The sequence below is a fragment of the Neopsephotus bourkii genome, unplaced genomic scaffold (genome assembly GCF_033783945.1).
Source record: "Neopsephotus bourkii isolate Nb327-2 ecotype Australia unplaced genomic scaffold, CSIRO-AGI_Nbou_v1 NB_741, whole genome shotgun sequence".
Taxonomy (NCBI): Eukaryota; Metazoa; Chordata; class Aves; order Psittaciformes; family Psittacidae; genus Neopsephotus; species Neopsephotus bourkii.
In genome coordinates this window covers 2939254-3083432 of record NW_026901239.1, presented here as the reverse complement: position 1 = coordinate 3083432, position 144179 = coordinate 2939254, and the positions used below count along the sequence as shown (strand labels likewise).

The window sequence follows — 144179 nt, the reverse complement described above, 5'->3', positions numbered from 1 at the left end:
GTAGAAGTTATAAAAATTTAAAATTTAATAATTCTGTGTCCAAAATCCCCTTTTTCTATGATTCTGTGTACTGTTGCAAGCTCCACTGGAAATTGTAGTTCTAGTATGACCTAAGACATCTTCTGGGATTAGTCTACAGTATGTAAGCATTAAAGTATATTATTAGGATAATTCCTATTCAGCCCTGTTTTAGGTAATGTCATAATATTTTTTTTCTTCACCATTCTTAATGTTCTTAATACTTACATTAAATGCTTTTTATGCCTGAAGCTATGTATAGATGTATAGGCATGAAGCTATTCATTATGTTTCATTTGCTTAAAGCATTTAAATTAATAACAAAGATAAGTATCATGCTTTTCTGAAAGAGGCTAAAATTGTGTATGCCTCATGCATTATCAGACTGAATGTGTATGAAATGCTTAACTTGGGAGTAACAGTCAGTAAGGAATAACAGAGACAATAATACATTCAAGATGATAGGCTCATAATTAGAATGGAAGATTTTTATTACATATTTATTACTTCATATTGTAAAATGTGAGGGAAAACCCCTTAAAAACCATATTTGTTTCTAGCTAAATGAAGAAGATGAAATAGGACATTAGAAAACGCAACTTCTTCCATGTTCTGTAAAGATTTTTCTTTCTAATGTTTATGCATGCTTAGGGGAAGTAGAAAAGATAAAAGAAAGAATTGAGACAACCTGTGGTGGAATAAAGTGGTGTAAAGCTGTGTAACTGATGTCATATCCATTCTTTATCTCCATATGCAGTAAAACCAATAGGCCAGGTCTTACTCCTTCCTACTTTGACAGATTACACGTAGTGTGCTTCAGCTGTAACCCAGAAGATGATGTGCTCTCTGGGTGCAGCAGGGTCACTAGTTGGTTTTGAGATACAGAAAAGTTAGCGTTCTTAACTGTGATTAAACCATATCTGTCTGTTGGACGCACCATTACACTAGGTTCCAAGTAGCCCTTTAATGAGGAAAAAGTAGCCTTCTTCCCTTGCAGGTTTCACATCTTTAAAGTCTGACTTCCCATGTTACTCCAGAGCAGAAGCAAATGTTGCTTTGTGAGTTTGTTTTGTTTTGAGCTGTTAGTAAAGTTGTTACATTTAAATTGCAACAGATATGTCTGATACTGTATCCTGACTATCTAAGCTTTTTAAGTCATGTGCATTAGGTTTCCTGCAGTAGTCCTTCTCCGGAAAAGGTGAAGAAAGGTGATTTTACCAAAGGTCACGCACCCATTTTTCTTTGAGATAAGACTTAGAGTTTTTCATATCCCTTAGTAACTAGTTTATACAAAGGAATAGACCTGAGTATCAACCAACTCCTACCTTTGTGCGCAAAGAAAGTATGATTAGAAAATATGGTGAAAATGACCATACAAATACAATCCATATAAAAAACTCTTAAACAGAATTCAGAGATTGTGCAAAGGCAGTTTTCCTAAATCATTGCAATGCAACATCTTATGGACAGTGTATTCTGCAAATCAGACTATCAAAGAAATAGCTGATATATACTGTTCTTTTGAAAAGCATCCTGAAAGAAAGGAGACAAGGTGTCAAAATTCATTAGAGTATATTGGAAACCAGAAACTGGAAAGAAAATACACTGAGTGTCAAGAAAATGTAATACTAGCAAGGTCTGTATGTAAACAAGATCATAGAATCATAGAATAGTTAGGGTTGGAAAGGACCTTAAGATCATTCAGTTCCAACCCCCCTGCCATGGGCAGGGACACCTCGCACTAAACCATATCACACAAGGCCTTGTCCAGCCTGGCCTTGAACACTGCCAGGGATGGAGCATTCACAGCCTCCCTGGGCAACCTATTCCAGTGCCTCACCACCCTAACAGGGAAGAATTTCCTCCTTATATCCAACCTAAACTTCCACTGTTTAAGTTTTAACCTATTACCCCTTGTCCTATCATTACAGCCCCTAATGAAGAGTCCCTCCCCAGCATCCCTTATAGGTCCCCTTCAGATACTGGAAGGCTGCTATGAGGTCTCCAGGCAGCCTTCTCTTCTCCAGGCTGACCAGCCCCAACTGTCTCAGCCTGTCTTCATATGGGAGGTGCTCCAGTCCCCTGATCATTTTCGTGGCCCTCCTCTGGACTTGTTCCAACAGTTCATGTCCTTTTTTATGTTGAGGACACCAGAACTGCACTCAATACTCCAAGTGAGGTCTCACGAGAGCAGAATAAAGGGGCAGGATCACCTCCTTCACCCTGTTGGTCACGCTCCTTTTGATGCAGCCCAGGATACGGTTGGCTTTCTGGGCTGCAAGTGCACACTGAAGCCGGCTCATGCTCATTTTCTCATCGACCAGCACCCCCAAGTCCTTCTCTGCAGGGCTGCTCTGAATCTCTTCTCTGCCCAACCTGTAGCTGTGCCTGGGATTGCTCCAACCCAGGTGTAGAACCTAGATGACTGCAGGAGTGTGAAAAATAGCGTACTACAAAAGGGGGTGCCTGCCTACAGCATCTGCCTGTTATCCTCAGAATTTTACAAGTGGTTATCTTTTCTCCTTTTTTAAAATGACATTAACATGGGTAGAGTGGTTTTGAATATAGTTTTATGTTTTGAGTGGACTGGAGAGGAAATGCAGTGACTTTCTATGAAATTAAGCTAACAATTCAAGTAACTGTGTAATGGAAATCACACTTTTGTAGGTGTAACTGCTGGATGCCACCTGTTGTGTTGAATATGTGCCAGTAATTTTCTCACTGAATTCTTTTTAGTTTGTGAGTAAATTCCTTGCAAGAACTTGAAGGAGTGCTGCTTTCTGTTTCATATAAATTGAGGAAATCAGCATAAACTACATCTGTATTATTTTTCCTTACATACTCAAAAATATTTGCTAAAAAGGCTTTTGTATTAAAATCCTGTGTTTCATCTTACCATGCTGCCTTCCATCTCCCTTACATATCAGCTTATTTTGATATCACCATTATTTGCATTTCAGACCTTGATCTCTCACAAACAAAGGATTCAAGAAATGCTATAACATGAAGTTTCTTACATTTTTTAAATCAGTGATTGCTCTGCTATGTTTTAGGAACATGGTATTCCAACTGATTTGGGCTATGCAGTGGCTCCACACCATTCTGGAGTCTACCCAGTACATGTTCAACTCTATGATGCCTGGAAAAAGGTCTGGAATATCAGAGTTACCAGCACAGAAGAATACCCACACCTGAAGCCTGCACGGTATAGGCGAGGCTTCATCCACAAAAATATCATGGTGAGTTGTATTTATGATGTTCATATTACCACCACTCTATCATTTTATGAAGAACTTGTTTCTAAGTGGACAAGCATGGTATCCTGAAAGTTCACGTCATGAGAAGCACATATTGCTATGCATAAGTGGCAAAGTATATTTCACAGTATCTTTTTGATTAAAATCAGTCTGTTGCTGATGATGTTACTACTGATGAAGTGGCCTCCAGGCATCCCGCTGTTAACAGTAAATAGGCTGCTAACTCTTCTGGTCTTACTGTTAATACATGTTCAGACATCTCGAAGAAATAGTCAACTTTCCATCTTTTAACAAAATACTATGGGTTGAATTTCTAGCAGGTTTTAAATTTGCATAGTACCATTAACTGCAGAAGAGTTTTGCAAGTTTGTGCCATCTGAGAACCTTGATTTTGGTGCAGAAATATTTTTTTCTTGCATTGAACATTCCACAGTTGTCCTTCTTTTGCTTCCTGCCATGCAGAAATACAAACTGTGCTTTGCAGTGTGGCTTAACCTCACAGCTATCCTTTGGGCCCAGGTGTTCAGTCTGGATGCGGGGCAAACACTGAGAAGGCTGAAGGAAAGCAGGCACACATGCACCACACCCCCCTCCAGGCTATGAAGCTGCCTTGCTGAGGTAGCCACAAGTCAAGTGAAACAATTCTTCTGTATTTGTACGGAGCGTTGTTCATTGACAGCAACATTTGCCAAAAGGGGTTGTGCACAACTGTGGAAGGTGTTATGCCAATGCCATCTGGTCACCGGGGCGTAGGCTATTTCTGATTCACATATTGTCATTCTTGTCTGAGAAAGTGTTTCAAAACAACTTTCCAAAATACTGGATGGTACGTTCTTGAGCGACTTTCTTTTGGAGTCTGAGGGGAGAGGGGTGAATGGGAAAGATCCTAGTGTGCGTACTGTGTTACACCTCTGCCTGCACCAAGCAGTTTTGGAGGGTCAAGTATCTTAGTGCAAGACTGCCACTTGGCTTATAATAGAATTGTGGTCTTGTCCTCAAGTTACCAGGGATACCTCTTTTCTAAGCAAAACAGTAATATTCAGTTTTTGGATGAAGCAAACTAACATGACCTCCAGACAGCCACAAAAAAAATTGACACATACAGATTTGAGCTACAGCAATAGCTGCATGTAAAACAGTGGGTTTGTGGATATGCTCAGAGTTGTAAAGCATTTGAAGACAACTGATGGACTCAGAATGCCCCAAAATACCTTTCATAAATTTTTGTAAAAACATGTAATTTGAAGACTCATAATGAGATTTAATACAAGGACACCAGGACAAAAAATCAATTTCTAAGCACAGCCATATAAAACCACCTGGTTTGGGAATCTGAAGCTTCCAGTTCTCCAGGGCAAATGCATTAATATTTTACATGTTCAGGCTTATAGTGATGAATATATTCAGTATAAATTCAGTAAAATTGTTGTGTAAGATTTCCCAGAGCATTTCACATTCAGTACAGCTTCATACTCTGTCTCTGTGAAGAATTGTTCTCATGCTTCATCAGTGAAATCCAAGGGTTTTAAAGTATTTGCAAGTTGTACAAAGTATTTGCAAATGTACAAATTCCATCCATTTTGTAACAGTGCAGAATTCATGATCTATGGTCACAGTATACTGTACATCACAAAAAAGACGTTGAGAAATTAAACTACAAGAAATAAAGAGCATCTACAAAACTACAGTCTATGTCAAGTAAAGGATTTTATACTTTAAAAAATTAAGCTATAATGTATTGAATGTCTTAAATTGGACTAGAATGTTTGAGACCAATCCCAGTTTGATAATTATACATGAACAGCAATACTTAGCTGTTGATTTTCTATGAAAAATAGACATAGTTGAAATAGTCTTCAGCAAATTATTTTCTGAAGTTGATAGAAAATATTTTTAAGTTCTGCTGGAAAACCTATCTGCATTTATCAGCTCTTCCTATTGAAAAGACTTGTTCTTTGCATACTTTAAAAAATATTTTAGTTTATGTTACTTTATATTGCAACTGGCCATACAAAACTTAGCACAGTTGAATAAGAAACACATTTATTATGTGAGAGTTATCCGCAAAATTCATCATGCATCACTGTAGAATTATTATTGGTGGTGATGCCAAAGCCAAAAAAAAAAAAACCAAAAAAAGACCGCCAAACTCCAACAACAAAACACCAATACAATATGGACTGATAGTAGTTCGGATTAAGTTTCAAATTATTTTAAGATTTTGGAAATCTTTGATGACCAGACTTCAAATACTTGGTTTTAGTATCAGGTGTTACAGACAAAATAGCTTTAGGAGGTTGCTGAATTGCAACTCACTAATTGATCTCCAGTTTCAAACAAAATGTGATGAAGTTTTGGATATTATGATTCCACTGATAATAAAAATGTTATTTCTTTCAGTAGGTGCTATTTATTGATCTGCCAGTGTATTCAACTAGATCATGATCAACTTCTGGCAAAGCTGTGATGACAAATCTACCCAACAGTTATCACGAACAATTTGTTATATCTTACTTACATGGCATTTATTATCTTATTAAAAGTATAAATGTTTTTGTTTTATGACTTCACCTTGACTCCCCACCCCTCCATCCTCACCCTCCCCCCCACCCCATAAATTCAGGTCCTTCCTAGGCAAACCTGTGGCTTATTCACCCACACAATTTTCTATAAAGAGTATCCTGGAGGCCCAAAGGAACTAGACAAAAGTATTCAAGGAGGAGAGTTGTTCTTCACAGTGGTTCTCAATCCAGTAAGTACAGTGTAATTTAAAATGTTTTTTTAATAATAATGAAAGGAGAAATTACTGAATGCTTCAAGGCTAATCTACTGGGTCCCCCAAATAGTGATGATTTGTTGCAGTGAGCTCTTCTGCTTTTTCAGTTAATTAACTCCAGGTCTAATTTTATATATATTCTGTCAGTTATACAAGGCTGATTTCTACTTTTTTTGACTTTTTTGTCAGTAATGCAGTAGTAGCAGCAGCCGTTCATGTTGCTCTCTACTTTTGAATAAAATAAGAACCCTGAGATAAGAATTCAGGTGTTAAGGACTGACATTACTATGAGATGAGCACCTCAGGTGAAGTTCGTTCTCCTTTTCTGCCAGGTTTATACTCAGAAATGTTGGGAACATTCATTTGAGAAAGTTGCAAGCAAGGAGTGATGTGGTTAATTGTTTTGAGAATTTCAAGGGCTGATTCAGAATAGTTTCAAAAAAAGGATGCAAATAAATGGACCACATGGTTAATATATCTAATTAACCTTTCATTTGTCTTTAATAGAAGAATAAACAACAAATGAGGATATGAAACTATAGAATTACTGATAGAAGAGAACTGTATAGTACTCCAAAATGGCACGGGATTAGGTCCATGGCATCAAAACTGTCTTTTACGACAGGCTTTTAGGGGATGTTTTCATCTGAAGTCCAAATGAAACATATAAATAAATTTACCCATTTTATACAAATGTAATCACTAGGATTCCAAATCACTAGGAATACCAAAGGCAACAAAAAATATTTCCACTGAAATCCTTTGGAATAATAGCTTAAATATTTTTGTGCCCTTTTTTAATCATTCATAATTTAATGGAAGTGCAAAGGAGAAAAAAATTTTGTCAACTACTTCAGCATTTTATGTGCAGGTCTGTTTTTCCAGCATTAGCTTCTTCAGACTATAGTTTTGGTTCTTTGAGAGCAGTTACTGTGTTTTTTTGCCTTTTTCGTGTTCACATAGCAAAATTAGGAAATAAAATTTCCTGCCTCAGCAAATATTGTCTGCCTTCTAGAGGATGTCAGTAGTCCCAGTCCGAACTTCAGTGCTAGATACCAATTCAGGCACAAAATGTTAACAGAGGGGAGACCTGGAAAATTCCTTGAATGGAGGGTATTGGTACCATAACAGTTTTGGCAATATATGGATTTTAACTAGCAGCTTAACTAATGAGACTTTAGAGGAAGACGCAGAGTAACATTTTGAGTCAATTCCAACTGTATTCCATATTGAGACACAGCCACAACTTAGCCAAAAAGTGTTTTACCATTTTACACAGTAGCGAGAAAGCAAAATTTAGTATGGTTGGTCAAGGCATAAACTTTCAAATTGAAAGAATTGGGTGGTGGAGGGAAAGACAAGATAAGCAGTGAAACAATCGTAGTTATTGGTTAATAAGTTTGATCATGCCTGCCTTACACTTCTGAATGTGAGTGCAGTAATGTATTTTTGTATATTACAATTAGTCTTTGATTTGTGCGTTTGCATTTGTGCGTATGATCACCTAATTCTGAGAACTGTGATATCCCCAAAACACTACCTAGGAATGATTACAATGTCAGCTAAGTAATATTCTCAACTATAACTTCATAGATATTTAGTTTCCCAAAATGGATAATACATAGGTATATCGATGTCCCTTATTCTTTAAGGCATTGACACACTGTGGAAGGAATAGAGTTGCAAATAATGCAGAGAGTTGTATAATAAAGTTGTGGAAATCCATGGTACAATTTCATCTAGAATGCTCCATAGACTCAATCTTACATGCAAAACTGAAAGCAGTTGACTGAACAGGACTACGAAGGACTTGGAAAGACTCCAATTTGAAGAGAAATCAATATGATCAAGATTGATTGTATTTGAAAAGAGATGAAAAATGGAAACAGCTTTGAAATTGCATGAAGAACCTAGACAGTAAATTTTGGTTAGGTGTCTCAAAACAGAAAACCAGAGGATAGACAGTTAAATGAGGATGAGCATTTTAATGAGAATTATGTCAAGATGTTGTTTCAAGGTAATGTTTTTGACACCAAGAACTTATGAAAATTTGAAATACAGAATTGAATTTGGTTGGATTTTCTAGCCTGTGGTAGTTGATAAGAGAGGGATTCCATCTAGGCTTATGCTTTATTTAACCCTTGAAAACAGGGAAGACTTTCAAAGGGCATTTTTTTACACCTCTCCCAGCAGTAGAGTATCCTGTACTATTTTCTTACATATCTCTGATGCCATCTGCTTCTGTATGCAGCATGCTGCACTAGATAAACAAGCTAAACACAGGATAGGTCTACTAGTTTTATTTTGTTTTACTGTGGAAAACTTGCTGTTTTTCTAAGTGTAAAGTTTCAATAATAGAATTAGTGAAGCAGATCAACAATATGAAATCTCATCTGCTTTCAACCAGTTTCTTAGATTTTATTCCTAAAGTTTATTACAATTTGTTAATCTGTGTGATTTAGTTTTTAAATTATGATATTGAAGGTATATTTTGATTCTAAAATCCAAATAATTTAGTATACCAAACTTTTCTTTATATAAGAATGTAATTTGAGAGATGTGGTCTAAAACAATGTTGCATGTTGCTTCTTTTCCAGTAGCACCAGTTAAGTTGTCTCAGTTTAACTCTGTAGAAAGCGCATATAGCCCAGTCCTAAAATATGCTTTGAACTACTGAAGATACAGATCAGGAGCTTTGCTATCTTACAAGGTCAATGTATAAAGGAAAGAAACAGTTCATGAAAACATTCTATACTTTTTCTGCCCCCAAGAAAAACAAACAGAACAGAATATAGTAATTGCAATTCACACACTTCTTTACAAATTACTACATGTCTACAAATCTAAAGAAAAGGGAAAATGCCCTGTGAAGAGAAGTTTGGTGAAAGCCTTCAAATGGTTGATAGCCCAACAATGAAACTAATGTGTAGCCAGCTGTGTGTTCTCCATATGATTACAGCAGTACTTATCAAGAGGGAAGACTGTTAATGTTTTAGGCCCTGCGTCTGATTGATCTTAAAATAATTGTAATCTTTGTATGCATTTAGTCCTAAGTAGTATTTTCCTCTAATTTTTACCTCTCCCAAGTTACAGTGAGTAGAGCTGCTATTAAGCTAATTGATTTGCAGCAAGGGGGGGCAATTATTTCCTTTAGCACTAAAAATTAGAGGATTTATGTGAGCATCAGCAGGACTTAACTGTATCTTTATGTGACCCTGAACAAGATGAATAGTCAGTGCTAGTTCAAATCAGCAGGCTTGGTCCACCTCATGGGTGGCTGAGTGAGAAAGGCGACAGTTGCATAGAATCATAGAATGGTGAGGGTTGGAAAGGATTCCAAGATCATCAAGTTCCACCCTCCCTGCCATGGGCAGGGGCACCTTTCAGTAGACCATGCTGCCCAAGGCTCTGCCCAGCCTGGCCTTTCACACTGCCAGGGATGGAGCAACCTGCTTCAGTACCTTACCACCCTCACAGTAAAGATCTTCTTCCATATATCTAACCTGAACTTCCCCTGTTTAAGTTTAAACCCATTACCCCTTGTCCTATTGCTACAGTCCCTGATGAAGAGTCCCTCTCTGGCATCCTTGTAGGCCCTCTTCAGATACTGGAAGGCTGCTATGAAGTCTCCATGCAGCTTCTCTTCTCCAGGCTGAACAGCCCCAACTTTCTCAGCTTGTCTTCATATGGGAGGTGCTCCAACCCCCTGTCATCTCATCCTTGTCCACTTGTGCCCATTTTGGGAACTCTTGAGAATTCCAGCAATAGTTTCGGGAGTTGCTGTGTATTGGGGCAGGGGAGGAATTCTGTTTTGCCTAGCATTTTTGTTGACTGCAAAATACAAGTATTCCTTGCCTTCCTAGCTGTTCTACAAAAATCACTCAGAGTCTGCTATTTTGTGGGTGGAATTGACAAAATACAAAAAAAAAAAATCCTAAATAAGCAGGCAGCAGGGAAAGGCTGTGGAACAGCCAGGATTACCCGTCTCATTAGATGCGATTCTTTGTAACAGTGTACAATAAATGCATTGGAACTCTGGGCAGTAAGAAAACTTTACCTTTCTAAGATACCATGATTATTCTTCTCCCCTGGAAAGTCTTGTACAAGTGATTTACAGCTGTTAGTGAAGCAAGTCTCTTGGACAGTACTGCCAAAACGGGTAATGCATAATTTACAGAGAAAGGCAAAAAAGTTTTTGCAACAGCTACAAATAAACTCGGGTTTCCTGTCAGATTAATAATTCAGAACTGCACTGAATAGGCAATTTTGTTTCTTATTCTATATCTTCCCTGGCTATATATATAGTGAAATTATATTTATAGTGGAAACACTGCTATGTAAATCAACTTCATCTAGTTGGCTTGTTGTTTTGCAAGTGGGCAGATCCATGTCAGCTGTGAGGCCAGCAGGACAGCCTGGCAAGTTGCAAGCTGGGATTGCAAGCTGGAATCACACTGGTGGAATTGAACACAGCTTTTCTGGAAACATAAAGGTCTAAAAGGAATATCTTTCAACTATAGATAGACTTCCAACTGTAGATAGAGCATAGACTGCAATCTGATTCATTATTCTATCACTTTGTTAGTGTAATGGAGCAAAACCAGCTGTTACCGAGTCTCTATACCTGAAACAAAACTGTTCAGAGTAACACGAAGACAGTATCAGAACTGCAGAGTGTACACAATGCCAAATAAACTGGAATATAGGCATTCTGAGAGTTAGATGTGCTCTTGTGGCCTGTAAACATTTGTTCAGTAGCTGAAATATCAGCAATATACTAAATTAATAATGCATCTGGTTCTAGTGCCTAGATCATCCTAATTATTTGTCAGTCATAATTTAACTTCATTTTAAAGTGTTGTGCTTAACTTCGTTGAGTTGGGAGGCCTCAATATTGCTTTTTTAATGTTGTTGCACAGATTGAAGGGTGACACAGTGCTCATGACAAAAGTACCTTGATGACTGGTTTAATAACATAAATTTATTTGATTTAAATTGCCTTCAACAGATTCATATGTAGTTAAAAACAGAAAGATGTGCCCAGTACACAAGAAGTGTTTATTACCATTTTTTTCTTATACCAACTTTTCTAGTTCCAGATTTAAAATGCCAAAATAATACTAAATCTGTTTAACAGCATCAGTGTTATTTCAAGTCTCAGTCTTCCCTTGCCTTTCCTGATGCCTGCCAAAGAACGTAGAGCTGCCTTCTGAAAAGGGAGTCCTCTCTGCTCTCGGATCACAGTCCAAACCCAACAGCTTAATGCAGTGGTCTCCAAAGTGGGAGAATAATACATGTTGGAGCTTCAGTGTTAAACAAGTATATAGCTTATAGATAAATATACATACCTTGGGCATGCATGCTCAGATAATTTTTACAGATAAGTGTGTGCCCCTAAAAAAAGTTTGGAGACCAGTGGCTTAGTGGACTACTGTTCTATAGGCTTGTCACTGTTCTAGAGGTTTTTGTGCTTAATTTGTTTCACTCTTCCGTAGACATCACCACTTCTTTCCTGCATTATTACTGTAACTGAAACCAAATCAGAAAGTCCTCCTGATGCAGAATGCCATTCAAGAGGTATAAAGAGAAAAGGAATATGAAGAATAATAGTGGGGCATAAGTGCAATCTGTTCATCTGCAAAATGTTTGTGTAAAATGGAATTTAAATACAAAGCCAGGTACATTTTGCTTATCAGGACGTATGGAAGGGAGTGGGAATACTTGCAGGTTGCCCAGCACAAAGATACCCACTGTTATTTTCCATCAGAGCAGTTAGTCTAGCTTACCATAAATCACTCCTGTCCCAACACAGAGAAGCTTTATAATTTGACCTTCTAGACCATCACAGGGAACTTGGTAAGAAGAAGGGCGGGGAGGAGGGGAAAGTATTTACCACTATCCTTGAATGGTTTCTCTCATCCCTATCTTTCCAAAAAATAGAGACCACTTGACTTGAGGGGGAAGAAACCAGAAACGCAAACCTTGCACAAACCTGGTAAGAGGGGCTTCTCACACTTGGGAATTAAGGGTAATGTCGTTACTTTGGGAAGCAGGCTGTTTTTGTCAGGAAACCAACAAGAAGTTATCAAGACTGTAGATGCTTAGCAGCATCCTTACTGTGTAATTTTAATAGGTGCAGCATCATAGTAGTTTTGATTTTGTAGTGGTCAATATGTTTTAAGATATAGAGCCTGTAAAAATAACATCCCTCACTAGAAGCTGGGCAACTTGTTGCATTTTTTCTTTTTGTTTGTCAATCATCTATTGTTTTCTCTGTTCCTGATATGTAAGTTAGATCATGCTGGTTCATCTTTTCTTGATACACATGATTGAATAGCAGTGACTCAGTTTCAGTCTCAACTCTAATTTCTTGACCTAGAAGCTATTACCTCTAATTGAGAAAGGTTGTTGTAGTAAGGAGATACGCAGCATAGAATGAGCATTCAGAAAGGTAAAGGCTGTTTCTCCTGAGTGCTTGTACTCATTTCCCTACACCTCTGCAGTACTAGTCAGAATTGCAAAAAAAAAAAAAAAAAAAAAATCAGGGCTTGGGAAAGAGGGCAAACAGAAATAGCCTCTACCCTTTCATTCTGGGGAAGGAAATGCTGAGGGAAAGCTGAAAGGAGGAGGTCGTACAGCTGTCTGTAAAACTCCATGTGAAGGCAGAGTACAGGAAAGTGCTTTTACTCTTCTGATCTGAAAATGTGTGGGAGCAAGAAAGGAGCTGCTGCCCAGAGGCCAGACTTAGTCCCAAATCATCATTTTAAAAATTGCGTGCATTCTTTTCAGTCCCCTCATGAAAGATACTGAATCCTGTGGAAAATGTGCATTGAAGTGTAACCAAGATGATAGTTTGTTTATGAGGAACCACTAAAAAGGGTGATCCTTTTCTCACTGAGATAAAGAAAATGCTGAGATGCCCTGAAGGAAATTATTTTGGTAGAAGGATGGAAATAATGAAGTCAAATAAGCTCTTTTTAACTGAAAGGGAGGCTAAAATGCTTGTTAGAGTAAATATAAATCCATTCACAGCTGCTTCCCTTTTGAAGAAGGAATGAAGAAATATATGAAGCTCTATTTCTATTTTACAGCATTTCCCAGAGGTGCAAGATTATTGAACAAATAGTGTTATTTACTAGATCTGGTCTTCTGAGATGCCCACAGAGAATTATTTCTATATCTGTTCAAGAGTGGTTTTAAGAGAATATTTAATAGCAGAGTGTGCTGTTAGTTGACACAGAAAGAGTAATCATGTTCGTTAGTTAGAACTTGTTCGAAAGAAACAATGTGATATGATTGAGCAAAACGAAGTGTCATAACTCAGTACAGAAGACAAAAAGCGGTAATTATGTTTTGTGTTGATATAAAACTGCCCACCTGCAAATGGAGTGGTAATGATATGCATTTCCATCCTTCTGCAAGCTTGGTGGGAAAGCAGGGAAGTGGGTAGCAACACACCATCCCTTGCAGCTGGGCCAGCGCCAAGGTGAAGTCCCTCAAAATGGCACTTGGATATCATTTTCTCTTCGTAGCCAGGGAAACCAGAGGATCAGCTTGCACATCTCTCCCAGTGCCATGGCTGCATAGCTGTTGTTGACAAACTCGCAGGAATGCTCCTAGAGTATGAGAGAGTGCCTGGCAGGTTGGCCTCGTGTACTGTAAGCCACCTCTCACAGGGATCCCTGGTGTGCAGAGTGGTTCACGATCCTTCTCAGACTAATGGGAATGAGACCATTGCAGCATCAGGCTCCTGTTAGTTACACAGGCTGCTAGCTTAGCCTGTACAGACCTTTTGCAGCTGGAGGCAAAACTTAGTTCTTCTCAGGTAAGCTCAGGTGAATTGGGCCCTGGATCAGCAATATTTCATTGTTCTGTAAATCACAGGATTGTAGTTGACTAATTTTACACAGGTGCTGATAGTGATTTTACTAGGAATTTGTTTGTACAGTATCAACAGGGGAGGAAACCTTTTGTTCAGATTTTTCTGGAACATAGTTTCAGCTGATCTGTAATATTTTTGATGCCATATAGTTACACTAAGTATGGACTTCTTTACAAGATTTACCAGTATTTGGTAAATAATCAAGAATTTTACATTAAAAAACCAACCAAAGAAACCAACAGCTTTAAAATGGGAACTATGGTTTATGATATATTTCCCCCCTTCGTTGACACAGTTTCATATGCTGGAAATTATTCATGACACTATATCAAATCAATTTTTCAGTCTCCACTCTGACATTCTTAAAATTATGGTCATATTTTCCTCAGGGAAAAAAATACTGCTTATGTTCCCCGCACTAGAAATCTTTCCAAGTTCTTTTGCTTTTTCTCCCATGGCAGTGCTGTAAATGTTGGCAGGTAAGGAGTTGCCAAGATGTGAACTTAGATTATAAATGTAAGAGGTCAGCCCATGTGAAAGAAAGAAAGAGGCTGTCAAGAAAACAAGTTAACCTTTTTTTGTTGAAACCCTCTAATTGTATCTTTATTGAAAACAATGTAGATCTATAGCTGGTTTGTTACTGCTTTGAGAACTAAAATGACAAAGGAAACTTGAAATGGTTATATATATTTAGCAAAATGTTTATTACTGGTTACTTAACGAGGGGGGTTTGGGTTATTTTTAACTCAGTCTTATTTGAAAAGAACAATAGCATCCTAATAATTTAGCTGTGTGTATCTTCCAATTTTACTTGAGTCAGACAAACTGAGGCCCTCAGCTTACTTTATAAGCCAAGAGGAGTCACCAAATGACACTATTAATAAAACACATTTTCTGTGTCCTTTCACAGGCTGTGAATTCCCACTCAGTACTCTGTAGTGGTAGAGTTAGGTGTTCAAAAAATAAAAGTTTGGTAGTTTTGAACATTTAATATCAAAGGAAGCCAGTGTTTTAAATATTCTGAAACAAAATAATACAGCTACAGATTCAATGTTTTATTTTCTTTTTCCTTTTTGAAATTGAAGGCTGGAATTCCTTTACAAAAGATTAACTTCAGTTCTTGAACAAATTTCACAATTGTGGTCGTGATAAGCCTTTTTCTTTTTAAAGTGGCTTACATAAAGTTTTACTTTAAATAAAAATTGCCTATTCATGCCATTAGCAGATTTACTTATAAAAAGAGTCACATTTCTAATGTTTTAATGAAAATTAGTCTAAAAAAATTATCTTGGAGAGCTCTATTAAAAAAACAATCACTGTGGAAAGCTCTATTAAAAAAAAAAAATCACTGCTAAAGAAAAGCATTTGCAGATTTTAGTGTAAGAACAGACTTTCATCAGTGAGGTACTACGGTGAAAATCGATCACTTTGCAAAACAGATGTGTCAGTCTTCAGCCCAGCCCTTCCTCAGTCACTGAGGGACCATCCTTGCAGTCTATGGATTCCTGCTCCATTCACTGGCATGATTAGGTGTAGCCAAACATGCCCTTCCTGTGAGAAACCTTCACAGCAGGTATTGCTTTTGTTGGGAGCCTGAGAGTGCAGTTGGAGCAAAGGATGTAGTGGGGAGGATTTATCCAAGTAGCACTTTCACAGTAAGGTGTCAAAAGAGCAGATATATGTAGCCTTACAACTGATAATCCTGTATTTTATGCACTATTAATTGAAAGCACTCAGGTTTCAGATTTTATTTGTTTGTTTCTGCATATGATATATGACTGTATGCCCAGTGCTTGTAGAATAATTTTGTAGAAGAGATGTGCTACTTGTCCTGCAAAATTTTGGAGCTATGAGGTTTAAATCACAGCAATAGAGGTCAGCTGTCCTCTTGGTCTCTGACTCTTTACTCTTCCACAGAACCAAAATTCACATTTTTAATATCACATTTATATTCCACTTGAATTAATTCTGTGAGTATTGTTTTTGTTGTATTTTCCATTAAGTAAATTTACATAAACATTATTTACATGTTGTATAACCGCAGGGTAGGATTGTATATCCTAGTTCACACAGAGTTCATAGTACCTATCCCCCAGTTTTCTTCGTCGATTGCATGGACTTGAGAAAGAGGACGTAATTCAACAAAGAGCAAGGACAGCAAGATCTATGTGAATGTTATCAGTCTTGCAGCGCCAAGAACAAAAGGCAATTTAAATTGATGTTATCTGTGGTCACACTGCCATCTAGTGATACAAAGAATCATTGTCTGCTCTCTTTGTTTCTAAAGATCAGCATCTTCATGACACATTTGTCCAATTACGGAAACGACCGCCTGGGATTATACACCTTTGTGAACCTGGCCAATTTTGTTCATACCTGGACAAACCTGAAACTGCAAACTCTTCCTCCGGTTCAGCTGGCTCACAAGTATTTTGAACTATTCCCTGAGCAGAAGGACCCTCTCTGGCAGGTAGGCGGGTTTGATGATGAAGAGATTGGAAAAAAAGATCGTCTTGATGGTGGTTTTTGTGAAGTTCTTTGCTTCTGTTTCTTGTAAAGTAAAGTAGTAGTATTTAATAGATTTGCTAGTTGGTTCCATAAAGCACCTCGCTGATGTTTCAGTGTACTTGATTGTTTCCCATCATTTAAATCTCCATAAAAGGTTGTGAAATTAATATGTATTAAGCTGTGTAATTAAAACTATCTTTCTTTTTATTTGTTACTTTTAAAAATGCAGGAGGTGCAGGAAAGACATACTGTGTTATTTCTTTTCTCCTTTTGGAGCTTACAGGAGTGAAGCATTTGACAGAGAAATGTATATGCGTATTTTAGCAATTGGCCATTACAGAAATCAGCTTTTCTCAAAGGGTATGAGGAGAAGAGGGCATCCAAAAAGAGAGAAGGGCATTGAGACCGTGGCTACCTTAATGTTAAAACTGACTAGCCAAGTAAAAATGATTAGATAAATAGCAAAGTTATTCACAAAAGGCTGAGAACTGCCCAAACAGGTTTACCAGTACATCATACATTGATGTTATCAGCTCTGCTGCTTGATTATCCTGCACTCAGAAGTGAGTAAATTGAAAATATCAGGAATATGAAGACTCACTAAGGCTGAAGCCTGCACTGACCATGCAGTTGGTACATCTTCAGTCCCTCATCCAGCACTAAGAGCATAGGCCCTAACGGAAAACGACCGCAGCAAGTGGTGAACCCTGTTGTGTTCTTTTTTGCATATGCTCAGTGACGGTTCAACCAATTCAGTGAAACGTCCAAGTGCTGTAGGTACATGTGTCCTTACAGTGACAATATGTATGCCAAATACCACCCTGTTGAGGGTATTTGCTAGAAATATTCTAAGGAGCAAACTTTACTAAATCAAACATAAAAAATGTATTTAAGCTTGCTTACTCAAATGTCTTCTAGTGCTGCAGACTGAATTGCCAGCTTAGAATCTGAGTGTGAGACTGCAAATTTGAACTTACATATACATCTTGAAATTCATGCTGTTATTGAATAAAACATTGAATTAGGAGGAAAAAATTCAAGAATTTTGCATAATGTTGAGAGAATTAATTTTAAAAATGGAAATCAGGCTGTAGCCAAGTGACTTGAAAAATTAGTATTACTTAGAAAAGGCATTTTGTAAGTAACAGTGACTATTACATACTGAATGTGGTGGGGGTTGTCTATAATGCATGTGAATCTGAATGCAGTTACTTCTTTTTTTTAATTTCATTTTAGTGCAGTACTGCTAAACAACAGTATCAAAAACTGTTAGCAAGTAGCATTTCTAAAACAAGTTTAAAGTGCTTCAGTTGTAAAGCAGCAAATGAAAAAAAAACAAACCAAGATTCCGTTAAGTAAATTTACATAAACATTATGTAAATAATGTAAATTATGTAATGTTACATAACACCAAGTGTTACGTACTGATTTGAATTGGAGGATCAGAATATGTATTTGTGAATGGGAAGACAAATTATAATTCATTTATTCCTTCAGTTTAAAAACTACAGCATGGATAGGATGGTAGCTGTTACAGTAATGTAAAAGAAAACTTCAGTAACTAGATAACTGTTCAAGCCAATAACTAGATAACTATTTAATTCAATTACTACATAACTATTCAATCCAATTACTAGATAACTATTCAAGGCAATTTCAAGCCTTCCTATCTTGTATGTAATTGAACAATTGATTTTGAAATTATTCCCACAACTTAAGGTATGGGATCAGATTGTCTTCGTCACAATTCCACTGAACATGCTGACATTTCATAGGATAAATTATTTTGTCGCAGGGTCTATTGGATAGCCAGGACAACTATATACATGTAGAATGAAAACTACATTTCTTCAACTTACTTGTCTCATTAAAAAAACCCAACCAAACACTTAAGAGATACAGTTTCTGGCTCTGTTACACTGCAGATACATTTCTGAATCACTGAAATAATTTAATACATAGCGTGGGTTTCTGTCATAAGGGAAAATAATGTTTTCAGGTAAGAGTAATAGTACATTAGTAAAAAATCTGATTACCAATGAATTTCTTAGTTGTTGTTCTCTGTTTTAGAATCCCTGTGATGACAAACGGCACAAAGATATCTGGTCGAAAGAAAAAACCTGTGATCGATTACCAAAATTCTTGGTTGTAGGACCCCAGAAAACTGGTGAGATTTTATTGTATTTCAACAAGGTAGACTGTGTGTAAGTTCAAATAATTATACGAAGTAATTATTTTTTACTGAGACTACTGTGCAGAGATCTAGATCATCTAATAGCATAATTTACTTTTCAGATATCATTCAAATACAGCATAATAATGTAAATTACAATAACAGACATTACATATATTGAAAATGCAAGGTTCAGGTGTCATGTTTTTTTGGCTTTTTGTCAAAATGAGTAACACTGATAAAGATATCAACAAGATAGACAAGATCTTGTTGATGCGGAAGGACAAAAGGACAGCCATTTTTCAAACTGTAGATTCTTTACTGCAAGTTCCCATCTGTCCCGCAAGTGTCTTGTTTATAGAAACTTGTTATTTCATAGCATTTTTTCAAGTCAAGAAGTTCCCAAAGGGCAGTTTGATTTGCAATCCCCAGTAGCTACTGACTGCAAAATTTTTAAATTATTTTTGTGACAGTCTTATAAAAAATAATAATGTTTTTTAAAACACAGTTATTAAAAATGTGAAAAGCAGATTTCTGCATTGACACTCCTGTTTCTGTGTTAACTATCTGCAGTTCTTTATATGTCTTCAATTTAAAAGCACAGAAAGCACAGATTCTTAGGTGACATCGGTCAGCATCCTCTCACTGAAATGAAATAGAATAACACTGGTACTCCGTCTAGGAGTAAAACCTCTCCAAAAAAATGTATGTGTTAATTTATTTTTTCTTTAATCTTGGATTTGTATCCTGTTTGCAGGTACCACAGCCTTGTATTTGTTCCTGATCATGCATCCTTCCATCATTAGTAACTCCCCCAGCCCAAATACCTTTGAGGAGGTACAGTTCTTTAATAGAAATAACTACCACAGGGGGATTGATTGGTAAGATGGGTTATTAGTATAAAAGTTTATATATTGTGAAAAATACGGAAAAGATGTTAGCGTTAGTAATGGTTTACATAGAGAGTGAGATAAAAGACCATCAGTGTCCTTCTAAAATGATAAATGCAGCTAAATATCAATTTTATTACTGAGTATCATAAATGCAGTCATTTTGTCAGGCTTTTTTGTAAATATCCATTTATTAATATATGCAGAACAGTAACGTAATATATATTGCTCATTACATGTGCTGTTGAACTTGGGAAAGTAATGGTTGTTACTCGGATATATGTATGCAAAATTATGTTCCTGTTGGAAATCTTATTTCTTAAGATAATACCAGGAAGTGGATTTTTTTTTTTTTCCTCAAATCAGGCAAAAGCGGGACAGGGAAAGCCTTTCAAAATGTTTTTCAAGGATCAGGTAATAAGGAGAATGTTAGTGTCTCTGCAGGTTTAGTAAGTGGTACTAAAAAAGAATACGTATCACTCCTGCCATGTTCTATTACTACCAGGGTATCACCAGACATAGCTACACCCAAAAGGTCATTCTTGATTTCTCTTGCTTTCAGAAAGCGCTGCGGTCTAAAGCACTACAAGATGAAAAGCAGTAGCATGCTGTAACGGTTGGGGAGCACCAGTAAAAGATAACTGATGTTTTGTCTTCTTTCTCACCACCCCCCACCCCCCAGTTTAAGGGAAGATAGCCTTTGGCTTTGTATTCATGCATGAAATTAACAGGGTGAACACTGTTATATGGTCTTACTGTAGATACATCAGATCCAATTTGGTTTTAAGTCACTTAGTTTTTACAGTTACAATTGTTGCAGCAGATTCTTACTGCAAAGAGTGGTGAGTCAGCCAGTTACTATGAATAAAGAGATGCCATCTAAATGACTGGAAATTAGAAAGCTGACTTCCTCCTGTTGAAATTTTCAAGTCAGTGAAGATGACATGCAAGCAACGCGTAGCAGGTACACACTGAAGGAGACAGCCTAAGTACAGTGAGCCAATTCTTCCACAAAATGCATGTTTTCATGTTGCTAGAAGACCACTTTGCTGCTTCTCTCATTCCTCCTGCCATATTCACTTTCCTGACGAGTAGATACAATTTAGCTGCTAGACTTCTGCTAAATTACCTTAACCTTAACACAGCATTGGTGCATAAAGCTCCCAGTGGTCAACCTGTATGGTCCAGGTTCGCACTCTATAGCACCCATTTGGCTATCTGTACCTCTGGACTATGTGTCCCACTCACCTCTGCCAGCTTCTAACAGTTAAGTCTTGGATACTCAGAACTACCCATTGGTGCAGTTACTTAACGCTTAGATTTGTATTCTGGCTGCCAGGCAAATCTCTCAGACATTCAGTCTGATAGTATATTTTAATGCTGGCATGAAATGAGCTTACCAAATGATAATTAGATACAAGATCATAGAATCATAGATATCTCCTCATTAGTCCGTTAATTGCCTGGGACTTTTTCAAAGCAAGAGTATTCATAGGTAACAAATCTGGAGGAGGGCCACAAGGATAATCAGGGGCTGGAGCACCTCCCATACGAAGAAAGGCTGAGAAAGTTGGGGCTCTTCTGCCTGGAGAAGACAAGGCTGCGTGAAGACCTCATAGCAGCCTTCCAGTATCTGAAGGGGGCCTATAAGGAGGGAGTCTTCATCAGAGACTGTAGTGATAGAACAAGGGGTTTAAACTTTAACAGGGGAAGTTCAGGTAAGTTATAAGAAAGAAGTTCTTTACTGTGAGTTCTTTACTGGCACAGGCTGCCCAAAGAACTGGTAAGTGCTCCATCCCTGTCAGTGTTCAAGGACACGTTGGACAGAGCCTTGGGCAATATGATCAAGTGTGAATTGTCACTGCTCATGGCAGGGGGGTTGGAACTAGATGATCTCAAGGTCCTTTCCAACCCAGACCATTCTACGATTCTATAACAGTCAGCTCAATGTCTTCTATGGTTGTGGAGATACAGCTTTCTCCCAGAGCTGATGCTGACTTAGTCATTGTCCAAGCTTACATTTAGACCAAGGCTAACTACTGAAGCAGAAGACGGTTCTTTCAGACCTTGGCAAACTCAGTACTGCCATCTTGAAAGACGTATGGATGTACATTGTAGTCTCCCCATAGAGATGAGAGAAGAGTAAGATGAGAACTGATCTTTGTTCTTGAAGTGGAGAAGTCTAAATAGACCAGTCATGCATTTCATTACAAATTTCTTAGACAAGTTTCTCTAAAGCCTTCTCAGCTTTGCCTTTGTTGAGTTTAATAGTTGTCTCATGAATGAGATACTGAGCAAGAGTTCTGAAGTATGTGTTCAGCAGAAATGCTGAGCTTAAAGTTCATAACCTCTTGGTATCCCACTGGTCCAATCTCTTTACCATTTTTCAGTGACACCACGTGAATTTCTACTTTTTGTTTCCAAATTTGCTGTGATATCTAAAGAATCAATTCACTTTTTTCCCAAAATTTGCTGTAGTACCATATTTAATATGAAGTGTTTCCTTACAAGGTTGTAGTCCTCACTGCTTTGTACTTACTCATTCTACTACCAGGACTTCGGTACAACAGTGTAATGACAGCATACATGATCTAGAGCAGATTTGCCTGTAGTGCTTATTGCCTCTTTCAAAGCTATCTGCCTTCTTTGCTGTCAATTTCTGGTAAAACATTCTGAGGTCACAGGCTGAGTCATTAGTTTCTGATAATTTCATTTGTGAGCAGAAATTGGTATAGCTTCATCACTTCCATCAAATCAGCTGTAATATTTTTGGGAAATAGAGTCTGTTGTTTGTTCAGTGAAACAGTATCACATTCTGAAATATTTGCATTAGGCAGATATGAACACTTAATAAACTAACAGGGCAGCAGCATCCTTTCATTCTGTTTTCTTTGGTCATCCTCTAATTTCAGCTTTTTTACATACAGTCTGCATGTGAGATGCAATAGCTATGCAGCTTTGTAGCAGTTTTTGAATGCAACTTTGAGCATATTACTCAATTAACTGCAATGTTTATGTAATGAGAAGAAAGCAAGTACCAAATACAATATGATAAAAAATAAAATATAAGCTTCTGTTTGCTTTTATTTGGCAATGAGGCTTATTATTTTAATTGATTATTCTAGAATAAAATATATTTATATAAAATAACAGATTTTTCAACCTTTGTGTGACTTGAAAGTAATTCTGAGAATGATATTACTTTCCTAGGTACATGGATTTCTTCCCCACTCCTTCTAATGTCACCACTGACTTCCTCTTTGAAAAAAGTGCCAACTATTTCCATTCTGAGGAAGCTCCTAAACGAGCTGCTTCCCTGATCCCCAAGGCCAAGATCATCACCATCCTCATTGACCCATCCGATCGGGCATATTCCTGGTATCAGGTATGCATTTTGAAGTACACGGGCAGGTACAAATGAAGGTTTTCACCTTGACTCCTCCTTGTATATCCTTTCAGGATATATGTATATAAAGGGTTTGCGTAATACCAGCTTTTACTCATCAGTCAGTGTACCGCATATGATCACCCATGGGCTGAGGTATCTGTCAGGGTAAACCTGAAAATCTTTCAGGGGTTAAAATGCCAGAAGCCACCTTTTCAAAATGGTAATACAAGCATGCAAAAATGCTTATTTACTCAGTTAATTTATGTAATCAGCCTGTACAAATTTAGTTTATAGACACAGTTATCTAGTTCATGCTCAAAATACAAGATAGATTAAGCAGGTTTTTTCAGTAAGGCGATACCTACCAGTTTTGTCTTACTTGCCCAATTTTTGTGGTCTGTAAAGTTCCAGCAATGTAACTTCTTTTACAGCATCAGCGATCACATGAAGATCCTGCAGCTCTAAAATTCAGCTTCTATCAAGTGATCACAGCTGGACCTCGAGCACCATCTGAGCTTAAAGCTCTACAAAAGAGATGCCTATCACCAGGATTGTATGCTACACATATTGAAAGATGGCTAACTTACTTCCCACCTTATCAGGTGAATAAGACTGTAACTTGACATCCTAATCTCAAATATATACTATCATAAAATATTACCTTTGTAAAAGTCTTGCCTAGAGAATAGTGATCCACAGTGATATCCTAAATATACTAGAGCATTTTTTAAGACATCAGTTGTGATTCTTCGTAGCTATGTGTGAACTTTAACTTACAGCTGGCTTTCATTTGCTCATGCTTTTATCACTCTATGTCTGGCTCTTTCTCAGGAATATTGAGGAAAAGAGAACCATATATGCAGTGCTTTGTGGTCTTTTTAATATCAGATGTTCATCAGAGTTCCCAAAAGAAAAATTAAAGGGAAGCTACTCAGTTACATTTGTGTCTACTCTGAGTGGTAGCAGGTATGAGTGAGCATCAAGGGATGTCAGCTGGAACATTGCCCACCCTGTATGGGTTGAGAAGAGTTTTGATGTCTGAACACTTTGGGGTATAAAAAAATATCTTTTCCATCTGAAATGGGGATTGCCACATGGAAATGTATGTCATCTAGTGGGTTTGTACCACCATAATATTTCAGTGCAAAGTGTCTTCCCCCACTTCTTGGCCCTTTCGTGCAGAAATCTCCCTCAGGCTATGATTGTAAATAAACCTGTACCTGTGCAAGAGTTCACACACTGTCCCACTGCTGGCCATACTGCTTGAATTTTAACACACTTATGGCACGATTTGGACTCGTAGCAAAAAGCATATTGCCACGCAGTTTCAGAGCACAGTTAGAAGGGTAACAAGAACCATTACCGTTGGTGAGTGTGGACACAACCAATTTGGTTTTGCAGGCGAGATCAGGTCATGCTGTGCCATTTGACGTGAAGAACAGAAAGTTGTCTCCGATTTGTTTTTGTTAGCAATAGGGACAAAGCCTTGTTGCACATCAGTGCATTTGCCATCTCAGGCATCATCAGGTTTTTAGATGAGTTTATGTTCTACCTAACATAACTTTTTTGACTTTTTCATAACTTCTGTAGCTTAACCCCAGCTGGCAACTAAGCCACACACAACCCTTCGCTCAACTCCTGATAGAGTGGGAGAATTAGAAGAGTGAAAATGAGAAAACTCAGGGGTTGAGATAAAGATAGTTTAATAGGTAAAGCAAAAGCCATGCACACAAGCAAAGCAAAATATGGAATTAATTCACAACTTCCCACTGGCAGGCAGGTGTTCAGCCATCACCAGGAAGGCAGGGCTCCTTCATGTGTAACTGTTACTTGGCAAGGCAAAAGACCATAAATCCAAACATCCCCATCCTTCTTCCCCCTTTTTTTAGTTGCCAAGCATGATGCCATATGGTATGGAGTATCTTGTGACTCAGCTGGGGTCAGCTGTTCTGGCTATGTCCCCTCCCAGCCTCTTGTGCACTCCCAGCCTACTTGCTGGAAGTGTGAGGAGCAGAAATGGCCTTGACCCTGTAAGCACTCTTCAGCAGTAACAAAAACATCCCTGAACTATCAACACTGTTTCCAGCACAAATGCAAAAAATAGCCCCATGCCAGCAACTGTGAAGAAAATTTACTCCAGCCAGACCAGCACACTGTCAAAGTACTGGGTCTCTTTTGCACACTTTTTTTGGGGAAATTCTTACCCATTGCTGCCCATAACAGTGCATGCACATATCAGAGCCTTTGCTGGGACTTACTTATGCACTGAAACAATTTGGTATTCCTGATCATCTGCATTTGGTATCTTTCACTGATCCTTAATCCTCAGTGTATTCTTTGTGTTAAGACCAGTTTTTCTGTGTGTCTTTGAGCCTCAAAGTGTGTGTGTTTATGGACCTGTAGATTTCTGTATAGATAGCACATAAGCAACCTGGAAATTGGATCTCCCTATAAGCTTCTTTGGCCTATAACATACAAATCATTAGCTTCCTTCTGGTTCTGTGTAAGATCAAGCCTCAAAAGATGCACATCCTAAGCCCTGATCATGTGTGATACACAAGACCAGGCAGACAATATCATATGATCAGTATCTCCTCAGTAGATTTATTTCTGGAATGGATTTTTTTACATTAGCAGTGTTTCTGGCACTACTCCCCACCCAGCATTTAAAGATTACTTCAGTTGAGGGAGTTTGGCTGCAATCTGAACCTTCTGCTTATTCAGGACTTGCTTAGCTGAGACAAGTTGGCTGGAGTCTGCACCTTCTGTTTTCTTGTGTGCCAAGGAAGCTCTGGTGCATCTAGTTGGTGGTGTTCTCCACATACCCTCTTTTGGCCAGCCTTTGCAGTAATATCGTGATACTCATATGAAATTCTCTACATTATGTTTTCATTAGCTTTTCTTCAAAATTGAACAATGCATATTGTCATACAGATTTTTGCCAGATTCTACATCCCAGAATGATAACCCTAGTAGCATTATTTTTCCTCTGTAAAAGTACCAGGGATTAACTTGCATTGCAAAAGCAATGAAATACAGTAGGCCATATCCAAACTAATTATCAAGTTCAAAGAAGCATAAAGCAGTTACGGAAGCCAGACCTGAAATCAGCTCATCATAAAAGCCTTATCCAAAACTATGAGAGCCTTTCTTCAGCAAGAGAGCTCTCACCCAGACCATCTAAGACTGTCTATAATTTTTAATGCTGTATAAATCTGGGAAGTCTCTACACATGACTGAATTGAAGTCTTAACGTCCCTTGTGAAGTTGGTAGGTATGAAGTAAGTGTTCAAGTAGCAACGGAAATTGGTAAGGGTCCCCTTTGCATTAGAAAAGTGGTAATAGCACACTTGTCTTGCATGGTAAGAAACTGCAAATCTCAGAGGATTTTGCAAATTTCAGGTTCAGATGGTTAGAAGGCTGATTGACTTAATTTATTATCTTGTAATACAAAAATCCTCTTTTCTCTGGCCACCTAGCAGATCTCTAGAAGCTCAAGAAGCTAATGCCTCAAGTTCATTTCCCACCTGCAACTCATTGCTTCAATATGGTCATACAGAAGAAAAGAGGACCTGGTATGACTAACTCCCTCATGATCCAAAAGATTTGCTCATGTGCCAGCCTTACAGGAAACAAAGCTGATTTTTGCAACAGCCATCACATAATGGCCAGTCTAAAGCTGACAGATTTAGGCTGTGTCTGAGCTAGTCTATTCTCCAAAATGTCTCTCTTGCTCCTCTACCGCCATGGTGACTTTCAAACACCAGATAACTCATCTATAGTGGGAGAGCAGGGACTTAAACTATCTCTGTGGGGATGATGGTGCACTGGAACAGGTTGCCCAAAAAAGTGGTAAATGCTCCATCCCTGGCAGTGCTCAAGGCCAGGCTGGACAGAGTCTTGGGTGACATGGTCTAGAGTGTGGTGTCCCTGCTCGTGACAAGGGTGGTGGAACTGTATGATCTTAAGTTCCTTTCCAACCCGAACTATTCTGTGTCTATGATTCTTCAGCTGCCAGCAATTTTACAGTAAAATGATCAATATGATGTAAAGTGACTCAAAATACTTCGTCTGTAGTATTTTCATTATATATGAAGCTATCCACTTTGTCAGAACTACATTAAGTTTTCTACCTTTCTAATACATGAAATGCTTAGATTTTGAGGAATTTAATGAAGTTAACATCTTCCTGAGATCAGGATATGAACGAATCAGTACAAGTAATGAAAAATTTTGCTTCAGTTCCTTACAGCCTCTCTGGTGGTTGAGAGGGAGCATTTTTGTTACCTGCTTATTGGGAATGCCAGGAATTGGAATGAATTTCCATTGGTAAAACTTCTTCTTACATGTCTGTTTTAGGGCAGCAGAAGTACGAAGGGCCCAGATATTTACCTGTATGTGATTTTAAAGAGTGAAGAAAAAAACCCTCACTCCTTTTCTTTCAGATGGAAATATCACCCATTTGAGATGGTTTTTTGACCTCTGTTCTTTTGAAGCACTTAAAGCCTTGTTTTCAAAGCTTATGTCTCAGGAAAACAATGAGTTCTTTCATGCAACTGGCTGCAAAGACTTCTGGAATGGGCTACTGTTTTCTGAATAGCCTGACACTTCCACTAGACCACATCTATCTGGGTAATTCCGAAGACCAGTCTTCTAAAAGAAAAGATGTTTTTTCCCTTTTGATTATGCTCTGAAACCTCATAATCTAGCAAAGTTTAAGTTTCATTCAGTCATGGAAGAAATTTATATGATTTTAGCCTTTCTGCTTGCATGGAAATTTGAAAACAAGCTTCATATTGCTTGCAAAAGGGGAGTGTTGAACCCCCTTACGAACCTATTTCCCCTTTTGTTTTCATCATCGTAACAGAAAAAATAGAGGTGTTTCCATGACAGGAAATGAAGGCTTGACTAACCCATTTGGGACTTTGCTTGTCTTCCAAGAGTCACAGAGACCCAAACTTGCAGCACCATCAGTGTGGCATTTGCCCATGATGCCACACCTGAGAAAATTCTCAGGTAGTGACTGTTTCCCTGAAGATTCACTTTCAGGTAAAAGCATGTATGTGTCTGAAGTAGCCTTCTGTGAGGATATGTATGGTCAAGCACTTGAAGAGAAAAAAATGAGCTACCAGTACCTGCCTTTCTTAAGAGATGTGTTGCACATCTTCTATCTATCTACATCCCTGCCTTGAGGTCATCATAATACCTGCCTTTAATATTTTCGAAGGAGGGAGTTTTTTTCAACATGTTATGTTGAGTATATTCAACATATTTCAACAAATATGCATGGTTGTGTGGATTTCACCTAACATCATCCTACCTACTGTTTTCTGTTTTTCTGGTCATTTCCAGGGACAAGCTTTTCACCATTACTGTAATATACAGAATCATGGAATAGTTTGAATTGGAAGGAACCTTAGAGGTTATTTAGTCCAACTCCTCTGCAATGAGCAGGGACATCTTCAACTAGATCAGGTTGCCCAGAAACACATCCAGCTTGGCCTTCAGTGTCTCCAGGGATGGTGCATCCACCATCTCTCTGGATAACCTGGGCCAGTATTTTACCACCCTCAGTGGAAAGAATTCTTTTCCTCACATCCAGCCTGAATCCTCCCTTTTTTAGTTCAAAAAACCATCACCCCCTCGTCCTGTTGCAACAGCCCCTGATAAAAAATCTCTTGCCATCTTTCTTATGTACTAAAAGGTCCCAATAAGGTCTCCATGATTGTGTCTGTGAGAATTAGAGGTTAGATCTCTAAACATTACTTTTTTTTTCTTGTCTAGTCAACTCTCACTCAATTTGCTGCCAATATTTCTTATCTTTCTAGGTCCTTTACTGCTATTTCTCTGTTGTCACAACCACTTCTGTCCTGGGTTCAGCAGTAGCAGTCATTTTTCTCTTTCTTAGTAGCTGGTGCAGTGCTGTGTTTTTGACTTTCAGCCTGGGAACAGCGCTGATAACACCGATGTTTTTAGTTGTTGCTAAGTAATGTTTACTCTGACCAAGGACTTTCTCAGTCTCATGCTCTGCCAGGAAAGAGGGGAAGCCAGGAGGAAGCAGAGACAGGACACCTGACCCAAACCAGACAAAGGGATATTTCATACCACAGCACGTCATGCCCAGTATATAAACTGGGGGCAGTTACCCAAAAGGGCTAGATCACTTCTTGGGTCAGGCTGGGTATCAGTCGGTGGGTGCTGAGCAGTTGTATTCTCTTCCCTTGTTATTTCCCTTATCATTATTATTATTGGTGGTAGCAGCAGTGGTTTGTGTTATACCTTAGTTATTGGACTGTTCTTATCTCAACCCATGGGAGTTACATTCTTCCAATTCTCGTCCTCATCCCTCTGGGAGGAGAGGGGAGAAGAAGAGGGATGTGAGAAGAGGGCTGCATGGTCCTGAGTTACCAGCTGGGCTTAAATCATGACAGCTTCCAGTTTGATTTCAGATTTAATTAATGTGCCATTTACCCTGCTCCCAAGTCATTAATGATGGTGACAATTAAAACTGGACCAATTATCATTCTCTAGGGCAGTACTCTCCATAGAATGAATGAGTTGACAGAGGTTGATATTTCAGTTTAAATCTTGAAATAATGGCTTTTAAATGGACATATATTTTCTTTCTTGTAGTTGCTAATTATTGATGGACAGCAGCTGCGAACTGACCCATCTACTGTAATGGATGAAGTACAGAAGTTTCTGGGAGTCTCTCCTCATTATAATTACTCTGAAGCCCTAATGTGAGTTAATTTAATCATCATTTTCGCATATTTCAACAATCCTAAAATACCAGTTAGTAAGTTATAAGTAAGCTCACTGCAAAACAAAGGGTCTCATACTTCTCCTTTGAGCTGGCAGTAGGATTTATTCTTCAGCATCTGCAAAAAAACAGTTCAGGGTTAGATTTTCTGTGACTCATCTACTGAGCTGCTGTATATGGAACTTGACTGTTACAGAAGTAGACCTCTAACAAATGGACAAAGTACTGTTTTGAGGGAATTGCATATGAATTTTGGATGAATCAAAAGGAATTTTATTTCCAGAAGTGGAACATGGAAGGCTGACTTGCATAAATAGAAAAAATATGTTTATTTTTGACATTAGCTGCAAGACAGATTCAGCAGGATCAGTCAGAAATGTAACATCCACATCCTAAATACCCATCTTTTGGATGTGTAAATACACAAATCCTGGATTCTGACATTTATATTTGGTTGCCCTTAAAATAAAACTGATAACCTTAGGTTTACTCTTTTGATTCTTCAGTCTGAACTTGGGAGATGCATCCTCCTTGCAGTATCTCACAACCTTCACATGCTCCAAAATACTTGTTTCAGGTTCGATTCACATAAAGGTTTCTGGTGTCAGCTCCTGGAAGAAGGAAAAACAAAGTGTCTTGGAAAGAGCAAAGGTAGAAAATACCCTCCTATGGATTCTGAGGTAAACCATTATGCTCACTGGCATTATAAAGGGATTCAGTTGCCACATGTGGGACACCACACAGACAAAATCAACAGACAAAAGAAGGGAGAGAAGACAAAATTAAGTAGACATTATTTATTTGACTAGCTTAGTGGAGTGCATAGACTTTTTCAATTCTTGATTTTAAATGTGAAGAATATAAATAATTTATAAAAAAAAAAAACAACCCAGCTCTTAAAATTTGGTACCTCTTAGTAAAATAAACTTGAAACCCCTGAAATTCACTTGGAAACCTCTTGCTTTTACCTAAGTGACTTAAGTAGCAGAGACTCCACAATGCTTGGTTTTTTCTCAGTCATGATCAGATACATGTATTTCTGTCTGGTCCCTTGTCTTTGAGAGTAGTTAGACCACGACAAGTAACACAGACTCTCACATAATCCAGTTTCAAGATTGTTTCTGTTTACGAGTTTTATAAATGGCTCCCCCAGACAAATGCTCAAATGAAGACATTTCCATCAGATCAAACGCTACAGCCTTTACCCAAGGGCAGTTTAGTCTCCTATTCTAGCTGTATCTTTTATGTTTATTCTGTCCCGTATTCCCATTTCATTTAGCCTGACTAAAATGCATATATAAACTTACAGTTTGAACAGCAGTAAGTATTAATGCAGCAAGTAAGCCAGGACTTCTTTTTCATAGAACTTAAAAGTAACTTTACATCATTAGAATGATACTGATATGAAATCACTGGGTGAGATGAGACAAAACTATATTTGTTTATGGTTGTACTTTTCAACTCTAAATACTTCTGAACAATGGGTTATTAATTGATACATGCCTACATATGAAGCTTTGGTTTCAGTCATTACTTAAGTAAATTCAAAGTGACTGCATCAGAGTGTGAATCTTAATGTACATGACTGTCTGAGAGTAGAATCAGATCCTTTGCTTTGACTTCAGTGTTCATTTTTGACAACCTTTGTTTCTCTTGAAATTACCTTCTATAGTACAACTCCTAACTGAAAAGCTTAAACTTGCATGCAGTAGATAGCGTAAAGGAATATAAATTGCTTTAAAGAAAGTAAAGTTTTGACATGGGTAAAATAAACTTCTAGAATGAAACCTAGAATTAACAGTAACTGCAGTAGGCATTTTCTTAAATAAAAGTATTTATTTTTGTATCCCATCAGTGCAGGGCTTTTCTGTCAAGCTACTACAGAGATCACAATGTGGAACTGTCAAAACTCCTACACAAATTGGGACAACCCCTGCCATCATGGCTGAGACAGGAGCTACAGAAAGTAAGATAGCATTGAAACACAGCTTTTTGAAATCTTTCTTCCATACTTCAGTCATCGTATCTGAAGTCTCCAGGAGCTACTAGAAGGTCTTGTAAAATATACTTCTTCAAAAAAGAGTAAAAGATAGAAATTATTTCCATGTGCTGGCATGTGGATTGTGAAAATACATGTGTTTCTTTAGAGCTCCGGTGGGCCAGATCTTTCTCACAAACATTTCTGGGCCTGTGGACCTGTGGACCCCTGTGCACATATGTAGAAGTTATTTGCAACTGGTATAAGTTTGAGATACGTGACCTGTCCAATTTCATGGTAAATACATACATATACAGACACACATTTTATATATCAGTTTAAAAGTATTGTGTCTCGTGTAGGTTTTATAGCCCATTGTTAGACCACTGACAGTTTTTCTTACTATTTGATTCTTGTCTTGCACAAACTAAGAAAACTTAATGTAGCACAAAAAATGCCAAGTGTACTTCAGGGTTAGAAGTACAGTTATTATATGTGATTTAGCTGTGCACAGCAGCAAAATACACAGAGCAAAATATGGAAGCCACAGGCAAATGCAATGTAGAAACATCCCCCACTCCCACACCCCCAACCCCCAAGAAAACATTACCTATGATTATAGCCTGTAACAAACAACATACCCTTACAATATGGTAAGGGCCTTTGACCACAATTACTATGTATGATTTTGGACTGACTGAAATGGCAAAATACAGAATATTGTCATTATCTGAGCAGAAATTGAATTGGACATGTGAAGTACAAAAGCTGCAGTATAATTCTTATGAGCAGTATTATACTTACACAATTGTGAACGAAACTGAAGCAGTGCAATGAACAGGCTTTTACTCCTGGCTTCCACAACCAGCCAGACACTGCCCTCTGGGCTTACTTTGGTGTGAATCAGGAGCAACTCTGCTGAAATTAATGAAAAACTCATAAAAAGCAGAAACACATCCATACTTAGATTGTCTTAATTTGCACTGCTATTTTTTCCTTAATTTATTTGCCTTCAGTCTCTATGGTTTGTACATTCTAAGATCCCTCAACCTAATCAAAATCATAGCACCTTTCAGTAACCTTCAGTTTATGTCAGCTGCAAAAATCTGTCACATTTCCAGATGAAAATACTGGTTCCGGTTCCAGATGTTTTCAACATGTGTTGTATTAAACATTAGGAATAATCTGTAGGGGAAAAAAAACACAGTATGTAGTCATGGTAGAAAATTACACTGTAATCATGGGAGACACAAATATCCAGCCTTATGTTTATGTGATACATTTCAATGATACATCTCATAGTGTATCAGTTGAGATGTGAGATAAAGTCTAATTAATAGTAAGAAAAAATTGGGAAAGAGGATGAAAGAAAACTTCAGCTGAGGACAGCCTTGCTGCTTCTCCACTAAATTTTGACTCTGTTTCTTAGAGGCATGAAGAGGTAGTGAAAATGAAACAGAACTGCAGTACTAAATGCAATGCTTTTTACAGTAGCTCTATAACATTATGATTTGGTTTAGGGTGAATAGTTAAAAATACACATCAAATGATGGGAAAACTTCATGTGTCTCAGTGCTGCTTTCCAACATTTATGTAATCATATAATTTAACTTTCAAGGTAATAGAACGGAAACCAGTCTGTTATTCCCTAAACAGTAAAGAGATGTTGAGATCCTTACTGTACCTCTAACTGGTAATCTTTATTATTTATTGATTTTGTTTATGTAATATGTGGTTTTGATAGGTCAGTAAAGAAAAAAGTCTAGACAAATTTGTTGTATTTAACAATATTCTTTACACAACAAATTTTTGCTAAGGGAAAATGCATGAGTAATGATGAGGACCTTCTAGAGTAAACATTTTTAAGATTAACATATTTATTATTTATTAGGGTAAGAGCTTTTATTTCATTTTAAATAGTTACTGTCATATGGATTTGTCCCAGAGGCTGACTTGTTGTGAAGTACTTCTTATTTGATAAAAAAAACACTCTGGATTCTGAAGATCTGTAAAAGCAAGTACTCTGCCTGCTATGGACAGCTCATGCCTCCTGCAAGCTTCTATATGGATTTGCTACAATGAAATTGAATAACTGGAGAAAATACCTGGGGTTTTCATCCTGGTATGATTTGTTTTACCCTTAATATAACCTGATGTAACTTCACTCAAACATTTTTTGAAAAATCCACAGAAGGAAAGGGCTGCACATTGATAGTTCATTTTTTAAGAACTCCTTTCTGCCTTATTTCTCTGGGAAGCCAAGGCACCCACAAAATGAGAATGAGTAGGTAGTCAGGCACAGAGTTGTGATAGGGACATGCACATCAGTTGCATTCTCCCTCCAGAAATTTTACAACAGACACAGTGACATGTCTCAAATCTGTGAAATACTGTGTGAGTACTCACTGAGGTACAGCAAGGAGCCCACTGCAATCATAGAATCATAGAATAGTTAGGGTTGGAAAGGATCTTAAGATCATCAAGTTCCAACCCCCCTGCCGTGGGCAGGGACACCCCACTCTAAACCATATTACCCAAGGCCTCGTCCAACCTAGGCTTGAACACCGCCAGGGATGAAGCATTCACAACCTCCCTGGACAACCTATTCCAGTGCCTCACTACCCTAACAGGAAAGAATTTCCTCCTTATATCCAATCTAAACTTCCCCTGTTTAAGTTTTAACACATTACCCCTTGTCCTACCACTACAGTCCCTAATGAAGAGTCCATCCCCAGCATCCCTATATGCCCCCTAAAGATACTGGAAGGCTGCTACCTGCTAAAACAGCCCAACTGGAGTCACATGTAGCACTGCAGAGATAAGCCCCCAGATGCATGGCCTTGGCCTTGGCCTTGGCCTTGGCCTTGGGTGGATTGGGTTTGGTTTGGCAGCTAACCACAAAGCTCATTCTCCAGGAAGGAGTGACTCTCAAGTCCTGATGAGGAACAGCAGATTGGAGCTCTTGTATCATACCAGTGCCTGTCCTAAAGGAGGGAACTGGAAACAAAATGAATCAGTTCCTAGGGAAATCTTTGGCGGATTCCTGTGGTAACTTTACCTGACTGGATATTTTGAACAAAGTAGCTTGACCTCGAACTGCATCTGAAAGGGCATAATCTTTCTGTTGTGATGCACCTGTTAAGCACTAGCATCTTTAGAAAAGGTGCTGTGGGATTAGCTTCTTGTATGCTGGGAGGGCTAATCTCTGATACAAAAGCAATGGAGAAATAAAGGCAACTGCTGGTGCTTTTTACAGTTCCAAATTTCTGATGCTCGCTTATTACTTGTTAATAGAAAGATGGTATGAAGCAACTTTTTTTTTCTCAAGAACTATTCTATTTAAATATGTTCTTACATTTAACAGTAGACTTTAAAAAACACTACTTTTAATGTGCAGTCAACTTGGTGAAGAATGAAGAGTCTGAGGAAAGCATGCAGACAACAGCTACATGTGTTATTGCCCAAATCGTAGGATGCACATGAATACAGCTGAGTAAGCAAGTCATACAACATGAATTACCTGCCAAAGTATAACTAATTCTATTCACAGCTTACTTACAATAGGTGTTTGATTTCCAGAAATAGACTATCAATATTAACGCTCTTAAAAAAAAAAACTGATTCATTACAATGAATTAATATTTGCTAGTCAAAGTCAAATATGTTGTACTGTGTGGTTGATAAAACAGCCATGGTTTCTGCTGTCCTGGTAGATAACTGCACAATTGCTTGATTATGTGAGCTTCAGCTTCATTTTCATAAATATGATTCTGAAATTTGCTTTCTGCAGAATCTGTGCCATTAAAAGTTAATGTGTGACTATGAACAGAAAGTGACCATTACAGGAGGTGTAAAAGGGCCTGATATGAAATAACTGAATTATTTAAGCAAACATTGCTGAAAATGCTGTTGATATTTTCCCAGTTCTACTCCTGCAGATTTAGTCGCAATGTTTTGCAGACTTACTTGTACAGAATATCCTTTTTCATTGCTTAAAAATATGAAACTTCCTCAGGAAGAAATTAAGTAGGTATTTCAGTGTTATAGAGGTAATACTCTTGTCATTCACATTGAATGAAAATTGCTGGAAACATTTTTCTCAAAGTTTTTTTTTAATAAAAATAGCTATTATTCTGATAGTGGCATGGTATCTGAAGTGCGACAATAAACTCTGATAAGAAAATGTAGTGCTGTGTGGAAGTGATTTTTCCATTCATAAAAGCTGTCCTTTTCCAGGTTACTTAGCAGCTATTGCAGCTGGACACTGAGCTACAACAATCCAAGAGCATGGGAGCAGCATGAAATGTTTTCAGAAATCAAAAAAAGCACTTACTGTCTCTGTAAGTGAATGTTACTGCTTTATGCAGCTGCTTGTTTTACTGCTTGTTTTCCTGCTCACTTTTTTTCTTGTGCCAGAAGTTGCTAATGTGCTATAGAAACATTTCCAGAGCTTGCTGATTTTAATATAACAAGCAGACTTTATTCATATCATTTGCTGTGAGGATTCAGTAGTTGTGCCAATGATTAGCCTACACAGAAATGATAAAACCTTTCTTCAGAGAAACCTCTAAAATGGTATCAATGTGCAAAGGAAAATTCACTGTTATCAACAAATTTGGAACAGTACAGGAAACTGTATTACCTATCTGGGCAAAAGCTGCTTAGTATCTTCATCGAGGTACAAAAAGTAGGAAACCTATGTTAAGACAATAGTCCATCACAGAGAAGTAATGCAACCTGTAAATTAGAAGCTGCTTTTATAATACCCATTTCTGTAATCTCTAAGAATCACAAAACTGGAATGGCAAAGTCGTAACAGAAAAGCATTAAGCAAAGGGAAAAGATCTTTGCTACAAGTAACACCTGCCTGACCTCTGTCTCAAGTTTATCTGCTTTCATTTACTTTTTTTTTTTTTCAGTTCTTCCAATCCCAAAAGTCTTAGTGCTCAAAGGCAAAAGACATTTATTTTGCCTCTGTGGACCACAGATGGATGAAGAAAGCACAACTGTCAGCATCAAAGGATAAGTCACAGGAATGGGGAAGCAATTAACAGCTGAACCCAGAGTTAGGGAAGTCTGAGTAGAGGGGGAATTTAGACGCATCAAGGTGATAGATTTGAAAAGCATATAGTGACCGTGAGTCTTCATGACTCTGTTTTCTCTCAGGTTATTTCTTTCTTTTTTTTTTTTAACACAGTATTTTCATTCTTCACTTCCCTTTTTCTGTTCTGATCTTCTCTTGAGAAATTCAGATGGGAAGTAAGGCTTATGTACAAACACATAAAACCCAAACAAATATTAAAAAAACCAGAAAAATATCTTTTGCATAACTTTTATAATACACAGTATATGTGTTTTAGCTATAGAACTCTGTCTGGAAGGAAAACATTACGAGCTGAAGGCAGGAGCCAGCTCTTTTATGCCTGTGACAGTGGAAATAAAATTCCTGAACACAAATGGTGCAAGGTCAGAACAGCTGATGGCACAGGTAGGACTGTAGGGTGTGTTAGGGCTGTAATTTGTCTCCACTTTTGTACAATCCTAGCTGCAGTTTTATTATTCTGCAACACTGCTGAAAATCATGTATTTGAGGCAGCAGTATTACATCATCATCATCGCCTGAAAATGATTAAAAACCTTTAACATGACAGATAGGCCTTAAATAGTTTCCTGTCTTTCCCATGGGGATAAAAAGATAAGAAATGTGATACCAAAATATAAGCCCAAAGGCAGCTTCCAGGAGTACAGTAGTCCTCACTTCCAGCCTCTTCTTCAAAAACTTCCTAACTATTCAAGTAACAAGTCATCCTGCTGTAGCTGATTGAGCCAAATTTTCAGTCCCCTGGCTGGGTCAGTTCACTGGCACGTGGCCTGCAGAAGTCAAAATTGCCTGCCCATTCTTCCAGCATGCCCATGCATGGAATATGAACTCACCTTTGAGGCACTGGCTGTGCCAAAGAGCAGTTTTTGTGGCCTGTACCCAGCTTTAAAAACCATCCTTCCCTGCAGTGAGGGTTACTGTACCAATACTTGAGTTATGACACTGTGGTGTAATTAAGTATGGTAACTGGGGGAGGTTTAGGCTTGATGTGAGGAAGCATTTCTTTAGCGAGAGGGTGGTCAAACACTGGAATAGGTTTCCTAGAGAGGTGGTGGATACTCCAAGCCTGTCACTGCTTAAGAGGTGTTTGGGCAATGCCGATAACAACCTGCTTCACCTTTGGTCAGCCTTGAAATGGTCAGGCAGTTGGACCTACAATAGATCAGTGTAGGTCCCTTCCAACTGAAATAGTCTATTTATTTTTTACTCTATTTTTTCTATTTTGCTGTAATTAAAAATGTGGGTGTAGGAATTTGGCTGGCATTAACAAGATACACTTGCTTATATGGACTGGAAAATTACCTGTATTTACTAAAGGGATGGCTTCATTTTTCTAGCACATCTTTCATGACACCACCTCTTCTTCCTTCTTAGTCCACGGTTATTAAATAACAAATAGTAGTGTGTTAGCATTTAAGGCCCATCTTCCGACTTGACCAAGCATACATGTGCATATACATATAGCCAGGTTGGACAGGGCTTTGGAGCAACCTGGTCTAGTGGAAGGTGTCCCTGCCCATGGCAGGAGGCTGGAACTGGATGAGCTTCAAGGTCCCTTCCAACCCAAACCAGGCTGCGATTCTATGGAAAGCAGCATCAAGACCCACACCAGCCGAAGACAGCCACTTTGGTTCGGGGAGTAACGGCAGCCTGCTTTCAGTGAATCTTTCACTGCGCTTCCTCCTGTGGTTGTGATTTCGGCAACATCCGGAAGGGCCTGAATGCTATGCGCAAGGCTTTAACCCTTCTGACAACCGCCCCCGCCCATACCCCTCACCGCACCTCAGCCTATCACAGCGTTCAGCTTCCGCTTGGGCGGGGCCTACATTCCGGCCGCCGCACGGCGCCGAGCCGCGTTTTTCCCGTGGAAGGCGCTTGCGCACTGCTACGTCTCAGTTCCTGCGGTGCGCGTGGAGGCGGCTTTGCTGCGCGTGGCTTTTGAGCCGCTGGGTGAGGTCTTGGTGGGCGCGCGGGGCGACCGCCTGTGGGACGGGACGGGACGTGGCGTGGCGGCGAGGAGGGTGGGGGAGGCGTCGGAGCTCGGTGCCCAGGCAGTATCGCAGCCGCGGAGCGCTCCTTTCTGCCGGCGGGGTTAGGCCCGAACCGAGCTACCGCGGCAGAGGAGTGAGCAGCAGGTGGGCGCCGCGGCGAAGGCGCACGTTAACCGGCGGCGGGGGCGGGGGGAGGGCCGCGAGGAGAGAAGGGGAAATGGCGGCCGGCACGTGTCGGGGTGGGTAGGGGTGATCCATGACTCCATGGGGGCTGCCGCCCGTGGCTGTCTCCCTTCCTAGGCATGGAAGAGCAGTTCCTTACTAATTGGCAAAACTTCTACCCGCTTATGGGTTTTAGTCGTTGACTGTAGCAAGGGACAGCCCGAATCGGCCGATGTGTGTGGCGCCGTGGCATTGGCCCTGTAGTGTTTTGGAGCGGTTTTTTGTGGATTTGTTGATTTTTGGTGGAGTTTTGGGTTGGAGTGTTTTTGTGTGTTTGTTTCCCCCATCCCTCCCGCAATAAGTAGAGCACAGTTTTCAAACTTTTTTTTTTTCTTTTTTTTCCTCTTCCTTTCTCAGGGGGGCAGAAACTGAAGCATGGAGATGCATTTGTTGCCATTGAAGATCCTTCCTAAAAAAGCTGTGTGACTGGGTACGTGTTACATAATACGCTCTTAAAAGTGAGGTTTTGGGCAGGAATAATACTGATTTTATAGTTTACTTTAGGGACTGAACTGCTGAGATGTGCCTGTTGAAATCAGGATTTGGTGTTTTGTTGCTTCATTTGGTGTGTATATTTTATTGGCAGAAAAATTATAACCAAGTGTATATGGTAGTGTGACTAGGAAGGATTGGGCCGCAGTAGAGATGCATTAGATATGCTGGGAAGAGGGGTTTATGATAAAAAAGTATGGCATGTCGCTGTGCTCTTGCCTGCAAAACTAGACGTATTGGATTCCACAGATTTCTTGGGGAAGACTGTGCCAGGGAAGTGATATAAGAAAAGGCCAGCATCCAAGCAGCATGGGGTTAACTTAGATCCAAGATAGGGAACAGTGTGTTGCAAGATAATAGGAACAGCCAGTATGTGAAAACAGGAAATACATTGTCTGGAAGACCACTCAAGAAAGAACCGGTTCTTACTAGCCCTGTGGTGCAAGTTAAGAGAAGCAATCCCCCTTGCGCCCAGCGCCGTAATACACATTTTACAGCTCTCCTTGAGTTGTAGAGTCTGTTTCTGTGCATCAGAAGTGTCTTTCAATAAACACATTTCTGATTTAATGAAGTGAGTATGAATCTGCAGAGGCAGGAGCAGAGGGAGATGTCATGAAGATACTAAAAGTTTTGTTTCAGAGCAGTTTAGAACTCCTAGGAGCACATCATACGGTTCAGTGATGTTTGCTGTGTTGTATGTGTTTTCAGTAGGAAGATTAAACTGCTTCAAACTTGTTTTTACAGGGGAAGAACACTCTTGAGCTGTTGTGACAGAAGAAGATGGGGCTAAATTCCACACCTGAGTTATAAGAGTAACTGATTAGAACTTTCTAATTTTTACTTAGGGTGGGGTAGATCTGTCTGATACTCTGCATTTGATACCTTTCACGAGCAATAGTATTCCTGGTTATCAAGCAGAGACAGCAAATGCTAATTTTAGTCTAGATCTTAATCTCACTTTAGAATTAACAGAAATGAACTTTATTTTAAAAGTTAAATGAATTTTTAAAAAATTAAATGAGAGATTCTGCAGCCCGTCTGTCCTTATTACAAAGAAGTGCTGGAATGTAGGTTGCTGTGCCTAAGATTAGCCTTGATTGCTTCTGTACAAATGCAGCTAGGATGACTAGCTTTTTTTATGCTGCTTTTAGGGATCTTCCACTGCTCCTGTCTTTGGGCTTTTGCAAAGTCTGAAGCAATTCTAATAACGTTATTGATAGTTTCGTGGCTGTGCTGTGTTCTGTTATGTGGCTGATGTTGGCACAGTACTATTTGATCCGATCATGGGCGTATTTAGTGGTGGTGCTTCTGCTGTTCAGGTGTGTTAGAAAGGTGGCTGCAAGGAGTACACTGCATAAACTGAAGGTAAGTTTGTGAAGTCTAGAGAAAGAATGTGGTATCTACAGTCAATGTAAATCAGTCAAATGTATGAACAAGTTAATAAAGAGACATTGACTTTGACTGCGAGTGTTGTCTTTTCTTTGCAAGACTACTGATAACCAAGAGTAGACATGCATGTGTTCTTTGGAATTACTTCTGCAACTGTGGGGATACAGCTTTGGTAGCTGAGCCCGAAGTTTGTGACTCTGGTTTCAGGGCAAATGTTGCTGATGCGTTGTTGATCAAATTGTCTGGGAACCATTCCAGAAGTCACTTGATTTTAATTAGAGGTTACTGCTGCAGGTGAGAAACAGTGACTTTGCGTGTAGCTGCTTATTCAGTTCCAACTGGTCAGGGATATTCTGTTTAATCCATATTCAAGAAGAAGATACACGGAGTTCCACTGCAGACAGGACATGTTTTACTTGTAAGTAAACTTACTGTCTTGGCTAATAACAAGCCATACTGGCACAACCTCTTGAGGAGTATCTTCCAGTTAATAGGGACATAATTTGCAAATTGTTGCAAACTGGAAAGTTAGGGGGGAAGGGGAGCATTGAAAGAGCTGGGGAACAAAATCTGTGAAACTAGAGCTGGGATCAGTAGGCACTGAATTTACAGCTAAGTGCTTGGCAACTGGGGGATTCCTGCTTGAATGAGATGGAGTTGCGGACTTTAATTGCAACATGGATTAGGTCTGAGGAAATTACTTCTGATGATCTTGTTACTCAGTTTGGAATAATACAGTAGGGAGATCATGGAGTTGTTACAGGAAGCTTTTTTTCTTTTCCTGCCATTGTGACAGTGTAGCTGAACATATAGTCTCTGTGGAGCTATAAGAAGTACTACACCTGTATTCATTGGTGGTGTGGGATTATTCTTTCCTTTTAAATAGCTCTGCATGCAACACTCATATGACATTTTTATTGCTTGGGATTCCAAGTTTGAGGCTGCCAGCCTGGTAGTCAGGAGTGTGTACTGAATTTTTTCTCTTCCATGAAGATTGGACTTTGGTAGTAACCTTAGTGCTTTCAGGAAAATAACATCTATCTGTTCTACAAGGGCACTTTTGTGCTTATCTTACACAAGAAGAAGTGCTAGGCAGACAGTGGCAAGAGCAGTTCTGCTGTTATCCTGGGGTCTGCAAAGTGGCTTCCTCTTTCAGATAATTTTGGGGTTTTTTATGTCTGGCTTTGACCCTATGAAGAAAACTAGGTATAAACAAATGGACAGGAAGCAGCAGGAGAAAAGCTGGGGATCAGTTTCTTTGCGGATCTGGAATGCATTAAAACGATGCAGAATACAAAACTCAAGAGAATATGATGTGAAGGTGTAGAGAAAACAATTTTCTGTTGTCAGTGAAAAGTTCAGGCTTTCTGGTGTTGGGTTTTATATACTGTATGGCATCGCACTGATGTGGTCATCTGATGCCTTACCCAGTATCCTTGAATTTGATCTGACAGCATTTATGTATAAACTAATGTTTGCTGTGGGTGTATCTTGCTAGTTTTAAGTGCTTAGTGAAGTGACAGAGCCTTTGCTGACTGAACCTTCCCACGTACATCCAATCACGTGCATCGAAGGTAGTGAAATCTGCTTTCCCTCGTTACTTGAATACAAGAGGTATTCTTACAAGATGTGCCTTTTTATTTCCATGTGGTTTAGGATGGCTTGCTTTTGTTAAATTCAGAAATTTAAATTATCAAACAAATGTTTTCCTATCTTTCAATCTATTCCTGTCACATCTTGGCTCTTACCCTTTATAGGTGCTCCTTATTTTTCTGCAGTTTGTTCCATCTGCAGTTACATCCAGGGTCCCTCACCTCTCACAACCTTCACCAAGTTCAGTCTTCATTTTTTTTCTTTCTTTTACATTGTTACAAAGGTAAATACTTCTTTCCAAACTCTTAAGCCATCTTTTCCCTGTTTGTGGTTGCTTGGTGTTGCATTTGCAGGAAGCTGCATGATCAGTTTCTGTATTCTGTGCTAAATAAATGGAATAGGAACTATGTCTTGTGAGCAGGTGTCTAATGTGTATGAGGTAGGTCTGGTCTCCACTAGCTCAGCTAACTCAAAATACCTAGCACCCTGGACCACAAACGGAAAACCTTTTTCCTCATGCAACAAATCTTTTCTGGGAGGATCTCCTACTAGGATCTACTACTTGAATCTGATTGTTTCAGCTTTGTATATGTGTACTCTGCAACTACCGCTCTAAAATTGGAATACTAAAATCTGATTGAGTATAAATATTCTAGCACTTGGAAATCTGAAATAGTTGCAGTAAAATTGAAAATTATGGAGAACATTGATTCAGGGCTAACCTTTTGTTAAGTATAAGCTATTACACTGCTGTGATTATTTTTTTTTTTTCTGGAAATCAGACAGCTGAGGTTGTAGGTAGTCTGTATATAGTGATCATAAAATGGGCTCTTGGTTTATCTGTGACTTACAGATCAGATGCATCTTTGGGAAGTTGTTCATGGTTGAGGTTAATGCACTTGTGTGTCAGCTGCAGTAATGCTTTTTTCTTTAGTCTATTTCTCTGGAAAATGGAACTGGGAAGTTCAAGGGGACTGCATCTAAATCTTCACAGTGGTGGAGAACCTGGATAGATGCCATATTTGTGTTTAAGTGCCTTCTTTAATGCCAAGAAGGTCCCCGCCGTCTCCACCCTCCTCTGAGACGCCGAGCCTCACTCAGGTATACTTCTACTGAAGAGCCTAATTCTCTTATGCAGGAAACAACTCCTAGCTACCTTATCTGTGTCTTCCAAAATGATCCTTAAGTCCTGCGCATCCAGGAGCCCTCTTGGAGGCACGGCTGCCCACCCCACTCACCCCTCTCCCGAGCTACACTGCAGGGGCAGTGCCGCTGCGGCTGGCACCTTACGGCACCCCTCTGTGTTGTCATAGGCGCCACAGCCCCATGGCAACACCCCACCCGGACGGCCACGGCCAACGCGTAGCTCTCCGGCCCCTATAGTGGGGAAATACCATCCCCCCGTGGCAGGACAGAGCTCCCAGGGCCCGAAAGCCTCCCCAGAAAAAGCAGCTGGGGTGGCACAAGGGCATCCCTGGACTGCACAGGGAGCTCCACACCCGACTGGGCCTTGCAGTCGGCTTCCTGTCTCCCTCCATGGCACCCACAGCAGCAGCATGGAGGAGCCTGTGGGCAGGAGCTGTGGGTCACACTTTCCCACCTGTGCGTGCAGCACGCACACTCCTGCCACTCCAAGCTCTGCTGGACAATTACATAGCAGCGTTGCACCCAGAGACTTGCGACAGCCCAGCCTGATGCGAAATCAGGTGGCCGTTTATCAGAAGAGTTACGGAGGCTTCTCTAGTAATGGTCTCATTACAACTGCCCCTGATGAGGAAGAAAAGCAAAGAGCAAACAAGGACCAAGCAGATCCTTTCCCTGGGGAGCAAGCTGCTGAGCCTCAGGTTTGGGCTCCCAGTCCTGATTCCCCTCACAGCTGCTGCAGCAGCAGAGAGGAAGGAGCCTTTGGTAGGGACAAGTTCTGTTCCTGCCTCCCCGAAGGCTTTGCTGCTCCTCACCCCTGCAAACCGCTAATGGGTTGGTGCTCTTTCAGACAACAGCGCTGCGGTGTTGCACGTACCCTCTCACCCGCAGCATCAGTGGAAGCATCAGGATTCTCGGCACGGTCAGGATGCTCCACCTGATGCTCCATGCACAAAATCCACTGCTTCTGCTGTGCGTGTTTTGCCACATTGAGCCAGCATGGCTCCTGCCTCTTCTGCTCTAGCTGATGCTGCATGCACATCAGCCACGCTCCGCTGCTCCTGCTCTGCCGCATGCCACCGCAGGTTGATTTGTGTGATGAGGTCTGGCTGCTCATTAATCCTTAGCGTGTAGTGCAGGATGCTCAGCATGGTCAGGATGCTCCATCTGCTGCTCCATGCACATAATCCACTGCTTCTGCTGTGTGTGTTTTGCCACATTGAGCCAGCATGGCTCCTGCCGCTTCTGCTCCATCTGCTGCTCCATGCACATGATCCGCTGCCTCTGCTGCGCTTGCTCTGCCACCTTGAGCTCGAGTGGCTATCCACATTTCTGAGATCTGTGCTGTACCTACAGATGGTGTCAGGTCTGCAGCTCTTTACCATTTTGAGTCTTGTAGTTTTTATTGTTCTTGCTGATCCATGAGGCTTTAAGTACTGCGAGCCCCAGTCAGCTCCCCGGAGCCTTCTGGCACCCTTACACATCTTAATGATAGTCTGTGACGCCTATGGAGTAATTTAATGGTTTTTATGACAGAAAACCAGTGCGGTTCTGTGTAGGAGCAAATGATTTAATTTCTGATGAAACTGTAGGCTTTTGTAGTGTTTGTTTTTCTGGTTGGCAGTTGCGAGTTGTATTCTTTCTGTAGTAAGGCTTGTACGCTTGATTGGAGAGAGGAGGGGCAAGAGGATGGTAGATACCATTGTTTAAAAAGAACCCCCTAAATACTGCTACCTTATCCATTATAAAATCAGGTGAGTTTTGTAGGCTAAGCCTGAAATTTCGATTTTGCAGTGGAATAAACTCTAGGGCACGTTAAAAGTATGTGATGGAGGATCTGTTCATTTAATTAACATCCTTAATGAACATGCCGAGAAGGTCCCCGCCGTCTCATCCCTCCTCTGAGACGCCGAGCCTCAAGTATACTTCTACTGAAGAGCCTAATTCTCTTATGCAGGAAACAACTCCTAGCTACCTTATCTATGTCTACCAAAATGATCCTTAAATCCTGCACATCCAGGAGCCCTCTTGGAGGCACGGCCGGCTCTCACGCCTGGGTGCGGGCCTGACGTGAAGTTGTTCTCGGGGAGCGCCTGGGGAATGCCGACAAGGTCCGCCCCATGTCCCCTCGCTCCTCTGAGCCGCCGAGCCTCTGGACGGGCAGGCTGGACGCGGCGCTCGCCTGCGCTTTCCTGGGCCGCGCCCTTTTTCCTCTCTGCTCCCGCTTCTGTTTCGCAGGGCCGGAGCTCTCCTGCTGGCTGCCGCTGCCAGCGGCCGCTCTCCTCTTCCTGCGCAGCCACAAGAGCCCCAACAGCACGAACAGGGCGTCGGCAGCCAGCCAAACCCCGCAGTGCTGCCAGACAGTGAGGAGCGCAACTCTGAGGAGCCCACGCGGCTCCTGCGGCTCCTGCGTCTTCTGCTCCAGCTGATGCTGCATGCGCATCAGCCACTTGCTCTGCTGCTCCTGCTCCCCCTCATGCAGCCGCAGGTTGATCCGTGTGCTGAGGCCTGGCCGCTCATTAACCAGCAGCGCGAACTGCAGCAGGCTGAGCACGGTCAGGATGCGGCCGATGCCCAGAGCCATGGTGTGCAGGAGGAAGGAGAGGGGTAAAGGCAAAGGCCTCAGCAGGGCTGGCCGGGAGGGAGATGGTGGCTAGCACAGCAGGGCAGGAGATGCAGGGGTCCAGCGAACGGCTGTGACAGGGCACGAGGGAGCTGGCAGGCAGCAAGGGGAAGGCTGCTGAGCGCTGCACCATGGGGACACGTCCTCACAGCCCCTGGTGCACTCCTCGTGGCTGCCAGCCCCGGCCGGGCCCCTCATCCAGCCCTGCCTTCCCTCCGGCCACCCCACTCACTGCTCTCCCGAGCTATACTGCAGGGGCAGTGCCGCTGCGGTTGGCACCTTACGGCACCCCTCTGTGTTGTCATAGGCGCCACAGCCCCATGGCAACACCCCACCCGGACGGCCACGGCCAACGCGTAGCTCTCCGGCCCCTATAGTGGGGAAATACCATCCCCCCGTGGCAGGACAGAGCTCCCAGGGCCCGAAAGCCTCCCCAGAAAAAGCAGCTGGGGTGGCACAAGGGCATCCCTGGACTGCACAGGGAGCTCCACACCCGACTGGGCCTTGCAGTCGGCTTCCTGTCTCCCTCCATGGCACCCACAGCAGCAGCATGGAGGAGCCTGTGGGCAGGAGCTGTGGGTCACACTTTCCCACCTGTGCGTGCAGCACGCACACTCCTGCCACTCCAAGCTCTGCTGGACAATTACATAGCAGCGTTGCACCCAGAGACTTGCGACAGCCCAGCCTGATGCGAAATCAGGTGGCCGTTTATCAGAAGAGTTACGGAGGCTTCTCTAGTAATGGTCTCATTACAACTGCCCCTGATGAGGAAGAAAAGCAAAGAGCAAACAAGGACCAAGCAGATCCTTTCCCTGGGGAGCAAGCTGCTGAGCCTCAGGTTTGGGCTCCCAGTCCTGATTCCCCTCACAGCTGCTGCAGCAGCAGAGAGGAAGGAGCCTTTGGTAGGGACAAGTTCTGTTCCTGCCTCCCCGAAGGCTTTGCTGCTCCTCACCCCTGCAAACCGCTAATGGGTTGGTGCTCTTTCAGACAACAGCGCTGCGGTGTTGCACGTACCCTCTCACCCGCAGCATCAGTGGAAGCATCAGGATTCTCGGCACGGTCAGGATGCTCCACCTGATGCTCCATGCACAAAATCCACTGCTTCTGCTGTGCGTGTTTTGCCACATTGAGCCAGCATGGCTCCTGCCTCTTCTGCTCTAGCTGATGCTGCATGCACATCAGCCACGCTCCGCTGCTCCTGCTCTGCCGCATGCCACCGCAGGTTGATTTGTGTGATGAGGTCTGGCTGCTCATTAATCCTTAGCGTGTAGTGCAGGACACCCTCTTGTCGTGGGGAAAGAGCTTGCGTGCCCTTGTGAAGTTGGGAGTTATGCTGGTGGTGGCTTATGCTTCCGGTAGGGTCTCCCATGCCAGTCAGCTCTCAAATGAAGGGTCAGACAAAGTGTGTCCATGGGCAGGATGGGCTCACTAGCCTTCAGGCAACCATCCTAGGAGAAGGACAACTCCAACTTCAAACCCGGGCAGATGGAGCTCGTGTAGCCCTGTAAGGCCATCCATCTAAGAGAAGGATACTCTAATTAAACCTACGACCTGAGGACTTTGCTGTCACCATCCAAGCTTGCTAGGCCTTGGCAGATAAACCTCAGGTGTAAAGGGTTAGGCCAGTTCTGTGCACGCTGTGCCTCACCTAAAATAAATCCACTGCGCAGGCCCGAAGTGTTTACCCACACTTGCAAAGCCTTGCAGCAACAGGTGAGGGACGAAACGGCAGGTGATAAGGTGCACTGGAAGTCGCAGACCCAACCCTGCATGCAGGCGGTTCAGGACATTGGTCGCTCAAGTCTGACCCAGGAGATGACAGTCTTGTTTGGCAGCATCCTGAATGACCAAGCAGCCTTTTTCAAGGACAGCACTGCTTGCTCCATATGGAGAGAGGCCTAGAAAAGGTGGCCTAACCAAAGCTCATCTCCCCCTCCACCTGGTTGGCTAGCCGCGGCCAACAGGCATCTTCTATTGCGGTCAATTAAAAACAAAGAGACAAAGGCATACACCTGCCTCCAAAGGTGTGTCCAGATTGACACTTGCATGTTGGAACATCAGAACCATGCTTGATACAGTGAACAGTGGGCGTCCTGAGCGCCGTTCTGCGCTAATTGCCCATGAATTGTCACGTCTTAACATCGATATCGCTGCACTCAGTGAAGTTCGCCTTCATGAGGAAGGTAGCCTCAAAGAACATGGTGCTGGCTATACACTCTACTGGTCAGGCAAACCCAAAACTGAAAGTCATCTTTCTGGAGTCGGCTTCATGATTAAAAACTCCATAACCTCCAAACTTGAAAATCTGCCGATAGGTCATTCCAACCGTATTATCTCCTTACGTCTTCCACTGCACAATAAGCAACACGTTGTTCTTTTCAGCATATATGCTCCAACTCTGCAAGCTAACCCTGCAGAAAAAGAAAAAGTCTACTCCGACCTGCGTCACCTCACTCAGAAAGTTCCTATAGAAGATAAGATCATAATCCTTGGTGACTTCAACGGCCGAGTAGGAAAGAACTTTGAAGCCTGGAAAGGAGTACTAGGCAAGCACGGTGTTGGCAACTGCAATGATAACGGTCGTCTCTTACTAGAGTTCTGTGCAGAGCAACAGCTTACCATCACCAACACTATCTTCCAGCAGAAAGACAGCTGGAAGACAACCTGGATGCATCCACGATCTAAACATTGGCACCTTATTGATTATGTTTTAGTGCGCCAGAGAAATATTCGTGATGTCTGCCAGACCAGAGTGATGCCTAGTGCAGAATGCCAAACAGACCACTGCCTTGTGCGTTGCAAACTTAATTTCCACTTCAAGCCCAAACCTAAGAGGGGCGGCATTCCAAGGAGGAGGCTCAATGTTGATAATCTTCAAATAGCTGCAGTGAGGGACAGCTTTCAGGCTAACCTTCAAACAAGGCTTGAAGACCAACTTATAGATTCTTCTCCTGAAGCGCTTTGGCAACATATCAAAAACAGCATCCTGCAGTCCTCCGTAGAATCCATTGGGTTCTCCTCAAAGAAAAACAAAGACTGGTTTGACGATAGCAACCAGGAGGTCCAGGAATTGCTGACAAAAAAGAGATCTGCTCATCAAGCACACCTCGCTCAGCCACTCTGCCATGTAAGAAAAGCAGCCTTTCGTCTTGCATGTAGCAAACTCCAACAGAAACTTAGAGACATCCAGAACAAGTGGTGGGTCAACCTAGCAGAAAAAACTCAACTATGTGCAGATTTGGGTGACCACAGAGGATCCTATGAGGCTCTGAAGGCAGTGTATGGACCCACATTCCAGGTTCAAAGCCCCTCTTACTTGGTGCAGATGGCCAAACGCTTCTTACAGATAAAATCTCCATCCTGAATCGTTGGTCTGAACATTTTCAAACCCTTTTTAGTGCTAATCGTGTAGTCCAAGGTGAAGGAATCCAGCACATTCTGCAACATCCGGTGAAAAACGAATTGGATTTAGCCCCTACCATTGTTAGAAAAGAGTGAAGTTTTTAAGATAAATAATCATATAAAATGGTAGGAATGATTATGTTTAAGAGGTTTATAAATCAATAGTGTGATTTTGTAGATTAGAAAGAGCTATAATTTTGCAGTCCGGTATCGTGGTTAACCTGTAACCAGTGATACAATAGTAGTCTTGGTAGAAGGAGGTAATACATCTGTATATGGTGAAGGGTATAGTGATAAATTAGGAAAGTATATTGTAAAACTCTATCCAAGTAGAACCTAGGCATACCAGAGGCAGTCAAGGGGGAATAGAACAATGCTGACATCCACATAATGGTTGGAACATGTCCAAAGAACAGAATGTGAAAAAGGACAAGCTGAGGAAGACTTCTTACTTCATCCGAGGAAGACTACTTACTTCATCAGGACGACCACCAGAGGGGGGCTGCGCAAGCGCAGAAGAGGCTGATGTCGCAATGGACTGATGTAGGGCATACGCGTGATTGATGATGTAATCCGTGTTGGATACTGTATAAATTGCGAACGCGATGTGACGAGACTGAAGCCAGATTTGGGCGCGTGCCCCTGGTTTCCCAGCGCTGCAATAAAGCACCTCATATAACCATTCCGGTGGTTATGTGTCAGTTCCTACGCTAACATTTTGGCGACCCAGATGGGACCTCGCGGGCATTGCTGAGGCGGATCGCGTTTCGGTCCTGCTCCAGCCAGCACCGAGAGATTCTCGGGGAGCCATCGACCGCGACCGACCTCCGCTGCTCACGACGGACCTCTGATATGGTAAGGAAGGTGCTTTTTCTTTTTTTCTAATTCGGTCACAGTGCCAATTTTGTAAAGTATGGTTTGGTAATTACAGTACCGAATTTCTGTATGGTTTGGTAATTACGGTACCACATTTTTGTATGGTCTGGTAATTATGGTACCGAATTTTGGTAAAGTGTAAGGGTACAGACTTCTGATAAGCTTGGCTGTAGGCGAAGCCTGCTTGGTTTGGTGAAACTTTGGCTTCAAAAAGTCTACCAGAGAGATGCGGTGAAAGCGGCATCTGGCCTCGCGAAGTCTGATTTGGTAAAGCCTGCCTGTTAGACGCGGCGAAAGCTGCGCTTGGTTGGGGCTAGGGAGCTCCCGGGGTAAAGCCTAGGCGCCGTCCGTTAGACAGTAGCGAAAGCTCTGCAGGTTCGGCAGAAGTGGTATTGGTATTGGTATTTGTGCTGCGGGATCAGCATCTGTCTGTCTAAATGTTGTAACTTAGTGGCGAGTGTGTGGTGTGTGTGGAGTAGAGAAAAAAAGAGGAAAAAAGGAAAAACAAAAGGAAAAAGGAAAGAAAAAAAAAAAAGAAAAAAAAAAATAGTCCTCTCCATTAGGCTGTATTTTAAGCCATTGGAAGGAGGGTGGATTTGGGCAGAGTATGCTGAAAAGCAAATTAATTAATTATTGTAATGTATGGTGAACACAGTATGAACTGGGGGATCAGGAGAAATGACCTGAAAAATGGGACTTTACAGTATAATACTATACTGCAGTTGATGTTATAACAGGAAAGAAAATGGGACAAGGTGTTATATATAATTCTTTTCTTTAAGAAATAATGGTGAGTGGCAAAAATCTTGTGAAATAATGGGTGCAAAGGTAAATGTTAATGAACAGTGTAAGGAATGTGTTACTGAGAAAATGTATGAAGTGCCTTGTTTTAGACAATAGCTTACAACACCGGAGCGATATTGAAAGTTTGGATTTGGCAGCCGCTCCGTCAGCCCCGCCAGCATTAAATGAAGAAAGGGGGGGAGAAGATGAGTGATAGTGATCTCGAGAGTCTGGATAGTTGCGAGTGTAAAAGAGATCAGAAAGCAAGCCTCCCTATTACCCCAGTCTCGCATAGAACTCGACAGAGGGGAAATAAAAAGAAAAGTGCAGGCTCAGACGTCCAGAGGAGTGCTTGCGCCTTTAAGACAGAAGGACTGGTGTGCATTAAAGTACCCTTCTCACCTGGAGATTTATTTACCTGAAAACAATCAGCAGCAGAATTTGTTGGCAGCAACCCAGGGGAGAGAGCAGCGTCTCTCTAACCCTAGAGGAAGAGGATTTTGTAATCCAAAAGCAAGAATGAATGTAGAAAGGTTAGGATATAATCAACGTGCATACTGCAAACAGGAAGGACACTGGAAAAATGAATGTCCATTTAGGGGAGGACAATTTATGTCTCCAGGGAATTCTTTTATGGGATCTGATGCAGCTAAGGCGATGGTGTTAGGAGAGTTTGATAACCAAAGCTGACTAGACAGGGTGAGAAGTGAAGAGCCCCTCGTGAAAATCCAATTAGGAGAGGAAGAAGTAAAATTTTTAGTGGACACAGGGGCTACCTATTCAGTTTTAAATGATTTACATGGAAGATTAGGGGAAAGAACTACAACAATTGTGGGAGCCACAGGGAAGGAGGAAATATGACCATTATTGCAGCCCCTGGATCTGCGACTTAGAGGAAAGGAATTAACACACAAATTTCTATATGTACCTGAATGCCCCATTCCCTTTTAGGATGGGACTTATTGGCCAAATTGGATGCAGTGATTATTTTTGAAAATGGTGAATATAGATTAGTATGGGATCTGAGGGTAATAAATGAGAAATCAATTAGAGTTCTTTTGCATTCGGTGTGAAACTATAACCTCGTTGGAACAGTTGTTGTGGATCAAATATTATTGTCATAATAGCTGATGAGAAATACACATCTGACCTGCCAGAGAGGGCAAGACCGGAGGGAATCAGTGCTGCAGCTGGAAGGGTCTGCCAAGGGCTGCAACCCCTGGGGCTGTGACCGCTGAGCACTATGATCCTGACCGGACCTCTTTTGGCGATGGTTCTGTTTGGGCCCATATAGGCAAATGTCGCGGCTGATAAAAGCGACAACTGTAATGAATGCATTACCACAACTAGGCGAAGGGGAGTAACCTCTCAAATATTAGTCTATCACACCATGTATGAATGTAAAGGAACAATAATTGGCAATTGTGTACACAACCAAACTCAATACAGACTTTGCAAAGAAAGAAAAATAAAAAGAACTGGGACACAATCTGGTCAATGAGCATTTTGCAGAAATTTCAATATATCGGAAATACATCTTGGTGCCTTAAATGGACAGGAAAGCAAAACGTAGCAGAGAATATAGACACTGATGATTTGCTATCTATAAATAGAGTTAGTCAGAATGTTATTAAAGACGTTCCTTGATGGAATTGTACTAAAGTTTTAGATTGTGATACGGACCCTGAAGAAATTACAATACCTCCAATTAAAATTGCTTTAATGGCAGGATGTGCATGCTGGGGACTAAAAATTGGAGAAAAAGGAATACAGGTCCCTATTAGCAATGAGGATTGTAAATATTCTACAGTGTGTAGTATAGGACATTTTGTTTGGGCAGCAAATGATGGAACCTGGACTACTCACCTATCCATAGGAGGCCCAGTCAAAGAAATCACCCTAGGATTACCAACTCTTTGTCCAGTTTGGAAAAAGTCACCATTCAAAGACAAGCTAGAAACCCTGCAAATTCGAACTAAAAGAAATAATGATGATGATAATGACACATGGCAGGAGCCCTCCACAGGGGGTTTTGAATCTTTATTTGCACAAATAGCAGCATATCGAAATAGAGAAATGATTGACAGGCTAATTGGCCAAACAGAAAGATTAGCCAGGGTGAAAAAGAAAGGATTCAGAGATTTAAATTTGCAATTACAAGCAACAACTAAAATGATTTGCAGAACAGAATGGCATTAGACCTGTTGTTACTTAAGGAACATGGTGTTTGTGGATATTTAAAGGATAGAATAGATCATTATTGTGTTCACATTCCTAATGTAACTGGAAACATAGAATATGATATTTCCCAGCTGACCAAAGTGGAACAAGAAGTGGAAGGAGAAAGAAAATATATTGAACAAAACTGGATTGGAGCACTCTTTGATAGTTTAGGCCTTCACCTTACTGGATGGATCCGTTCAAACTGTAGTTGCAATGATGATCATGTTTTTAATGTTATATCTGATGTATTTTTGTATTCGAAAGGAAACAGCCTGGAGCAATGCATGGACTCATCGAATTATAGGGACAGTAATTAAAGAATATCCAAAGCCCCCCTCTCCTCCCACATATCAGGAAACAGCTACCTAAGGAAATGAAAATACTTGACTTAAGTTGAGTGAAGTATTTTCAAAGGGGGGAACTGTTAGAAAAGAGTGAAGTTTTTAAGATAAATAATCATATAAAATGGTAGGAATGATTATGTTTAAGAGGTTTATAAATCAATAGTGTGATTTTGTAGATTAAAAAGAGCTATAATTTTGCAGTCCGGTATCGTGGTTAACCAGTAACCAGTGATACAATAGTAGTCTTGGTAGCAGGAGGTAATACATCTGTATATGGTGAAGGGTATAGTGATAAATTAGGAAAGTATATTGTAAAACTCTATCCAAGTAGAACCTAGGCATACCAGAGGCAGTCAAGGGGGAATAGAACAATGCTGACATCCACATAATGGTTGGAACATGTCCAAAGAACAGAATGTGAAAAAGGACAACCTGAGGAAGACTTCTTACTTCATCCGAGGAAGACTACTTACTTCATCAGGACGACCACCAGAGGGGGCTGCGCAAGTGCAGAAGAGGCTGATGTCGTAATGGACTGATGTAGGGCATACGTGTTAATTGGTGATGTAATCTGTGTTGGATACTGTATAAATTGGGAATGCTAGGTGACAAGACTGAAGCCAGATTTGGGCGCGTGCCCCTGGTTTCCCAGCGCTGCAATAAAGCACCTCATATAACCATTCCGGTGGTTATGTGTCAGTTCCTACGCTAACACCATGGGAGAGACTCTTAAGGCCATACAGCAGGTGAAAACTGGCAAGGCAGCTGGGGTTGACGGAGTCCCACCTGAAATATGGAAGCATGGAGGCCAAGCACTTCACGCTAAATTTCATGAGCTAGTTGTGTGCTGTTGGGAACAAGGCAAAATACCGTCAGACTTCCGTGACGCAATCATCGTCACTCTGTATAAGAAAAAAGGTGTCAAGTCAGACTGCTCAAACTACCGTGGTATAACTCTGCTCTCCATTGCTGGTAAAATTCTTGCAAGAATACTATTGAACAGACTAGTACCTGCTGTGGAAGGATGGTTGCATGACAGAGGAAGACCTGCACTCCTTGGAGTGAGCAACCCAGTCTTTAGGGTGTAAGGGAAAAGGCCAGGGCCTAGCCCTGGCTCTTGACCTTTCTTGAACGCCTTTAGCTGAGAACAGTAAACAACTCTTGAGGAAGTGCCCCGGGGACTTTCCAGAAGTACATCTTGCTTGAGCAATGTAAGCAATCCTGTGGACAGCTTGCCATCACCAATCAGATGAGAGACCGTGGCGTGTGACAGCGGGCGATCACCAGTCAGAGGTGAGACCGTGGCGTGTGACAGCGGACGGGAAATCACCAAGTCAGAAGAGAGACCGTGGTGCTTGACAGCAGGGGCGATCACCAATCAGAAGAGAGACCGTGGCGCGTGACAGTTGTTGGGGACCAATGATAACTTTGCTTTAGGCGCGCGGCTTACTTTAAATCCTATATAAGCACTGCGTATGCAGACAATAAATGAGAACGATCATACTCATATTGAGGTTGCGTCGTTACTCCGGGCCCGACTCCCGCTCCGACATCTGGTAGCAGAGGATGGTTCCCGACCAAAGATCTCCGAGACTGTGGTAAGCAGCAAGAGGAGGGTCGGAGCGGGAAGAATCGGCTGGGGAAGCCCGGGGAAGCCCTGCCGGGGACAAGAGGTCCAGGCAGACGCGGAAAGCCGGCGTTAGAGTAGCTCTCTAACCCCCAGGTGCAGCTATGGATCAGGAAGCTGCAGCCAACTTGCTCGCCGGAATCCTCTCCAAGAGAGGGAAAGAAGCGCCGGTGAAGCAGCTGATACGATTAATTAAGTTAGGCCAAAAATGGGGACATTTTGCAGACATTTGTCTGGTATTTTCCGTATCGGAATGGTGAGACTTTGGGGGAACCATGTGGCAAAAACTGTGGACACCAATGGAACTCTGTCCTAGAGACCTTAAAAGAAATGAGGGCAGAGAGGGAAGCCCCCCCCCCGTTGTGCCTGGCACGGCATCACAGAAGCCTCCTCAGCATAAGGGGGAAGATAAAGTGAAACGGCACTCGCGTCCAAAAGTACAAGTAGAAAGTGCAAACGCGGTCACCTTCGACCTAGAGGATGAAGACCCCGAATCGGAATTGGAACCAGACCCAGAGTTTCCGGGAGAACCGGACTTGTGCCCTTCCCTTCCTGACCCCAACTCAGACTCAGACAATTCAGACAGTTCGGTTCATCGGCAGATGCGATCCAGCCTCAGTGACGGTCAACTGCAACAGCTGAAGAAGAAATTAAAGTATTGGAGACAAAAGAAACCTCCGAACCCTCTGCTCCACCCTCCTACAGTCCAGTAGTAAAGAAAGGGGAATGGGAGGGGGGTGTTGGGCACGGGGTACGGGATTACAGTAATAACCCTGCTAAACGTTATCATCAAAGATGCAATTGTTATGGGGGAATTTTCGGCTATGGGTCCCTCGGCATTCCCGGTGTTTAACACTCCACAGGGGGGAAAAAGGTGGGAGGCATTGGATTTAAAGGCTGTAAAGGAGGTGCGTCAACCGGTAACATCCTACGGGTTAAAATCATCGTATACTCGGGCAATTATCGCACATATTTTTTCTGCATATATCCTAGCACCATATGATATCCATATAATAGCTCAATTGTTGCTTACTCCCCACCTTCAGATGTGATTTAAAGTGAGCACAGCAGAGGAAAAGGCTGGATACATGGCTACTGCCTTTGCTGCTGCTGTTAAACCCCTTTTACAATAAGGTTAGAGCGATCACGGGGGTACTAAAGATATGAGATGTTATAATTGTGGATGGACGGGACATTGTAAAAAAGAAACAGTGTACTGTAACAAAAACTAGTTCAGCAGCCCGCCGCCCCCTTGTCAGTGACTGAATGAATTGAAATTTGATCTTAGGACATCCGTTTTATGGATGTTTTCAGTCCTTCTTAAGGTGAAGGGAGCAACCTTTTTTACGTTAAAGTAAAAGTTCTGCATCAAGACCTGCAGTGGAAAGGTCTGTGATGAACTGTGGACTTACATACAACTCATTTAATACAATCTCTCTGTGATACTTATGTACTAGAAACTGGTAAAAATAAGTATGTCCAGGTTTCTATCGACCTTTGGAGACCTTTATAAATACTGCTGGCTACTTCTTCCAACATAGGCTGGCCACCTGTGTCGGAATGAGTGTGCATTTTGGTCAGTATAAAAGCCCAAGCCTCATGCGATGTGGGGGAGGCAGAGCCTCTGCGGGGACGCCTGCTAAGGTTGAGCCTGCCACCTCGCACTGCAATGATGCTTCTCGGAGCTGGTTTTCTTGTTAGTCTCCACAGGGTCCTTGTGCCACGTTCTGTATGTGGGATTGTGTAGTGGGAGTAATGATTGTCTGGATTTTGTGCTTCAAATACTGTAGTTGTGTGGACTGTGCTTGTGGGATCCCATACGTGTGTGTGTGTGTATTGAGGGCAGACGGTGTTCTGTGTATTTTTTGTTGTTGGGTTCATGTAAAAGTTTCTAATAGATAGTAGTTTAACGTTTCAGACAAGAAAGGGTTAATGCAAAAGTGAAGTTGCCGACAGATATTTATGGTTGCTGCTGAAGCAGGCAGGCAGCTGTAGCTGCTGCCGAGCAGGCAGGCTTTTGTTGCCGTGCAAAGCAGGGTGAGCAACTTCAAGAAAAAAAAAAAAAGTTATTTGATAAAAGTTCAGTTCCCATGTTCAAAAGAAGCTGCTTTCAGATTCGGCTCCTGGTGCTCCACTGGTGGAAGGACCAGGATGGACACCAGAGCCGAGGAGAGAAAAAACAAAATAAAACAAAACCAAGCTTAATATGTTTAGAGTAACCTGAGGATGAATCCAAGACTTGGAGGAACAGATAGATCGGTTGAAACAAGAACTGCTAATTGAAAAAGCGAGAGGGGTAGTGCAACCACAAGCATTACGAGCCGTCACCTAAGCAGCATCAGGGTGGCAGATACAGAACCTATCTACTTCTCAAGAACTGATAACCTGGAAAACGGGGTGTATCTGTGTCCTCCTGCCTACAGGTCCATGGCAACTGCCTGCAAAGTTTGTCAAGCCTTGCCATGAGCTGGACAGACAAATAGAGGGACCTGATGCCTCAGCTGCAGGAGCTGAATGTGAATACTCCGAGCAGAATGAGATAGGGGAAGAGAAAAAAAACAATGATTGCTAAACATTATTTGGGAGCAACTGAAAAGTAACAGCTTGAATATGTGTGTTTGTAAAGTAGCTATTGTTAGAACCTTTGATTTTGTGTATGAAACCACCTGTATTTACTAGCCAGTTACTGATAACAAACTACAGCTTGTATTATATGGATGTCACTTGTAAAAGAAATGTTAGAGTATGCAAATTTGTAGTAGCTGCTAGAAAATTCTAAGGCAAAAGATAGAAATATTCTAATACAATGGTAGTGTTATAAAACAGGTAAAGGAACAAGTTAAGTGGGTGAGAGAATTCCACTGGTAAGAAATTTCTTTGGCTAGTCCCTTGCTGGCATCAGCATCCTCAACATGCTGCTGCACCCTGTAATAGTTACTCTGCTAATCTAAATCTGTGTGTGACTCTTAGCCACATTAAAGAGGCGCTCACCAGCATAGTGAAACAAGCCTGGGTTGCTCAAAAACAAGGAGGGGGAATTGTGGAAGGATGGTTGCATGACAGAGGAAGACCTGCACTCCTTGGAGTGAGCAACCCAGTCTTTAGGGTGTAAGGGAAAAGGCCAGGGCCTAGCCCTGGCTCTTGACCTTTCTTGAACGCCTTTAGCTGAGAACAGTAAACAACTCTTGCAGAAGTGCCCCGGGGACTTTCCAGAAGTACATCTTGCTTGAGCAATGTAAGCAACCCTGTGGACAGCTTGCCATCACCAATCAGATGAGAGACCGTGGCGTGTGACAGCGGACGATCACCAGTCAGAAGAGAGACCGTGGCGCTTGACAGCGGGCTATCACCAGTCAGAAGAGAGACCGTGGTGTGTGACAGCAGGCGATCACCAATCAGAAGAGAGACCGTGGCGCATGACAGTTGTTGGGGACCAATGATAACTTTGCTTTAGGCGCGCGGCTTACTTTAAATCCTATATAAGCACTGCGTATGCAGACAATAAAGGAGAACGATCATACTCATATTGAGGTTGCGTCGTTACTCCGGGCCCGACTCCCACTCCGACACCTGCTATTGCAGAAGAACTTCTACCTGAAAGTCAGTGTGGTTTCAGGGTTAATAGAAGTACCACAGACATGGTATTTGTTCTCAGACAATTGCAAGAAAAGTGTAGAGAACAGAATAAGGGGTTATACGTAACTTTCGTTGACCTCACCAAAGCTTTTGACACTGTGAGCAGGAAAGGCTTGTGGCTGATCTTAGAACGATTAGGTTGTCCCCCCAAGTTCCTCAAAATGATTATTCTGTTACATGAGGATCAGCAAGGCCAAGTCAGGTATGGCGATGCACTCTCTGAGCCTTTCCCAATAACCAATGGTGTGAAACAAGGTTGCGTTCTCGCACTGACCTTATTCACAGTCTTCTTCAGCATGATGCTCCAAAGGGCTACAGCAGACCTCGACGAACAAGACGGCATTTATATTCGATATCGTACCGATGGTAGCCTATTCAATCTAAGGCGACTGAAGGCCCACACTAAGACCCTAAACCATCTTGTCCGTGAACTGCTCTTTGCTGATGATGCCGCCCTTGTTGCCCACACAGAAGCAGCTCTGCAGCGTTTAACATCTTGCTTTGCGGAGGCGGCTGAGGTTTTTGGGCTGGAAGTCAGCTTGAAGAAGACAGTAGTCCTCTACCAACCTGCACCCCAAGAAGATCATCGCCATCCCCATATTACCATCGGCAAGTCAGACCTTAAGACAGTTCAGCAGTTCAGCTATCTGGGAAGCATCATTTCCTCGGATGCCACGATCGACAAAGAGATAGACAACAGAATAGCAAAGGCATATAGAGCCTTTGGAAAACTCCATAAAAGAGTCTGGTGTAATAAACACCTGAAGAAAAGTACAAAGATCAGTGTCTACAGAGCCATTGTATTGTCTACTCTTTTATATGGGTCTGAATCATGGGTCATCTACCGTCATCACCTGCGACTCCTGGAACGCTTTCATCAGCGCTGCCTCCGTACAATTCTAAACATCCATTGGACTGACTATGTGTCTAATGTCACTGTCCTCGAACAGGCAGGGGTCACCAGCATCGAGGCCACATTGCTGAAACTGCAGCTGCGCTGGGCAGGGCACGTCTCTAGAATGAAGGATCACCGCCTCCCCAAGATCGTGTTTTACGGTGAACTTGCCACTGGTAGCCGCAAGAGAGGTGTCCCAAAGAAGAGATACAAGGACTCCCTGAAACAATGCCTTAGCCTTGGCCATATTGACTACCATCAGTGGTCCACCTTGGCCTCCAATCGGGAGACTTGGAGGCACACCATACATAATGCCGCTGACTCCTTTGAGAGTTCACGAAGAACTAGTCTCGAGGAGAAAAGACAATGCAGGAAGAATCGTGTCCCACCTGTTCCACCCAAGGAGACCTTCTGCTGTGCTTTTTGTAGCCGGATTTGCCTATCCCACATTGGCCTTCTTAGTCATCAGCGCGCTTGTAGTAAGCGTGGGTAAATGCCCTTCCCAAATCTTTGTTCGCGAAGTCAAGCCATGATGATGATGATGGTTTAAGGTGGTAATAGAAGTGCTGAATCTTTTCTTAGTTTATGCTGCCGTTAACACTGTGGCCCACCTGTTTAATACAAAACTCTAAGCATTGGGCAGGTTTTTCTGCAACCTTATGTGTATTGAATATGCTGGCCAAAGGGGAGATCAGCAAAGGTAAAAAAACTTCTTAAGCCATTTTAAGACTGTAGGATAATGTTAATTACAACAACCTGACTGGTCTCAGTTAAAGTCCACAAAGCATTTGGAATTCCATCATACAAACTAAACTTCTATCTCTGAAGAAAAAAAAAAAAAATGTAGATGCATTAAAGAAAGTATTTTCAAGAGCCCCTTCTTTCACGTAAGAAAGCTCACATGAAGTTTACCTAGCTAATGTTCCTGCAGCATCTGCATGTACGTTATCCACAGGATGAATGTATAGAAGCTGTAGTCAGTGTGGCAGTTTTTATGTATACATTTATATCATCAGGCTCATTGACCAAAAATGAGAATGGCATAACAAAGACAAGTTCATTTTATGTTGGAAACTGAGAAGGCATGTTCTCTGCATGAAAATGGTAGTGCAACATTTAAAAATCTAATAAAGCATTCTGTTAAAGACCAAAACTAATGAACTACCATACTAAATCTTACCACACTTAGTTTGCAGGCTTGTCCCTGTCCCCATCCCCCACCCCTTTGCTGTGGTTCAACTTCTAAAAAATACTATTTTCCCTGGACACAACACATGTATTGCACTATATAGCCTACTTGACCATATATAGCCTACTTCACCACATCTCAAAATAATGATTCTGGTATAGCAAAGCTGTGATGGTACAAATAGATACATTTTGAGAGATTTACTTCCCCTTTAATTAAAAGGGCTATAAGTAAAATGGTTTTGAAGTTCACAAGCACATTGTTTCACACAGGTCTGTTACGTGTCTGACATAGGTGGTCACAGTACTATGATCTCTGGCATGTTTTTAAATAAAATACTGCATGCAATTTTGATGCATGTGTAATTACAGGAAAGTAAAATATATTAAAGCACCTTGTGTACTAGGTTAGCACCAGTTCCAACAAGATATTTAAACTATTCATGACCCTTGAAAACTAAATTTGGGGTGAGAACTGAGCAAAATTAAAGGCCATGTCTTCAACCACTTGGGCTTCTGCAATGCCATCATCACTTTTGTATGTTATATGAGTTGACTCAGATACTTGTTACAACACCAGAGAGCAGACATGGGTGATTGCCCACTTACAACATGAATGCAAACGTCCCACCTTGTTCATGAAAGGTAGAGTTGGGAGATAAAAAACACAGGGAAACAGCCGCTGGTAGTCACGGTTTGCACAATAACTATGTGGTGACACGTCTGCCACACTTGTCACGCCATAGCATTTCATGGCTCACAGAGCTTTTGTTTCATCTTTTTAAGAAGCCTCTTCACATAATGCAGAGCACACTTGCATTTAGAATGGCCTTTGACAGGGATTGTAGAAGTAGCGTTAGTAACTTTCCTGTCTCCTTGACTAGTTAGTCACAGATATTTTCAAGACTAATACCCATTAGTGTTGCACTAAGATGGAGATTACATCTAGTGGTCTGTGTGCAAAGTTCAGTGGGGTGGCCCTTTTTAAAAGGATAGCAAGTTCGTTTATATTTGTCTTGTACATCAACAGTAACTTTTTATCCCTGCATTTTTATAATAACCAATTATGGTCTTCATAGCATGAGGAGCAGTGTTTGTAAAAGGAATTAAATGTAAGCAAGATATGTCAATATTTCAGAAGTCACTGAAAACTATCTAGCTCTGACCTTTCCTGTAAGATCACGCTGAACCAGTGTTGCAGCTAAGCCGGAGAGAGTTGTCTAAATATTATCTTGTAGAATATAGTAGTTTAAGACTTTATAGACCTTTTCAGACAGGTTTTGGCTTGGCTTCTCTAGTATTTGTATTGTACATACTTACAACTTGTAGGATTGACAGAGGTCCTTAGCATTACTTGAGTGAAACCTCTCCAAAACCAGTGATGAGAGGATTGGGATGTTTGTCTGTTAGTCTGATACTGTACTGACAGCTCACGATAAATAGGAAAATCTGAAAAGCTGTATGTACTAAAAATGACAAATTTCAGAAAGAAGACAAATGACATTTATCTAGAGGAAAGAAAATAAGAGGTCATTTGTCAAATCTAGATTTTGCAGCAGTGCAGGATGTTTGTGGGGAAACTAACTTCCTATGTGTACTACCTATTTTATGTGGGCATGTACCTTATGAGAGCATTTATCAGAATGGCTGGGGATCTGGTTATCAACCATTATTTTCCTTCTAACTTTTAATATATACTCAGAATTGCGTACCAAGAATCAACCTGCTAATGGTCTCATTAGTTAATGAAACATGATTCAAAATTAGATGGCTGATTACAGGAATAATAAGCGAACAACCAGGAACTGATTAAATAGATGGAAAATTGATGTTGAGATGTGTAATTAATTCTGAGGAAGCCTGAACCATAAATAGCTTGGAGCTACTGCAGTCTTCCTGTAGGCAGTGAATCTCATAGTGAACTCTAGCTGTCCTGCTCCAATTTCCTGTTACTCTAAGCTTGGCTATTACTTTTCCCTTTATCTTAGATATATGATAACTTATTCGTGCAATATATGAACTACCTGAACACAGAGGGATTTTGTTTGAGTAGTAATCCCTAACAGGAAAGGTGGTGTGTATACAGTTTGGATTTAACAAAAAGAAAAACACAAAAATGAGGAAAATTTCCACCCACTCTGGACCCCAGCTGTGCACATACCACCTGTGCTGTTCAAGTTGTTCTGCCTCAAACTTTGTTAACAAAGTTTGGCTTTCATTATGGACATTCATAGTTTGATCACACTTCTTATCCAAGGTACAAAATACGATACTTTTGTATAGACACCTGGAGAATCTTTCACTCCACAGCCGTAGCCCCAGGAGGTCACACCATACACAACCCAGCTTCCCCCTGGACGTTCACACATCAGTGGACCCCCACTGTCTCCTTGACAGCTATCAACACGTTTCTGTTCCTGGATGTTTCCAGCACAGAGCATTCTTCCTGTGAATCTTCTTTTGTAACGTTCTTCGCACACCCTCTTGGGGAGTAAGGGGATGGCAGCCTGTTGTAATGTTCTTGAATAAGCACTACCTGAAAAGAGGATCAGAATTATTCTCTCGTGATGGTTGCTCTTGGAAACATAAATGTGGTTCAATCCAATTTTTGCTATCAGTCCTTCACACCGTTTTGTTATTAAGTAAAATGGCTGTAAACAAGACCAAATACTGAAAAATATCTACTGTGCATTAAACATAATACCAAAATACTACATAAATAGTGTAAATATGGCATATAGATATTTAAAAAAAAAAAACAAAGGGCATAAAATTTAAAGGTGGTTTTACGCCTTGAGTCCGCTGGATCTTTCCAGGACTGGGGTCTTTTTGTTCCAAGCATGCTTTTTGTTCTACAAAAATATACGCCTTAATACCTAGAAGTTACTTTTGGGAGTCTTGAGCTGGGAAATACTTCCTTTTTAGGTCACCAATTCAAGTCTAGTCTAGCTCAGTCTGACAGGTGCTGCATCCTCTGTTGGCTTCCAAGTAGAGCATCCAGGTAACCATCATGCTTACGCCCTGTAAGTACACACAGTCTTGCTTGTCATCTCAACTGAGAAGCTAACATAGAATCATAGAATAGTTAGGGTTGGAAAGGACCACCTAGTTCCAAGGATCATCTAGTTCCAACTGCCCTGCCATGAATAGGGACACCTCACACTAAACCATCTCATCCAAGGCTCTGTCCAACCGGGCCTTCAACACTGCCAGGGATGGAGCATTCACAGCTTCCCTGGGCAACCCATTCCAGTGCCTCACCACCAGTAAAGAACTTCCTCCTTATATCCAATCTAAACTTCGCCTGTTTAAGTTTTAAGCCATTACCCCTTGTCCTGTCACTACAGTCCCTAATGAAGAGTTCCTCCCCAGCATCCCTATATGCCTCCCTTCAGATACTGGAAGGCTGCTATGAGGTCTCCACACAGCCTTCTCCAGGCTGAACAGCCCCAACTTTCTCAGCCTATCTTCATATTTGAGATGCTCCAGCCCCTGATCATCCTCATGGCCCTTCTCTGGACTTGTTCCAACAGTTCCATGTCCTTTTTATGTTGAGGACACCAGAACAGCACACAATACTCCAAGTGAGGTCTCACAAGAGCAGAGTAGAGGGGCAGGATCACCTCCCTCAACCTACTGATCACGCTCCTTTTGATGCAGACCAGGATACGGTTGGCTTTCTGGGCTGCAAGCGCACACTGAAGCCGGCTCGTGTTCATTTTCTCATTGACCAACACCGCCAAGTCCTTGTCTGCAGGGCTGTTCTGAATCTCTTCTCTGCCCAGCCTGTAGCTGTGCCTGGGATTGCTCTGACCCAGGTGTAGGACCTTGCAGTTGGCATGGTTAAACTTCATGAGGTTGGCATCAGCCCACCTCACAAGCGTGCCAAGGTCCCTCTGGATGGCATTCCTTCCCTCCAGCGTATCAACCGAACCACACAGCTTGGTGTCATCGGCAAACTTGCTGAGGGTGCACTCAATCCCACTGTCCATGTCAGTGACGAAGATGTTAAACAAGACCGATCCCTACACTGATCCCTGAGGGATACCACTCGTTACTGGTCTCCAGCCAGACATTGAGCCATTAAAACTCTTTGTGTGTGGCCCTACAGCCAGTTCTTTATCCACCGAGTGGTCCATCCATCAAATTGATGTCTCTCCAATTCAGAGACTAGGATGTCGTGTGGGACAGTGCCAAACGCTTTGCACAAATCCAGGTAGATGACATCAACTGCTTTACCCCTGTCCATCAGTTCTGTAGCCCCATCATAGAAGGCCACCAAATTGGTCAGTCAGGATTTCCCCTTAGTGAAGTCCTGCTGGCTGTCACCAAGCACCTTGTTGATTTTCATGTGCCTTAGCATGCCTCGCGGGAGAATCCACTCCAAGATCTTGCCAGGCACAGAGGTGAGACTGACTGGTCTGTAATTCCCCAGGTCATCCATTTTCACCTTCTTGAAAATGGGGGTTATATTTCCCTTTATCCAGTCACTGGGAACTTCACCTGACTGCCATGATTTTTCAAATATGATGGCCAGTGGCTTAGCAACTTCATTCGCCAGCTCCTTCAGGACCCGCAGATGGATTTCATCAGGACCCATGGACTTGTGCACGTTCAGGTTCTTAAGATGGTCTCGAGCCAGATCCACTCCTACAGTGGGCCTAGGGTCTTCATTCTCACAGTCTACCTTCCAAGACTTGGGTGGTGTGGTCAGAGCATTTGCCAGTGAAGACTGAGGCAAAGAAGTCATTAAGAAGCTCAGCCTTCTCCAAATCCAGGGTAGCCAGTCCTCCTGATAGCTTCCAGAGAGGGTCCACGTCATCTGGAGAGGGTCCACGTTCCTGCTCTGGCAGGGGGATTGGACTAGATGATCTTTTGAGGTCCCTTCCAATCTCTAGCATACTGTGATACTGTGATACTGTCCCTAGTCTGTCTTTTATTTGCAATGTATCTATAGAATCCCTTCCTGTTATCTTTCACATTCTTAGGCAATTTTAATTCTAACTGGGCCTTAGCTTTCCTAACCTGGTCCCTAGCTTCCCATACAACACCCCTGTATTCTTCCCAGGTTGCCTGTCCTTGCTTCCACCTTTTATAACCCTCTTTTTTCCCTTGAAGTTTCCTCACCAGCTCCTTATCCATCCAAGGAGGTCTCTGCACTTCATTCTAGTTGGGATGCAACACTCCTGAGCTTGTAGCAGGTGATCCCTGAATATCAACCAACAGTCTTATTTGGCTCTTACTGAGCCAAAGTGTGCTCTGATAGAAATCGGTGGTATCGTTTGAATCTTTTACAATCCTAGTAACTTCTAAGTACCAGAGTAGTAATGGTACTCCTGACCAAAAGGAATTTGTGGGGGTGACCAGAACCTCTCCTTCCTTTTTCTTTATCTGTAGTGTATCCTGCATTGTATAAGCAGTGCTTTTCTTATAGTAAGTCAAGACTTAAATAATTTGGCTTTTTTCTATAACTTGCACCTCTTTTTCAGTTGGAAACATGGGAAATCGAAGTCAATGTTTTTTTTTCAATTTCCAAGTAAAATCTTAATACTTGTAAAGTAATTATTATTCATATAGTAAGTGCAAAATTTCAGCTGAGGTGCTGTGATGATGTAATTTCTTACCAAATTATTGTAGTGGTTGATGTTTCCTTAAATTGATGTCCTAAGTTAAAAGTATTGCAGAGCTTTCAGTGAGTTGTGTACAAAGCTAAGCAGAGCCAGGCAATGTATTAGCAATTGTTGTTAGCGAAAAAAACCACCCTACAAGTCATATCTTCCATAGCGTAGAGCAGCACCCCAGATATCTGTGCCCACAGAGTAATGCATGTAAAGAGGAAGAACTGATATTTGGCCTTGCTGCCTTGTCTCCTTGCCAGTTTGAATGAGTCCGCGGAACAAAGGCTCAAGCGTGGGTGCTGCCTTGTGCTGTATTCAGCACCATAAAAACGTGGTTATTAATTTGTAAAACAATTAAAGGACAAAGACCTTCTAAAGGAAGAATCTTGTACTGACCTACAGAGTGCCTAGTTTGTTCCAGAAGTCTGGATTGCAGACTGAATCGTGGCTCTTGTAAATTTTGGCAAGATGCTCTCTTAATTTAAATCAAAACTGCTGATTGAAAATGTCAGCGGTAACAAGGGAGACTAAAAGCGTTATTTGAAATTCTATTATTTGAATGTTTTCCATCCATTTTCTATTGAAGTAGGGTAATTTAAATAACCTTTCTAAAATATTCATTGTACTTACTTTAAAACTCTTAACTATATTAGAGCTGTTACCTCCTGAGGCAGGGGGTGATAAGCTGCAGTGCAGGGTGTGCCTGGCAACAAATCAGCTTTTCTTTGATCTTTGTCAATCTTAATGAGGCCATTTTACAGACTGTTTCTGTGCTTTAGAGTGACATGGTTAATTGCTACTTTTCAAACACAAACTAAATTCAGTAAATGGAGTGCTGTAATTTCTGTTTAAGGATCAGGAGAGAAAATATCCCCCTATACAAAGACAGTAAAATTGTTCCATTTGGAGCATTTTCTTATTTTAAGTATTTGAGTTTGGGATTTTGTTTGTTTCTGTTTTGTTTATTTTTAAATAAGCAGCCTCAGGTAATGCAATTGGTGCATAGAAATCATTAATGGGATTGGTGCATAGAAATCATTGAAACATTTTTACCTGTGTCACCCCATCCAGTGATATAACAGTTGGGAGCAGTTTTCTGTGGTCTCTCTCTTCTTAATGGCAAACAAGCAGGTAAGACATGGGAACTGAATCTGGCACACCGTTCCTCTGGCCCCTGTAGCCTCACCAATGCAATGTCATAGTCGCTGCTGTCGGGCCTGTACTCTTTATGCATCACAATCTGTTGGACTCCAGTTTCTTCCTCGTACTCTTCTGGTACCAGTGTGTGATAGTCTCCAACTCGCACAGCATAGTTCCGTGTGATGTTGCCATACCTAAGATTGAGATGAAAACAAATAGGGCTGGCTCATGCAAAGTTAGACCCAAAGCATGCAAACAGGTTTGATCAGTCTTTATTGCTCATATAAATAATGATACAAAAGGGGGTTTTAAAGAGTGGAAATGCTTTCTCAGGTATTTAGATTGACGTTCATAATATGTCAATATAAGGATATAAATAATACAAAAAACCCTTTTCCTAAAGTTTCAGGTTGGGCCGTATTCCTTTTTATGTATTTTCACGGATGAGGTTTCTTATGGCCATCTGCCATGACTGGCATTTATTTCAAAGGTACAAGCAAGGTGTTCATTATAAATGTATTCACCAAGGGTAACGTAAGCTGCCAGTAAATATAATGAAAGTGTGAGTACTAACATCATTGTGATGGTCTAAATAGTTACTGAAATGAAAACAGTGTTCTGGCTTGCTTTGCTTTACATTAACTGAAGTATGGAATTAGTTGTAGACTACATTTGTGGCATTTAAGGAACCCTAAGGAGTTCTAGACATCATTTTTTTAAGGAAAACAAAGCCTATGTGCATCACAAGCACCAATTGTCAAAGTGACAGAACACCTGTAAATCTTACGATTTGTTTTGCACCTAATATGACTCCAGTTTCTTTCACATCATAGACTAAATGGTAAATACCTTAGAGATTATTACTGTGACTGAAATAATTTTCTGTGCGTGGCTTTGGAGATTTCTGGAGCCCTTCTCAGGAAAATACAGACAAGACGGTGCTGCTGGGTACATTTATTTATTTATTTTAAATTCTGGCTAAGCTAACCCAAATATGTTTCCTTTGCCGCCTTCTTTTAGGCTTCAACAGGAAATGGGCAATGCATGTGCAGAAAATAGCCTACAGTTTTCTGTCACCCTCTAAGCTGTTTTTGTTCTTTTCATACTCTCCAGCGAAGTGCTGATCTCCATAGCTTACTAAAGTCTGCTTGATGAGCAGCAGAAAAAGCAAGAACACGACAGGTTTCTTCTGCACAATATACCACTGAATATTTCTTCAAATTGTGGGTTGCTTTCCCAGTTGCTTTCAGAGCTTTCTTTGCCATATTCTGCAAGACCTTCAGGTCTTCTCTGAACAAAATCTCACTTCTAGGCTAGTAAGGAGAAAGAGATCCAGGCTATGACCAAATACCTGTTCATTTTAAAATTACCTTCTATATAGGAAAACTAAAATAACTCGTATACTACAAAACTTTTTTCAGCTCTTCCATAGTAGAAGTCTCTGTGAAGTACTTTCTAGTTACTGCATTTTCCTTGTGCTTGGAAATAAAAATTCTGCACAGCTGGAAGTGAAGAGATGCAATGGATGCAGACTTTTTAAAGTTTAAAAAAGTATTCATACTGATTTTAGTCTCAGAGGGAGAACTGAGAAAAATCAAATTGTGTATTCTATTAAATACATCACTTCTTTGCTTCCTGAAAAAAACAGCTCAGAGCTTTTTTGGTTCGTGAATCAGAATGTTTGCCTCAAAGGTATTTAAGAAAAAACCCTCTATGTGTCACATTACTAATCTTTCTGTTTTGATCACAAAATTGCTAGTATTTCATAACTTACTACTGAATCAATTTTCATTTGGAATTTTCTATTAAGAAATTAGAGCCTGAATAGGAACAGAACATGAAACAAGGCAGAACCATGAATCTTGGCTTTCTAGGCATTCTGAATCCAGTCCCTGAAGTTTCTACAATGTAGGTATTTCCTTGTAAGGATTTTTTAAAAACAAGTATTTGAGTCTCACTTTCTCTTGCACTAGATGTCCTGTTCTCATTTCTAGGTCAGCATTTGTGGCTTTGCCAGTTTTAAAAGCTTGGTAAGACTTCACAATTTATTATTTTTCTGATAAACAGCAAAATTCCATGGAAGTAGTTGCTTTTATTTTTGTTGCCTTTAAGGAGATTCTTCAGAGTAAGAAAGGCTGTTAGATCTTAATTAGTTTTTTCAGTGATACATATCCATCTGTATTTGGCTATCTGAGGTGACATCAGGGAAATCTTAGCTAAGTCCTGCACCTGTGTAGATAGTCTGTCAAATCCTTGCCCAAGAATTTCTTCTCTGACACTAATGAATCCCCTCCTGGGTCTTTGCCACACTTCTTTACATGAGAAAAGGCTAATCTTACTGTACTTTGCCAAGACACTTAGTATACTATTATCAGTTTAACTTATATTATTGTTACTCTGAGCTGTGATGTGGGAGCCAGTAAAAGTATTCTGGCACTGACTAGAAAACAGCGCTGTGGTCTGATCTGAGACCTTTAGTGTGTTTCTTTTTTGGTTTGGTTTTTTTTTTTCTGCCACCTGTTTGGCTTTCCTTAGTAGAGAAAGGCATAAGGCCATAAGGCTACATGCATCTTTAGTACGTTAAAATACTGTACAGTATAGGCATTACTTAACACAGATTTATTTGAGTAGCATTTCTGTGAAGATGCCTTTTTATGAATACATTGTGCATCTTTACAATAAAACACTTGGTACATATCAATACCAGTTTGTACTGAATAGGTTTTATGACTTTACTTGCTATTGTTTCTGGGAATTTTTAGAAACTATAATTATGAATTTAATTTATCATGTTTACATATAGATAGACTTGAAAGCAAATTTTCCTGGCCACATGCAAAAGATTTCCAGTAATGCTTTAGCAAAACCATAGCATTTAGAGTTAGAAACGTATTTTTATATAAATATAAAAAGTACAGGGTGAAAGTATTTTTTATTCCTCTAGCTATGGAAAATTTCAGTAGAGAAATTAACCTGATTCCTTAGTTTAATCTTGTGTTCTACAGAACACTGCATCTGCAGTTCAATATTTATATGTATTAAATGGTCATTTCTCTCTTCACATGGAGGCTATATAACCTCATAGATGGTGCATTTATCAGAGATACGACATAAAGGTTTCTGAATTGGTTGCAAGCAGGAGAAAATGCCAAATGAGGGCAAGTGTATTGACCACTGTGGCCATCTTTTTTGTGGAAGTAACCTTAATGTTGATCGTTTGACAGAAAGCATGGTATAGACAGCAGTTTGAATACCCTGTGAAAACCAAAGTGGCATACTCTGGTAGCTCATTCTTTTTGTGTAAGCCAATCAATGCATTGGTCCTCTGTGAAATTTGCAAAACAGGGGAATAAAACAAACCCAACTACAGAATGTTTTACACACTGACAGCCTATACCCCTCTCCAAAGTGGGCAAGGTCAGTATGGAGGCAGGCAGCTGAATGGTCAGGATGTGCAGTATCAAGTAGACTTTCACTTTATACAAAATCTATTTATAGAACAGATGTAATGCTCAGAACAAAAAAAGTGTAGTACACATTGGGATGTGTTATACAGCCAACAAAGTACTTCTTCAGTGTTTTGCCCAGGCCAAGATGGTTTGTCATCTTGGCTGATGCATGAGCCACCTATGTAAGATCTATTTTCCCCAGAGTAAATTAGAAAAAGAACAGTCCCAAAAAAACTTTAGTTACTATTGCAGTAAACGGCTGTGTTATTTTTATTTGAATTACTCTTACATGCAAAATCCCCACTAAAGTAAACAGAAGAGTTGTTTTAGTTAGTGATGTCAGATACATTTTTCTGCTCAGATTTCATAACCGCACAATGTGCTCCACTTATGAATCAAAACGGTACAGCAGTCAAGTCCAGTATGTTGAGTAAAATTATTCTGTTTTCTTTGCCAGTTAAGCTACATTAAATATTTAATAATTTTTGCTGCAGTGATAGTTTGTAACTGTTAATCTCATTGCCTTTGAAAGCTATCATCAGTAGGATTCTGTGCCCTAGAATGTATTGCTAGATATGATCTTTGAAAGTGATATTTTAACAAGGTGTGATACACATCTGAGTGTCATATTGGAATACAAATGTACAAGGTCTTTAGCTATATATATATATTTGACTGGCATAATCTGCCAATCTGATCTAAAAGGTCACTGAAAATACTCTCTTGTAATTTACAGATACACTTTTGGCTGTGTGCAGCAAACCACATATAAGTGCTATGCTGATACCTTCTGGATTATGAAAGTTTTTTTACCTTCAGTACATATTTGCCCAAGTTAACCAGTCTGTACACTGACATACATGGTTTGTGTATAGAAACAAGCACAATAATAGTACTTCGCAGTGGTGGATTAGGAGTCTGGCTCTCAAGTCAAAAAAGGTAACTTTGCATGGTTTCCTGGGGTTTTTGGAGGAATTTTCGTTTGTTGTTGGTTTTTTTTAATGTGCCTCTGCATTTTAGTTTATAGGTCTTACTCACAACATCAGCATCAGGGATTTACCATATTGTGTATCCATTATCTTTAATGCAATTTGAAGGGGAGAAGGGACTAGGGGAGTGGCGGGGGGGAGGGTTAGGGTTTTGTTGTTGTTGTTATGGGGTTTTGTTTTCTGCTCTTAAACCTCATGGAAGTCAAGAGTACAACAGAGTCACAAAAGTGTTAAGTGTTTGTAACTTAGATGAGAAATGAACACGCTTCCTTCCTAAACTAATGTAATAATCGCAGGAAATAGATTTGTACTTGATATTTTGATTTGTAACCCTAAGCATGAAGGGGAAGTTGTTTCTGACTATTGATAATGAGGGCTCTCTTGTCAGCCATTTATCAGGCAGTCCAGTAGAAAACTTGCTGCTTCTATTTAATATTGCATCCTTAATTTTGACAAAAGGAATAGTGTTCCATTTAACAGGTACCTGCTGTTTTTCTGTGTTATGGATGATGGTCATTTAGAGTAGAATAATAAAGAAAGGAGATTGAGGAAAGCTTATCTTAACTAAAAGTACTGATTTAAAACATTTAATAGAATGAGAAGTGCTGCTTCTCATGCAAATGTATAAAACCTTAATAGCTACAAGGCTTCTTGTGAGAATCTTAATGAGTGGGCTTTGCACAGATTTGCCATATTTCTGTGCACATTCATACACATCAGGCTTTCTTAAACTGATTTTTTCATCTGCAGACAATTGTATTTCTTCCCCTGTAGTAGCTGGTGTAAGCCAAATGTAGAAGTACTCTATTAGAGCATCAGTACAAAGGCAAAGTGTCTCAGGGCTCTCCAGTCTTCCTTATTTAGAAGTCACCTTCAAAATGGCAGAGAACCATCACACACACATCACATTTGAAGAGCAGAAGCAGAGGAGGAGTCTGGCAGCGCTTCATGTATGGCAAATGGTATAGCTTCCAGGGTATTACCCTTTTGTTGGATGGCTGAGCATGCCTTGAAGCTCTAGTACAGCCTAGAAATGTTGACCTTAGCACCTTCTAGAAGGTTTATTGCCCAGCCAACTGGAAGGTGGATAAGTAATGCCACCATGCTAATATCATCCTGCTAATATCATTCCAGTCAAGAAATGTACTGATACTGAAGGCACATCTGAATTCATCTCACCATTCATGCTAAATTTGAGAAAACTGAACTTTAAATCTGGTATCTACTTTGGTTTCTGGTGTCTCACTAGTAATTTGGTTCCGCTGTGCCCCAGGGTCCCTAATTCTCAAATTAAATTGCCAGGACCATGTTGAAGTATACCTGAACATTCAGGGATGTATAAAGAAGCACCTAAAAAAGAGTTACATTATTAGAACAGTACAATATTCATGTAATATCGTATTGCCTCAATTGACATCATGGTCATTATAATTTACCTTTTTTTTTCCTATGGTTAATATTTCAAATTATCCAAAGTTAATATTCTTTTGGTGTATAGACCTGCGAATTCCCTATAGCTGTCAGAGCCACTCAGGACAAAACGTAGTAATTAGATGGGGGGATTATACAAGGAAAAATAGCTTCAAGTAATTTTTGATCTTAAATTATGTCTTTGAAATTACAGTAATGTTTCTACAGTACTGGCAAACAATTCTAATTATCATGCATAAAACTGTATTTAATTTTTATCCATAGTGCAGATAAGCTCACTTTTGTTATTTAAGCAGTGTTCCAGTTTCCAGGATATGAGAAATGGTATACTGTCCTTTCTTTTGTCTGTCTCTGAAAAATATGTGATGAAAGTGCCTGATCTGTAGACAGCCCTTGGAAACCTAGCCCCTTTAAAATCACCCTGACATCATTAGGAAGTTCAGCCCAGTCTGTCCAATGTCAGCTTTGAGCAAGATAATTTCTCTCTTTCACGCTAAACATTGAAACCACCATCCACAGGCTCTTGGAGTTGCATGCTTAGATCTAGGTTGCACAGTTTTAAATGCAGTATCAGGGGCAAAACAATACGTTGGTCCCTGAGAGCACATATAACAGTTTGAGGGTAGCCTGTAACAGACCCACAAGTGACTGCACTGCTCTGGAAGTACTATGGTATACAATGCTCCAGCCATGCTGCTGCCCATCATGTGGGTGTTCAGCAAAGTATCCAAAAGGGGCATGCTTTGGCAGCACATTCAGAAGTGACTTGAGGCTCCAGCTACATAAGCAAGCCATTGGGAAGAACAAATAATGTATTTTGTGGGGAGTGCTTCCTGTAGGAAAGCACTGCAGCTGCAGCAGCACAGCACAGTAGATACTAAGTTGTTTCAACAAACTTTGTGAAATCACTACTGAAGAGTTCCGTAAGTAAGATCTTGACTTGCACATGGAAAACATAACTGGCTTCCTGTGACATCCCTTTTCCTTTCCTTGAGAAGGATCTTTGAGTTAAAACCAGAATACAAAAATACGGTCTTGTTTTCAGGCCATATTCAAAGGTTTTCTCAAGAGCTTAAGTTGCATCCTTCAATGCAATCATCCACTATGGAGATGATGAACAGGGCAATACGAGGACACTGTCTATAAATTTCATTGGTTAACAACTGAAGTTCTTTCCTAGTTTTACAGAAACAACTGGGAAATCATTTGAAGTAGGCAGAAATTTTACCAACTTTGACCATTTCCCCTTGAAATATTACCAAGAAAAGCCCTTAGTGATTTTCATGAAACACGAAATGAAAAGATGTACATCTGGCTGTGAGCAAATATAACACTATCCATTCAAGCAAAAGTGCATCTGACTTTCTTTTCAGTTATTAGTGTGGAAAAGGAAAGTCTCAAAGTTAAAACATTTGCAGGCCACTTGAGCAAATCCTAGCCAATATCCTCAAAACTGCAGTGCCATTCTATGCTTTTATTCGAGCCTGTACTGCAGCCTTTTGTAAGGATTCAAATGAAATAATTGCTGTTGAAAGCTTAAAATACTAGATGACATCCAAAAGGATTCCAGTGTATTAGGGATTTTGTTTGTTTATATTTGGAGGGAAAAGAGGTTGCTTGGTAGTTCTTGTTTACACCAAGTGCCAGCTCTATGGAACAGTTTTCGGTGGGCTTGAACTGGAATGTTTTTGCCTATACTCAGAACAATGAGTGTGAAAATACACTTCAATATTGAAGAGAGAGCTACCTTTTAAAGCAATGTGCAGCAGTGAGGACCCAGCAGCTGCTGATAAGAGTAGCACCACACAAGAGTCTTCCATCACCATGAGAAGTTTTCAGTCGGAGTGCAACCTGCCATGGCCATCCACCCCTACAGAGGACATAAGACATTCCATTCAGGGTACAGCAATGGAAAAAAAGTAAGGTAGCTTGTCAGTCACTTTGAGTGTAAATCCCATTTAGTTTCTTTGACTGCCACAGCTTGCAGACTGTGTTACTTACGGAGTAACAGTTGAGAATACTTTTACATTCCTGCAGTATTTAGAATTCCAGTTAACAATGGGCATGATTACTTTACAGATTCTTTGGGCATCCATCACTCTGAGTGCTTCATCCCCCTGTCAAATACTTTATTTGTCCCTTCTCAGATTGCATTCATCATGCCAAAAATACATTCTATGGGTTCCTCACCAAATACCATCCAAGTCAATAAACAAGAAATTTCCTGTCAGTTTTTGAGGAAAGAAGGGAATTTCTTGAAAAGCTTAATCTAGCATCCTTCCCTGTTTGCGTTAGTATCTTTGTTGCTTCTGAGCTGTTTGAAAAGGGAAGATGGCAAACAAAAAGGTCTAAAGCAACTGTAGAAACCACAAGTAGTAGAGTAGCACATCTTTTCAGCCTGTAATCATCTGGTTTGTATAGTAGATCTGGGATACATATTTGCAGGCCTATGAAGACAGGATATATTATTTTTCACCATTTTATTAATTAGTAAAATACAGAATCAGAGAGAAGGGAGAGGGAGAAAGATGCACCTGTAAGCAACAGCAACATCCAAAAATAAGGTAGGCTTAGGTGTTTCTTGACTACTGTCAACCTGAATAGTTATGCTGGAGCAAGAACTGCTCCTACCCAGCATCCTGTCCAAGGTTGCCAGTGCCATATGTTTTAAAGGAAGTGAAGGAACTTACTTTCCATAAAGCATATCACAATTTAGACACCTTTAGTTTTGGAAGGTGGGGTTTAATACGTCTTTCCAAAATGGGGCAAATCAGGCAGTTTTGGATTTCCTGGTAAGTATTCTGTTCTTTGTCTTAAAGACTTCTTGCGAAGCTTGTCCCTTTGTATGTCCCTTTTTCTAATCATGAAGCCTTTCTAAGTGCACTGTTAGAGTTCTCTCACCTTTTTGCTTCATCTGATGTCCCTGTGCTTATTTACTATGAGATCAAGTTTCTGCTCCAACTTAATTGTGCAATCCACTATTTTGTCACCATTTCATTTCATCCAGGATTCTTTGTACACATATTCTGAGACAGTAATTCTCAATCTTCTTTTTCAGTGCAATGTGTTGTTTATTTTTCTCGTTTGTCTCTTTACTAAGCTAAGTAATCCTACTTTACTCTGTTTGCATTAAATGTTTTTCTGGGCTCCCTCTTGTTCCTGTTCACTTAGAGACAAGTTCACTCTGGCAGTGTCTTCTTTTTAAATGAATTGATTGATGCTGTGAATGTATTTTGAAATAGGTCGCACAATGGCATGTAATGAAAACTGTATTTTTTACAAATCCTTTTGTAAGTTTCTGTGAATATGTATTTTTCTGTGGTTACTCACAGCTGTTAAGATATAAAACTTGTACTTCCTATCATAGCATTTAGTAGTAGTAGCTGCAGTATTCAGTTAATACGTTTGTATCAACTAAATGTAAATATATTATTAAAAGCTAAGAACAAATGTTAACAAAAAGCTTGGATCATAGCCACGTCATCATTGAGGCTTATTTTGTGAAGGAAACTAGGTCTTGGCCAGTGAATTATACCCAAGTGTCGTGGTAAAATCAGCTCTTCCACTCCATCTGGGAAGCTGCTCACTGAAGACTGGAGCAGCAACTTTCCTGGGAGGATCATCCTTAAGCATTGTATTCCTCTTCAATTCACGCACCCGTTCCTCCAGAACTGAGGTAGGTTTTTATTCCCACTTTCTAATGTCTTCTTTATGATCCCGCAGATAAAATTATAGGGTGTCCCGTGGTGTGTATCTCCTGTATTTTCTCTCTCAGGCAGTAGAGTGCCTTCTGTTAATAGCTGAGAGATGGGTTGGTACACATTGGGAACTGGATAGACTGTCTCTCAGTTGTTTGAACTCCTGGGTCAGGAGTTTTTCTGCAGCTGAAATGATGGAAGGCGTGAGATTGTCTCTGAATTCTCGGAGTTGCCGACTCACTTCATCCACTGTTGGTGATGCTGCCTCACTCCATGTCATTGATGCCAGTGAGTGGGCATATGATGATGGCGCACTCCCTGTAAGTTTCCACCACATGGGTCGCATAACATTCAACTTCATCTGGATCTACGGGTGTGTTCCCAGCATCCAGCCTACAACAGATCATCTCTAGAATGGCTAATTCCCTCAGGGGCTGGATGCCTCTCTCTATCATGGTCCACTTGTCTGAGAGACACATAACATCTTCCTTGCAGGGATACCTTTCTTTCACAGCTGCTAAGAGCCACCTCCAAAGGCTAAGGGCTCTTTTCGCTTTTGCAATTGCTTTGTCAATTCCCCCTTCCCTAGCAAGGGATCCCAGCTGCTTGGCTTCCCTGCATTCTAGTTCGTGAGTGTTGGCCCCATTATCCCATCATCCCATGATGATGTGCTCGGCTGGAAGATGGCTGAACTTTTTTGTGTATTCCACAGCTTGGTCGAGGTCTGGGATCGAGAAGTTACCTCTTCTTCCTCTATTTCCTCTAGTAATAACTCTTGTTCAGATGCCATCCCCTCTAGTAGACACACTGGATCTTCATCTTTCTTCACAGCACGGGTTGCTGTTTGTGGCTCTCATTTGCTCTTCCCCTTGCTTATAGGGGCAACTGATATTGGCATGGATTGATCCTTTGGTTCAGCTGCAGTGTCTATCACTGAGACTGGAATGGCTGCAGTGTCTGCCACTGAGGTTGGTGTAGCTGCTGTGCTTGGGGGTTGAGTAGCTGTGTTTTCTCTTGCTTTGTCATCAGATCCAGAGACATTTTTTTCCAGAGGCGCTCTGTAGGTGCAGGCCAAGCCCCAGCACATCGTGGTAATTTGTCCCTCTCTGGTATTGCCAGGACAACAGCACACCTTGTCTAACTGTTCTGCTAATTTTTCTGGATTTCACACTGTTCAGGGGTGAAATTCCAAAGCACTGGAAGGGCCCACTGGCCCAGGTGCTTGCCCATAAGATCCCCACACTCCCATAAGACCCTGCCACTCATGACTGTCAAGTCTTGGGAAAAATCTCTTGGTGGTCCTCTTAGATCATCATTTAACCTGAGACAATACCCAAGCCTAACCCTGCTTAACTTTCAAGATCAGATGAAACAAAGCATTCTCAAGGTGGTATGGCCATGGGTAAAACACATGCTGTATTTGTGGCAACATGCTAATTCCCAGCAAAAGCAGCAGGCAGGTTTCAAAGGTATCCAAAGGATATCCAAGACCTTCAAATGCTCAAATGCTGCTACATCAGTACATGAGCTATTAAGAAGGAGAAAATTAACTGTAAAGCCGTACACAGGACACCAAGCCTTTTCTTGTAATACATAGAACCACAGAATCATAGAATAGTTAGGGTTGGAAAGGACCTTAAGATTATCAAGTTCCAACCCCCCTGCCACGGGCAGGGACACCTCACACTAAACCATCTCACCCAAGGCTCTGTCCAACCTGGCCTTGAACACCACCAGTGATGGAGCATTGACAGCTTCCCTGAGCAACCTATTACAGTGCCTCACCACCCTCACAGTAAAGAATTTCTTCCTTATATCCAATCTAAACTTCCCCTGTTTAAGTTTTAACCCATTACCCCTTGTCCTATCACTACAGTCCCTAATGAAGAGTCCATCCCCAGCATCCCTATAGGCCCCCTTCATATACTGGAAGGCTGCTATGAGGTCTCCATGCAGCCTTTTCTTCTCCAAGCTGAACACCCCCAACTTTCTCAGCCTATCACAGTATCACAGTATGTTAGAGGTTGGAAGGGACCTCAAAAGATCATCTAGTCCAATCCCCCTGCCGGAGCAGGAACACCTAGATAAGGTTACACAGGAACGTGTCCAGGCGGGTTTTGAATGTCTCCACAACCTCCCTGGGCAGCCTGTTCCAGTGTTCTGTCACCCTCACTGAGAAGAAGTTTCTTCTCAAGTTTAAGTGGAACCTCTTGTGTTCCAGTTTGTACCCATTGCCCCTTGTCCTATCATTGTTTGCCACTGAGAAGAGCCTGGCTCCATCCTCGTGACACTCCCCCTTTATATATTTATATACACTAATAAGGTCACCCCTCAATCTCCTCCAAACTATAGAGACCCAGCTCCCTCAGTCTTTCCTCATAAGGGAGATGCTCCACTCCCTTAATCATCTTAGTTGCCCTGCGCTGGACTCTCTCCAGCAGGTCCCTGTCCTTCTTGAACTGAGGGGCCCAGAACTGGACACAATATTCCAGATGAGGTCTCACCAGGGCAGAGTAGAGGGGAAGGAGGACCTCTCTCGACCTACTAACCACCCCCCTTCTAATACACCCCAGGATGCCATTGGCCTTCTTGGCCACAAGGGCACAGTGTCGGCTCATGGTCACCCTGTCGTCCACTAGGACCCCCAGGTCCCCCTCCCCTACACTGCTCTCTAACAGGTCGTTCCCCAACCTATACTGGAACCTGGGGTTGTTCCTGCCCAGATGCAGGACTCTACACTTTCCCTTGTTATATTTCATCAAGTTATTCCCTGCCCAACTCTCCAGCCTGTCCAGGTCTCTCTGGATGGCAGCACAGCCTTCTGGCGTGTCAGCCACCCCTCCCAGCTTAGTGTCATCAGCAAACTTGCTGATAGTACACTCAATTCCCTCATCTAAATCATTGATGAATATATTAAATAATACTGGTCCCAGTACCGACCCTTGAGGCACTCCACTAGATACAGGCCTCCAACTAGACTCCGCCCCATAGACTACAACTCTCTGGCTTCTCTCCTTCAGCCAGTTCACAGTCCACCTCACTACCCGATCATCCAGACCACACTTCCTCAATTTAGCTGCAAGGATGCTGTGGGAGACTGTGTCAAACGCTTTGCTAAAGTCAAGGTAGACCACATCCACCGCTCTGCCATCATCCATCCACCGTGTTATTTCCTCATAAAAGGCTACGAGATTGGTCAAGCATGACTTCCCCTTGGTGAAGCCATGTTGACTGCCCCTCATAACCCTCTTATCCTTGATATGCCTTAAGATGGCACCAAGGATAAGGTGTTCCATCACTTTCCCAGGGATGGAGGTGAGGCTGACGGGTCTATAGTTACCCGAGTCCTCCTTCTTGCCCTTTTTGAAGACGGGAGTGACATTTGCTTTCCTCCAGTCCTCAGGCACCTCTCCCGTTTCCCAAGACTTGGTAAAGATGATGGAGAGCGGTCTAGCAATGACCTCCGCCAGTTCCCTCAGCACCCGCGGGTGCATCTCATCTGGACCCATGGATTTATGGATGTCCAGATTGCTCAACTGGTCTCTAACCCATTCCTCATCAACTAAGGCAGGCCGCTCCATTGACCTATCTTCATCTGAGGTCTCAGCGGTACAGGGCTCTTCAGGACTGCCTCCAGCAGAGTAGACAGAGACAAAGAAGGCATTCAGTAACTCTGCCATCTCTGTATCTTCTGTCACCAGGGCACCCGTCCCGTTCATCAGCGGACCTACATTGCCTCTGGTGTTAGTTTTATCTGCCATGTATTTGCAAAAGCTCTTTCTGCTGTCCTTGACCCTTCTCGCCAGCTTTAATTCCAATGAGGCCTTAGTCATCCTAGCTGCTTTCCTACATCCTCTAGCAGCAGCCTTATATTCCTCCCAAGTGGCCAGCCCTTCCTTCCATGACCTGTAAACTCTCCTCTTCCACTTTAGCATACCCAGCAATTCCCTATTTAGCCACGCAGGCCTCCTGACCCTCTTCCTTGCCTTCCTACGTGTCGGGATGCTCTGATCTTGATTCATCTCTATCTTCATACAGGAAGTGCTCCAGCCCCTGATGATCCTCGTGGCCCTCCTCTGGACTTGTTCCAACAGTTCCATGTCCTTTTTATGTTGAGGACACCAGAACTGTACACAGTATGCCAAGTGAGGTCTTACAAGAGCAGAGTAGAGGGGCAGGATCACCTCCTTTGACCTGCTGGTCACGCTCCTTTTGATGCAGCCCAAGATACAATTGGCTTTATGGGCTGCAAGCGCACACTGCTCCCTCCTGTTCAGTTTCTCATCAACCAATACCCCCAGGTCCTTTTCTGACATTTCTGCCACATTCAAAGCTCTCTTCATTCACAACCTGATATCAAGATATCCTTTAAAAAAAAAGTAAACTGGCTTTTTTGAAAGTAATAAATTCAACCCAATCAAGGACTAAACCCATAAACACTTAAAGGTCTTAACCAAATGCTGCAAGTATTTATCAGTGAATATTTTTTAATTTTCTACCAAATTTGCTCTGAAGAGAAAACCCACAAGCCTACAATAAAACATAAATTAGGCAAGCTGCTTATTGCAAATACATGTTTTAGAAGCTTTATATTCAAAATTATTTGGTTTTACAAATTATTTACCGTAAAGAATTTTTCCCACCAATTATTCGCTTTTGTCGACGATGTAGTAACCTCAATCCACACACAGAAGCAAGAGAATCTAAACCAGAAAGTGAGACATAGCATTAAACTCAAAAGGAAAAGTAGTCAGTCTTTAATGAGAATTAACTAAAAAGCAACCACAAAGGCTGAAGTTATTCTGTGCTTCACAGGAGTTTTTAAGAAACAAATTTTACTTGGGGAATATACACTGAATTCTGTGATAATTTCTCTTAGAAATTCTTTGTAGCTGACTTTTTTGGGGTTTTTTATTACTGTAATCACAGAGCAGTTTACACATTTGTGCTCGGCTTCTCAAGTGTAGGATTTTTTATAGAGTACTTCACATCATACCACGTATGTCTCGGTCCTCAGCTGTTTAAAGTAACACACAGTTTAAAGTAACTGCCTAGGTTTTTGCATTTTCATGTCCCATATACAACTTAAGAAATATGGCTGCTGTAAACTGTCGCAGAGAAGTACCCCATATCATTTGCATGGTCTTTATGATACCTTTATTCACCTGGCACAGGGGTAAGATCATAGAGTGTAAGCAGAGAGAATTTCCCAGCATTTCTGTGCCTGTATTTCTTTTCATATAATTGTTTGCTCTGTGATGTGGGATTGTTTACATCTGTCCCTTCCTACCGTGACAGTTCTCCATCCTAACCTGTTGGTCTTCCACTCACAATGGGGCTTCACCTTTATTGCTGTTCCCTAGGGCCTTCTTGCTTAGGTGGTCACAGATCACTCCTGCATCCTCACTGTGGCGGCAGTTGTGAGTCCCAATGTTTTCTTTAATGCAGTCTGCCAAGGATCTCTCATTTCCTGTACATTTCACATTATCCACGTGAATTGGGCCTTTGCCTTCCCCAAAGTAAGCCATTGTCCTTGCTCTAGCCGGACCTCTGGAAATATAATATATATTTTTTATTAAACATTTTGAGGTGTTATACTACATTTTACTCAACCAAAACATTTCAGTGAGTAGTGAAAGACATGGAGATTTCATTCCAAGTCCTGTCACTGATTCACTTGATGACAACTTTTGTTCTCATTGTCTCCATTACACTGGTACGTAGAAGAAAAGTAAGTGCAACAAAATTGCTGCAGTTCATTAATGTTTATAAAGTGCTTTACGTATCCAGTTAGAAGGCACGATGCGAAGTATTTTCATTGCGACAGCATTACAAATATTTATAAACCAAAATATGTGAAAGCTGCTTTTTCATGATCTTTGTAATCTGGATATAAAATCAGCATCTGTGAATGCTAAAAATAATTTCTTCTTTTCTGATTCCATCAGGAACTTCAAGGCCCAGAAGCAATTCCAGCTCATAAGTGCACGTAACTGCAAAGTCAGGTTTGTGGAATGCAACTCTCTAGACATAGGGTCACCGAGACACAGTGTTTCCGACAAGCCCTCCCAGTTTCTGGAACCTGATTTTAGATTTCTAAAATGTTGTCTTTCCCTAGTTATTCGGGGAACACGTGCTCTGTTGTAACCTATAATCTTAATCCCCCATTCTGAGAATCACTGAGAATTCCAACACTGTCCTTGCAGTGATTTAAGAACATAAAGTGGTTTGCATTTAATCACCTGAGGGAGATATGTAAAAAGCCAAAGAGGCTGAGGATGAAGTAGACTAAACGAATGATTCAGTGGAACATGTAAGGTCAAATTTTGTAATTTGGAAGCCATAGTCTACTATGACTTATAAATATGCTTTACTAAACAAATACCAGGCAATTTTAAAAAGATGCGTTCATTCATAATTATGCGTTCATTCATAATTTGAGGATATTTGCTTGCACAAACTTTACTTTGTGAGATACAGCAAACAGATAACATGATTTGTATTTCTTAAGCTTAGATTTCTTGACAAACTCAAGACATTTCACTGCTTTCCTGTTGTATCCACTAGCACTCTGGATATTTTTCATCTCATATTAGTTTTGCTATTTATAAATTTGCCCTATTGTTGTTGTATCTTTACTGGTCTTAGGTACCCAGCATATTTACCTTCTGAAAGAATACGTAATAACTATCATTAACTTGCACTTCAGTTGCCAGACTGTGATGTGCCTTTGGATATTAAAATTATTTTCCCAATTATGCTAGTTAATGAATACTTCTTTTGCAGACATATCCTTACAACTTCTTATCTGACTAGTATAAATACACTTTTCTAAATGCCATTTTGAAAGGTGTATGTTGGTGATACTTGGTTGCAGAAATTAACATTTTTAGATACAGCAAATGGGTAACTTGAGAAACAGTTTAATGGGTTCTCTTACTTGTAGCCAAGCTGTCGACAGACCACAGCTGCATCCTTATCAGACCATCCATCATCACAAATTGTGCCCCACTGTCCATTGATAAAAATCTCTACACGTCCTTCCTTCTTATTCTCACCATCCATCAACCTGATGGGGGGACCTGGAAAAATTATTGCTGTCAACTTAGAACAACAAAAGCAAGAACTAGTATTTTCAGTCATTTTCATCACATTCAGTTTACAGGGTCAAACAATGTTTATGTTTGACAAGCCTAATAACAGCTGTTACAGTAGTCATATATTTTCTGGCCGGCAAAAGATATTAGTTTGTATGAATTGCAAGACAAATACAAAATAGTGCTCTATTTTGAACTTAATAGTTCATCTGGTTCCTCCATTTTGTGCAAATAGGTGACATGGATCAGAATTTGACCACCATGGGCACAGAGCAATTCTACCGCTAAAGGCAGCAAACACCTATTGTATCTTTAATATGATGCCTATACAAGCTGGACAGGCTTTCCTTGCAGGAACTTTATGTGGGTGAATTTAACTGTATCTCAATCCATAAATACATTCTCAAACTGGTTGCTATCACTTATCTTAACCTCTATCTCAGTGAAAAAGGGCAGCAGCATTGCACTGAAGTGATTACTTACAGTCACGCGTGCTGTTCTATAGCATCTTTTGTGTGACAGCATCATGTTCTACAGCATGTTATTCTAGCTTAGTAGGTGATTATTTTCTAATCAATTTAAATTGTTTGTTTATTCAGATATGTTCATGATACAAAATCCCACTAATGTGGATTAGTCAGACATTCACTCGGTGCTTGGCTTGTAGTTAAATTTTGAATCATTGGGCAAAGTACTAACTGGATTCTTTCTTACTTTAAAACTCCTTTGTAGCAGGCGAGCAATGCAAGTAGCCTTAAAACAGTTACAAATTCCTTTGACGCCTCTTTATAATGTTTAAGTGAGAATCACCTTCTAAATCTTCTAATACGTCATACTTTACAATCCTTAATATACTAATGAGAGTTTCTTTTCAGAATAGTTGGAAAGACTGTTCTTCATTCTTCTAACCTGTTTCTAATCTTTTCTAAATCAGTTAGGATAAGAAATTACTTAACTATGCTCTTAAATAAAGCAGTATTTTGAGACATTTGTGTTTGCTATTCAATTCAGATTCATTTAGGGTATGAGTAACTTTTGTATACCAAACCTTATTCTGGATCACAGCTAGTTAAATCTAACCTAATTAATTAATTAAAAAAGGAAAGATTTGAAAAAAAAATTAAAGTCTCTTTGCTTCAAATGTTATTTAAAGCATGTTGTTTATACTGGAGCTCATACTGTTCAAGACATCTACATGAATTAACTTCAACAACTTTCTGTTTAGCTACATTGTTATGATCTTACATAGTAAACAAGTGTTGTAGTTATTGTAGTGTATTCTATTTCACTTTTCCTTAACATTTCTTAATGTCCATATCTCCTCAGGTCATCCCTAGAGGGCTTTTTCAAATGCTGGAAAGTAAATGGTAGCAACAGTCTTTGTCCACTTTCCAATCAGAAGTCTCATAGGAAATGTCAGATTCACTGTCTTCATTTTGTTGTTGAAATTATGTGTTACTCTGGAACAAGATGATTACCCAGCTAGAAGCATATAACTTATGATCATGAAATTCTTAAAACTTTCTTGTAATGATGAATGTGTGTGAGAATGTTAACATATGGATGCATTTAACTGAACCAGACCTCCTTCAGATAAGATTATCTTTTTTAGGAGTTTTAACAAAGCAGCACAGATGGTTCACGTTTGTAAAGACAACAGCCATTCGAATTCCTGTTACATTTGGTCTGAGATAATTCTGTCTACCAAAGATGATTTGACATCATCTACACATAATGGAACTGTACTGCAACATAAAGCATTCATTGGATTGTGAGGGGTCAAAAGGTTATAAAGAAAAAGACTATAAAGAGAGGAAGACCAGAAAAGTACATGTGGAAGTGCTGATTGTTGTTACAACAGTTGGCAGTGTCTTGCAGTGAATCCATGCCTTAGTTTGCAGGATAGACCTCCAGTCTGTAATTTCCAGAGAACTTCAGGAACCTGGGTGTACAAATCCATTGCATTTCAGTAGAAGCTGTGGCTCTAACTCCACTAGTTATCATTCTAAATTCAGACTCAACTAAAATATACTCGAGTAAATTGAAGACTGTCATCAATGATTTTGTAAAAGGCTACCTGCTGACAAGTTACAAACTTCGTAGGCAGTAAATTTTAAAAATGAAACTTCTTAAAATCACTGAGCAACCCCTGTTCTCTTGTAATTTGTACTGTGCATATCTGATATCCAGAATCCTTATTTAATTATTACATGTGGACTTGGGAATCTTTGGCGTTCACTTGCGTATATTTTATTCTACAGTGCCAGTATATAATTAGCCCACTTACCCAAGCACAATATAAATGATAGGCAATACTCATACAGAAATAATTTCATGCTTCTCACCCTTCCTTTTTGCTTTCTTTGAACTTACCCTCTTTTTCCATACCTCTTTTATCAGATTACTTGAATGTAAGGCAGATATACTACTGATTATATTCCTCAGTGCTAGTGTATGTCTTCAACTTTTGATAGCATGAGAGAGTTACTTAGAACTTAGAGAGTGTTGAGTGAAATGAGGTATACCATTAGGAACTGCTGAATAGGTCTAAAATCTAATGAGTACTGAAATCTCTGGAATCTGACTTTGTTAGCTTACAAATTTGTGTTCATCTTTAATGCTCTGGCTGTCTATGTTCCTTTAAACAAAGCTTGATTCGGGAGAAAAGTGAGCTTTTTTTACTTTCCCTTCTTTACACACATCTGCCAAATATTAGCTTTGAGCGTCTTTAAGTATACTATGCTTTTCTCAAATCTGCACCCACCACGATACTTATGCTGTGACTTTAACAAAGAGGTGCCTTACCAAGTGTGAGCTTATGGTTGTCATTATCTGGATGGCAAATAAGTCTGACGTCCTCGTGATGGTTGCAGTCATGTTTTCCCCACTCTCTCCATGAGCATTGCAAGAGGTTTGTCTCCTTCCCTGAGCAGCTGACATCATCTAACCAGATGGGCCCAGAGCTTCCTTCTGAGTAGCTCTCTGGGGCACGTTTTCCATACCTGCATAACATATAGGTAACGTTTTGGTCCACAGTGATCGGATGAGAAGTCATACTTAAGCACTAGAAAGAAAATTATTTATTTCTGAAGAAATAAAGGTTTCTCTAGTACCAGTAAATACTTTTAACTATGACAGAATAGGTTCAGTCAGCATTACATTCAATGGGAGCACCATGTTGCTTCCTTGGTGATGTTTTTTTTTAAGAAATTACCATTACATTAATACAAACTTGTGAGTGTAATACCTTTGATTAAGACCTCCCTTCAACCAAGCATACGGCTGAATCACTGACTTTTCAGACTTAAAGCATGTTCTTAGTATTATATATACACTTAAATGCCAGAGTCTGAGCAAAATGAGACAAAATTCTTCTTTGAATGTGAGCTCTTATAATCTGAAGGCAAGACACCAATCATCTCGCAAGAGTGTATCTTTAGCCACAGCCAGTAGAAAAGTAGTGAAGAGTGAATGCGTGAAACTCTAATGAGATTTTCTCTGAAATATGCTTCTCAATACATATCAGTGTTACACCGCCAGACTGCGGGTTTTCTGTGCTAGTTCCAGAAGGAATTACACCTTGAAAGTGTCTGTGATTTGCAATTACTGTTCAACAAGGAAAGATTTTGGAGAATCAAATTTTTACAGGCGAAATAGAACAAATCAGTTTTTCTCTATAACATATGCATAACATATGCATACCTCTATAACATATGCATATCTCTATAACATATACATATACATATAACATCTCAGCCAAAAGGATGACTGGAAGGAGATCAGTGAATAGAGGCTGCTGAATCACAAGCTCAGTTGAAGCTTTTTCTTCTACCTAAACTAAGGCCATAATACCTCTTTGATGAAAGTAGGCTTTAAGGGATTTTAACTCAGTAGTTTCTATGAAGCACTCAGCTAATGTTAAAGAAACAGACTCTTGTATAGTGCAGGGTTCATTTAAATGTTTGTCATCATTACCAAGTCAAAGAGTCATACATCTAATATCAAGTAATCTTACTTAAATCCAAGCTGCCGGCAAACCACTTGTGTATTCAGCTCTGTCCACCCATCATCGCAGATTGTGCCCCACTGCCCAGTATAATAGACCTCCAGGCGTCCCTCATGACTGCCTTTCCCACTTGCTAGTCTTAATGCACCATCTGTGTCATTAACAATTAAGGAAAAACAGAAACAAGAATCAGTTTTTCTTGGGTCCAGTTATTGTTCTAAGCCAAAATTAGTAACATTGCGTTTACTGCATGTGATCAAAATATTAGACTACTACACCTAGTGCTGATCACTAGGTGTCATTTAATGACAAGCTGAGACATGACATAAAGCCAGACAGCTGTGAAGTATTGCATAATGCAGTTGCTCAAGTGCAAGAGAACTAGCACAAGATACCGGTCTCCTAAACCCTTATTACATGCCAAGTCCACAGGAGTGTGCTCTGATTATGTGAATTTGCTTTGTAAACACCTTATATTTTTCTTTATATATTCTGTTATTTCCCATTGCTTTTATGCTGAAATACTAACTGCCACTAGTAGATGTCATACACGTTTAAGGCATCCCTCACATAGTAAGTAACGATTAGTGTATTACTGAGGAACCAAGGCTTTGTGCTGAATAATGAGGGGTTTTGTATTGTAAAATAGCCATACCCAAATTTTCCATAGTTGATTCGTTTTGATACTGCCAGCACACTTTATTACTGTGGGATTCTATGCATCAGCAAACTTTCAAAATTCTCTTTCCAGAGCTGTGAACTCTGCATTTGTCTCTGTTTTCCTAGGTGATTATTGGTAATTAAAGTACCTGTGAGAGGTGTGCAGGAAACACCAGCATCTTCTTTGTGGTCACAGTTGTGTTCTCGCCAGGAGCTTTTTGGACACTGCTCTATGGATAGTTCATTTCCTGTGCACTGCATTTCATCCAGTAGCACGGGGCCTGAGCCTTCTCCAAAGTAAGCGTGGCTCCATGCCTTGGCAACACCCCTGTCAAAATGTAACGAACCCTCAAGCTCAAGAAAGCTGAAGAGATGGGACTCAGCAGGAAGAGCTAAAATGTTACAAATCCAACTTCTAAAATATCAAGGAAACTGCCTGAATACCTGGATCAATGCAGCCCGCATTGCCCGATGCAGTGCTTGTGGTTCTGCAGTCAACTTCGGTCTCAGCTGGAGCTAACAGAGTGACTTAAAGATACTGTTTCCACACTTCCATGATTTCAACATGTTTAGAATATCAATTTCTGTTGTTTTGTATCTATGACATTTTCCTTTCTGTCCTTTAAGCATAACTTTCAAAAGAGATTACTGATGTACATCTTGGGTATGAGGATTCTAATTTTAATTTTCATTTAATGTTTATATGTAGTAAAATAATCCAATATATATATTTTACAGTGACTTTCATCTCTTGCCCTTAAAGCACATTAATCAAATCTCAGATACCCAGACGAGGCAGATAGAAGTGATTGTTCCCCATTTAGTCATGGAAAAATCACAGCAGGGAGATCTCAAGTAACTTGACTGTCATAACTTGACAGTCAGGGATAGCAACAAGAACAGAAAGCAGACCAGTGGCCAGCCTTGTGTGTATTACACTTTTTATGTCAGCATAGAGGATTTTGCACACAAAAATCTGTGTAAATTGAAAATGCTCTATTGTTTCAGCATCACAGAAATTACACAGTGTTTAAGACTTGATGATCTATCAGGATATTTCTAGTGCTGTTTAAGATACCACGTCTTTCATATGTAAATGTTTTTTCACATGGTTTGTTTTCTTTCTATTCAATAGTTTCTCTGTTCACATATCCAGTCAAGTTTTTATAGAAGTATTCTCAGTATCTGTTGTCTTTTCGAATTTTAAGATTAAAATATCTATGTATTTTTTTTTATTTTTTTTTTTTTTACTATAATGAATTACCTATCTAAAGGGTTAGTTTAAATTAATTAACGTACAGTTTGGATACACGGCTCTGTACTACTTATTTGTTTACTTTAAAGAGTTTTCCACTACCAGCTGTATCTTACCACATAATACCTAACAGGAATGGTATGTTCAGCTTATATTGAAAGCATGACAGCTATTGACTATTTTGTTTTGAGATGTGATCATTCAGACTCTTAACTGGCTTTTGCAACTGTGTGTCAGAGTAGTACGCTGCTGTGAATTATTTTGTTTTAAATGTAAGTTGGAGGTGTTCCAAGTTTTTAAGGCACTGACTCATTAATCCGTGTATGGATTTACATAGATTTGGATTTCATTTCTAGTGCTTTGTGTAAATATGTAACAACCCCTTGCTCTTTTTTATCTTTTTTTTTTTTTTTTTTTTGGAAAAGAATGCTAAATTTACAGTTGGCAATCATGCAAATTCTTAATAAAGAGTAAATGGGTATGGTAAAAAAAAAACCCAGAAATAAGAACCTTATGAAAATTAAATTAGGATCAGGAAAAAAGTTCTATAAAAAGGAAGGATGTGGAAACTCGTGGTAGAGATTGTATAGATGATAGTGCTCAGTAAATAAAAGCATCCAAGAAAGGTATATGAAATAACCTGTGTTTTGTATTTTCATTTTTTTAAATCAATTTGGTTTTAATACTTTCAAGCTAATATCTTGGAAAGGTACTGTTATTTTTCAAACTCTTCCTTTGATAACCAGATGCCTTATTCAAATGACAGAGAACTTGGAAAATATCAGAAAGCAAGTAATCTTACTCAGTGGAGAGTTACAGTCTCCAATTGCTTCAAAGAAGCAGGTAAGCAAATCAAAAACATCCTCCAGCACTCAGCAGGAAACATTTTAGCTGAACATGTAGCTTCAGTCTAAAGTTAGTTCCTTCTTCTTGAGAGATTTTTAGATATTACCTTCTGAATTATCTTCCTAATTCCAAATAATATACTGACATATCTTGAACTGGTAACTTTTTTCTTTCATCAATGTCAAGAATTTAAAAAAAAAAAGAATTTATTAAAAAAGTAAAAGCTCAAAGGGTGTGGGAAGCTACTTACTGAGATGCTTTACTTTTACAATTTGAAGCACATTTCCAGACTGATTAACAGTATTTAAGTTTCAATCACTTTTATTGCTTCATAAGTGGTCTGCTGCCACTGTTGGTAAAATTCTATTTCACATAGTGAGCATATTTGTCAAGACATGTCTGTTACTTGAGAAATTCTGTAAATGTCTATATATATTTCAAAAAAACTTAGCACCATCTTAATACTATTTATTTACTCAGAAAAACGAATCAAACTAGAAGCTTCTCAGAACAGCAGCTCATGAACATTAAAAATAAGTAATCAGATATTTTAGTATAATAAGTAAGGAGGCAGATTAAGAGCATGCCACTTGTCATTAGCATACAGAAATGTAAAGCGTAGCTTAGTAAATCACCAAACTTATTAATAGTGGCTCAATTCAGAAGCAGAAAAAGGCAGTAAAATGATCAGATTTCCTGTTTGGTATTCCCAATTGAAAATGTACAGGAATATAGAAATATAGTATACAATAAACCAGGGGATATAGGAATATAGTATAAAATAAACCAGAGGAAAACGAAAATCTGGTATCAGAGGAGCATGTAGATTCCCATATAGCTCACCAGGAGATCTAGGAACTTTTGGAGTACTGCACTATACTTGTCCTTTTGAGCTAATTTGGATGGCGTCAGCAGTCCAAGGCCTCCGAGGCACGTTACAAAATAAGTACACTCTAGGGGCCACCATCTAATGCCACAGAACTTCCTACCTTCAGTGCCACTTCTTTTAATTCATCATAATCCCAGCAGCAACAGAAGAGTTCTGTTCCAGTCTCCTTTGCACTTACCTGCTTTGTTTTCCTCCAGTCTGTCTCAGATATAATTCCCTTGTCCTTCTTAGGGCACATCTTAGTATCTTACTCCTAGTTCATCCCCTCTTCAACCCATATGGCGTTTCATCCCAGTTGTCACCATCTTATTCCTCTCTGATACAGCAGTTCTCCTCTTTGCCTTCCACTTCTAAAGCTTCTTTCCTCAAATACTGAATACTCATCTTCTGTGTGGTATCAAAATCACCCCCGGAGGGTGATTTTTTTCCTTGCTCCCCAGAGAGGAGCAAGAAAATCCTGTCCAGCTGCTATGACTCTATCATGGACCATGCTTAGTTAGACAGAAGCACTGACAAGTTTTAATTGTCAAAAGTTCAAACTGATCTCTACTCAGTATGTGCAAAGTGACAATCTTGAGAGACTTGTGACTTAGACAAATCTTGACAGATTCTCACAGGCATGCCAAAAAACATATCCTTTCTTTCAAAGCAGTGCTCTTACTCCAAAGCACGGAGGCTGTTAGAATTCTGAGTAAAATGCATGTAAGGATTTTTATAATCAAAGGAGCTTGCTTTATTTCACCTACAGTTTTTGAATGAAAGTTTACTGAAATTGTAGTGTGTATTCACTAAAAAGTTAGCATCTTTTGTCTGATTTACAGACAAATTGCCCCTGACTGACACTGAAAACTGCCTTCTATAAATCAGAGTTCCAGGGAATTGAAAGTAACGGTGCCGTGCCTGAACCTTCTGTAAATAAACTTAGTTACTGCTTCAAAGTATTAGTGCAATTTTAAAGGAGCATCTTTTGACAGCTCCAAGCTCTGTGTTTGACTAACTCTCCTGCTTTGCTGCTGGAGGAGAAAATATGTAATAGAACAAACCCAAGGCCAAGCTGCCGACAGACAACTTCAGCATCTGCGTCATCCCACTGATCGTCACAGACAGTCCCCCACTGGCCAGAATGATAGACTTCTACTCTTCCTTCATGAGTGTTGTTCCCACCAGCCAGCCGGATTGGAGTAAAGACAGGGACTGTGATCAAACATAGAATATAGGAAAAGGTTATTTCTTCCCCAAATTTTATCCTAATAGTAAAGAAAAAAGATCACTTAATTGTTTCTCTGACATCCCTCAAGAACCACACTTCTTTTTCTTTTAAGATGGAAAACCTGAAAAAAAAAAGAGTTCTCCTACTGCCAGTCTTCGGTAGCTGAAGAATATTATGGTTACAGACAAGTACCCATACTGATCTTGAGTTACTTAAGGGTAAGAATGTTCACAGATACTTAGGGCTGTAAGGCCAAATACTACAATCAATCAGTTACAGCTGCATTTCTACCAGTAGGAGCAAAATTGGCTCTGTATAGGCTGGGTCCCAGAGGGTAAAATCTGAAGTTAAGAGGCCCAAATTCTTTCATTACCGCAGAAGGAGAAATTTATCTTCACGTTTTCTCATTTCTTTGGTAATTCCAGTCAGAGCAGTGAAATCTCATTGACCGTGGAGACTCACTTTAATTTATTCCCTTCCTGTTTCTGAGATACGGTTTGGGTTTTGGTCTTTTCAAACCCTTAGCCCTTTTCTGGTCCAGCAAGAAATTGTCTTGAAAGCATCACTTCTGCATAAAGTTATAATAATGCAGCAGCTTAAAACCATATGGAAAATCATTGCTATATTATTTAAAAGGTCATTTTAAAGTTTCATCATATCTAACATCTGAATGATTTAAAATGTGATTAAATTTTTTTTGGTTTTTTTTTTTTTTTGGTAGGCCTTCCAAGCAATTAATGCTACTATTTCATCTATTTCTTGGCTTTAAAAAAAAATGGAGGGCATTTGTAACTACTTTAAAAGGCATCTAGGTGCAGTAAAACCTTTAAAACACAAAAGCTTCATCTAATCTGCTGAAACTTGGGATCTGTTTAATTCATTTCCGATATCCTGTACTCTACATTACTTGATAAACTTTCTTTCAGCATTACAGAAACAGACAACAGTCCTTTAATAAATTTACCTAAGCAAAACAAAGTTTTCTGATGAAAATGTCCATAAACAGAAGGAAAATATTATAATCTAAAAGTATAATTTGTAAATTTATAGTTTTCAGTGTCTTTAAGCAAAACTATTTCTCTTGCTTTGGTCCTTCAACTCGTCTGCTAGTTTAAAGATTCTCCTGTCCTTCTGCACTATAGTTTTCTCGATTAAGACCATAATGATTTTTTAGAAGTCATTTATCAAAATATTCCTCATGAATAGTGGTCCTTTAGGACAAAAATTCATCTGCCTTTGGCATTAAGTAAGGAAATATAAATAGGAGAGAAAAGGCAGCACAGAACTGACTGAGGCCATCCATGTTTTAGATACAGGAGAAGAAACTGGCATTACCAGCTCCTCAGCACTGCCAGCCTAGCCTTCCTCAGGGGTGGCAGTATCTTAAATCTGATGGCACGATTACCTACTTAGTTGCTGGTTAGCATGTTGATTAAAATAATCTGACATATCTTAGAAACATTAATAATACTTTTTTTCTAACAGTATCAGTTTGACTTATGGGAGTGATGTGTATGGTAGCAGTCTTAAGCTAGAAAGCCTTGGACTTTTTTTAAATGTACGCAGAATAGGGCAAAAACTTTATAGCTCCTTGTGCAATGTCAGCCACGTTCACAGGAAGGAATGTCATCCCAAAACTTCTGTACCAAAGGAGAAGGCATCACCTGTTTATGAAACTGATGCTCCTCCCTAATGTTCAAGAAAAGCTAACAAATTGACATGTAGTTTATGTAGCTATCAAAGACACCCTTCTGGGTAAATAAATTAATAACTTTTTTAAGTTAAAAAAAAAAAAAAAGAGATGTGGGGGGGAAAATTCCTACTTTTACAGTAAAAGATTCTTGCTGCTTCACCCTTTCTCACATCCAAATCTCAAAACACCAGTTTGCTTGTTGACTATGGGAAGGTAAAAAGCAGTTCAGCTAGTTGAGGCTTGCACAGCATAGAGGGATTTGAAATAGTTAATGATGCAATGATACAATCTGTTTAATTTCCTGTTCCAAGAAGTCTTAATATTTTTTTCTAATTTAATAATGAGTAATTACTGCTGCTTCTATTTAAATAAGGTAAGGAGGTAACCAAACCATAAGGTTCTTTTACCCAGGGAAGAGCTACATGTGACAGCAGCTGCCATTTTTTGAGGACATGTTCCATCATGCCAGATGTCTTTTTCACATAACAATATATTTTCTTCATCACCACGACAACGCACTTCATTCCAGTAAATAGGAGTAAGGCCCAGTCCAGAAAATGGTACCTGTTTTGCTGTACCTTTTTCACTGTAAGAAAAATAATCAGGATAGGACATTAGAGTGGGAGGAGCAGAAGTGGAACATTTTCTCATCTATAAATCCTGGAGAAGAAAAAGCTTTCTTTAGCAGTATAAATTCATACTTTGTTCAACATTGTCTTCTGTACAAAGAAAAGTAACAGATGTGACCCAGTTCTCACAGTGGCCTGTGTTGCTGCAGGGCCAACCACATCCCTGTTCTCCCAGTTCTTAACTACAAAAATCAACACGGAGTCCACAGTCCCTAGGTGAATCTATAGTATCATCCCACTGCAGTTGCCAGGAGAGCTAATGCTAACATTTACTTCTTACCTTTGATGCTTATCCTTGCCTTTGCTCCATTAAAACATACCAGTGCTCTGCCCATACACGTCACATAGTACAGTTGTGACCATGGGGCACTGAAACCCCCTCATACTCTATTACATCAGGATGTAGTGTCCATTATTCTCTATTCAGACATTCCCATCCAGAATATTTATAAACAGCCTCCTTTTCCTTCCCATACTGAAGCTACAGTGGTAATCATTCAGCCATCTTTTCTTCCATATAATGCCAAACTAAAAAGCTTAATTTAATTAAAAAGAATAAATTAAAACTAAAGTCCAAATATTTTAAAAGCAAATTAACAGATGGAAGCACCTGAAAGACACCAATAGCACCTGGTGAGTTTACCTTGTGGGATATAGATCTGAATTCCTGTGAAACACTCATGGTAACAGAAGCTTTCAGCTGATGTGTGCTTGTAGCTTTTTGGCCTTGATTGAGATTTAAGCTATTTCTATTGGAAAGAGCAAATCGTTCACCTGTATCACTGAACTACTTTTGCTAATAGTGGTGGTGTTCAACTGAAGTGTTTAGGATATGGAAGGCAAAAAGAGCTTACATAAAAATGAGGAAAGGAGACATTGCACGTAGACAGCTCAAATCATAAGCAAAATCACAGCTTCCAGATGGCTGAACTTTTATCTCATCTAATCCTCATATTTTTAAAAATTGGCATGATGTGTCCATATTGAACATTATAAAGCAGTTTAGATTCCATTCTGGCTAGCAGTCTTAAACAGTAGAATAATCATTAGGAAAGTAACAGTGCAAGTATGCTATAAAAGCCCCTTACTGCTTGTAGCAGACAAGATCACTACTTTGGTATATGACTGAAACAAATGTTAGAAAGGCAATAAAGGCAGTGATACTTAGTGGCTTATTCAGAAAGTGCAAAAAAAGAGCCATAAAAAAAAGGGGGGGGGGGAGGGATATTCAAATGATTTGGTTGCTAACTTGAAGAGCACTCATTTTTTAGAAGCTGAGATTGCATTTTATTTATTAAATTGCCTTTTGGCATGGGCATTTTCTTCCTTGCCTCAGTTTTATCTTACTACTGCAATTGCAGTATCACTATAGGCATTATCTAGAGTTTAATGACTAATTATGTTATAGGGTCCTGTTCCAAGAGCAGTGGGAAGTAGTGGTCAATGAGGACAATGCAGGGACTTTCAACCTGTACTGTACTTTATTTTGTACTTTATTTTTTATTTACTTTATATGTACAGTATTACTTTAACTCTGTAAAACCTTGCCACAGAAATGTAAAGCTACAAAACTTGTCTGGTTTTGGGGGGGCTTTGTTGTGGGTGTGCAACTTTGAAAGTAAACCACACAGATTATCTAACTAGATGAAGATGTGCCTAACAGAAATGCCTAGGATGAGCCTCAGATTTTTTTTGGCAGGGTGGAATGAATGCCAAGCTCTCATCATAGGAATTTTCCTATGATTAGGAGTCCATATAGAGTCTAATTCTGGACACATTTACATTTTTATAGATTCAGTAACCTCACTCGAGCTGTTCTTAATTGACACTTCCATAAGTGAGATCAGATCAGACCTCGTATTTCTCCCCTTGTGGACATCTCCTGGAGGTCTAGTAAAGTAGCTTTTGTTTGCAAAGGTTTTCCGGCCTGTTCGCAATTTTCACTTGGAAAGGAGAGTTTCCAAGCTGGTCTGCTCCCCTCCAGATCCCACATGCAGCTTTCAAATGAAATACTGTTTCTCACAGCAATCTCTTTGAAGTACAATGCAACTGAAGGATTCTGGGAAGAACAACTTCAGCATTCAACAACTTTAAATAGAAAAAACAATCACCAAACACAAAGAGCTCTCAGGATTTGCAAAATAGATTGCCCTTTATACTGAAACATCATTAAAATAAGTTGACTGATTTTTACTCAGACTGAAACTTACCCAAGTGCAAGTTGTTGACATACAACTGTTGCATCATCATTGTCCCAGTGGCTCCCACAGACTCTTCCCCAGATTCCATTCAAATAAACCTCCACTGTACCTTCAAACTCATTCTTGCCACCCTGGAGTCTCACCGTCCCTAGTTAAAAAAAATATAAAATAAAATCCTGCAAGATACTCTGTTGCTCAGTTAATGTATCCTATACAAAAGACTCTGAACCTCATTTTCCCTTTGTTCTATGTGTCACTATCTTTGTGCTCTTTGAGTGAGCACTCTGGCACATCTAGTATTCTTATACAGTGATATACAAAAGGAGGTAACATTTTTTACATGAAGAAAACATTTTCCTTCTTATACTGAAATTACATCACATTTCTGATCCTTCTGATGCTACAACTTAAAGATCTAACAAAAAAAAAAAAGTATGTATAAGACTACACATAATTACTTAAATGTGGTTACCTCTACCCAAATGAGCAGTAAGTATATATATGTGCCATACTTCTATCCTCCACATAATTCCATCCAATTTAAGAGAATCAGAAAACAACTACATGGGTTGCATAGCTTTTGGTCTGAGCAGTGTAACATTATGCATGTCATGAATGTCAGCAGTTTATTTTAGCCAAAGAATGCATTTGTTCATACTTGTTCTCAGACACAAAAACACTGGATGTGGTTTCACTAATTCATGAGAGGTCTTTACCAAATTCTCAAACAAAACCATGAGGAATCCTCTAAAAAAAAAAAAAAAAAACTAAAACAGTTTGCTTCTTGAGAGCTACAGAATTCCAAGAAAATTAGCAGTTTTGCTTTTTCTTATTACAGTAGTGTTACTTCAGATGCCAGATGGATCTGCTGATGAAGCTAGCCAAGTGCCACTGATAAAGGTATAAAAAAGCTGGTTATAGGTAGAACTGTAGAGAAGCAGAAGAGTCATAACAGAGCAGAAATTTACAATAATACCTTCCTGTTAATTTGTCAAACAATGCCTAATTGCATGCTTTAGTATTGCCAGAAATCTCAGTTAATCCATCTGCCTCTGTTCTGTGATCTGCTTAAAATCAGAAGCTACACCATCATCATTCAGGTTGCATGGGAGAAAACGACTAATTTTGTGTCTGCATTTCACTGTATAGGTGTTCACATATGTGTAAAGAATGATGATGATGATGATAGGTAGATTCACTTTTTCTTCTTTCACTCAGATTGTGTCCTGGTTTTAATTTAGTTCAGTAATGTTTTATAAACTCAGAAAGCCAAATGACTGCCAAATAACTTGAGGAATTAATTAACCTCAAACTTAGTTTCAGGTTCCTTTTTGCCTCTTATTTACTTTCTCAGCAGTAACCTACTGTGCAGTAAACTACAAACAAAATTTATTCAACTCATATGACAGAGTGACCTGTCATTCTGAATACAGGATTATCACTAGTGCAGGCATGTTGTACATTGTTTATCTGCCTTTAGAATTTTTATCTGTGTTTTTCTGTCATAGACAGAGTCTGGAATTCTGTTTATTTCTGCTCTTCACCAGACTTTTGTATAGACTACTATTTTCACTTAAAATATCAGCTGCAGTCATAGTAAAGTGATTCCTGGTATACCAGAAAGCAATTTTAAAGATGTCATCTCCAAAAATCAGTTTATTTTTGCACCCGATTCCTTACAGTCCTGTATGACACCTACCGAAATCAATACAGTGTTTCCTGAATACATATTACACAATATTTGTATTCAAGTTATTGAACAAGGGAGTCCTTGAAGAATAAAATTATTTTCTAAGGTCTCCATGGCAGATTTTGGCTCACTCCTCGTTCTGTGTTTACACAATTCCCAATTACAACAGTGGACAAATTTATTCATTACACAGAGCAGAAGACAACACAAGAGACAAATGACAGAAATCTGAAATCCTTCACATCTCCAGTAGAAGCCTCAGGAAAGAAGTTTGATAAGCACAGAGTTCTCACCGTGGACACATACCATTAAAGAAAGAAAACAGTTTTTCCCTTGCCACCCCCTAAAGTTCCCTAGGTGACATCTGTTCCCAGTTGCAGTGGGAAAGCATACTACTGGTATCAGTGGTAAGGAAGGGAGAATGACTGGAAGAGACAGTGCCCATGCCTGTGGGAAGAGACATAGCTAAAAACAATAAATGAGGGATTTTAAAAAAAAATTATCTAATATCTCAACAAAATATTTTTGTTTGCTTTTTTCCTGTAGATTTCCAGCTGTGCATAGGAGCACCAACGTTTTATGAAGAGCAGTAGCATTCATAACCAACCTTTGTTCATCTCACAAGAAAATAGGATAAAGAACCAGCTTCTGTTATACAGAAAACACAAGATTATTGCTAAAGGTAATTTTTTTAACAGCTAAAATATTCTTGATTTTTACCTGCTAAATTAATCCAGAGATTAAAAAAAAAAAAAAGTCAATTTTTATATGTAACTAATATTAAACCTCTTATTGTGCCTGCTGGTTTTAACAGAGTTAACCAAATATATGCTATAATAATTCTAACACGCTGGTTGCATTGAGTCACTACTCTCCTCGTAGGATAGTATTGATATCTACAGCTATGATTAACCTCAACCATCCAGGACAAAATTCAGCACTCTCTCCTCAAGAAAAACAGTAAGTAAAACCATGAATTGCAAATAGAATGGAAATCCCTTCCACTTCTGCTTTACATGTATGTGATGCAGCAGTGGAGTTTATGGTGTTGGTTAAATGTGCGCCAGTAGTTTCTTCATAAACACTTGTTTCCAAAGGTTTGCGATTTGGCTAAGTGTAGATTTGGAAAAGAGAGATCAGACGTAGAACCAATATGTGCCTTTCACCCTTGTGCTGGGTGCTCTGAAATTGCAGATTTAAGGCAAAGCACAATAAGTACTTTACATTTTGGAAATCTGTAAAAACAACAAATATTTTCATTTCTGCTTCCATTTCCAAGGTGTTTTGATGTCGGATAGTGCCACAGAAAGGCCCTGCACTCATTGTTCATCTCTGTTGCCCTGGAATCAATTAGGTAAGTCCAAAGTGACATAACGTGCCAGTGTCTCCTACTGACACATGCTGTATATATATCCCATGTAATCACGTTGTAACTCACAGTATTTCAGAATGCTGTTGGATGATTCATAATACATGTAAAAGAGTCTATCCCAGTTTCAGAATGAAATTAATTAACCAGTTTGCATGAGGTACTTGTAAAAAGCTATCTGTAGTACAAGTCAAATCTAGCACCAGTTTAAACCAATGGCAATTTTTCTTCCCTTCCAGGATCAGGCCTAGCTAAAATCAAAGAAATTTGTTTTGTTGATGAAAAACTATGCAAATCAGCAAAACTATGGATGATGCTTGCTGTGATCAGTGAATGCTGCTGTCCATCATTTTGCTGAGCCCTCTTAGTCTAAAATAATCATTATTTTCTCCTGGTATTCTAACCTAGAAAAAAAGGATGCATCCATCAGAACTACTTTTAAAGAACTATCTTGAGAACTTCAGGAGAGCGCTGTATTGCATACTCAAGGATCCTTACATTAGAAGTTTCATAAATATTGTATATATTGTGTGTGAAATGTGCTGAACTGATTCCTCTGCAGAGTGAGATTCACCATGCCAACGATCAATTGTTTAAGTCTCTGAAAAAATAAATGGAAGTGTTAGGAATGTAACAGGCTCTAAAGATCTGCCATTGTCTTATGTGTTACAGAGCTGTACAAAATGAGGGGTCTTACGCTGTGCAGCTGTAATAAGAATGGTTTCAGGGGAACTGCTTCTTTGAAGGAAAATACAGACATTCATGTTCATTTTTTCATCATTTTTTTTTTCTTTAACCCTATGCTCTTAAAAAAAACAAAGTCCCCCAAAAGACCTTCCATCAACTGCGTGGACTACAGTATAATGCAGAGAAAAATCAAGCGGTTTAGACTGTAAGCCTGAGGCTTGATTCTTCACTCACAGTTTAGTAAAGCATCATTTGATTAGTATTAGTGGAATTACCCTGTGGTAAAAGCAATTTAAATGGAAAGACTACAGTCTGGCCATTCTGGGGATGTGGATTTTATTTCCAGTTCTGCAACTGATTATTAGGGTGACTTCTGGCAGAGACACATATCCTTTCTTCTATTGTTTTTCCTTTGTAAAATACAAAAAAATAGTTAACCCCCTTGGCTCAAAGAGCTTTAAGTTAGATACGTAACAACATAGCATAAACAGCATAGCATGCAGAATACTGTAGTTACATGCCATAAACATTATGGGCAGTGGTTGCTTCTAGGTACTGAGGTAGGCCTCTTTTTTGAAGCATGAGTACATTACATGTAAGTTATTAGCAGTAACTAAAATACTAAACTTTGCTGGACTACTGTTGACTCTGTGTACAAAGTACTCAGACTCATTTATTTTCCTCTATGATTTCCTTGGCTAATAATGATAATTTTTATATGCATGTTGGTACTTGGTTTACTTGCTTTCAAGGCATGAATAAATTATATTACCCAGATGTCTCTCTTTCGAGAAGGAAGGAAATGAACACCAAAATCAATTATTTAAACTATAAAACAGATTTTAGACTAGTATCACACAGTATAAAGGCATTTGTATTATTATCATTATCATCATCATTATTTGCCAGTAATGTTTAAATATAAAGCAGTTTAATAAATACACATGCATTAATTTTAGCCAGTTAACTTTTCAGGTAAGTCTTAATATGTAAGCTAGAAAAGCCAGAAGATTTACAGTTAAGACTTTGAACATGGTATTGTGTTTAGTCATTGCAGGTGCTGAATAACTAAGCATGGGTTCCCTAGGACATGTACTAAAGCAGTAGATGCAGTGAGTTTATCTCTGAATAGTCTGTCCTTCTCCAGCTATAAAATGCATCATATCATTGCCTTAGTTGCCTTTCTGTGCTTCTTGTATTCATGACGAATACTACAATAATGTTTATTATTGCTGGGCAGATGGCTTAATTTATTTCCATGTTCCATCTCAAGCCATCTCACACACTAACACTTTCATATCACCTCCATGAAGGCTTTAGGACAGATGTTTGCTCTGTTGATGTCACTCAAAATTTACCAGAGTCCAGTAGGACCAGACAACCTTTCAAAAAGAAAGTATTGTCTACTGTTCAGTAGCTACATCCTACCTCTTAACACAGGCTAACCTGGATTTCCTTTTTCTGGGAGGAAAAAAGCATCATTCTGAAAAGACTAAAGAAACATGGCTAAACCCAAACCATGTAGTACTTTTTGGTATTTTTTTTACTTAAATCACATTTGTGCTGAACTCACAGGGGATTCTGGAATTTAGTAAGTGCAGTCCTGGGTTCTTAGCAATACAATGCTATGTTCTTCTCCACTGTAACATGTTAGACCAAGTCCTCACGAAGTATTTTTAGGAACCAGACTGAAGAATTCTGAAAACAAAAGCTATATATATGATGGGCTAAATCAAAGAAGCAACTGTGGGATTCCTTTCCCAGACTGAGATGAGTTAAAGGGTGTGAAGACTTCTGGATTTATTTTTCATCTGTCTCCAGTTATCCATTTTCTCCTGCATGGCATCAGTTGCCTGGTATTCTTTCCAGGAAAACATTTGTAATGCATAACATCCTTCTATCTTCTTGAAGGAATACAACATTTGACTTGGAAGCTGTGTTTTTCTTTTAATGCATATACAACCGATATGGAGGCACCTTAATGCTTCCCTATGCTCTTCATGTAATATTTTATACCAATATGTATTATTATCACATTGGTCAAATTATCAGCTTTTTTTCACACAAAAAAATAGGCCTTCTAGGCCTATTTTTGGAAGAGAAAGATAATAACCCTCTTCAGAAATCTGAAAGTAGATTAATTAAAAAAAACAACCCAGAAAACTTCCACAAGAACAAAATTATTGATATCAATGATCAACTTCCTTGCTGACCTTGTGATATTACAAGATATGTAAAAGGAAGGGCAACAAAGAAGAGAATTTATTTTTGTTGCAGAAATTCTGCTTCATTATTTTTAGTAAAGCTAGAGATAAGGCATAATTCTGATTTAGGTAGGAGATAATACCAAAGAGATGCAGGAGAAAATCACAGAATAGAATCATAGGATAGTTTGGGTTGGAAGGGACATTCAGAGGTCATCTAGTCCAAGTCCCCTGCAATGAGCACGGACATCTTCAATTAGATCAGGTTGCCCAGAACCACATCCAGCCTGGCCTTCAGTGTCTTCAGGGGTGGTGCATCCACCATCTCTCTGGGCAACTTGGGCCAGTATTTTACCACTCTCGTTGTAAAGAGTTTTTTCCTCACATCCAGCCTGAATCTCCCCTCTTTTAGTTTAAAACCATCACCCCCTCGTCCTGTCGCAACAGGCTCTGACAAAAAGTCTTTCCCCATAAGAACTGAAAGCCTCAATAAGGTCTCTCTGTAATCTTCTCTTCTCCAGGCCCAATAACCCCAATTCTCAGGCGTTTCTCCTAGGAGAGGTGTTTCACCCTTCTGATCATTTTTGTGGCCCTCTCCATCTTCCCTGTACCAAGGACTCCATAGCTGGATGCGGTACTCTAAGTGGGTTCCCAGATTCAGATGTGAAGTCATTCCAAACCAGACTGTACAGAAATATACTATATATTTAACACCAACGGTGTTAGCTAAGGGGCTGAATGCTGAAATTGCTGTTCAGACCTTATGCACTGAAAATTTCCACTGAAGTCACTGGGAGTTTAGCTGGGGGGGGGCAGGGGGAAGCAGGTCTCTTGACAGGGTCACAGATGTCCTTAGGCACCAGCGCTAACTTGCAATCCCCACTACCTCAAGATGGAGAAAGGGGGATAGGGGGAGAAAGAAAGATACAATGAGGGAGCAGCTCGCGTTTAGAGAGCATGGCATCCTTCTGCCACTGGGCTTCTGGAGACCCAAGTGCTTCCTGTAGAAGTGTGCCCGATTACAAAAAAGGGGAATGACAGCCTTTGCTAACTGAGCCTACTGAATACTTCAAGCGCAGCTTCTTAACGCGATTCACCTAGTATTAAAATAGCGTCGGACTAAAACCAGGTCGGACCTTCGTCCTTCTGCTGTACCTACTGATGTAAAAGTTTAAACGCTCCTCTCAGAAAAGCGTTTGCTGTCATTGTGGCAAAAGGTGTCTGTTCTCTGTTACCTGTTCCCTCCAACGACGGGGAACCCGGCAGGGGACTGAGAGAACGCCGCCGCCCTGCTAATGCTCTTTGTGCAGCGAAGACGGTCGTCCGCCCGCAGCTCGGGTCCGCCACTACCATACGCCCGACGGCGGCGCTTCCTCGCCCCCTCCCCGTTGCCCGGCGCCCCCGCCCCTCTCACCTTGCTTGCAGTCAGCGCGGCCGCGCTCCGCCGGGCCCTGGCCACCCCCCGGGGCGCACCCGGGCCGCCCGCCGCCCCCGGGCAGGGCGCAGGAGCAGCGGCGGCCCCGCGGCGCCCGCCCCGCTGCCCGCCGCTGCGGGAGAGTGGACGCCGCCGATGGCCAAGGGTGCCGGGGAGCGGCGAAGCTCCCGGCTGGCGGCACAGCTGGGCGGCCGGCGGGGGGCGGCGGTGGGGCCGAGGCGGGGGGCTGCGGGTGGCGGATGGCCGGGAGGCTGGCGGAGACCTGCCCCAGCTCGCGGGCTCCGGCGATCGTCCCTATCACCAGCGCCACCACAAAGCCAACGAATATCATGGTGCCAGTCCCGCCGGCTCGGGTCCATCTCCCCCTCTCATCACGCCCTGGATGCGAGGGGGGGAAGGCGGGGCCTCGGCGTCCCGCTAATCACCCACGCCGCGCACCCCTGTGGCCCTCCCCCCGGCAGAGCTGCCTGCGGGGGCAGGGCGAGCGGGGCGCGGCGGAGAGGCGCGGAGAGGCGAGCAGCTGCAGCCGCAGCAGTAGCAGCGGCGGCCTCTGGGGCTATCAGCAGCAACTCTTCAGGGCAGCATCTGCTCCGGCAGCCCCAGCAGGGCTTCGGAGGGGACCGCGAATGGACCGCGCCGTCCGCGCTACCGGGAGCCCGGCCTCGGGCGCTCTCCCTCTTGCTGCCACTCCCGGGCGCCGCTGCCCCCCGTAAACCTCCCTGCGTCTTCCCCGGCCCCCCATCGGGTTCGTCGCTGCCCAGGCTCCTCCCCCACCCGCTTCTGTCGCGCACTTGGGGCTCCCCTGCCAGCCGCCTTTTTCTCTGCCTTCGATCCTCCCCCGGCTGTGCCTCCCCCAACCCCGCCGACAGCCGCACAAAGAGCAGAAGGAGCCCGGGCAGGCAAAGCCTTGGCCAGAGGCAGGAACGCGCAGCACGGGAAAAAGGGGGACAAAACTGACGCGCGCAGCGGCTGAGGAGACAGGGGGATGGAGAGCGAGCACCAGCCGTGTCTGCAGGAAACAAAGAGGCTGGAAACGAATGCTGTGAAGAGAAATGTCTTCGAGTTTAGCTTTATAGCCAGCCCCATGTGCTCTGAATAGTAATCTGCTTATTCCCGGGGGGTTGTGACTAAGGGACCTGATCATCTCCGATTTTCTCTTTCTACCGGGATGGCTGTCAGTTAGTTTTGCTTGTCTCATATTATTCAGTTGTTAGTTTGGGTTAGTTGTTATTTTATACTTTACCACTTTTTTTTAATCTCTGTTTTTCATATTTGCAGAGTCCCACCCTGTCTGATAGAGTGTGCAACCTTTATTTGACAATTTGTTTGTAGTGTGAGCCTGTAAATTCACCTCTCTATAGGATCCTTTTGTTGGGTTGGGGGGGGGGGGTGTCTTTATTTTTTTGGCTGAGAAGTGTTAATCTGGTTTATGGGTGAGCACATCAGTATTCCCATAACCTTGTAGAGTCTAAGAGAAAGAGTGAGTGTGCTTTCTGCTTTTCTGCAGGATCCCATGTATCTCCAGTAAATGGTGGCCTTCCTGTAACAGCCTCCAAGCTGTTCAAAAGGTGCAAAATGCAACTTCAAATTTAAGCTTTTGTTTATAGGAACAAAAGAGCTCCAGGGCTAAGGAAAAGCAGGTCCTACAGTGTTTGGTATTACCTGTATTTATTTTAGCTCTGCTCATCTGTGATTAATATTGTTTTGCAACATCGCATTTGTTAGTTTAATCACAAGGTTAAAGAATATTCTGCTGAGGTTTCTACAGCAAGGCGGTAACTGCTGTCACATGTGTGTGTTGCACTTTTTTGTGCATATAAGAGCACAGATTGTTCTTTTTGAGTTTTCTTCTAGGGGTATGTATATGCATTAGTTTAGAAACTGTCAGGACTGGCAAGAGTTGTATTTATCTTCAAAATATTTGAATATATACAAGATATTAACCTGAAAGTGACTCATTATGGCCATTTTTAAATGGTCTGAAAATTTGTTGCTGTCAGGACAATTTGGTTGGTTTTATCCTTTGAAGGGACCAGTTAAAAGCATGCTCAGCCTGGCCACTTAAGGCTTCTTTCATTGCTTAGTAAACACTTGTTGGTATCACAGTCACAGCAATATTTCATTTTCCCAGACCTAAGCTCTCCTTCCACTCCCCAGCCTGGAAGGGGAAGGGTTCTGCTGATCAGCACATGAGGGAAAGAACAGATGAATATGATGAATCTTACAGAATGCTTCAGGCAAAGCTTGAGCCTGGTACTTAACATACGTGCAGATTTCATGTGTCTCCCCTAGGTGTATGGGCCAGCAGGAATCTTATACACAGTGAACTTTCTTTGCCTGTGTAGGGTAGAGGTGTTTGCGCTTGCAGTTGCAAAGTGGTACTAAGCAGGTGGATTTGAGGAAAAAAAGTGGGGTTACAGAGGGAAAAAGGTTTGGAAGTAACTGGATTTATTAAAGAAGCATCAAGAACAAAAAAGCAATTGTCATAATGATTCCCTCCCAAGATGAGAGTTTAGGTTTAGTTTAATGATCCACATAACAGATTCACTCTTGAACATTTTATTATTTTTTTTATTATGATTGTTATTTTTCACATAATCATGTAAGGAGAATGAGCTTTAATTTGTTTTAATAACTGTAAACTAGCTTTCACTATGATGTTACGTCTGTTACTGCTATGTGAAATAATGCTTATGTTAGAATTTACAAATTAGGGACTTGGTCCAGCTTCAGTTAAAAACATTGATAATAGTTTCACTGTAAGTAGGAGGGGCCCTTTTCTAAGAAAGACTGGAATTGATGCAGTTTGGTTTTCCCAGAGTGCAGGTTTTGCGCTTTGGTTGCAGCTTCTGTCTTGGCTAAAGCATTTATGAGTGTCTCTCCCATATGGTTTCTCTTGTGTTTGAACTGTATATGAATATGTGAGCTCATATTGCAGTTTGTCCTTTGGCTGTGGCATTTACAAGTGCCACATAAATCAATCTTGTCTGCTTGACTACTTTTGTTACATTTGCAGGAAACTCATTATCTGTGTTACCCTCCGTCTCAATGGATCTGGGCATTATGTACAGCTCTGACTCTGAAATCACATTATGCAATTTTTCAGAAAAGAATTGTCACAGAATGTTGAGAAAATAATAAACCTTTGAAAACTGTGCTAGTTATACTCCTGCAGCAACACTGCAGGATTTAAAGTACGTAATCTGTATTTAACAAGGCCTGCTTTTTTATATGAAAACAAGCTTGTTTTGTTTTTTTCGAGACTAGTGGAAAAGATGATACATTAAGATGATATTACAGTGGGTGAACTGACTCCAGCGGACATACATAGCAGTTCTCCCTTTTGCAAAATATTTTCAATACTTAATCTTTCTATTTAGTTTGTACCTCTTACTAATAGAGGTAGTACCTATTAACAGCAGTCCCATGGAAGTCCATGGAACAACACTCATGACCAAAGTTAGCAATCTGTGCTGTGTACCTTGACAGCTTCTGCAAGAGCAGTTGTAGAAAATCATCTGCTAGAATAGGTCTTAATTTGTGTACAGTTCCACAGGGTTAGCTGCTTGTTTCTCTCCTGATATTTGACAGACCCAGTACCAAAGAATCATAAATACTTCATATGTATGAACTGATCTGACCACTCCAACACACACCCCACCCCCCAAACACACACTGTATTTCTATGCATAGATTCATCAGGTTACCAGAGAAATGGAAGCTATCAGAAGAACTGGCTAGCCTGGATTTGGAGGAGGCTGAAGTTCTCAGTGACTTCTTTGCCTCAGTCCTCACTGGCAGGTGCTTTGACCACACCACCCAAGTCTTGGAAGGCAGACTGTGAGAATGAAGACCTTAGGCCCACTGTAGGAGAGAATCCAGTTTAAGATCATCTTAAGAACCTGAATGTGCACAAGTCCATGGGTCCTGATGAAATCCATCTGCGGGTCCTGAAGGAGCTGGCAAATGAAGTTGCTAAGCCGCTGCCCATCATATCTGAAAAATCATGGCAGTCAGGTGAAGTTCCCAATGGCTGGAAAGAGGGAAATATAACCCCCATTTTCAAGAAGGGGAAAATGGATGACCCAAGGAACTACAGACCACTCAGTCTCACCTCTGTGCCTGGCAAAATCTTGGAGCAGATTCTCCCAGAAGGCATGCTAAGGCATGTGAAAAACAACAAGGTGCTTGGTGACAGCCAGCATGGCTTCACTAAGGGGAAATCCTCCCTGAACAATTTGGTAGCCTTCTATGATGGGGCTACAGAACTGATGGACAGGGGTAGAGCACCTGACTTGTGTAAAGCATTCAACACTGTCCCACATGACACCCTTGTCTCTAAATTGGAGAGACATCAATTTGATGGATGGACCACTCGGTTGGTAAAGAACTGGCTGGAGGGCCGCATGCAAAGAGTTCTGGTCAACGGCTCGGTGTCCAGTTGAAGACCAGTGGTGGAGTGGTGTCTCTCAGTGATCGGTGTTGGGACCAGTCTTGTTCAACATCTTTGTCGGTGACATGGACAGTGGGATTGAGTGCGCCCTCAGCAAATTTACTGTTGACACCAAGCTGTGTGGTTCGGTTGATACGCTGGAGGGAAGGAATGCCATCCAGAGGGACCTTGACACGCTTCTGAGGTGGGCTGATACCAACCTCATGAAGTTTAACCATGCCAACTGCAAGGTCCTACACCTGGGTTGGAGCAATCCCAGGCACAGCTACAGGTTGGGCAGAGAAGAGATTCAGAACAGCCCTGCGGAGAAGGACTTGGGGGTACTGGTCGATGAGAAAATGAACATGAGCTGGCTTCAGGGTGCACTTGCAGCCCAGAAACCTCCTGTGTCCTGGTCTGCATTAAAAGAAGCGTGACCAGCAGGTTGAAGGAGGTGATGCTGCCTCGCTACTCCGCTCTTGTGAGACCTCACTTGGAGTACTGTGTGCAGTTCTGGTGTCCTCAACATAAAGACATGGAGCTGTTGGAGTAAGTCCAGAGTAGGGCCAAGAGGATGATCAGGGGACTGGATCATCTCACGTATGAAGGCAGGCTGAGAAAGTTGGGGCTGTTCAGCCTGAAGAAGAGAAGGCTGTGTGGAGACCTCATAGCAGCCTTCCAGTATCTGAAGAGGGCCTATAGGGATGCTGGGGAGGGACTTTTCATTAGGGACTATAGTGACAGGGCAAGGGGCATGGGTTCAAATTTAAACAGGGGAAGTTTAGATTGGATATAAGGAGGAAGTTCTTTACTGTTAGGGTGGTGAGGCACTGGAATGGGTTGCCCAGGGAAGTTGTGAATGCTCCATTCCTGGCGGTGTTCAAGGCCAGACTGGACGGAGTCTTGGGTGCCATGGTATAATGTGAGGTGTCCCTGCCCATGGCAGGGGAGTTGGAACTGGATGATCTTGAGGTCCTTTCCAACCCTAACTATTCTATGATTCTATGATACAGCAGCAGTATGGGGTATTCATGTATGCAAGGCTTAAAAGGAAACTTACACAAAAGCTTCATCCTAATAGTTTTCTAAAAGCACTTGGTAGTTCTCTCCTGTTGTTGACTCTGCTTTTGTGTGAGTTGTGTGACAGTACAGGTTATCAGAGGACTAATTTTCAATAAATAGTTCTTGTGAGTAGGTGAGGGTAGCTGATGTGCGAGTTTTACATGCCAAAATAGTACCTGCATTCCAAAAACTTTTAAAACCAAGCTTCTAAAAATCAGCTAGAGAATTAGTCTAATTCTCCTTTAAATCAGTAGCAAAATTCACTGTTTAGCCTCTTCCTGTGCTCAGTAAAGCTGCTTACCTTTATTTTTGAGTAGCTCATGCAGTATGCTTTCAGCATAGGTTTCATGAAAGCTGAGCACTTCCAGCTGTTGGTGGAATGCAGTTAAAATACTATGGACAAGTAAAGGCCTGAGTCAGTCCCATCTTACTGCCAGTGATAGTCCCTTCTCTGCTCTCCTAAAATCCCTCCTGACCAGGTCAGAGCCAAACAGCAATGTAGATGTGACAGATCAGAGCAAGGGTTTACTTCAGGCAATGCAACACATGAGAAATTCCCCCAAGAAATAAGTACAAGGCAGAGAGAATGTAACCAAACAGCCAGGAACAATACATTGTAATGAAATCATTTTCAGACTATCTGTCTAATGATTTCTTACTATTCTTTCTTCACAAAATCAAGTATGCTGGGGCCATAGATCAACCACTGGAACTGGTGAAAAAACTTAGGCACATTGACCTAGTGGGACCAAGTAAGATCTAACAGCACCAGACACAGGCTGAAACCAGGACTAGAAGGAGAGGATGCAAGCTTCACAAAAAGGATATTTCCATGTGCAAAATGGGCCAAAGAATGGGCGCTGTAATGAGTCAATGTATTTAGGATATAAGTCCACGCTCTGATAAAATATTTTTATTCATTAATCGCATTCTTCTTAACAAACATGGACAGCAGAGATTTGAAATTCTGCCAAGTATGGCTCAAAATTAATTTGCATTTGTGCTTATATGGAAGAGAATAGGCCTTTTGTCTGCAATTATATATAAGCTCCATAGGGTGACCTTGCATTATGCAGGCTGTAACTGAACAGCCTGTAATTGATGAATTTTCCATTACCGCATAACACAGTGGGTACCGTAATGAGATCATAGAAAAACCTTTTTTAAAGTCTTACGTACTTTCTTGTACAACAAGCTGAGTTTATATTATAAGGCAATCAGAAACCTGATTTCCTGGAACAAGGCAATAAGAGACTTGATTTCCTGGAACAATTCAATACATCAGTACACATGTGCCTAACAATGGATTATGCAGACATGATGAAATAATTGCACTTAAAACTGAAAGGTAAACTGAATCCTGCAAAACTAGTGATCACTTGTTTAATGTAGTGAGTGGAAAAAAGTGCTGTGCTGTTTCAACTGAGACAGTTTTGACATATCCAGAGTAAGTATTTATGATTTTAAACTATTAGAGTTTTGAACAGAAAACAAAAAAAGAAAAAAGAAAAAAAAAAAGGATTTTTGAGTAACAATGAAATGTGGAAATACTGGTTTGAAGAACTTAAAAAAGAAAAAATAGCACTGCATTTGATAAAGGCTTTAATTCTGCAAATATGTATCCTCATTTTTAGTGTGTACACATGTATGTACTGTGATGTCTCCATGTATAAAGTTGGTTACATGAGTACTGTGTGTAAAACTTCAGAGGACTGGAGACATGATGTGTTCATGCTGTTGCTACTATTTCAGCAACCCCCAGGAACATGCAACCAGTACAACCCAGAGTCTTGTTGGAGCAGTTGCAACATGATTGTGTTTGAGGCTGTGTTTTATATTGTTTCCAGGAGTAACCTCCAACCGCTTCATGTTTTTCTCCCACAAGGACCCTTGAGCAGATCTCAAGTGTGTGATGTGCCATGTGGCTGAGTGGGGAGACTCAAGTGTGAGAGTAGGAGTGCCCCAGCATGTGTAAATACAGCAGAGGTGTTGCTTTATTTCCTGATACTTAGAACAGGAAATGTGGCATCATGTTATGTTGCAGTCTCTTAACTAGGTGAAAGGGGAGTTTGTATAGCCCTTCTATAAATAAGTGTATTTAAAGAGGCAAGAATATGCCAGAGAAGATATTTTGACTTAATGGAATGAAAAATAGTATTTGTTAGCATACAGTCTTAACCAAGTTTTGCTAAGAAATGCTCAGAACTTCATTTTCAAACCTGACTACCTTGGGTACGTGTGAGTTTTGGTACTTGATTCATTGAGTCTGTCCTTTAAGGGAAGCTCTGTATGTCATTCATTCTGTGCTCATGCTGGAGAAACAACCCACTCAAAAAAAAAAATAAAAAATCAATGGGCAGGCTACACCTATGTGAATATTTAATATGTTGGTTTAGATCTAAGAGAGAAAAGGTGGAAAAAAAGTTGTGTCATCTTCATCGTGAAACATACATTTTGGACTCTCCATGTAGAAAGTGGCCTTTACAAATCAGTCAACATTAGGTATGTTTGCCACAGAGCAGGATGAAGTCTTATTTATACAAAACATCCACTGTCTATGAGGCCAGCTGGTTCACAAAGCGGAGATACATGACCTTCTACAATTTCTTCTGACATTCATGGTGTAGAAGGTTTCCTGGGGTAATCAAAGCTTTAAAAATGCAGTTGTTCAACTAAGTTCTTCTCTCACAAGTAGTCCTCTTCCAGTTATTTAAGACTGGAACGGTAGTAGGGGTCTTCTCTTTGTTCAGAGTTAATCTTCTGAAAGCATTTCTTATTAGTACCTGTTTCAGAATTTTGCATTTCATTATTGTGAAATGTAAGTGCAGTGAAAATCACAAGCCACAGAAAAATAAAGCAAGGTTGCTTTGTGCTCTCATCTTCAGTCTAAGCCAAGCATCACCTACCCACTAGCAGCTATTAACAAGGCATTTCTAACATTTCCTGCAGGAATTTCTCAGTGTCCTGCACCAAATCCAACAGGAATGTACATACAATGTGTAAGAAATTTTTTTTCTAGAATTTCAGAGGGATATAGGGATTACTTTAGTGTTGAGCTACATACATGCAATGGTTGCAAGTGTTTGACTTATTTTCATTTACAAAGACTGTTACTGGGAATGAGAAAGGATAAAGTGAGGTACAGCTGTATTTTTACAGTTATGTAAAATGCAAAGAACATATTACACCATTATTAAAATGTAACTATATCCTATTAGAACATGTAAAATAAGCATACAAAGAGGAAAAAGAAGATACCTGTTGGAGCAGGAATAATTTTGTCCATGAAGCCATATTTAATGTATTATATGCTTTGAATTTCTAAATGTTTTTCTTCTTGAAAAGCAGCAAGTACCTTAGATGAACACAAATCTTACCATGAGGGCATTTGGTCTACAGATTGAAATGCAAAGCAAGACATGTATACATATACAGGAGGGGAAGGACGAAAAAAGGAACAACTGTAATCCATGGCAGGGGGGGTGGAACTAGATGATCTTAAGATCCTTTCCAACCCTAACTATTCTATGATTCTACATGTTTTATTTATTTAACAAAATATTTTGGAGGGAACCCGTTTAAAACAAAAAAAAACAACCCTGCTTTATACACCTGTAATTTCTCCATATGCTTGTGCAGTACACTCTTAAAATATGACTCAATAGCTATGACTTTTAAGATTGTAAAAGTCCTATTAATATAAAAAAATACTGTTTTTTAAATTACATATTATCATGTTTCAATACATATTTTCTCAAAGCAGCACAGAAGAATAAAATGTAATTCCTCTGTCACTGTTGTTTAGGTTTGTTCATCTCAAAGTGATGGACTAACTGACAATGTAAATAATCTCACTATTTCCAGAAGTATGTTTTACATCTATTATTTTTAATCTGTTCACATATCTAAAAGATTTCACCACTGTATACAACTTGGGAAGTTTATTGTATATATGTAGTCGAAAACAATGTCTTATGAAGAACAAAAAACAAATAGGATTTTGCCACTTCTATTTTTCATTCACAATTTTCTATCAAGATTAAAAAAGGGTCCTAAACAACTGCAGATATATTCATAGAATCATAGAATAGTTATGGTTGGACCTTCAGATGACCTTAAGATCATAAAGTTCCAACCCCCCGACCATGGGCAGGGACACCTCATTCTAAACCATGTCACCCAAGGCTCTGTCCAACCTGGCCTTGAACACTGCCAGGGATGGAGCATTCACAGCTTCCTTGGGCAACCCATTCCAGTGCCTCACCACCAGTAAAGAACTTCCTCCTTATATCCAATCTAAACTTCCCATTTAAGTTTTACCCCATTACCCCATTACCTTCATTTGTCATGTCCTTTTTCTAAGTGTTGCATACTCCTGACTCACCACTGAAATAGGTGTTTGGTCAATATTGCCCAAATTTAGTCCTCTTTGATCCTTATTAAAAACCAAACAACAACTTAATTTTGCTGGATAATACAAGTCAAATTTGAAATGCCTGGGGTTTTTTTTCTTAAATGAGAGAAATAATAAAAGCTGCATTCTCTTATCATTAGTAATAGTTTTGGAGTTTCAGAGAAACACATATTCTTATACTTAATGAAGAGCAAGCTAAAAAATGGGTGTGAAATTTTACCCTTTTTTTTTAATAAATATTTTATACTGCTATAAATAGTTAAAGTGGCATAGAATATCTGCTTATTACATTCAGAGACAACTGCTTGAAGCTGGAAGTAGATACAAGTATGCTGGAGAACAGGACTGGAATTCAAAATTATCCCAACAATAGAAATAATTTAAAAGATTGAATACACGTTAATAGAGAGAAGTGAAAGGTAATGTACTTGGGAATAATCAGCTAAATAGAAACAAGATGAGAAAACAAGTGGTTTCATAAATCTGAAGGAAAATATCTGGTAATGGATCAGAGTTGAAGGCTGTTCAATGAAGTCATTAGTTGCAAAAAAAAGGAAAAGCTGCACTGCTAGGTTGGTAGCCTTACAGCACATACTGCATCACATTTATATTTCACTCAGTGCTAGTAGTAAAGGCTTCATTTGCAGCTGAATGCCTAGTTTGGGAGTAGCCATTCAGAGAAAGCGTTGACTCATGAGATGAGATTCCAAGAGGCAGAAGGATCAGAAGTGCAAAACAGCAAGGTGAAAAAAAAGCAACAGCAGTTTTCCTGAACAGTAGGGACTGTTGCAGAGGAGAAGCAAACAGACTCCTGCAGGCTCACGGCAAACAGTATGAAATGCATTTCTCTTGCTGTTCATATGAAATAGAGGCTGTAATTTCCAGCAACAAATATTTACACTTGAGACTAGGAAAAAAAAAATCTCAATGCAAGTGCCATGAAGCTCCGGTATGGATTGCCCAGGGAGGCTGATACATTTCCAGTACTAAGTACTTGTGTGTTTGACACTACATCAGAGATGACCTTCCAGTGTGAGGCTGGATTAGAGGATTCTATTTTCTGATGATTCCATGGTAAGATAAAAGCCACAGAAAATTGTGGTGTAATCAAACCAGTGATCAAGTATCAGTGATCAAGCCCCAACCAAAATAGTTTGGATTATAGAACAGTATATGTACATGTGTAACTCTTGACTCCAGACTGCCAGAATCTGGCCAGATATTTATCTCAACAGAAAAAAAACTTGACTACAGACTGCATACAAGGCTCAGAGAGCCAAACTCACAGCATACAGAAAGGAAAAAAGGCAAAGTGCATTCTGCAAAAATACAAACTTTTTATTGGCAAACAGTGTGTGTTTATAGTGTAACATCTTTCATAGCCATCAGTGTTTGTAAAGATTAGCTCATCTAAGCAACCAGTTCTAAAAACAGAGTGCAGGCTCACATAAACTTGATCATATTGCATCCAGGAGGAAGTGATTTTGTTACTGTGCAGAGATTTCTGCTGTATTCATTACAGCCAACAATATGAAAGAAGCATGCAGTAGTATGAGATAGCATTTCTTGTTCCACAACATTTCCATAGATAGGACAGTATAACTAGTGATCTTTTCCCCAAAGAGATAAAAAAAAAACCAAACAACACTTCTTGGTATTTTTGTTTTTTTAACATTTAAAAGCTTTATCGTTTTTCTAGGATACACTGTCTCTGAGAAATGTGAGTAGCTGGAAACAGTTTTTCTGCCTTAGTCTTCCCCACTCTAATTTCTTTTTATTCACAGGTCTTCCTCAGTTTTAAGTTTGATCTGCATAATGGCATTGACATATATACCATATTATAAAAAAACCCGAGAGTAACAGCTTGTATCATGAAAGCATGATGGTACCTGGCACTAAGGATACCACCAGAGGCACACCACACTCCATTAACAGAGCACCGAATGTCACTTTTCAGCTCTTGTCCACATCTTTGGGCCTGACTATTACAGGAGATTACAATTCTCAGTCTATTTCAGGAGCGCAAACATTAGCATTAATTGTAACTATTGAGATAATTTATCATGTTTCTTTATTCTTTTGTTAAGTTTCCTTTTGCGAGATGCTAGGAACTAAAGTTTCTTGCACAACTTTTAACCTAGACATGAGGCCCTTACTTCAATCATCATTCTTGCATGAATAGCTGCCAGGATAAAAATTAGTACGCAATATAAATTATATACATTCAAAGACATAAGAGGGGAGAAAGGAGAAAGTAGGACAGAAACCAAAACTCAGATGAAAAATCCTTTGAAGATTTTGCTAAACTCCCTCAAGCGGGAACATGAAACAACCAGGTAGATGGAGACAAAACATAAAGGTTAACTTACCAACTACCCTGGATATTGAAATTGGGTATAAAGAATGTACTGCGCAAGAGATGTGTAGGAGAAGCAGCATTCTGCCCTTAGGAGAGGATGACAAAGAAAAAACAGCTACATGTAAAACAGATATGGCCCCTAACATGCACCAAACTGCAGTAACTGTCACAACTGTGAAATACCCTGGAGACTAAACTGCTGAAAAGAGCTCCCTGAAGACTTTTTAGAGCTGTTTGCCTGGAGTTAGTGATAAACTGCAATGGCCGAGTGAACACAGATTTAACATTTATACTTGAAAAACACCTAAATTATGTTAAAACAGGCAAACAGGCTGCTCAGCCACTCCTTAAGAGTCTGGACATGGGATTCCCACCAGTCTGAGAGCTAGTACCTCATGCTTTACCATCGGTTTATCTGCAGGTCAGAGCAATCCTGCTTTGAGCTCGCCCACCACATCCCGCACAGGTCGCGCACAAGCACGACGAGCCGTCGCTGTGAAGGAGAACTCTGCCCCCCCGCCGCGCCGCCTCACTACTCAGGTCCCTCAGGCCTCGCAGCGCGCCATCACCCCTACCCCACCTGGCCCCTGCTACCGCAGCCTCTTGGCCATTGGCGCCCGCGCCATCGACGTAGAGACGGAAGTGACGCACGGGCGGGAGCTGGGTGACGCGCGGTGGCGGAGGTTATCGGCGCGGTGATGAACAGCCGCCTGCAGGAGATCAGGGAGCGGCAGAAGCTGCGCCGGCAGCTCCTGGCGCAGCAGGTACCGACGACACGATCCTCCGCCAGGCCGGGCCGGGCCGGGCCGGGCGCTCGAGCATGTGGGGGCTGCCCTTTCCCTGCTCGAGGGGGGTGCTGTCGTGTGCAGCCTCAGATGCAGCGGTTGTGCTGCTGACGGCGGCGGGTGGGCCTTTGTGGAGGCTGCGCGTCGGTACGTCAGGAAGCGGCCCTGCCGCTGGTGCCCGGCGCGGGGCACAGGCAAGCAGCGAGCCTCAGGGCGCTGCTCGGTTTGAAGCCGCGGCTGAGGCTGGAAAGGTGGTCACTGCTGGAGCCTCCAGCCAGCCTGCAGGCAGGCCTGGGTGGTAGGAGGGTGAGTCAGGCTTAAAGAGCGGACTTTTCGGCTTCGATCGTTACTGTCTGGTGTGTTTTTGTCAGTGCTAGCTGTGGCTTGAATTTGCCTTGCCCGTTGTTCAGTTAGGAGCTGAAAATGCAGACAGTATCGGTGCCGTGCTGAACAGTAAAGATGACCAGAGGGAGATCGCTGAAACAAGAGAGACGTGCAGGTCAGTACCAGTACAGTTTCTGTTTGAAATGAGTGGGGTTTAACAGTAATACAAGCCTTTGAAGTAAGTAGAGGTTGTGCTCTAAACATAAAAAAAATAATCTTACTGTTATGTTACTGAATAACATACAATCCAGTGAAAGAAAATGCTTTAATTACTTAGATATGACCTTTGAATAAGGTGAGTACGGTTTAGACATTCACATTTAATAGTAGTTTGGAAATTAAGGTTAACTTTTGCTTCCTATGTTAAAAAGCTCCCGTGAAGCAAAACTGAGGTGTGAATTTAGTGTATGCGTGCTGCGTTGTCCTAAAGCCTTTGTGCTTTTGCTAAGAGCAGCTACAGGGCAAATTAGAAGTTCTTACAGAACAGTAGGCATGTCTAAGAGTACCTACTACTTATTAATTCTCACATGTAATAGTAACTTTCTTGTGTGATCAGGCCTAACTTTGTAGACGTACTGCTTTGCTAAAAGTTAGCTGTGCCTTTTAGAGCAGAAAAGTGAGGAACTGAGAGACCTGTTTTCAGGAGTCCTGTCCTGAAAAAGCTGTGCTGGTCTCAAATATACTGAGAAATGAGCAACTTCTCATACACAGAGTTTCAAAAAAAATTCAAACTTGTAACAGAAACATGTAGTCAAGGCAGATTGTCAGAGAGCTGTCAAAAGTTCCCTCTGGAGAGAGAAATTATTTTATATGAGCATCTTTTTTGGGTGTATACAGGGCTGCTTATGATACTTCTGCACCAAATGCGAAACGCAAATATCTAGATGAGGGAGAAGCTGATGAGGAAGAGATTGAAGAATATAAGGTAAGAAAAAAAAAAAAGTTTTCTCTGGTGTTCACAGGTCTCTGAGGGATTTACAAAATACATATATGTGTGTGTATGAATAAAAATAAAAACGATGTCTACAGACACTTCAAATTACATGTCTTCCAGTGGTATCTCTCTTGATGTTTCCCACTGCAGAGATCTAAGGAGGCATAGACACCAAGTGTTTCTCTTCAGATGTGGCTTCGGTGCATTGCACTGTACATGTGTCAGAACCCAACGTTTGGAGGCTTAATTTAGTGCAGCTTCTAGGTGAGCTTAGGTGATGGTGGGAATGGCTCTCTTGTGTGGAAAGAAGTGGTAAAATGTGGGTGTACACACACAAAAAAATCTTGACCAGAATTCTTTGTGTCAGAAGAGGCACAGGCCACAGGATGAAATACAGGGAGACTGAGGGTGTCTTCCTACCTGCCTGTTCGGTGCAAAGGAATGCAGTTCCAGGTGAATGGAAGAAATTAGGTATTCTAAGGAAATGAAAGTAAGATGCTTGGCTTAGGGTATATTTTAAGTATCAAAAATATCCATGAAAAGTTCAGTTTAAAAACAAACCACGACGTTTCCATTATCATTGAAGAATAAATGGTTGTAAAACTCTCATCCCCTCCATTTTTTCAGATGCTCATCCAAGAGCTACAGACAGCTTTCTTTTTTTCATATCTAATGTGTTGTCTTAGCTGAGTGGTAGAGAAATGAGGTTAAGCAAAGGCATGATTATGATGCAGCTGTGTTTCTGATTTGCTTTGTGATCTTGTTGCAGTATATGTCCTCCCCTCCCTTTTTAACTTGTCCTTTTTCAGTTAAATAGAATCAAGGTCAATGCATTTATGAAATTATTATTTCACATATTATTTCAGTGTCTGCTGTTCTCTTGGATGCTTAAAAATAGTAATTCTTGAAATATGAGGCCTTGGTAGCATTACATCTGTGTTCAGGCTTATAAATGTTTTGGTACAAATGTCTTATCTCCTGTCTCCCTAAAGCAAAAAGGTAATGCATGACAGGTAATGTATTTTTGATGATTGATTTTTTCAAGTCTAAACATGGTGTTATTCTGTATTTAGCAAACCAGTTAAGTTGCCAACTCAAATAAGGGTTTTCTTTTTGCACTGTTTGTGGAGTCTTTATAATCACATCAGTTCATATCGGTTTATTTTACTCCTTCACCAAGCAGGTGCTTAACAACCTTTCTTTTTTTTCTCTGTAAAATATGTGTGGATAAGTCACTTCAGTTGGCAGAGTATATGAATATTATAATTAACATTTTCTCCACTAGCGTGGAGAAGACTTACCCTGAGGTAGGCTGTAATCGCTTGCAAGCTGCCAGTCTCTTGCTGTATTGTTGAAATTGAAAAATACTTTTATAATACTAGCTGGGACCAACTTCAGTTAAGGAGATGAACAGATATAAGAAACTTGAAACCCGCAAGTAGAACATCTGTTGTTGCGTCATCAGGTGTGTTCTGCAGATGTTGCTAACTTTCAAATGGCAAGGAGATAAAAACTTAGTAAAATCCCATCTGTATTTATGGAAGTGTTTCCCTGCTACTTTGAGCCTGTTTAAATTCACTCTTGTAATATGAACTGATACAAAAAATCTAGATCCTTACGGTATCAAGCCCCATCGGATTGTGTTTAATACTCTTTAGACAAAGTAGTAATAAACTATTAGTGTTGCAGACAAATGTTGTAAGTTTGTTGGCTTTATTAGGAAAATTAGAGGCAAGTATTTCCAGTGTGAAGTGGCTCATGTGTCTAAACCTCTGATCTGCAGTGTTGTAGAAGAGAAGCTGCATGGTGATTTTAGAGCAGCCTTCCAGTATCTGGAGGGGACCTACAAGGGTGCTGGAGAGGGACTCTTTCTTCGTCAGGGACTATGGCAATAGGACAAGGGGTAACAGGTTGAAACTTAAACAGGGGAAGTTCTGGTTGTATATAAGGAGGAAGTTCTTTACTGTGAGATCATTCCAAAGTCTGGTTTACTCAGTGAAGCTTTGAACTTCATAAGGTTCTTCTTAGCCCACTGTTCCAGCATATCCAGGTATTCTGAAGGGTGTCTCTCCTTTTTGAAGTGTCCCATTTCTACTCTCATTTTGGTATCATCCTGAAACTTGGTCAGGGTATACTTGATCCCATCATCCAGATAATTTATGAAGATATTAAACAGTGTTGGGCCCAATATTGATCCTAGGGGGACCCCATTAGTGACAGGTCACCAGCTGGAAAAGGGCCTGTTTACCACTACCATCTGGGTGCAGCCTGTCAGCCAGTTCCTCACCCACTGCGCAGATCACTTACACAGACTGTAATGCATCAGTTCCTCTAGGAGGAGGCTCTGTGAAATTGTGTTAAAATTCTTGGGAAAAATCAAGGTAGACCATGTCAGCTACTTGCCTTACATCAGCCAAGCGCGTTACACTGTCAAGCAGAAGGCTATCGGGTTTGTCAAGCAAGAAGACTTCAACTTAAGATGTGTGTCAGTGGGGAGAAGTCGAGTTCCTTTCTATGAAAAATCAGGTTCTTCGTCGTTCTTTTTATTTCAGTGTGTTAAAATGTCTTTAAAAAAAAAAACACAGCTTAATCCTAGAGACTGCTTTTCTCCTCATGTGAAGCACCATATTAACTGATTAAGCATTTATGTTGTAATCAGTAATGTATGAAGGAGTGTAAGCATTCTACTAAAATATGATAGATATTACTTAGTGGTTCTTCAGTTTTATTTCTATATAATATATATTCTAGGTTTTTTCAGGATCAATAGGAAAACAAGAAAGTGACATGAAGAAGTGACTTTCTTCTCCTGTTTCTGTTCCAAGTTCAATGTTGGATGTTCAGAGTATGTCAGTGTGACAGATCTCTGAACTCCAGAAATAAAATGAATGAACAGTCGGTGACACTCTAACTGGGGGGGGGGGGCCCCCCCCAATGCATTACAATTCCTGGTTTCTGTAAATTTTAAGACTAAAAATGACATTTTTTAAAGTTGCTTCCAAGAGCAGTCCCAATGAAATACTGGCTTGTACCATGCGCTCTTTCCGCAAAGTGTGACTTGAACAGATTTATATAGAGGAGGTGGTTTCAGCTGATAAGGTTGTAACAGAAGAGATGATTGAATGACTATAAATGTTCAAAGGTTCTACTACTGAAGAACTTCAACAAAATAAATTATTTGCTTTAGTCCAAGTAGTGATATTTTGGAGAGACAAAGATTAAAAGTTCCACCCCTTGTAAAGCACTGCCTAACCATCAGGGTCTGGAAATTAAGGGTTTCTTATTTTATTCTTCTTTCAGACACCTTTCCCAATAACACTCTCCTCTTTATTAAGAGAGAAGTGGACCTCTGGAAATAAGTAATTTGTTTTTCTCCTCCAAAACTGGAGTTGGAATCATTAATGATCTGCGGTGATCTGTAGTGATCTGCTGTGATCTGTAATGATCTGCTAATGATCTGTAAGAGACTTCTCTTAGTAGACAGCCCACATCCTTCCTTAAGCAGCAGAATCGTAATGAGGAGAGAAACAGCATGATCTTGCATAATTGTCATCCCTGTTTTATTTCCAAGGATGAAGTAGAGCTGCAGCAAGATGAAGAGAACCTGCCCTATGAAGAAGAGATTTACAAAGATTCCAGTACCTTTCTTAAGGTGAGCTGCTTTTGCAATTAGAAGTGTGGTGACAGGTGACATGGTTGTGTTAATATATTTCTGCAACTGATGGTATTTGAAATTGTCTTTGAAGGCTGAAGTAATGAACTTGAATTGGCAAATATGGAAGTTTCCTGTGAAAGATACAACTCTAACTAGTGCTGATATTAACCTGGCTAAAGATCTGGGTCAACTTGCAATGAGCCATAGTAATGGTGGGCCTGATTTGAACTAAAAACACAATGATAGTCTTGTTTAACATCTTCGTCGCTGACATGGACAGTGGGATTCAGTGCGCCCTTAGGAAGTTTGCCAAGGACACCAGGCTGTGTGGTTCAGTTGGTACACTGGAGGGAAGGAATTCCATCCAGAGAAACCCTGACACACTTGTGAGGTGGGCTGATGCCAACCTTATGAAGTTTAACCATGCCAAGTCCAAGGTCCTACTCCTGGGTCGGAGCAATCCCAGGCACAGCTACAGGTTGGCCAGAGAAGAGGTTCAGAGCAGCCCTGCGGAGAAGAACTTGGGGGTGTTGGTCAATGAGAAACTGAACATGAGGGAGCAGTGTGGATTCGCAGCCCAGAAAGCCAACCGTATCCTGGGCTGCATCAAAAGGAGCGTGACCAGCAGGTTGAAGGAGGTGATCCTGCCCCTCTACTCTGCTCTTGTGAGACCTCACTTGGAGTATTATGTGCAGTTCTGGCGTCTTCAACATAAAAAGGACATGGAACTATTGGAACAAGCCCGGAGGAGGGCCGCAAGGATGATCAGGGGACTGGAGCACTTCCTGTATGAAGACAGGCTGATAAAGTTGGGGCTGTTCAGCCTGGAGAAGAGAAGGCTGCATGGAGACCTCATAGCAGCTTTCCAGTATCTGAAGGGGGGCCATAAGGATGCTGGGGACAGACTATCCATTAGGGAGTGTAATGATAGGATAAGGGGTAATGGGTTTAAACTTAAACGGGAAAGTTTAGATTGGATATAAGGAAGAAATTCTTTACTGTGAGGGTGGTGAGGCACTGGAATGGGTTGCCCAGGGAAGCTGTGAATGCTCCATCCCTGATGGTGTTCAAGGCCAGGTTAGACAGAGCTTTATGTGACATGGCTTAGTGTGAGGTGTCCCTGCCCATGTCAGGGGGTTGGAACTAGATGATCTTAAGGTCCTTTCCAACCCTAACTGTTCTATGATTCTGTGGTTTTGACTAGCGTAGCTTATAAAGGCATGTTGGACACCCCCCCCCCAACCTATTACCTTCTCGTTTATCAGACTAACGTGTAGTAGTTGTGTTTGTATATCCACTTACCTCCCTGTTGCATTCACTGAACTCCCTTTTGTTCTCCAGGGTACTCAGAGCTTAAACCCACACAACGATTACTGCCAGCACTTTGTGGATACAGGACACAGACCCCAGAACTTCATCAGAGATGTTGGTATGTCGTAGTATCTGTTTGAATATAAACTGGTTCTGTTCAGTAGCACTTCTTTTTCTTCCTGTTTTTAATTCCTCACAGTTACTGGGAAATGCGTATAGATATATGCTTCATAGTTTTGTCTCTCTGCAAGCATACATACCAATATATGTATTTATATGAATTATTTTATTTTCAGTCATTTAGGAGGTGATTATTACTGGGGCTGCTCTTACTCTTGCTTTTACTTGAAGGTATTTAACCAGGAGGATTTTTTCAAAACTAAGCTTTTTTTAATTCCAGGAAGTAGGTGAGTCTGTTGAGCAGATCTTGGAACCTTTGGAAGTTTCAGTAACTGACTTAGAGCTCAACTGCTTCCTGGACTGTATTGCCTCCAAGAATGCATGTAGCATGTAAAATATGGAAAATACTTATATTTAAGTCAGTAAGCAATATGGGTAATATTTACCAGCTAAATTATGTAGCTGCTGACAACTTGTCAGAAGGCCCAACACATTACTGAATTTAGAGGATGTTATTTTTTTAAGTTTATGTTTATCCTGCCATTACTGAACTTGTTATTGAGGTCTTATTTTATTAGGCCTGAATTTAATATCTCTAAAAATAAGGTATGATTTGGTCTTGTGTCCCAGAATGGGTACCTGGTAGTTACTTAGTTTTTTAAAAAAGCAGGACACCTCCCTTTGCAGTTTTTTTACAACAGTTCTCTGTATTTTGTCAAGTATAAGACTGTCAGGGCAAGTGTGTTGTTTATAGATGCCAGTCCAAACAGGTTTTGTTTCTTATTGAAGCACTCAGTTTTTATTCTTCTCTTTTTGTGAATGCTTCTGTGAAACACACCTGGATGTTTAATAGAAAAATTGGGTGTTTTGACTCAGTTGTGTTTTTACCTGAAAAGCCCCTGGGCTTCAAGTTGTGTACTTGAAATATTTATGCTCTGTTCTTTGAAATAAGATGATTATGAAGATAGAGCAGCCCATGTTATTTGCTCCGACTTCTCTGCCACAGAGGGAATTGGGAAGGGACAGGACAGATTAAGAGTGTTAATATGGAAATAAACGTCAGCAGCAGTTAGTCTAGACCCTTTATTAGACACGAGTTATGTCAAGTTGGATATTGGTTAGCACACATTTTCTCCATGACGATGAGACCTCTGCTTAAGTACTTCCTTGTAATTGGATGTGACCCTACAAAAAGCTGTAGGGGAAGGAGTGGTTTCAGAACACCCAGTTGTATCTTTCTGATGTTGCTGTTAGTGGAGTGGGAGAAGCCTGTGGGTTTTGTTTTGTTGGTTGGTTTGTTGGTTGTTTTTCATTTTGGTGGTTTTTAAGTTACATATCATATAAGGAAAATAACTGAAGTAACTTTTGGGTGGTTTATGCACTTGGAATAAGAGATAGTGAGATTAGATACTAACAGCCTGGCTTTTGCCAGTGAAATGCTGTTGTTGCTTGCTGTTCTCCTTGATTAGATTGGCTCCAGGATCTGTTGGTTCTTTATTTATTTCACTCTTAAGCTAAAAGGACGAGAAGCGAGTCTTTGCTTCATGGCCTAGCTAGCGTCTAGTCTGCCCAGAAGTGCCCCCAACCCAAGCTGTACTTGTAACACAGCTGCTTATTATGGGGAGAGACTATTTAGCAGGGCTTGTTGCGACAGAACGAGGGGTTATGGTTTTAAATTAAAAGAGGAGAGATTCAGGCTGTATGTGAGGCAGAAATTCTTTTACAATAAGGGTGGTAAAATACTGGGCCAGGTTGCCCAGAGAGGTTGTGGATGCACCATCCCTGAAGATACTGAAGGACAGGCTGGATGTGGTTCTGGGCAACCTGATATAGTTGAAGATGCCCCTGTTCATTGCAGGGGGTTGGACTAGATGACCTCTGAAGACCTCTTCCAACCCAGGCTTTTCTATGATTCTGTCTTAGGGCTGGGAGTTCAGAAACTGGAATTAAAATGAGAGAAATGAAGCCTTGTGGGTTTGGTTGGTGGTGTGTCCTGTGTTCTTCCTTGCCACTCCCCCCATGGAATAGCACCACTTAAAGTGGTAAATTTAAATGAATGTAAAGCTTTGTAAATAACTCTATTAGTTGAACTGATACTGACTGGGAGGTGGGAATGGTACCTTTTTTGGTTTGCACTGATTCTACTGCTAGCAATAACCAAAACATACTGTCTCTATGAAGGGGAAGTGTAATATACTGAATCAGGTATTGGAACAGGCTGCCTAGGGAATGGTGGAATTGCCATCCCTGGAAGTGTTAAAAAACCTTGTGGATGAGGCCCTCAGTGATACGGTTTAGTGGTGGTCTTGGCAGTGCTGGGGTGGTGGTGATTGGACTTGATGATGTTAAAGGTCTTTTCCAACCTGGTTGACTCTGTAAAAAGTTTGATGGTTTGGGTTTTTTTCTTTTTTAAAAAAGCTTGCTGAAGAAAACCTAATTAGGATTCTCCCTTTTGCATTCTGTATATATGAAAGATTTGAAAAGTGACATAAAGCGAAGTCTAGGAACCCAATAAATACGTGTGTTCGGATCTTCATGACTGATGCAGAGTACCAAATCTCAATGTAAAGGCTGCCAAAGAGAAGCAGCCGTACCCCAGCTGCTGCCTTAGAAATAGTCTTCAAAGGTTAAAAAAGAGTATTTTGTAAATGAGTGTTAATCAGATCTTAATATGAACTTATGGATATAGGGAATAGCAAAATAACTTTCATCATTCTGGCACTTTGAGTTTAAACGAAAGATTGTTTCCTTCTGATAGAAGGTGTTGCGAACTTCGCATCACTGTAGTGCTCTAGAGAAGGTTAGAGCACAGACACTACATTCAGGAACAACCATAATTAACTGGGTAAAGGCAGGAGTCTTTTGTGAAGTACTAAATAAAAAGCTGCTTTGAAGGGTTTGGTTTGTTCTAACAAAATTAAAATAAGGCTAAGTATTAACATTGCAACCTATTCAGAATACTGGACAATGCTTAATTGATACAGATTTACTCTCTTAAGTAGTTGTTAACTTCATGTTTTCTTCTTAGGCTTAGCAGATAGGTTTGAAGAATACCCAAAACTTAGAGAGCTCATCAGATTGAAGGATGAACTGATATCTAAATCTAACACTCCTCCCATGTAAGTGTTCTTGTGGAAAATGCCTTTCTTCTCCAGACCTGTTTGAAGTTAGCTGTCTGCTTTGCAAATCTCAGTCTTTTAGCATCTGCTCAGAATTTACATTTTCTATGTCTGTTTTTATATGCAAGTTAATCAATTGAAACATCAGAAGAATAAAATCAGTTTGATTTTGCTAGTTCAATATAGATGCTTCATATGGTATATAAACTGGTTTGTTTTTCCAGTTGTGATTATTCATAGTATCTAAAGCTTTGTTTTTATGAGATAGAACTGTCAGCTGATTGGACAGCAGGCTTTAATTTAGGAACTAAAAGAACACAGTATGATTGTGAATCTCATGTTATCGTGCAGTTTACAGTAACAAGAAAAGCTTTAAAAAACTGGCCTCTTGATATAACATTAGTTGTTCTCGTAACAACTCATTTTTTTGTATAATGTTCAGCCATTATCTTGTATCCATTAATCAGATTTTACTTTGTAGTTTAAGATGAAAAAAGTTTAGGCTGGCTGGAAGTGTGATTTGTCATATTCACTTTGAATTACCTCTTCAGTATTTGCTGGAGGTTAGGCACAGTATAAGCTTGCTGCATGTTACGCCCAGGAGTTTGAACCTGTCTGAGTGTTGAACCTAATGTTTTTGTTATATTGTAGTCCTAACCTCTACAGAGTAAAATAGCATTACTTCATGATAGTCACACGAAAACCTCTGACACAGTTGTTTGAACAACTGAGACACAAACTGCAAAACTCAACTTGCCATTTTGAAGTTAGGTACGTTTTGGCGTTTTTAGTCTTAAAGCACAACAAGGGAAAAATTGTAACCAAATGCTTCCTTCTGATAATACCAAATACGCTTACACAATAATAACCTCTTCCATTCAGTTTGTTTGGAAGGGGGAGGTGGTGCTCTGCTAATCAGCTTTTTTAAGATTAAAGGTATTGAAGGGAGGGCAGTGTAATTTTTTTTCATAGTGATGCAGCAGCAAGTGGTGGGCTGGGTACATTTGAGAGTGTACATAATAAAATCAGTGTATATGGGGACTAGGCTTTTGTTATGGGGACAGAGAAATACATTTCTAGTATGTGAAAAGTAACCACATTTCCAGTGTTCAGAATCTTATGAACATAACATATAGTAAGTGTCAATCCTAAAAATAGGCCACCTTGAAGCAACCCAAAAGTCTCTTAGCCAGGCAGTGAGAGTTTGAGTCTTAAACTTTGATGCCTTCTCCTATATAGTCCATGGATGTACACAAAGTTAAGTGATTCTGTACGTATTGTACTGTCTGTGCAGGCATCTGTTTCCTGCTTGCTAAATTAGAATCCTAAAAGCTGTTTATTTAGAGAAAGCTTACTTCTTAAAAACTAATGCAACAGCATCCAGCCTAGGTTAAGTGAGAATGTTATGCATCTCTACTGGACTTGGTGCATATGAGTTACATAGACTACACAGGAGACCCTACTTGTAACTGGCTACACGGAGGTGCTTTGTGGAGTATAATTTTCAAACCAGTGTTACAGCTTGTCCAAGCAATTGATCCTCTTTTGTTTGAACAGGTACTTACAAGCAGATTTGGAAGCTTTTGATATTAGGGAACTGAAGTCCAAATTTGATGTGATTCTCCTGGAACCACCACTGGAAGAATACTACCGAGAGACTGGCATTACTGCTAATGAAAAATGCTGGACCTGGGATGATGTAAGTATTTTCCTTGTTGTGAATATTTCATACATGTATTTAAGCAAAAAATTTGAGGGTTTTTTCTTTTTTTTTTTTTTTTTTTAAGAAAAAATAAAATATGTGCTTTTGGTCTGTTTTTGAAGAAAAGCCTAGATTCTTATGAAAAGTAAGTTTTATATTGTATGCATGCCTACACTATTTGTGCTCAAAAGATGGGGTCTGGGTTTTGGTTTTTGAGGAGTTTAATGAATTAGATCTACCTTTTTATTCTCCCTGATCCTGGTTGAAAACTAAAATCTAATAATAGTGGGGTTTTCCCCTACTGTGTGTGAGTTTTCTGTTTGTTTTTTGCTATTGAAATTCAGAGTATCCATTGTAAATATTTTCTTGTTGCTTGACATTCTTACAAAGGTTTTTAAGGTATGCTTTTTAATATGCTTGTCTTCTAGTCAAAAGAGATGGGTATGCTTCAGTGATGTACCTTCCTTCTCCAGAGTACTGGTTGGGTAGGAAATTTTTATAGTCAAGCCAATTGTAATCCTGAGAAGCCTAACAAAATAGATAAACAATGCTTGTGAATATTTTTTTTTCCTTGTATTTATTCCCTTACTGTTTAGTCATGTCAAAAGATTAGGATTTTTTTTTTTTACTCATGTTGATTTCTGGCCCCTTTTCGGAACAAGGAGAAATCTTAATGTGTGAGATGTGATCTTTTCTGAGATCACTATTGCTGCTCTTGTTTTATTGTGCTCTAGCAAGCATTTAGAGAATTGAGTCAGAGAAAAGATTTTCCTTCTGTAGTAGTGCATGTAGATGCTTGTAAAGAAGTAAACATTATATAGATGTATTAATAATACAACTGCATTCCATAGCTTTGCCCTTTCAATGAAGTGAGCCCTGGAAAAGCAAGGTGAAGGCTGAAGGCTATGAAGTGCTGGATGTCATCAAGCATAACAATTTGATGACATAAAGCCTGCTGCCAAGTGGCCCTGTCCTTCAAGATTGGAGAATTCACTCACTTGAGCATTGAATAAAGAACTTGTAATGTGAAAAATAGTGGTAAATTTGCTCTGCCCTATATATCTACACTTTACTCATTGGGGGAGTGGGCGGGAAGGAAACTCAAAAAGCAGAAAACCAGCTAACCAACCAAAAAAACAACCAGTAAACAACCCCACCCTCACAGCAGTACAGACAGTCTGGAGTGGAGAGGAACAGCAGATTAAAAAAATGTTTGTGTAACTGTGTCAGGGATTCTTAGGTTTAGGCGTGAATGGGAATATGCAACTAATAAATACATGTTATTTAGAGACCCTACTTGAAAGGTATGTAGGGCTAGGTCTGCATTAGCAGCACATTTGCCATAATACAAGTGAATCAGTAGATGGAGGCAGTTGTTACTGACATTTTCTTTCTTGTGTTCCATGCAGTTCAGGGAAGAGAGATGGTGTTACTTTAAACTAGGTTTAGTTTGTCCTAAATCTTTGTTCGTGAAGTCAAGCCATGATGGTGATGAGGAGTTTGTCCTTAGGCTGAAACCCACACATGTGTAACTTCAGAAGTGAATCAGTCAAACTGAAGGATCATGGAAACAAAATAAAATTCAATCTACCTTTTAAGGAATGAATTTGGAAACAAAGGCACTCATGCCTGTGACAAGAAGCTAGGTAACTTTACCTGTACAGTCAAAGAATAAGTAGCTTTTGTATTAGCCATTCTATTACCTCAGGTAAAACAGGGGCCTGGGCAGCATTGCCCCAGGAAAAATAGTTCTGTCCTAAAAGGAAAACTGGAAGTGTTTGGGGCAGGAGTCATCCTCTTAGCTGGAAGTTACACCCTCTTAGAATGGCTTCTACTGCATTATTTTTCTTCACAGTGGCACAAAATGAAGCTTGAGTTGATGTTACTGCAAGTTACAGATGCATCTTCTCGTAATGAGTAATAGATGCTTTCAATCTGAAGTTATTTCATCCTGAATGTTACTCATTTGTCATTGTTGACCACTGTCATAACAAATTCCTGCTTCTTTTTTCCTGAAAGGGAAAATGGAAAGAATGTCTTCCTATATAATAATAGGAATTGAGGTGAGGTTTTTTAATAATGTGTCTTCACCAACTTCATATAAGTAACCCCAGGGCTGAAAAGAAGCAGAGCATTATTGCTGTGTTGCTAAATCTTTTTGCTACCAATGCAGTGATAGAATGAAGCAGAGGTTTTGGTGGAGGGGAATCGTGGTGGGTTGTATTAGTCTTTTATGTCTGGAATTTTCTATGCAGATATAATTTCTGTTAAAAAGAGTTAATTCAGCTGGTCATCAGCTATGTTGGAAACGTGCACTTGGGTACTCATAAACTAACTTTTACAATATACTTTCTGGAAAACAGTTTTAAGAGGATGGCTGTGAATGGTATACAGACTAAAATTTTTAATAGAAGTGCTTCCTGGTGGTTTCTGCTGTAATGCTTCAGCACATATTTAATATAAGGAAATTTATATTTAATTCATAAACATTTCTGTTACTGTTATTATTAGATAATGAAATTGGAAATTGAAGAAATCGCAGCCCCAAGATCATTTGTATTTCTGTGGTGTGGTTCAGGCGAGGGTCTGGATCTTGGTCGAGTGGTAAGATGATGTTTTAATTCAATTAATCAGGCTCAGGCTTAGGAGTTCATTTTTATCCTTGACTTTTTCTATATAGAAATCTCAACTGTAGCTGCTAAGAGATGTTTAGTTACTGTGGTAGAGGATACAGAATTTTAAATGTATTAGATGTATTTAAGTATATCTGGCATTAACTTTTTAGATACTGTTATGTTCCAGATAAGTTACTGTGACCATGTGAGGAAGTATAATTCTATATAGTATAGAAAGCTGTACTGCTGTCTTGTTCTGATGTATGCATGTTGCCATGTTGAGTGCATTTACAATACCTTGAGTGCATTTACAACCCTTATTTCTGCCAGAAATACTCATGGTAGTAGAAAGAAGCTACTGTTTCATGAAGTGACATAAGATTGTGTGCTTAGCACTGTTTGTTTTCAGATTGAGTTTATTCTTAGTGAGTTTCATGAAGTTTTACTTCTCTGTAAGATCTTGGAATTTTGAGATAATCTTTCTGTATGCCAGTGTAGCACTGCTTGTGCTTGGGATGGTGGAGTAAGAATTTCCAGTTGGCTCTTGCTGTGTTGAAACGTTCTTTGCTTAGTTTGAGCAGTGCTTTCTGTTAAAATAATACAGCATTTGTATAAGGACAACAGGCAGTTACTAATCTGATTGCTTTATCTGCTTTTCATTGTGAGGTTAGTTAAAGTAGCTGTTTTGGATATATTGATTTTGGTCTTAGACATATCTGTAGTAGCTGGAATGTTCTTTAACACAGCAGTAGCCAAATGAGTAAATGAGTTTGAATCCTTAATGCTCAAGTTCAAAGACTACACTTACAGGAGTTAAGGATTAAAAAGTCATGTAAGTTGTTTTTGGTGGTAGGTTTGTTTTTTTTGTTTTGTCAGGCTTGGGCAGGGGGAGAGATGTGGGTTTGATTTGTTTTGGTGGGTTTTTTTCCCCAGTATAAAACCCAAAAAATAGTAGCAAAGCTTTTGGCTATTTATCTTCCCATTTATAGAATTTTACATAGATATGAAAAACCATCAGAATGCAGGAGTTAGTGGAGACAGGACCAAGGCAGCTGATCACTATGTTGCTCAGACTGATTTTGATTAAGTTTAGGTGTCACTGCATGCAGAGTTCTGTAAGGCGATCTGTGCAGTGTTTAGATATTTAAGAAAATGGGGGGGGGCCCCCCCCCGCAAGCAACAAATAAGCCATTTTATTTTGTTTTATTTTGTGGGGGGAGCAGCTTGACAAACTGTGGTACAGTCCTGCCAGTGAACTGTTTCATTTATCTGTGACAAATTGCTCTTCCAGCTATGCTTCAAGAAAAATACAGTACCTATATGAGTGTTCAGTTTAGGTTATTTGGTGTAGTGTGAACTGTTTTATCTGTATGTAATATTTAGTGTCTACGCAAATGGGGCTACAGGAGATGTGAGGACATTTGCTGGATTAAAACAAATAAGAACAATCCTGGGAAGACCAAGACTCTCGACCCTAAGGCTGTTTTCCAAAGAACCAAGGTAATGGTTTGGCTCAATTTCTCCTCTGTGCCCACCCTGTGCCTTTATGCTGGTAAAATGCCCAGTGTTCCACAGGAGCTGGTGACATGCTTTCAGGAAAGCAGACATGAAGACTTCAGAATTCTGTTCTGTAGTGTACATTATATGGAAATAAACATATTCATAGGATGAATGATGAAATTCTGTCCCCATTTGACTTTAGTCACTGTGTTAGAGGCTTCATCTACATTTAATACTGCTTGGTAGATCTCTGTTAGTCCACTAAGTGTGGTACTCATTTGAGCCTTGTTGAAATGCAGGCAGCTGAGGAGAATTTATAAAGTGATGGAAGAAGAATGAAATCCCGAGAGGGAAGATGGAAACTGAACAGAAAATGTTACTGTACATGGCAATGTGTTTGATTTCTAGGTCATTTTGGCTATGTGTTAATGGTAAATTAGCAGTTTGTCTATCACCAATACCTTTTGTGTAAAATACAAGCTCCTTTCCAGATTAGACAAAACTTGCTGGAGGAGAAACACCTTTTGAAGGGAACTAAAATTAGCAGTAGAATTATACTAAATTTAACATCAAAGGAAGTCTTTAAAACTGTAGGTTATAAATGGATGTTTTCATAAAAATAACTCTGGAAGACTGACTAATTTGCCTAAATAACAAGCATACAAGTATGTGCCCAGAGCTTAAACCAGATGTAGGACTGGTAGGGACCATAGTTCAGTCGCATTGCCTGGCTTCTTAGAGATGACAGAATTGGTCAGCTTGCTTTAGTTAACATTAAACAGTTTCTTAGGGGACTTTTGTGATGACATGTATTGAAGAAGGTGCAGAGAAGAGGAAAAAAGTGTTCTGATTTAAGAGGCTCAACTGTTACATTATTAAGAAACTTAGAAAAATGTAGGTAGGATTAATAAAGAATTGGGTATGTGTGGGTGTAACTATGGCAGTTGTACTGAATACAGAGAGTTGGCTGATGAATTAATAATTTAAAGTGTCATTTAACTTCAGGACTCATTCTACATCCACTGATCATTCATGAGTATTACACATCATCAAGTCTGTCTCGGATTTGCCATTTTTTAGGAGTATAAACTTCCCTTTTAGATACCTGAAATCTTCCTCTGACTTGCATTTACATTAATCTGAAGTTTGTTTGAAAGTGTGTTGTATTAGTTATACTATATTTAGACTTACAAATATTGTATTTTTATTGCATATAGTATTGCAAGTATGTGTAGCTTATTCCTAAGGGAGAGATTAAAACTAACACAGGAGTATTGGGGAGACTTTATGTCTTTGTTTAACTGAGAAAAATAGTTTCTGGTATTAGAGAATTTCTCTGTTTATTGAGCAAGGGTTGGGCTGAGGTCAATATTTATAATAACAAATGTTGGAAATCAAGCTAGCTTATTCTGACTAAATATTCTGTTGTGCAAGATGTATTTACCAATGATCACAAGAGCAAATGCTATCCTGTTATGTTTAGTTATAGAATCATAGAATGGTTAGGGTTGGAAAGGACCTTAAGATCATCAAGTTCCAACCCCCCTGCCATGGGCAGGGACACCTAGCTCTAAACCTTATCACCCAAGGCCTCGTCCAACCTGGCCTTGAACACTGCCAGGAATGGAGCATTCACAACCTCTTTGGGCAACCTATTCCAGTGCCTCACCACCCTAATAGGAAAGAATTTCCTCCTTATATCCAATCTAAACTTCCCCTGTTTAAGTTTTAACCCATTACCTCTTGTCCTATCACTACAGTCCCTAATGAAGAGTCCCTCCCCTGCATCCCTATAGGCCCCATTCAGATACTGGTAGGATGCTATGAGGTCTCCATGCAGCCTTCTCTTCTCCAGGCTGAGCAGCCCCAACTTTCTCAGCCTGTCTTCATACAGGAGTTGCTCCAGCCCCTGATTATCCTCGTGGCCCTCCTCTGGACTTGCTCCAACAGTTCCATGTCCTTTTTATGTTGAGAACACCAGAACTGCACACAATACTCCAGGTGAGGTCTCACAAGAGCAGAGGGGCAGGATCACCTCCTTCGACCTGCTGGTCGCGCTCCTTTTGATGCAGCCCAGGATACGGTTGGCTTTCTGGGCTGCGAGCTCACACTGAAGCTGGCTCATGTTCATTTTCTCATTGACCAGCACCCCCAAGTCCTTCTCTGCAGGGCTGTTCTGAATCTCTTCTCTGCCCAACCTGTAGCTGTGCCTGGGATTGCTCCGACCCAGGTGTAGGACCTTGCACTTGTCATGGTTCAACTTCATGAGGTTGGCATCAGCCCACCTCACAAGCATGTCAAGGTCCCTCTGGATGGCATTCCTTCCCTCCAGCGTATCAACCGAACCACACAGCTTGGTGTCATCGGTAAACTTGTTGAGGGCGCATTCAATCCCACTGTCCATGTCAGTGACGAAGATGTTAAACAAGCCCGGTCCCAACACCGATCCCTGAGGGACACCACTCGTAACTGATCTCCAGCCGGACATTGAGCCATTGACCACAACTCTATGTGTGTGGCCCTCCAGCCAATTCTTTACCAACCGAGTGGTCCATTCATCAAATTGATGTCTCTCCAATTTAGAGACAAGGATGTCGTGTGGGACAGTGTTGAACGCTTTACACAAATCCAGGAAGATGACATCAACTGCTCTACCCCTGTCCATCAATTCTGTAGCCCCATCATAAAAGGCCACCAAATTGGTCAGGCAGGATTTCCCCTTAGTGAAGTCATGCTGGCTGTCACCAAGCACCTTGTTGTTTTTCATGTGCCTTAGCATGCCTTCCAGGAGAATCTGCTCCAAGATTTTGCCAGGCACAGAGGTAAGACTGACTGGTCTGTAATTCCCTGGGTCATCCATTTTCCCCTTCTTGAAAATGGGGGTTATATTTCCCTTTTTCCAGTCGTTGGGAACTTCACCTGACTGCCATGATTTTTCAGATATGATGGCCAGTGGCTTAGCAACTTCATTTGCCAGCTCCTTCAGGACCCACGAATGGATTTCATCAGGACCCATGGACTTGTGCACGTTCAGATATTTAAGATGGTCTCGAACCAGTTCCTCTCCTACAGTGGGCCCAAGGTCTCCATTCTCACAGTCCCTGCGTCTGCCATCCAAGACTTGGGTGGTGCGGTCAGAGCCTTTGCGAGAGAAGACCGAGGCAAAGAAGTCATTCAGAACCTCAGCCTTCTCCAAATCCTGTGTAGCTAGTTCACCTGAGAGCATACTGAGGGGGCTTATGTTCTCCCTAATCCGGTTTTTATTTGCTATGTACCTGTAGAACCCCTTCCTGTTATCCCTAATATCCCTAGCCAAGTTTAATTCTAACTGGGCCTTAGCTTTCCTAACCTGGTCCCTAGCTTCCCTTCCTAGTTTAGGCATCTCTAGGTGGATGCTTTATGCCGTGCCACCTGTTTACAGAATCTAAGGTATTGATGAATGACATTCCATGTGTTAGGAAAGAAAATGTTTTGGCTAGTTTTTTCCAAAGGCTAGATTCATGAGGCTTTGCTGGACAGATAATTTGCTGAGCAGAATTCTGCCTTTTTATTTAGTTAAATTAAAGGTTCAGAAACGCTGTTGCTTGGGTGCATTTGACCAACATCATAGATTCAATAAGGGCACCTTCCTATAGTCTTTCTTATTTATTTGCTGTTAAAAGTCTTCCTAAAAATCTGGAAATGATTACAGTCTTGTCTGAAGCCTTTTTTAGAGCCATCTGGTGGCACTTGGTGAATCAGTGTTTTTTATGATACTGGGGAAAATGCCTCATCTGATTTTAATAATCCCAGAGACAGAGCTCTGAAATAAATATGTAGAACCCTTTTTCCATCCTGTACCAATTATGGTGATTCCTCATTCATAGATGCTACCCATTAGTCACTTAAATGGATCTACAGTGTTTTAGAGGAAAGAAATGCTTATCACAGCTAAAGAATATGTTAATGCCGATGGAGTGAGAGTACATTGACGGTTTGATAGTGGTTTTAATTTTTTGATGCAGTGATGTCTTCTAGAAAAGAATCTAAGGGTGAAAGCTACTTCTGTTAGCAGAATTACAATATGAAGAAGTACATCTTATTTTCCCTGACTGGCTGTTCTGTGATTGAGAACTTTGAAAATTACTTACATGGATAAAGTTAGGATCAGAATGCTGATACAAGTATTAATCATAATTGCCATCACCTTGTAATCTTTCTCCTTGTAGTCATTTATCGGCCTTTCCAAAGTTAAGGCTCTATCTTTGCTGTAATTGAAGAAGTCCAAATATCTTTTGGCCAGATAACTAGTCTCTGCTTTGTTTTCAAAAGGCTGTTTTGGTAGCTCCAGCTTATTCTGTTCTTCTGATTTGTGCTTTAGACTTTTCTCTCCCAGAAGAATAGATTCTACTCTTACACAATTTGCTTTTGTCTCCATTGTGCTAAAATCACAGGCATATGTTCTGCAGCAGTATTTGCAGCACATGACAGGTACTATTATGTGTTCTGTGTGCATAGGAGCACTGCCTCATGGGCATTAAGGGAACCGTGCGTCGCAGTACAGACGGTGACTTCATCCATGCTAATGTTGATATTGACCTCATCATCACAGAAGAACCTGAAATTGGCAATATAGAAAAACCTGTAGAGATTTTTCACATCATTGAGCATTTCTGCCTTGGACGACGACGTCTTCATCTTTTTGGAAGGGACAGTACGATTCGGCCAGGTAACTCTTATGTTTACTTTTGTCAAATGCTTAAATTCTAATTTACTTTAATAACCCCCTTCCAATTTAATAATCCTCTTCCATCATCTGAAACCACTTGATGGGTTCTGATGGAAGCTGAGACAAGACCTAATCACAAATCCAGTTTTAACACTGCTTGCTGTTAAGTTTTGGTTATAAATACTCATTTTTGGAAGTAAATACTTGCTTACACACGAAGACCTTTACTCTTTTGTTTGTTCCACGTTATCTCTAACTGAAGGTAAATGCTGAAATTACTATTTTTTCTACTGGAATAGGGAAATGCACAATTTCTGTATTTGAAGTTCAAATTCTGAGTAATTCCTTTCTACTAAACTTTTATTTTTGGACTTAATAGTGAAGTAAACTCTACCCTAACTCTAGAAATTAACATGTCTTTATCATGTGCAAGACAGAGTAGCAGAAATTTCTGCTTGTAAATTCCTTTCAAGGTCCTAAGGAGGTTTCCAGACCTATATCCTAGGTGAGATAATAGATCTCAAGGGGATACGGTTTTGGTGTATATGAAGATCTGTCAGTCACAAAACTGTTGTTTGGAAAGTATATGGCAAGTATCAATTCTACCAATTTTTTCAGAACAGAGTTTCTTGTTCACCAGTATTTTTTCATGTGTTTAACTCATCAGCAAGTATAACAGAATTCAGTTGAGATTTCTTCTTTCCCCATGTGCCATCTGTTTACACTTCTGAGAAGTGCAATTTCTTCCTCTAAACTGATTTTTAAATCCCCGTGAGCTTAGTGATGGTCCTTTTGCCAGTGTCTGAAGACACAGTGTGTTACACTGGATGCTGCACCTGGCATGATAAAAAATGCTTAGAAATAGATGGATCAGATTGAAGGTAACCGTATTTTATTTGTTGACTGATGATGTCAGTCTTAATTCTGTTGGCTATTGTGTGTGTGTGTGTGTGGAGAGGGGGCTCTTTTGTTTGGTAGAAAGACATTATTCAGGTGTTACTGAAGCCCTGTTGTGTGTGAATTCTTATATGTTAATTTCTTATGGGGTCATGTGAGTCCAAATCAACTTTTGTGTTTTCTGAATTTGGTAGTTACCCTGGAACTGCATTGCACACTTTAAATCCTATATTAATCACAGATCCTCTGCTACTTTAGCTTATAATCTGAAGAAATAGGAAAGTTCTTGCTGTAAATGTCTGCCTGCCTTGATTCATCTGGTGAAGTTGAAGTGCCCGCTGAGTGTGCATTATCAGGTTAATTTAACTCTTTAAGCTCTGTTTCCATATTGTGGGCTTCAGCAGAATTGTTTCTGGGTTTTCAGATATGTGCTTCCAGCATGCTGTGCTCTTGTCTGCACTGTCACAACAGGTTCCTGGAGGCAGAATTACCTAATTCTCGTTTAAATGCCTTTTTTTAAAGGGGAGGAGGAGGACATTATTTTTAAACTAGATGAATTTCCTGATCTGGTTTAGTGTGGTCCTAAAGGGGCTGGAAACTGTTGTGGTAGTGTAGAGGAAAGAACAACTAGGAAGGACTCTTATGAAGCCTCAGCATGAATGTTCCCATAGCCAGGTGTAATAAAAAAAAACCCACAACAACACCCACCCACCCCCCCCCCCAAAAAAAAAAAAAAAAACCAAAAAAAAACCCCAAAACCAAACAACAAAAAACAACCAAACGAAAAAATAAAACCACCAGAAAATGAAAATAAATGAAGCCTTTAGAAATAATCAAACTGAAGTCTTCACTTCTCAACAACCCTGGCTTTCCTAGAGGTCACCTTTTTAATTCTGTTCAACACTGGTGCCATGTAGGTAAGTGTCCCTGTCACTTGAAAGTTCATTGACTAGGAAAAACACAAGAATGGCCTTGAAGCCTGAATTTTGTTCTTGCTTTTGTTGACTGTGGTTTTGTTCCCTAGGTTGGCTGACTGTAGGGCCCACCCTCACAAACAGCAATTTCAATGCAGAAACATATTCTTCATACTTCACCACTCCCAATTCCCACCTGACGGGCTGTACTGAAGAGATTGAGAGACTTCGTCCAAAGTCACCGCCGCCCAAGTCCAAGTCTGACCGGGGAGGTGGTGCTCCAAGGGGAGGAGGAAGAGGAGGGACTTCAGCAGGCCGAGGAGAAAGGGGCAGAGAGAGGAACAGAACTAACTTCCGGGGAGAGAGGGGTGGCTTCAGAGGGGGACGGGGAGGTACCCACAGAGGAGGCTTTCCTGCCCGGTGATCACTGTTAGGTAATTGCTTCTTCAGCCAGTCCTGTGCCTCATCTCTGAACCTTTTTCTTGGTCATGTTTTTGCTAAAGTGAATTATTCTGGCGACTCAAGCTAGATGACTTCTAGAATTGGTTTTGGTGCAAACAGTTACGATTAGTCTGCCTTCCAGTGACTGGCCTGGTGCGTCACCTCACCTACCTCCTGCATCCTGTAGCAAGAGTGCTGCACTCGGCCTCCTGGCAGCTTCTCGTGTCAGAGCAAAGTGTACCATCTCTTCAAATCGCATCTAGGACTGCGGTGAAGATACTTGCTTTTCCATTCTGAAATGTGCGAAGTGTAGGCTTTTTTAACTGTTGTTTTCTCCAAAACATGGATTCCTTTTCCTTCTCTGAGAGTTCAGGTTTGGGCCGACTTGGATTAATATGGTGGAGTGGGCATGAAATGCGGTTCTGAATTGCGTGGCCATACCAGACTTGCTCTCTTACTCATGAAAGAAAAAGTGCTGTGTCTATATTGACACTTGTTTTAACTTCTTTGAAACCAAGGTCAAATAAAATAAACAGAATTCTATCTTTTCTTTCTTGGTTTAAATTTCCCAGATTATTGCTGGGAATAGGGAACATGTTTATTTTTCATTTGTGGTGTACATGCACTCACTTTTCACATCTGTCATGGGGAGAGTGGTAATTCTATGCAGTCATGTGTTGTGCTTCATGAAAAACAGGAAGCTGTGCGTTTATGTGTAGTCCAGAACTACACATAGGTCTGGGTTGCTGCTCAAGTAGGGATCTTCACCAAGCATCTATTCATTGTAGCCTTGTCCTTTGTTACTTTATTGCCAAACAATTGCAATGCAAGTAGTAGAAAGACCTGGCTGGAGGTCATATTGGAAATGTGACGCTGTGCTGTAAGAGCGAGCACTTCCGAAGACAAATCCCCATGGTAAGGAGGGCACGATAATCCAACTGAGTGTTGTGCTTTGCCTGTGGACCCTCCACGCACTGGAATTAGACTGTTGGTGATCAGCTCCAGAGTACAGTGCGAAGAGAAAGCGATTCACTTGGGGATGTACAATGAACTTCTTGTCAGTACTTCCCAGACTGAACAAACCTGGCTGCTGAAGTCTCAAAGGTTTAGGTGTGGATGTTTGAAAATGTTTTAGGTCTCAGTGATGTTTTTCTGTTGAAGCCTAGCTTTTAAATAACTGTCCTGTAAAGTAGTGGATTATTAAAATTGTTTATCAAAACTAATGTTGAAATACGTTTCCTAGTATTTTGTGGGTTTGTTCTCCTTGAGGTTTTGGAATTCCTAAGTTTTGCTGTGGTTCCTCCCTGCTGTCCCCTCTTTATTGCTAAAATGAAACAGTACAGTGAAACTCATCTGATGTTTACATTTTGTGTTTTCCTGTGTTATATTTGCACATCTGAAGAGTGACTGGATTTAGGGTAGGGGTATTTGACAGGTAGAGCTCATTGAATTGTCAGCGATGTCTGCCAAGGACTACCTGGAACAGCATCAGATGGAAGTTATGTGCCACAGTAAGAAAACCTTGTGATTTTGCCCTAATCATGTTCTTCCTCAAAAAGCAAATAATAGAGACATTTAGGAAGGTTGCTTTTGTGCAAGTGATAAATCTTTTTTTTTCTCATTTAGTAGAAAATTTTATGATTCTAAAATGTTAATTCCTGTTTCCCCCTTTTAATTGCCTGTCCATAGCTGATGGTTCAGGGCATATGCTACTCTTAACATAGAAGATTAGGCTACACTGAAGAGGAGACTCAAAAGTAACTGGTTGAGATGTGTATCTGTGTCACTTTGCAGAAGCTGGGATGCTGCTCAAGACTTCAGTGACTTGGGAAATCAATTGCACACAACCTTGTTAAAAATAAATAAATAAATAGATAAAGCAAACAAAAAAAAACCAACAAAAACAACAAAGAGATAAATCCCTTTCAAGCATGCAGACGTAGGTTTCTGATTTTTTGTCTCAAAGCTGAAATAAGTAGTGTAAGGAAAAGAGGGCCACTGTTCCAGAGGTGTTAGATGAGATCTGGCTGCTGGGCCAGCTTCACCAGGGAAGTGTAACATATGTACTCTTAACAAGCAACTGACTGTACTTTTTTTAATTGAACTTACTGGACAAGGAAATAGAACTTTGTATATATCCTCTATGAAGGAAGGTATCTGGTGGGTGTAATCCGAATGTGGTGGTGCAACAGTGATAGATTGCCTGTACAGGTAAGATAGCGGTGCACAGGCTTGTTGCACCAAAAGCTTGATGTTGAGGAGTTGTGGTTGCGGACGTGTGGTGGTGCATCCCCCAACCTCCATCCTCTGGGCTGCTATATGATATCAGGAATTCCTGTCAGGCCTTGGCCTTTGTGTAATGAGTTGAATGCTGAAGCATCCCTTGATAGTACCAGGAACTCTTACATGGCTAAGGGGGAGGCATGGGTCATACCAGGGACTCCTGTTACCTGGCTAGAGTGCGAAGTGAGAGGAGGGATAATCAGTCAGTCCATGACAGCCCTAGAACACCCCTTCATTGTAACCTGAGTGGAACAGTACCACTGTTATTGGAGTTTTGAAAAAAATCCACTAATTACCGACTCAGATTTTGCTAGGATGGAGATTGACTATGGACTAAAGCAAATAATCTTGTAACCCTATAAATAGGGACACTAAGTGAGGCCCTTGAGCCATTCTGGTGGCGACCAGCATCTCCCCCTGAGTAGAGCACTGCTCAGAGCTTGAAAACTCTCTGGTTTGCAATAATTGAAAAAACATCACCAAAGATGGAGCCTGGGCTGAAGTCCTCCGCTATTTGAGACTCAGCTCTCACCTGCTGAGAAATTAAGCCATTAGACATGAATATTTCAGTGATTCAAGGGAAATTTTTAACAGGTATACTTATATGTCTTTATGTATGCATGTATAGATTGTTATAGCAGTGTAGAAAACTGTTGAATCTCTTGATAAGATCCACCTTAAAAATGCAGACTGCTGCTAAATGATGCTTGTAATCCTTTAAATGTAAACCGTTGACCAAGTCTGAGACTACCACTAAATTCAGTTGCACCTGGGCTTTGGCAGGATTTTGGAAAGCAAGGGGATCTGGTCTGAACTTGTGACTCAACAGGAGTGTTTCCTTACTTCCTTTATTTCTTCCACTAGACATGAACTATTGTCCAAATCTGAGATCAGGACTGGATTCAGCCACCCCTAGGCTCCGTCAGGAGTTGAGAAAGCAAGGGGGTCTGATTTGAACTGCATGACTCAACAGGAAGGCTTATCTTAGAATCAGAATCACAGAATAGTTAGGGTTGGAAAGGACCTTAAGATCATCAAGTTCCAACCCCCCTGCCATGGGCAGGGACACCTCACACTAAACCATCTCACCCAAGGCTTCATCCAGCCTGGCCTTGAACACTGCCAGGGATGGAGCATTCACAATCTCCTTGGGCAACCTATTCCAGTGCCTCACCACCCTAACAGGA

The 144179-nt window shown here is 40.5% G+C and overlaps 3 protein-coding genes, 1 long non-coding RNA gene and 1 other non-coding gene across 7 annotated transcripts in view; 4 read left to right on the top strand and 1 right to left on the bottom strand.

Annotated features, from left to right (window-relative positions):
• LOC133212881 (bifunctional heparan sulfate N-deacetylase/N-sulfotransferase 3) overlaps positions 1 to 35820 on the top strand; it is a 64314-nt gene extending 28494 nt beyond the window's left edge. Inside the window, exons 5-15 of one of the 3 annotated variants that reach the window (XR_009725636.1) lie at positions 3072 to 3257; positions 5899 to 6027; positions 16221 to 16403; positions 18512 to 18608; positions 19372 to 19495; positions 22715 to 22889; positions 23324 to 23494; positions 29526 to 29635; positions 30233 to 30335; positions 31511 to 33755; positions 34998 to 35820. Coding sequence is in view for 2 of the 3 variants with exons in the window: in XM_061354713.1 (XP_061210697.1) it covers positions 3072 to 3257; positions 5899 to 6027; positions 16221 to 16403; positions 18512 to 18608; positions 19372 to 19495; positions 22715 to 22889; positions 23324 to 23494; positions 29526 to 29635; positions 30233 to 30335; positions 31511 to 31630 (1398 nt within the window). In the remaining variant the exon portion in view is untranslated. Of the gene's footprint in view, positions 1 to 3071; positions 3258 to 5898; positions 6028 to 16220; positions 16404 to 18511; positions 18609 to 19371; positions 19496 to 22714; positions 22890 to 23323; positions 23495 to 29525; positions 29636 to 30232; positions 30336 to 31510; positions 33849 to 34997 lie in introns of those variants that run through there. The other 2 variants (XM_061354713.1, XM_061354714.1) reach the window with 2 other exon arrangements.
• A 3157-nt stretch (positions 35821 to 38977) lies between these two features.
• Positions 38978 to 39108, top strand: LOC133212884 (small nucleolar RNA SNORA24). Its single transcript, XR_009725637.1, has one exon. It is a non-coding gene; the product is annotated as a small nucleolar RNA SNORA24 (small nucleolar RNA).
• Positions 39109 to 39283: 175 nt separating this feature from the next.
• LOC133212880 (uncharacterized) lies at positions 39284 to 40425 on the top strand. Its single transcript, XR_009725635.1, has 2 exons — positions 39284 to 39716; positions 39974 to 40425. It is a non-coding gene; the product is annotated as an uncharacterized LOC133212880 (long non-coding RNA).
• A 20591-nt stretch (positions 40426 to 61016) lies between these two features.
• PRSS12 (serine protease 12) lies at positions 61017 to 105849 on the bottom strand. The gene is made up of 13 exons (XM_061354712.1): positions 105337 to 105849; positions 97982 to 98120; positions 95550 to 95728; positions 93283 to 93433; positions 89399 to 89577; positions 88599 to 88740; positions 87389 to 87585; positions 84427 to 84568; positions 82831 to 83036; positions 82111 to 82189; positions 75536 to 75658; positions 67833 to 68113; positions 61017 to 63697 (listed from the first exon to the last, which is right to left on the bottom strand). Exons 1-13 carry the CDS (start codon positions 105686 to 105688, stop codon positions 63390 to 63392), a joined length of 2478 nt encoding a protein of 825 aa, XP_061210696.1. The 5' UTR covers positions 105689 to 105849; the 3' UTR covers positions 61017 to 63389.
• A 12415-nt stretch (positions 105850 to 118264) lies between these two features.
• METTL14 (methyltransferase 14, N6-adenosine-methyltransferase subunit) lies at positions 118265 to 141932 on the top strand. The gene is made up of 11 exons (XM_061354711.1): positions 118265 to 118388; positions 118820 to 118908; positions 119631 to 119718; positions 123299 to 123379; positions 124724 to 124811; positions 127842 to 127932; positions 129490 to 129631; positions 132146 to 132238; positions 133633 to 133749; positions 138247 to 138457; positions 140379 to 141932. The coding sequence occupies exons 1-11, from the start codon at positions 118323 to 118325 to the stop codon at positions 140690 to 140692; spliced, it is 1380 nt and encodes a 459-aa protein (XP_061210695.1). The 5' UTR covers positions 118265 to 118322; the 3' UTR covers positions 140693 to 141932.
• The last annotated feature ends 2247 nt before the right edge of the window (positions 141933 to 144179 follow it).

Excerpts from the sequence above, each read along its gene's own strand:
- PRSS12 (XM_061354712.1), bottom strand. The coding sequence starts at position 105,688 with ATGATATTCGTTGGCTTTGTGGTGGCGCTGGTGATAGGGACGATCGCC. Across the intron at positions 93,434-95,549 it reads CACATGTAGCTCTTCCCTGG|TCCCTGTCTTTACTCCAATC; the intron begins GTAAAAGAACCT and ends GTTTGATCACAG. Across the intron at positions 75,659-82,110 it reads GGTGGGAAAAATTCTTTACG|GGGTGGATGGCCATGGCAGG; the intron begins GTAAATAATTTG and ends TGTCCTCTGTAG.
- METTL14 (XM_061354711.1), top strand. The coding sequence starts at position 118,323 with ATGAACAGCCGCCTGCAGGAGATCAGGGAGCGGCAGAAGCTGCGCCGG. Across the intron at positions 124,812-127,841 it reads GAACTTCATCAGAGATGTTG|GCTTAGCAGATAGGTTTGAA; the intron begins GTATGTCGTAGT and ends TTTTCTTCTTAG. Across the intron at positions 129,632-132,145 it reads AATGCTGGACCTGGGATGAT|ATAATGAAATTGGAAATTGA; the intron begins GTAAGTATTTTC and ends TGTTATTATTAG.